Here is a 144179-nt window from a genome sequence, read left to right as displayed (position 1 = left end):
AGCCGGCTCCTGCTCCCCCTTGGGAGGGGCTTTGGGGAGCCCCCCCGGGAGCCCCTGGAATCCCCATTCCCGGGCACCGGGACCCCCCCGCAGCTCCTTCCCCGGCCCCAGGACCCCCCGCGCCCCCTTATCCTGCCCCAACCCCGCCCCGCAGCCCCTTGCCCGGGGATCCTCCTCTCCCAGCCCCGGCATCCCCTGTTCCCGTCAGCCCGGGGAGCCCCGGACCCCCATTCCCGGCCATGGGTTCCCCCTGCACCCCCTGACCCGGCACCGACAGCCCTGCGCCCCTTTCCCGGACATCCCGCCTCTCCCTGCCCCCAGAGCCCCCTTGGCCTTGGCCCACAGACCCCCTGGGCCCCTATTCCTGCCTTGCCCGGGACGCCCTGGGCCCCTCCTTTCCTCAGCACCGGGGACACCCGGGACCCCCATTCCCAACCATCCCGGGTTTTCCCACCTTTGGATGGGAGTGGGGACACCGGGGACCCTTGGAGCTCCCTTTCCTAAGGACAGGAACCGCTTTAACCCAACCCATTCCACCCTTACCCACTCCCAGCCTCCCCTTTTCCCAGCCCTTGCTGTACAAGGAATTCCTGAATCTAAATTTGTCCAAGTCGCTGCACGTTTTATACAGGAAAAATTGGATGCAATCCCTGCCCAAGTGGAAAATGTGGCCAATCCAATAGTGGGGGCCAGGGGTGTCCCAGGAAGATCCAAGGCAGCAGAACCAGTGAGGATTGCACTCAAACCAGGAGCCACAGCAAAGGGAAGGCAAAAACAATTCCCTTGGAAATCAGAGAACTGGAAGGGATTGGCTCCTGCAACTCAAACATTCCTGCAGCACGGTCTGTTAGTGCAATGGGAGCCCAAATCCAACAGCCCAATTTTGGCCATTTAGAAAGCAGATGGGGAGAGTTATCCATTAGTACAAGATTGAAGAGCAATTAACAAAATACCGAGGACATAAACCCAATAGTGGCCAATCCCTGCACCCTTCTGACCACACTGACAGAGGAATTAGGGGGGTTTGCTGTTGTAGGTGCCTTTTCCTGCATTCCTGGGCATGAAAACAGCCAGGAGCTCTTTGCTTTGGAGTGGGAAGATCCTCAGACAGGGAGGAAAACTCAGCTCACATGGACAGTTTTATCACAAGATTACAAGAACAGCCCCACAATATTTGGAAACCAGCTAATAAAGGAATTAAAAGACTGGAAAAAACAAGAACCAGAAGGAATTATTCTTCAATATGCAGATGACATCCTGAGTGCAGCCAAAACTAGAGATGGTTGCACATGACTTACCCTAAGTTTATTACACTTTTTGGGAGGGAGTGAGTCCAAAGTTTCCAAAGACAAAGCACAGATGGCCAAGGAAGCAGGAGTTTACTGGGGCCTGGAGATCTCCCGTGGACACGGGCAGCTGAGCAAAGAAGGGAAAGAAGCCACCTGTGGACTCCCAGAGCCCCACACTGAGAGAGAGGCAGCTTTCCTGGGAATGGTGGGGTGGTGTCCTTTGTGGAGGGCTAATTATGGACTGCTGGAAAAACCCCGACATGGGGCAGGAAAAGCAGCTGAGAAAAGAATTATCCTGTGGGCTGAGAACACCAGAGCAGCATTTCAACAGCTGAAACACTCTCTAGGGCCAGCCCCAGCACTGGCACTGCCAGACTTAACTGAGCCTTTGGAACTTTTCACAGCCCACAGACGGAATCTGGCTCTGGGGGCACCAGCACAGCCTCGGGAATCCACGGAGGGCTGTGGCCACTTTTCCAGACAGACAGACAATGTTCCCCAGGGCTGCCCAGGATGCCTGAGGGCTGTGGCAGCCACACTCCTCCTGATGCAGGAAGCCCAAAAACTCCTCCCTGGGCGACACACTGCAGTGTCTGTACCCCATGCCCTGTTCCAGCTGCACTGGAACAAAAGGGGGGCACTGGCTACCTGGGAACCCGATGCTTAAACATCAAGCCCTGTTATTAGAGCAGGATGATGTTACCCTGAAAACAACTTCTGTTGTCGGCCCTGCCATGGTTGTGTCCTCCACCTTCATTGACAAGGAGCCTAAACATAACTGTTTACAGACAATTGGAGAAGTCTGTTCCAGTCGATGGGACCTGAGAGATGTGCCCCTGGAAAATCCAGATTGGGGGCCTTTTACAGGTGAGAGCAGCTTTATGAAAAACAGCCAAAGGATGAGGGGTTGTGCAGTAACCAGGCAGGATAAGGTGATGGAGGCAAAGGCCCTGCCAGCAGATGTGTCAGCACAGAAAGCTGAACTGATTGCACTAACCAGAGCCCTGGACCTGAAGGAAGGGAAAAAGGGAAATATAAATATCTGGACTGACTCTAAATATACATTTAGTGTTGTCCACGCCCATGGAGCCATCTGGAAAGAGAAAGGACTTCTGAATGCTCAAGGCAATCAAATCAAACATGCTGAACAGGTACTTGCCCTCTCAGAGAGCATTAAAAACCACACAGAAGTAGCTTTCATGCCTTGTAGAGGTCACCAAAAAGGGAAAACCACTCCAGAACTGGGAAACAGCTTTGCTGATAAAGCAGCAAGAGGGATTGCAGAAAAAAGTATTCTCGCAGTAATTCCACAGAAAGAGATTCATTTGTCAGGGTTCACCCCAAAATATGACCAGGCAGAGCACAAACTAATCAAGTTTCTCAAAGCTGAGATGACAGAAGGTGGGTGGGCTGTTACACCACAAATCAGGTTGTAGTCCCACCCCTGATCCTGCCAGAGCTGGCTCAAAGAGAACATGAAAACACACATTTTGGGTGTTGAAAACCTCCCGAAACAGCTGAAAAAGGCAGTAATAAGAAAGGGAATGACTGACATGATACAATCAGTAGTGAGCAAATGTGAAATCTGCTGGAAAAACAACCCTGACACCAGGAAAAGAGTTGTATTAGGAGTAACAAAAGCAGGGGATCTTCCTGGAGATTACTGGCAAATAGATTTTGTGGAGTTACCATGCAAAGAGGGATAACATCAGTCCCTGTGAAATTCTATATGGCAGACCAGATCAGATCCCAGATATGTTTGGTGAAATTCCCTTGAAAGTGGAAACTTGATTTCTAGAGATGTCTAATGGTTTTAGATTGCACTTTGCAGCAGCTCCAGACTTACCTGGTGCTGACCAGACCCCCAGGACTGGACACAGCTGTGCATCCATTCCAGCCTGGAGACTGGTCTGTGTCAGTGGTGGGACAATGATCCTCTACAAGCCAGTCCTGCTGACCACTCTCACCACGGTCACCATTGCTGGCAAAGGACCTGGATTGGCTATTCCAGAGCTAAGAGAGCTCCTGCTCCTGGAACAACTGTAAAAACACAGACTGGGACTGATGCAGACAAAAACATGCTTTAAATGATTTCTCCTCTGTACTTAAAGAACTGTGCACAATAATCCTTATTCTTCTTTGCATGACACCTCACTGTACAAGACAATGCTACTGTTAGATGTTTATTATTGGTGTTTAGTATTTTTTTATGGCTAGATATTTATCTCTGGTTAAATGTTCATTACTGCTACCTGTTCACTATTGTTAGTTACTTATTTGTGATTGAATATCTATTATTAGTAAATATTTAGGATAGAGACTCAACAAGGAAAAGGCCTTGTCAAGCCTCTAAAGGGGGGAAATGGTGCCTGAAGCTTTAGTTTTCATATTTGCAGATTCTGTGCTGCCCAGGGGTGTAGTTCTGATCCTCATATTCAGTGCCAGTCAGCTCTTCACAGAGCAGGGACACAAAACAAATCCTTTTTCTGCAGAGAACCAAGAACACCTTTCAGGCCCAAAAGCAGAAACAAGGGTGCACTGAAGGGAGGAACAAGAAGGATGAGACCTCACAACCTGAAGCTGTAATTGGACAATTAAACCCCAATATGCAAATGCACCAAAACTTATAAAAGTGTCAGATCTGGTGACTGGGCAGCCATTTTTTTGTGCCTGTTCTTGGTCCACCCGGGGTGCAGCCTTGGTGGGGCTCCTGTCCTGCCCAGGGTGGATCCTGGATTCAATAAATCCCTACTTTATTCTCTGTCCCTGCCCAGTCTCTGTTTCAGGTCAGCCTCCCAAGGCATCAGCACGGCCTGGCCCAGGGACACTGAGCTCCAGCACTTTGGGCTGCTGTGCCCGGGCTGCTGCCCTTGGGCTCCCAGCACAGGCCAAGGGGGGACAATCCCCTCCAGAAACTGTTGTTGGCTTTAAGCTTTGCTCTGGAACATCCCCAAGGAGCCACCTGCAGGGGCTGGAGCCCGGCCAGGTGCCCGGGGCCACCAAAGCCGCTGGGGCAGTGCCCTCCTGCCCCGGGCAGGGCAGAGAACACCCAAGGAAAGGCTCGTGCTGGGCTCAGGGCAGGGACAGGGCACTCCCCTGGCGCTGCCACGGGCACAGCAGAGCCGGCCTGGGGACAGCATTGGCATTGATGGCCCCTGGAATCCCAGCAGGGATTGCTCCTCACCTCACTGATCTCATTGCATTGGTCATCCATTCAAATCATTTCCCCATGGAATTCCCATGGCAGTGGGCTGGGGGGGAGATCCAGCCATGGAATTCTCACCTGACTGGGATGACAGTGAGATCCAGCCATGGAAATTCCATGGGAATTCCTGCATTCCCTAGTCTCCCCATTTCTGAATCCCATATTCCCATGGGAATTCCCCTTCCTCTCCCACACCCACCTTTGTGCTCCAGAGCCTCCCGACCATATCTGATGTCTTTTGGGGGCCCTTCCACACAGGTGTGTCCCAGGTAATGCTTCATCAGCTCCACCAGGATCCCTTTGGATTCCCAGCACCTCTGGGTGATCCAGTGGCACCGTGGGACACTGCAAAGCTCCTGGATCCCAGCTGGAAGGAGATGAAATCCCACCCGTCGTAGCCGTACCAGTGGGATCCATGGATTCTCCATTGGACAGGAGGTCACAGCTGGAAACCACCTGCACCGTGTGGAGACCTGGGAACGAGGAGAGAAGGGACCCATGGAGTCGTGTCCCAGCCCCACAGAGCCCCTTGGAGCTCCCTGGATTCCCATTCCAGCCCCACAGATCCCCCCCATCCCCAGAGATCCCACTGCAGCCCCTCAGAGTCCTCCATTCCCACAGATCCCATTGCAGCCCCTCAGAGTCCTCCATTCCCTCCATCCCCTGGTTACCCCAATGTCCTGGGTCTGGTTATCCCAATATCCTGTCTCTGCCTATCCCAATATGCCAGGTCTGATTATCCCACAAATTTTATTGTTGACCTTAAAAAATTTCATGTTAACATTAAAAAATTAAATATTTACCTTTAGTAATTCCAGCAAATCCCTTCCTGCTCGATGCAGTAATCTATGAATGCCCGACTGTTTCTCAAACTTGTATTTTAATGTTTTAAAAAATATGATTTTTCAGATGGGCCAGTTTCTTCTACTACTGTAACATAAACATCTTCTATAGGTACTAAAGCCTTGTTCAAAGCAGAGTATGTTGCTCCAGTGTCAACTAAAAATTTTACTAATTTGGCTGCTCCCTCAATATCCCAGCTCTGGCTATCCCAATATCCCAGCAATGGCTATCCCATATCCAGCTCTGGCTATCCCAATATCCCAGCTCTGGCTATCCCAGTATCCAGCCTTGGCTATCCCATATCCAGCTCTGGCTATCCCAATATCCAGCCTTGGCTATCCAATATCCAGCTCTGGCTATCCCAGTATCCCAGCTCTGGCTATCCCAGTATCCCAGCTCTGGCTATCCCAATATCCCAGCTCTGGCTATCCCATATCCAGCTCTGGCTATCCCAGTATCCAGCCCTGGCTATCCCAATATCCAGCTCTGGCTATCCCATATCCAGCTCTGGCTATCCCAATATCCCAGCCCAGCTCCCGCTGCCATCCCCGGTGTCTGCGGCTCCATCCGGCCCCGCTCCCTGTCCCAGTGCTCGCGGGGGGTCCCGTCCCCGTCCCCACAATCCAGGACTGGGGGACCCCCGGGCCGGGCTCCAACAGCGCCACTTCCAGGGACTGCAGGGAGTGGGGACACGGAGATTTGGGGGAGCTGAGGGGCTGAAAGTGGGAGTTTGGGGATCCAGGGGGGTGAAGAGGCCAAGGAAAGGGGGGACTGGAAGAGCGGGGACAGCTGAAGGAGGTTCAGGGGCTCAGAGTCAAGGAAAGGGGGTGCAGGGACTGGGAGAGGTGGGATGGGGTGTCCAGGGAATCCTGTGCCCAGCAAAGGGGGTGCCAGGGCTCCTCAGTGTGAGGAAAGGAGGGGCTGGGAAATGCAGGAATGGGGGCCCAGGGGTCCCAGGGAGAAGGAAAAGGGGGGTCTGGGGCCTGGGAGAGGCGGGGTGGCCGGGAAAAGGTTGTGTTGGTGCCGGATCAGGGGGTGCAGGGGGGTCTCAGGGCAGGGCAAAGGGGTAAAAGGGCACCTGGGTCCTCAGGAATGGGGGTGCAGGGGGGTCTCAGGGTCAGGGAAATGGGGAGCAGGGACTTGGAGAGGTAGAAGGGAGTTCCAGGGGGTCCTGGAGCCCAAGAAAGGGAAGTTCAGGGTTTCCCAAAAAAGGGGGGGACCAGGGTGGGGACACTCAGAATGTTCAGGACGGGGGAGTTAAGGGGGTCTCTGGTTTGGAAGAAAGGTGGGGCTGGGGGCTGGGAAAGGCAGGAATGGGGGTCCAAGGCATTCCACACCATCCCAAAGTGAAGCACACGGGAAGTCTGGAGGCTGGGAGCCATGGGATGGCCGGGAAAAGGGGAGCAGGGGGTGCTGGTGTTCAGAAATGGGGGATTCAGGGGGTCCCTGTGCAGGATAAGAGGAGCAGGGGGTGCTGGTGTTCAGAAATGGGGCATTCAGGGGGTCCCTGTGCAGGATAAGGGGAGCAGGGGGGTCCCGGGGCCGGGAATGGCGGGTCAGGGTCCCGGGGCCGGGGGTCCCACTCCCCCTGGCCCCCCCAGGAGCGCCCCCAGCCCCAGCCCTGGAGTCATCCCGCTGCTCCTGCTCACTCCCAGCACGATCCCAGTAGGATCTCAGTACAGCCCAGTCACTCCCACTCCTGGCATTCCCCCCGAGCCCCCGGGGATCCGGGGGATTCCTGGTGGCCACGGCGCTGCCCAGGTCACCAAGAGGCGCCGGGAACAGGAGGAGATCCAGGCTGAGGAAGTGACAAATGCCCTGGGGCACACCTGCCTGGAATGGCTCCGGAAATGTGTCAGATATGGGCGGGAGGCACTGGAGCATAAAGGGGGGGAGGGCAGAATTCCCGTGGGAATGTGGGATTGGGAAATGTGGGATTTGGGAGGGCAGAATTTGGGAACACGGAAATTCCCGTGGGGCCTCCAAGGATGGACCCCACTGCTGTCCCATTCCCATGGGAATTCTGTAGCTGGATCTCACTGCCATCCCATTCCCATGGGAATTCCATGGGCAGATCCCATCCCCATCCCACTGCCAGGGAAGCTCCAGTCCAGATCCCCCCCAAACCCATCCTGGGGGTCGCCCTGTTCTTTGCCCTCCCCACCCCCCACAAGACTCCTGGGGGTCCCCCCATGACCCCCCCGGCCCCCCCAAACTCCTCCTGGGTCCCCCCTCATCCCCCCACGGGGATTCCTGGGAGTCCCCCCGTGTCCCCTCCCCCAGGACTTTGGGGGTCCCCCCGACCTGTCCGTGCCCCTCCCCCGTTTCTGCCCCCCTGTGATGGTGGGGGGTGGGGGCCGAGTGCTGGTGCCCCCCTGCCTGCAGCAGATCCAGCGCTGGGGGCACTGCAGGGGCTCCCTGGCCATTTGGGCTCCCCTGGGATTTGGGGTGACCCCCCGGGCCCCAGGATCTCCCTGAACACGCTGACGCTGCCCGGGCACAGTGAGAAGGTTCAGACCCGGCTCGGGGTCCCAGCTCTGTCACCGGCCCCGCCCAGGGACCCCCAAACCCTCCCGGGACCCCCAAATCCCCCCTGGGACCCCCAAATCCCCCCTGGGACCCCCAGCCCCCCCCGGGGCTCCGCTGCCGGAATCACCGGGAGTGGTGTTGCCCTTTGAACGGGAGTTTTCCTGGGAACCCAAAACAGGTGCCTCTTAAAGCGGCCATGGCAGAGAGAATCCCAAAAATCCACCCCGGCTGTGCGGGGGGGGCGGGGGGCAAAACATCCCCCAGAGGGGCTTGGAATGGGGGTCCCCTATAAAATGTCACCTGCCGGGGGTGATGAGGTGCTCCCAGCACAGCCCAGTCACTGCCAGTCCTGGCATCCCCCTGGGCCCTCTCTGCCTTCCGACCTTTCCCGGCTCCATCCCCGCTCGTCCCGCGGGCTGCGAGGGGTTCGGGAACGGGGCAGGAGGAGGAGGGAGGGAGGAAGAGGCGGAGCGGCCGCGGGAAGCGGGAGGAAGAAGAGCAGAGGAGGGAGCGGGCGGCTCCAGCGCTCCCTGAAGCCGCAGCAGCCCCGGGACCATCGGCCCCATCCCGCAGGTGCCCGGGGAGGGGGAGCTCGCCCCAAATATCCCGGGTTTGGGCTCCCTGGGCTTGGGGTTTTTGGGGGGATGTTTGGAGCTGGCAGGGCTCCAAAGGCGAGGCGCAGATGGCCCTCGGGGGGACATGGGGGGGGGGGTCCCTGGGAGGTGGTTTTGTTTGTTTGTTTTTGTTGGTTTTGGTTTTGCTTTGTTTTGTTTTGGGGGTTTTTGGGGGGTTTTTTTGTTTGTTTGTTTGGGTTGGGTTGTTGTTTTTTGGGGGGAAGGAGGTTTATTAGTAACCACACACCCCCGTGTGGTTCCAGTTTCATTGGCTCTCCCAGTATGAGCCAATTCATTCCCAATTATTCCCCAGTATGGTACAATTTGCCCCCAGCAGGGTCCCAGTTGCTCCCAGTTCCTCCTTCTTTCGTCTGCTGTGTTCCCAGTTCTCCCAGTTACCCCTAGAAAACCCCCATCACTCCCAGTATGATGCCAGTCTCTCCCAGCAGGGCCCCAGTCACTCACAATTGGTCCCAGTTCCCACCAGCACATTCCCAGTGGCTCCCAGCGTGATCCCAGTCACAACCTGCATGGGCTCAGGCACTCCCAGTATATACCAGTTTCCCTTGTAGTCATTGCCAGGCACTCCCAGTTCCCTCAGCATGGTTCAGTTGCCCCCAGTTTTATCCCAGTCCCTGCCAGTACCTCCCAGTTGTCACCAGTATGCATCCTGTCATTCCCAGTTGCTCCCAGTGTATTCCCAGTTGATTCTCAGTATGGCTCTGGTAGCTCCCAGTAACCCCAGTCAGGGTCCCATCACAGAATCACAGAATGTGTAGGTTGGAAGAGACCTTCAAGATCATCGAGTCCAACCCAGCCCTGACACCTCAACTGGATCATGGCATCGAGTGCCACATCCAGTCTCTTCTTAAACACATCCAGGGATGGTGACTCCACCACCTCCCCAGGCAGACTATTCCACTATTTAATCACTCTTTCCGTGAAAAACTTCTTCCTACTATCCAACCTATATTTCCCTTGTCACAGCTGAAGACTGTGTCCTGTCCTTCTGTCAGTTGCTGCCTGGACAAAGAGACCAACCCCCAGCTGTCTCCAACCTCCCTTCAGGAAGTTGTAGAGAGTGATAAGGTCACCTCTGAGTCTCCTTTTCTCCAGGCTAAACACCCCCAGCTCCCTCAGTCGTTCTTCATCTGGCTTGTTTTCCAAGCCCCTCACCAGCCTCGTTGCCTCCTCTGGACACGTTCAAACGTCTCAAGGTCCTTCCTAAACTGAGGGGCCAGAACTGGACACAGCACTCAAGGTGTGGCCTCACCAGTGCTGAGTCCAGGGGAAGAATGAGCTCCCTGCTCAGGCTGGCCACACCATTCCTGATCCAGGCCAGGTGCCATTGGCCCTCTTGGCCACCTGGGCACACTGCAGGCTCATGTTCAGCCGCTGCTGACCAGAACCCCCAGGTCCCTTTCTGCCTGGGCACTGTCCAGCCACACCATCCCCAGCCTAGAGCACTGCAGGGGTTATTGTGGCCAAAGTGCAGGACTTGGCACTTGGACTCATTAAACTCCATCTTGTTGCACTCTGCCCACCCATCCAACCATTCCAGGTCTCTCTGCAGAGCCCTCCCACCTGCCAACAGATCAACAAATGTTCCCAGCTTAGTGTCATCTACAAATTTACTAATGAAAGCCTCAATACCCTCATCCATGTCGTCAATACAAATACTGAACCGAGCTGGCCCCAGCACAGACCCCTGAGGAACACCCCTGGTGACTGTCCCCAGCTGGATGCAGCACCATTCCCCACCACTCTCTGGGCCTGGCCATGCAGCCAGTTCCTAACCCAGCAAAGAGTGCTCCTGTCCAAGCCCCGGGCTGCCAGCTTATCCAGGAGTGTGCTGTGGGAGACAGTGCCAAAGGCCTTGCTGAAGTCCAAACAGACATCCACAGCCCTTCCTGCATCCACCAGGCAGGTCACCTGGTCATCAAAGGAGACCAGGTTGGTCAAACACGACCCACCCCTCCTAAACCCGTGCTGGCTGGCTCTGACACCCTGGCCATCCTGGAGGTGCTGTGTGATGACACTCAATATAAACTGCTCCATTACCTTTACCAGGTACTGAGGTCAGGCTGACTGGGCTATAATTACTGGGATCCTCCTTCCCACCCTTCTTGTGAATGGGTGTCACATTGGCAGCTTCCAGTCACCTGGAACCTCAGCAGTGAGCCAGGACTGTTGGTAAATGATGGAGAGTGGCTTCACAAGCTCATCTGCCAGCTCCCTCCTCACCCTGGGGTGGATCCCATCTGGCCCAGAGATTGATGAACATCCATGTGGCTCAGCAGTTCTCTGACTGCCTCCTCCTGGATAACAGGGGCACTATTCTGCTCCCTGACACCACCTACCAGCCCAGGAGGGCAGTTGTCCTGAAGACAAATCATCTTCCCACTAAAGACTGAGGCAAAGAAGGCATTAAGCACTTCCCCTCATTAGCAGTTACTAAGTTTCCTTCCCTATCCAATAGAGAGCAAAGGTTGGCCTTACCTTTCCTTTTACCATTAATATATTTGTAGAAACATTTTTTATTATCCTTAACAGAAGTCACCATTTTGAGTTCAAACTGACCTTTGGCCTCCCTAGTTTTTTTCCTACATTCTCTAGCAGCCCCTGAAATACTTCCTGAGGGACCTGACCCTCCTTCCAAAAATGATGCATCCTCTTTTTATTCCTGAGTTCATCCAAAACCTCCTTGCCCATCCAGGCTGGGCATTTGCCTCATTGACTCATCTTTCAGCACACAGGGACAGTCTGTTCCTGTGCCCTCAAAATCTCTGTTTTGAAGAACACCCAGCTTTCCTGCACTCCTTTGTTCTTAAGGGCTGCTTCCCAAGGAACTCTCTGAATAAGTCTCCTAAATAGGCCAAAGTCTGCCCTCTGGAAGTCCAGTGAAAAAGTTTTATTGATGTTCCTCCTGATTTCACCAAATATTGAGAACTCTGTAATTTCATGATCACTCTGCCCCAGTCGTCCTCCAACTACCACATCTCCCACCAGCCCATCTCTATTTGTGAACAACAGATCCATCGTAGGCTCTCCCCTGGTGGGCTCACCTACCAGCTGTGACAAAAAGTTATTATGCATGCACTCTAAAAATTTCCTGGACTGCCTCATTTCTGCTGTATTAAGTTCCCAGCAGATGTCTGGCAGGTTGAAGTCACCTACAAGAACAAGGGCTGGTGATCCTGAAACATTCTCCAGCTGCTGATAGAATAAGTTGTCCAGCTCTTCCTCCTGGTTGGGTGGATGATAACAGACTCCCAGTAGGATGTCAGCCTTGTTGGATTTCCCCTTAATTCTCACCCATAGGCATTCAACTGAATCTTCATTTATTTCAATACCTATGGATTCAAAAGCCTTCTTAATATAAAGGGCCACCCCTGCACCTCTTCTCTCCCTTTCCTGTCTCTTCTGAAGAGCCTGTAGCCATGGAGTGCAGTGCTTCAGCTGTGGGAGTCATCCCACCACGTTTCTGTGATGGTGACTACATCACAGCTTTGCTCTTGCCCCATGACCTCCAGCTCCTCCTGTTTGTTACCCATGCTACGTGCATTGGTGCACATGCCCTTCAGCTGGGCTACTGATTTCAGCCCTAACTCAGGCTTAGCACCCTTGGGTCTGCTTCCAGGCAGCCCAGCTGCATCCCCTTCCCCCTTCAAACCTAGTTTAAAGCCCTCTCAATGAGGTCAGCCAGTTCCTGAGCTAAGAACCTTCTACCCTTAACAGAGAAGGAACCACGAGGTCGAGCACTCCCTGAATTCACAGCCTCCCACCCATTGGATCATCACCCCCCCATCCCACAGGTGACCAGGGAGGGGGAGCTGGGCCCAGATATCCTGGGAGGTCTCTGGGTTGGGTTTTTTTTGGGGGGGAATGAAGAACTCCAAAGGTGAGTGGAAAATGCCCCTTGTGGGGACATTGGGGGGTCCCAGTGGCAGCTGCTGGCAGAGGCAGCCTGGAGGAGCAGAGCCCTGTGTCCCCCAGGAGCCCAAAGTGGGGAGCCCAGAGAGGGGGGAGCGCTGCGATTGGCGGGACCCTCAACAGCCTGAAGAGGGGCAGGGGGGACTCCTTGGACCCTCTGGACCCCAAAGCAGAGAATAAGGGGAGAAGGGACCCCAAACCCCCGCCATCCATATGGGGGGATATGGAAGAAGTGGAGAACTTTTCTGACTCCTGGGTCTCCCATGAGCCTGAGGAGGGCAGGGACTGAGTAGACAGAGGACCTCCATTACAAGCGTGACCCCCAGCAGCTGGGAAAGGGGAGAACCCCCGAAGACCAAAACAAGAGACCAGAGACAGGGAAATGCTGGGAGGCATTTTCAGGACTGAATCTTGGTGTTTGGGAGGCTTTTATGGACCCCAGATGCCCAGTGACTTCTAGAGATGCACTTGGGCAGGGAGGCCTTCAAACTCAACATGCTCATCCCTTGTTTTTCCACAAAACAGGATTTGTCATTCCCAAACTTTGGCTGGATGGAGGAGGACGCTGCAAGGAAGAGGAAGATGCCCCTAGAAAGCCAGGCAGGTGAGGAGGAAGTCAGTGCCCCTTTCCCCCTCTCTCCTGCTCCATCTCCCAGCCCAGCACGGCCCCCGGCTGCAGGACAACCCTGCTGCCAACACTGTCGTACTGGGGATGGACTGGGGAGATCTCCTTCCTCTTCCCTCTGGCACGGAGGCAAATTCCGTCCTCTCCTTGTCCTTCCTCCCCCAGACAAGGAGCTGAGGATGGAGACCAGGGAGGACAAATCCCCACAGCCGAACCTCATGGATGAGGCCATTTTGAGCAGCTCCACAGTGCAAGAATCCAGTGGGGAAGAAAAGCCCGAAAGATCCCGCAGGAGAAGAGGCTCTAAACCCATCCCAGGGGGCTCTGAGGAGGAAAGCCCCACCCTGAGCCGAGAAGGTGGACAGAGCTTCAGCCAGGGCTCTGAGCTGGTCCATGAGCAGCTTCATGATGGGGAGAAGCCCCACAAGTGCTTGGAGTGGGAAGAGCTTCAGCCAGAGGTCCCAACTGATCAGACACCAGCGGATCCACACTGGGGAGAGGCCCTATGAGTGTCCCCAGTGTGGGAAGAGGTTTCAGAGCAGCTCCAATCTCCTCCTGCACCAGCGGATTCACACAGATGAGAGGCCCTTCCGCTGCCCCGACTGCAGGAAGGGCTTCAAGCGAAATTCCCACCTCGTCACCCACCGGCGCATCCACACTGGGGAGAGACCCCACGAGTGTGGGGAATGTGGGATGAGCTTCAGCAGAAACTCTCACCTGATCTGCCACCAGAGGATCCACACCAGGGAACAGCCCTACCAGTGTGAGCAGTGTGGGAAGAACTTCAGCGACAGATCCAACTTGATCTGCCACCAGAACACCCACGCTGAGGAAAGGCCATACAAGTGTGGGGAATGTGGGAAGGGCTTCAACCAGAGGGGCCAGCTGATCATCCACCGAATGAGCCACACTGGGGAGAAGCCCTATGAGTTCTCTGAGTGTGGGAAGGGATTTCAGACCAGCTCCGCTCTCCTCCAGCACCAGCAGATTCACAGGGAGGAGAAGCCCTTCCGCTGCCCCGACTGCAGGAAGGGCTTCAAGCAAAACTCCCACCTCATCAGGCACCGGCGCATCCACACTGGGGAGAGGCCCCACGAGTGTCCCCAGTGTGGGAAAACCTTCACCCAGAGCTCTACCCTGACCCAACACCAACAGAAGCACCGGTAAGGAAATGGCCCTGAGAGTGCCCCAACTGTGGGAAGATGTTCATGTCAGTCTCCAACTCCATCTTATATCAGATGACCCTCATTTGGCATAGCCCTGGTGACCCATATTCCCTATGATCTGCAGTGGGATGACATTAGTCTGTTTTTTTTGTTTGGTGGTCTCAAATATTCTTTGATTCATCTTTATTCATTTAAATCAGAGAAAATTTGGTAAAACTCAATAAATTCCTAAAGGTATCTAAAGCCTTATTTTTTACTAGAGAATTTGAGATTCCAGAGGGTATGTTGGAGGACATGGGGGTTGTGGTGGTATTTCGTGTGATTGTCTCCATTTCTTGACACTCAAAGAGACAAGAGAATTTGATCTGTTACCTCAAAACCACTCAATAGCATTGAATGCTACTCAATCTCATCCCAAAATTACTTGATTCCACAGGCCCTCAGAGTGGGATGGACTTGGAAGGGGATTGGGCAAAGTGTGCTGCAAATCAGGAGGGGTGAGATGGGCATTGAGTAGGGCAGGATGGGTGGGATCGGGTTTTGGAGGTGTGAAATGGGGGAAATAGGGCTTGGGAAGGGGGTCTTGATGTGCGGCGGGGGCGGGATGAGTTGGTGTTAGGACTGGGGAGGTGGGGTGGGGTCTGGATTGACACAGGCCAAGTTTGGGGATGATGAAAGGAAGGGGAGCCAATTACTGAGTGAGTTTTTGGATATTTCACGTTCCTGAAGAGATTTTGGTGTATTCCACATTTCTGAGGCACTTGTGGGGCACTCCTCAACTCTTTGGAGGGGTTTCCTGAGAGCAGCTCCCTGCAGCCCCATTGCCAGGGGTGGTTGCCTTGGGCACCAGCTCAGAGCTGCAGCCACAGTCCGTTGCCTCGGTGCTGGAGAGCAGAGAAATGATGAATGGCCCCAGACATCTCCAGGGTGTGTTTGGGGGCCAGGGCAAGTTCTGTGTAGGTGGGGCGGTCACTGCCCCAGCCCCAGCCACTGCAGCCTCTGCTCCAGCCCCAAAGTGGCTGCCAAGCCCCTGGCACCCCAAAAACCCCACCTGTGAAAGGGACCAGAGCAGGTGAGGCTGTGACACGGGTGTGACACTGACACGTCCCATTGCCCCAGAGCTCCCAGCAGCTGAGATGGTGCTGGATCCAAGGAGGACTGTGGATCTCTCTATCTCTCTCTCTTTTCCTGACTTCCTCTTCTGGAAATCTGGAGAACTGTAGGTTGGACAGGTCAGAGTTTGCTCAATCAGTGCCTTGTGAAGTGATTTACTGGAATTCCGTGGTGCTTTAAGATTTCCCAGTTATTTCATTTTCTGAAGTTTGCTACTAAAAGTTTGTTCTCCACCCTGGTGAGAAGTTTGTTGTTTTCTCCCATGTGCCCCCTGAGGGGATCGAGGTACCTCAAGTCCCTTTCCAACAGTGGCCGAGCCAGCTTGGGGCACAGCAGCAGGAACTGCAGTGCTGAGCAAGGCCTGCCTTGGCTGGAGGGAGCAGAAAGGCCAAGCCCTGAGGCCAGGCCTGGCACAGCAGGGCCTGTCCCTCCCGGGTGCCTCGGGGCTCTTTGTGGGCCAGTGGGATGGCAGGGGCAGCAAGGACAAATGTCATCAAACTGCAAGCCCTGCCAGCCTCCTCAGGGAGGGGCCAGGGAGGAGCAAAGTGCAGGCCCTGAAAGGAAAGTTCCTCCTGTGGGGCCTCCAGAGGCGCTGCCAGAGCCCAGGGGACAAAGGGCTGGGTGTCTGTGGCCATGCCAGCCCTGCCCAGCCCTTGGCCATGTGTCCTGCAGGCTGTGCCCCCTGTGCGTGCTGCTGCTGTGCCCTGGCTGGCTGCACACGCCCATCTCGCTGTCCCCCCCAGCATTTCCCAGCCCAGCATTTCTGTGCCCTCCCTGGGCTCCCTGCACCCAGCGCTGCCGGCTCCTGGCACACAGAGCCAGGCCAGGAGCCCACCCTGCCAAGGGCCTTTGGAGCAGCCTGGTGCCTGCCATGGCTCCTGACCTCAGTAGCTGCTCCTGGGATGCTTCCATGGAACCCGAGCACAGCAACGCTGCTGGCCATTGGCCCTGCTCAGGCTCACACACTGTCAGGGCACGTTCCCTGCCTGGAGGATTCGTGCCTGACCCAAGCATTACACTTGTGGCTCCAGCATTGCTTTCCAACAAGAACAGGGGAAGGCAAACTGTGTGTAGCTAATGGTATTTTACATGGTATTTTAAACTGGCTAAGTCATTGGTCTTAGAGGTGAGATCCATTTGGAATGAATGGGATGGAGAAGTATTGCAAGATAGAAAATAGGAGCATAAAAACAAATAGAGAAAAACATCTTGGACTGTTTCTTTCCCCTTTCATTGCGTTTCTTAAAAGCTGCTTCAGTTTTCCCACAATCTTCTTCACAGTCACGTCTGCTTTTTTCAAGAACCTTCCCTGGAGAATGAGGTCAAACTTCTGTCACAAGATGTGCCACCAACTGCAGCTTCACTTGGCTTTCCACACTGTGTGTGCAGCATGACTCTTGCAGCAAAGCAGGACAAATGTTTGAAGAACTTTACAGCTTGTTCTTTTTCCCTGATGACCGGGGAGTTGTGCCATTTTTAAAGTTTTCATTGTTACTGTTCTACCCAAAGGATACATGACGCAGTACCAGGAATTGTTAGGGAATGCAAGCGTGGCTGAATGCAGAGAAAGAATACCCAGAGGCTGCAGCCAGAAATGGAGAGTTGTGTGGTAATCATTCCAACATGCCCATGGACACCTGGAAAGTGATCTAGAACATGAAAATGTGCTGACAGAGGGAGTTTGTTTCTGTGTTCAATTTAGATGATTCAACATCTCAGACATTGATCTAAATCAAGGGCACAATCAGTTCATGATAAGCACCAGAACAAGCTGAACCACTCTGAGGAGATGACTGAAGGAATCTGAAAAGGAGAAATTCAAAAGGAGAATGACTCAGTGAACTCTGTCTGGAAGAGGGGGATTTTTTTTCTAATAATTTCTAATCCATTCCCTCTGCTGTTGTGTTTCTGAAAAAGACCATTTTCATCCCAGATGCCTCATGAAATGAGAAGCCTGAGCTTGTGGAAGTGCCTGAAAGATGCCCTGTTCCTGTGCAGGGTCACTCAGGCTGAAAGAGGAGCCTGAGGCCTGTCTTGGGAAGGCTCCTGGGAGCTGGAATTGGTGGCGTGCTGGGAGAGGAGGAGCAGGGGGAGAAGGATGGGCGCTGCTGTGTGGCAGGAGCAGGAGGTTTGGGCCGCAGGACATTCCGCCTGCGCCGCTGCCCCGCAATGGGCGGCCGTGCCCGGGGCTCTGGGCCTGGCCCCGCCTGCGCTGAGCTCCCGACACTGCGGGAGCTGCCCGGGCTGGGCTCAGGTTCCCGCTGGCCCTGGGCAGCAGGCTGGGCTCCAGCTGGGATCAGCAGCAGCTGCAAATACCTCTGCCCATCTCCACTTGCTGCTGCTGCTGCTCGGAGGAAGCAATGAAGGGAGTCGAGGAGTTCTGGTTTCTCTTTCTCCTGGTGGATTATTTTTCATTTTATTTGACATTGCAGAGGCAATTTCTGTGATGGCCTCTGTCAGTTGATTCTATTTCAGCAGCAGCAGCAGCAACAGGGCTGTGTTTGAGTGCTGCAAATGTGGCCTGTGTGGCTTTAATTCCCCTCAACTTTGTGCTCCTTAGGGACTTGTGAACATTTGGAGATCTGCTACTCATGATGCCAGAGTTTCCTATCATAAAAGCACCTCTGGGTGGCACTGATCAAAAAGGGCAATTGCAGTTTTACTGATAAAATTCAAGTGGCCACCAGAAGAGGGGCACAGCCATGATCTACAATTGCCAAGGCAAAGGCAGCAGCACCTCCTGCTGTCACCTCAGGGGGAGTAAAACAGTGCTGAAAAGAGCGCTGGAAGCCGATCCTTTCTTTCTCTGCAGGCTGGGTCAGGGCAGCACAGGCGGGCCCTGAGCAATCAGGGCTGTTGGTGGGTGATTGTTGCTCTAGTGCCGACTTGAGGTGGACAAAGGCCTTGGAAGGCGAGGCAGGAGCAGGTGGGAAGGGGCCGGCGCTGCTGCTGCTCCTGCCCGGGAGCCCCGGCTGGGCCGGGCCGGCGCCCGCTGCGCTGCGGCTCCTGCTGCTGCCAGAGCCGGGCGGGACTCGGGGACAGGGAATGGACACGGGGGGACACCAAAGGCCTGCGGGGCTGCAGGGATGTTGGCGCTGGGGCCAGCGCCAGCACAGAGCTTCAGCCGCAATGAACCCAGAGGGAAAGGCTGGGGAAAGGCTCCATTGCAGCCTTTCTTTCCTCAGGGCTAGGAAGGGACCGAAATGAAAGCAGAACAAGCAGGGCCCGACCCCTCCTGCTTTGGGAGGAGCCCCATGCCTGGGGCTGTGAGGGGCTGTGAGGGGCCGTGAGGGGTCATGAAAGGATGTGAAGGGCTGGGAGAAACCACGAGGGTGTGTAGGGGCTGTGAGGGAAAATGAGGAGCCATGAAGGGCTGTGAGATGCCATGAGGAGCTCTGAGTGGAAATGAAGAACCATGAGGGGCCATGAGGGGCCAGGAGAGGTTCTGTGGGGCCATGAAGGGCTGTGAGGGGCCATGAGGGGCCAGGAGAGGTTCTGGGGGGCCATGAAGGGCTCTGAGGGGCCATGAGGAGCCTCAGCCCTGGCAGGAGGGGGGTCCCACCATGTCCCCAGGGCAGGGCAGCCCTGAGGGGCCGCCAGTGCAGACGTGGCAGCAGAGCGGGCTTGGGGCACCTCCGGGAGGGGATGAGACCCTTCCCCAGCTCCAAACCACACCAAACCCACCATTAACAGCATTTTCCATCTTTAGAATCCACTGGCTACTTGGAGTTGACTGTACAGTTTAATCTTGGTAGGAAAACCAAGGGAATTTTCCCAGTGAGTGACATCCAGCCATTGTTAATAATGTCTAAGATTTAAAAGTCTTACCAATGAAAGGTAATACTAATGAATAATAAGAACAAGAACAAGAAATAAACTTCCAAATCCCAACACCCAGCCCCACACCAAAATGACAAACCTCATTTTTCTTTACCATCACAGGGTTCATGAAAACAAAATCCTATTAACTTTCTTCACCTCGCATCTTCCCCATCAGATAAATGAGGCTATTTGCAGGGTTTAATACATGTTACAATTGAGACCTGGAGGGAAGAATGGGGAGACTCTACCAATTTCCATGTCAAACCCAGCAGGCCAACTCCAAAGTGGAGAGAATAAAATGGAATGGGGACAGGGGCTGGTCAGATGTTCCCCTAAAGGATCCCAAAATCATCTCCAAGTGAACAGGAGGGGAAAATAAATCCCTATAAACCACCGTGTGTTTTCAGGGACTCAGCTGTAAGGAGCTGGACATGGACAGAGGCATCTGGAACAGTTCTGTCCTCAGGCTGAGCTCTCCAGCCCTGCCCTGAAGTCAATCAAGTGCTTTCCCAGAGGATTCCATGGTTGCCAACCACCCCTCCAGATGTGCCTCACAGGAGCACAGAATCTCTTTTTCAAGGTCAGGAAGGCAGAAAAAAATGACAAGAGATGCCCAATAAATTCTGTTTAGAAACCTGGAAAAAACCAATTAGTAGTTGAACTCTGAAGCCCAGCTGTGGAGCCTGGAATCCAAAGGAAAACTGGAAAGGCTTTTCACAAGGACTGACACTGAAGAGCTAACAGATGAATGTGCGTGGCATTTTTAGAGGCTTCCAATTTTCTACATTTTTCCTTGAACTGTTGAACTTGACTTTATCTTTGCCTCCTCTTGCACCAAAGGAGCCTCATTGCACCAGCCAGGAAGGCAAAGCTCATTCCTGGCTGGTGCTGGTGCTGTCCCTGCAGCATTTCCATCCCTCCCGGGGCCTCTTCCCTCAGGGTCCCCAGCAGCAGCTGCTGGAGCAGCACATGGAAGCTGCAGATGGAAGTGCTGCCCAGCCCAGGCTGAAGCTACAAAAGGATCCTGCTGACAGGAACCCCAAGATTCCCTCCCAGGGGCCCTGCAGACACTTCCCCATCTGTTCTGTCTGCTCCATGCAGACATTGCAGGGGACATCCTGTCTCTCCTTTGGGGCAGGGCCAGGAGCCAAAATTCACACTCCAAATTCTGGATTCTGTCCCATTTCTGCATCTGCTGAGATGGGCTCCAGCATTATCCAGAGAAACTCACTGTACTTCATCCTCCACCTTGAAAACCCAGCCCTTGGAAAGGGTTTTTATAAGGAGCACAAGTCATAATCCAAATAAGATTAATTTTAACCTGTTACCCTTCATTCTCTGTGGTAGATTCTTCTATTCTATGCCATGAAACTCATCTTCAATTCGACTGCAAGGAATGGGTCTGAAACCTGCAGTACCAGAAGAAAACAAAGCCAGTCAGATTTCCTTATGAAAATGGGAAGACATAAAAATATTAAATGTGTTTCTCTTCGAAACATTCTTCAGGTAAACATAACACATAGAAAATAAGGCAAATTCACACTGTGTGAATATTCTAAAATTGGGCAATTTTTTGAGGAAAGGTTAAGTCTAATACCAAACTAACTAGTTGAATATAAAATAAACTTAGCATTTAAAACCTGCCTATGGTGTCTACACAGGGTGTTTGCTGGCTCCTTGTGGCCTGCAAGGAGCAACTGGAGAACAAGAGCTGGCCTAGAGGAGACAGGACACGTGGGTGGAGAGGAGATGCAGCACTTGAGAACAGCTTTCTGTTGGCTAGTTAGGATTTTTTCAATAAAAACTATTGAATCTGAACTCGCTTGCAAGTTTCCCTTCTTTCCCGGTGTGATTCAGGTGCCTGGAGCAATGTGATGGGCAGCAGGCCCAGCGTGGCCGAGAGCTGAGCCCCAGCAGAGCCCTGGCAGAGCCCAGAGCAGCTTCAGCAGCCCCATAGCCCGGCTGGAAGGAGGCACTTGGAGCAGGGAGTGGCAGCAGCCGGCCCTGGGTGCCTCTCCCTGGGACAGGACTCACCAGCCCATCCCGGAACCAAATTGGGCGTGGGCTGCTCCCGAGGGGAATGGTCCCTGTGCTGGGGAATGTGCAGCCTGGGGGGATTTGGCATTCCCGAGTCTCCACAGGGGCAGAGCAGGGAGAACAGTGCAGTGGTGCCGTCACTGCTGAGGACACCTGCCCTTCTGCCAACCCTCTTGTGGCTCCTGGGGGAGCTGGGAGTGCTGCAGCCCTGTGGGCAGAGGGGCAGAGAGCCGGGCTGCTCCACAGGCTGGGGACAGTCTTTAAATAATAAAGCAATGGGAAAATCTTTCCAGGGTGTGAGCAGCTTCAGCTCAGAAACATGTTTTTGTTTGTAATAATAGATTAGTACTAAATAAATGAATGAAATAGATTTCATTCATAATTCAGATGTATTTTATCCTTTTTTCAAGCTTCTGGTCCCCTTCCTCAAGGGTAATTTCCTTTACTCACTTGCTTTCTAATAGTTAGAAGGGAGTTAAGCACACAGGAGAAGTCAACAGCTCCTGTTTCAAAGGGAAGCAGCCACCACTGCTGGGAACCTGAATTGCCCCCAGGCACGTGTGTGCATTTGAAGGGTGAGCAGGTGCTGGGACAGAGATCTCACACAACTTCTAAGGCTGTGAGAAACCCACAAGTGGCAAAGTATCATTGTGGGTCAACTCATACTGAAATTCCATTCCCCCACAGCCTCAAAATGGGCAGGCAGGGCTGGGCTCCTGCAGGGTTCAGTTTTGAGTGCCTTGTGCTCCCTGGCATGGAAGTGATCATATGAACTCTGGTACTGATTGATTGGGGTATGGCTGCCAAAGGAGGAGGGGGAATCTCGGGACACAGGAAAGTGTCTTCTCCTTTCTCCCTGCAGAATGCCCTCTTCAAAGAGCAATGCCTCTGCTGGGTTTACATGGGACCCCTTCCCTCAGCCCAAGGTCTGACCCACTGTGTGCTCTGCAGGAGCCAAACCCAGAGGGGTCCCAATATCAGCCTTTGCTTTCACTGCCCACCTCCCCCTTACCTCGCCTTGCAGAGCCATCCCTTGCCTTGCTTCTCTTCCCCTCCTCTGCCTTGCCTTGCCTTGCCTACCTCTCATTTCTCTTCCCTTGCACACCCTCCCTTTCTCTGCCCCCACTGACTTCCTTGTCTTGCCCACCCTTTTGTCTCCTTGCCTGCTCTACCCATACCTGGCCTGGCCTTGCCTTCCTCTCCTTTGCCTTGCCTGGCATGACCCTGCCTTGCCTTGCCTTGTACACACCTCCTTCGCCTTGCCTTGCCTGCCCCTCACTCTCTCCCATGGAGAACTGTGAAAGTTGCCATGCCTTGTTCCTGGAGTTCCTGGTGGCATTGATGAGTTAGGATGGGGAACCAGCTGATGGGCTGCGTCCTGCTGCCAGATTTATCCTGCTGGTGCTAAACTGCCCTTCTCCCTTGCTTGCCATCTGAGACATCTCCTTTTTCAGGGATGTGCCTTTCCCATTCAGACTGTGCAGATTCCAAGGACTGTTTGGCCTTGAAGGAATGTCTCTCCATTTGATTCTGTTTTCATTTACAAGTAACCTGGGAAAAAGACTCAGCTGGAGTCTTTTCCATGAGGTGATTTAGCTGTGCCCATTGATCTCCAGGCCACGCATTTTATCTTTGAGCTCCCTTGTCCTTGAGGAACTGTGGCTGCTCATGGAATACGTGGACAGAGGCACTTTAGAGGATGTTGTGGCTGAAGGAGAGATGGCAGCTGTCAGTCAGGCACTGAGGGATCTCTCTGGTGCTTCCCATGCCTTGGACACACTGGCCCTGGTAAACAAGTGATAAGAACAAAAAAATACCCTAATCTGCCTTCACTTAGAAAGATGCTCCTCTAATGGTGTTGGAGCAGCAGCTCTTGCTCTTGGCCACACCATGTTCTGTTATACTCACCATTCCCTAGGACAGGAAATCTCTTGGAGCTATTTCCTTTCTTTCTGGGATGAATTCAGGTCTTTCATTTTGACCCTCTTTTTTCTTTGTCCTCTATCAGAGCCTGCAGGCCCTGGATTTCCTTCATTGCAGCCAGGTCATCCCCAGGGAGGTCAAAGGCTCCAGCACCCTCCTGGGCAGGGATGGATCTGCCAGGCTGGGTGGGTGTTTTTGGTCAGGGGCAGCGTTCCCGGGCTGTGGGCTCTGGGGCTGCTCCTGCGTGGTGCCAGTTCCCCAGGAGTGGAGCTTGTGGGAGTGCAGGGAGCCCTGCTGCCAGCTGAGAGCAGCTGCCCCGTGCCCAGAGGGCCAGAGAGGGGTGTCAGGAGGGGCTTTGGTTTGTGTGTGTCCCTTCCAGAGGGACGGAGTTCCAATGGAAAACTTCCAGGGAATAAATGAAAGCCATTGCATGAAACTTGAGGGTTTCTTTAAGGGGCCACTGTTCTTTCCTTGGCTCCAGCTCTGAGGAAACAGAGCCCTGAGCCAGGGGCTCTGCTCTGCTGCCCTGGGCACCCCGGGGCTCCTGCAACACCCCACGGGCAGGGCGGGCCCAGAGTGTCACAATGTCCCCTTGGTTCCAGCAGGCCCCGCAGGGTCACAGTGCTCCCTGTGCACCCTGAGGCCCCACAGCACCCAGCCCAGGCCATTGCCATGGTTCCAGTCACTCCCACTACGGTCCCAGTGACTCCCAGTCTCTCTCAGTACATCCCAGTTGCCCCCAGCATGCTCCAGACACTCCCATTTCCTCCCAGTTGCTTCCAGCATGATTCCAGTTGTCCTTAGCCACTCCAGATCACCCTCAGGGCAGTTCCAGCTGCTCCCAGTATATCCCAGTTGCCCCCTACATGGTCTGAACTGCCCTCAGCCTGCCCTTGGTCACTCCCAGTATGACCCCAGTCCCCCTTTAGTGTCATCCCAGTCCCACCCAGTATGATCCCAGTGGCACCCAGTTGCCCCTAGTATAGTCCCCGTAACTTCCAGTAGGATCTCAGTGGCCCCAGTACAGACACAGTCACTCCCAGTTTCCTCCAACATGGTCCCAGTTTTTCCCAGTGTTGTCCCCTCCAGAATCATTCCAGACACTCCCAGTATATCCCAGCTGCCCTCAGCATGCTCATTCCCAGTCACCCCAGAGTCCTCAGGGTGGTTCCAGTTGCTTCCAGCATGATCTCACTCATTCCCAGTATATCCCAGTTACCCCCAGCATGCACCAGTCATTCCCAGTCACTCCCAGTCACTCCCAGTAGCCCTCAGTGTGGTCCCAGTCCCTCTCAGTATTTCCATGTCCGTGCTCCAAGTGCTGTTCATGGATGGAGGCACTCTGTTTGACGCTGTCAAGGCGTTCGAGATGACAGAAGACGAGATCGGAATCGTCAGTCGGGAGGTCAGTCAGGGATCCCAGCTGTGCTTCCCAGGGCTGGGGCAGGACTGTCTGAGAAAGGGGCTCAGAACAGGAGACATTCCATTGGCCAGGCTTGGTTTCTGTGTCACTGGAATGCTCTGGGCAAGCAAGAGCATCCCACGTGAACTGCCTGCCAGTGCCCCTGCACTCACTGCACTCTGTTCTTGTCCTCTTCTCTCCTGCTGTTGCATTCTCACTCTGGCTCTTGTATTTTCTCTTCTCCATCTTACCTCTCTAAACTTTGGCCTGCACTGCATTCCTTGCCTGTAAAAGCAAAGGTGGTGGTGGCAGCATTTGAAAGGAACAGCAAAGAAAAAAAGAGAGACTCATTTCTCTCAGTGCTCAGCTGAAAAGGTTGGCAGTGCAGCCAAAATGCTCTTGACTTGTGAGCACCTCCACTGCAGGAGCATCATCCTGGCTGGTTTGCAGGGCAGAGTCTACACCAGCAGTTGCTGTTGCTCTTTGACAAGCTGACCTGCCTTTCTTTAGAAGGGTGCTGCTCTGCCAGTGTTGGAGCAGCAAGCTCTTCCTCTCAATGGCACTGTGTTCTGCCATTCCTCCCCATTCCCCTGGAGAGGGAATCTTGGAGAGCTGTTTCCTTTCTTGTGTGATGAAATCTCATCCCTGATTTTTGCCCTCCTGTTTCTGGTTTCTCTCTCAGTGCCTCCAAGGACTGAATTACCTCCACTCCCACCACGTGATGCACCGAGACTTGAAGAGCCCCAACATCCTCCTCAGGACCGATGGCTCTGTCAAGCTGGGTCAGTATATTCTTGGTCAGGTGCAGCATTCCAGGGATAGGGGGGTGTGGGGCTGCTTTGGAGTGACTGCCAGCTCCCCAAAAATGGTGCTGGTGGCAGTGCAGGGAGCCCTGCTGTGAGCTGACCACACGGTTGCAACGTTCACAGAGCTATGGCAGGGAACAAGCAGTCCAGAGTGGCTTTGCTCTGTGTGTGTCCCTTCCAGAGAGAGGGAGCTACAAGTCTAAAGCTTCAGGGCAACAAAAGCCACTGCTGGAGGCAGTGTAAAAAATGTGGGGAGTTTTGAAGTAGCCAATGCCATATTTCCTTGGCTAAAGTCCTGAGGAAACAGAGCAGGGACTGTTGCAGGAGATTCAACAGCACATTCTCCAACTTCTACTGGGCAATTCTTTTGCTTGCTTTCCTAATTGCACAGGATTCAAATCAAAACAGTCTTTTGCTTTCTCCCCAGCTGATTTTGGCTTGTCTGCTCTACTCACCCCTGAGCAGAGTAGACGCAGCTCAGAGGTCGGCAGTTACTGGTGGAGAGCACCTGAGCTGGTGAAAGGTCACCCATATGGCCCCAAAATTGACATCTGGGCCTTTGGGATTGTGACAATTGAAATGGTGGAAGGAGAACCTCCTTATTACAATGAAACTCCTCGCTCGGTAAGGTGTAAATACTCTCTGATCCTGCTGTCTTTCTCCCCCAGCCCACCTTCTGTGTGCCATTGGACAAAATCCCATTGCCATCTGCTGGAACTACTTCCACCACGGTCCCTTTCTGAAAATGTCCCTGCAGCACATCAGCATCTGCTGGAGTTTTGGTTGCATCACTGGGGGAACTCAACCCTTACCCCACGCAAACAATCTCCCTTCTCAGGCAACATTTGGCTTTGCTTTGAAGTCGTTCCAGCTTTTTTGGCCACAGAGATGGCCCTACTAACAGGAAACAACCATCTTAGAGCTGCTGTTCCCTTTCCTGAAATGAAGAAACTTAAACCCAACCAAGTTTCTAAAAGAGTGGTTTGGAGAGAAGAAACAAACAAAAAGCTTGATGACTTTTGTTTGATGGCAGCTGTGCTTTAGGGACCAACAAGCACCGCAGAGATGCTTTGCATGTAATAATCCTTGGAAATAGTAGAGTGAGTTAGTAGAGCAAAGTCCCTCTTCCAAATAGCCTGTCAAGCTGGTCAGGTGAATCCTCAGAGAAGCAAAGGGGCTTTTGCTGATGTAGTTTCCACTAACAAGGTCAGTCAATGAAATCAGCTGCCAAGGCAAGATCTGCTGCATGTTGGAAAAGCTGTGGCTGCATCGGGCTTTGGGTTTTTGCTGGTCCAGGAAAGTCATCTCTGCCTCTGTGCCACGGCAGAAACTGCCACTGCAGAGTGCAGCTTGAACAATGGGATGTGGGAGAGCAGTTCCAGAGGTGAAAGAAGCAGCTGAGAGACTGGTGTTTCCTTTTTCTCCAGGCTCAGCTCCTGATAGCCACCAAAGGGACCCCAGAGCTGCAGCAGCCCAAGCTCCTCTCCCCTTTGCTGCGGGACTTCCTGAGCTGCTGCCTGCAGACAGACGAGGCGCGGCGCTGGTCTGCCCAGGAGCTGCTGCAGGTAAAATGCCAAGGGGCTGCAGGGAAACAGTGTCCCAGGGATGGGCTCCTCCTCCACTCAAGTGCAAGGCAGCAGATGAGCCCCCTCCTCCTCACCTCCACTCTTGGTGCTGTTCAAATGCAAACAGCCAGGAGTCCTAGACTGGGCTGGGCTGGCAGGGACCTGGAAAGCTCATCTGGTCCAAGGGCCCTGCAGTGAGCAGGGGCATCTTGAAAGAGATCAGGATGCTCAGACCTGAAATCTTTCCAGGGCTGGGGCACTTAGCAGCTCTTGCAGCAAGCTGTGCTATTCTTGCCCCGCTGTAGGTCCTTAGACCTACTCTGAATCAATTCTCTTTTCATTTAAAAAATATTCCCCTGACTTTCAGGCTCTAAGGTTGGAAAGTACTGGCTTATTATTGTTTTTTTTTTCCTTTGTGCAGCATCCATTTGTAACTCTGGCTAAGCCGACATCCAGCCTGGTGCATCTAATCATGACCGTGAAGGAGTGGAAGGCACAGAGAAGGATGAGACACCGACATTAGAACTGTTTGCTCCATCACCAGTCTAGAGAGGATTAGTGTAAGACAGTAGTTAGTAATTTTAGTTAGGATTCAAGTGTTGGATTGTTGCATAGGATAGTAACGTAGGATATTAGCATTGATTGTAAACAAATAAATTTTGTGAAATCTCAACTCCTTGCAAAGATTCCCCTCCTTCTGAGCCTCTGAGAAAGCTCAACATTTCCTCCTGAACTTAGAGGTGGAAAATGACATTGAGGGCTTCTTTGGTGCAGTTGGAAAGTGGTGAAGACTCTTCTTCAGTCATCCTCTCCAGACCACAGTGCCTTTGGAATGTGGCCCACTGGCTGGGTTTTACCCAGCTGTGGCACTTGTGTTTGAGGCAGAAAGGGCAGTGGCATTTGCAGGCAGAACCAAAGGACGAGTGGGGCAGCCCAAACACCCTGTGCATCTGCAGGCCTTGAGCTGTGACTGGAGAGCATTTGAGTTGCTGCCACTTGGATTTGTATCCCTAAGTGCAGTCTCTGTGTCTGGAGGAGAGTTTTGCCCCAGTGAGAAAGCAGCAAGGTCAGGGAGGCTGCTGGGAAAGGCGCAGAGCTGGTGCAGAGCTGTCAGCGGGCGCCAGGTGAGAGCAGGCCCCGCCTTGGCCAGGCTGGAGCCCCAGCAGAGCCCTGGCAGAGCCCGGAGCAGCCTGAGCCTGGGCAGGGGCAGGCTGGAAGGAGGCCCTTGGAGCTGCAAGAGGCAGCAGCCCGGCCCTGGGGGCCTCTTGGTGGCCGTGGGCGAATGCTGCGCTCTCAGAGCCCAGCTGGCAGCCGGCTGCTCCCGAGGGGAAGCGCAGCCGTGCCGGGCACAGCACAGACTGGTGGCATTGGCCGCCCGCAGTCTGCACAGGAGGAGAGAAAGGCACAGCACAGCCCAGGGCTGCAGGCCTGCCTGAGGATTCCTACTCTTGTGCCGGCTGCCCTGGCACTCCTGGCAAAGGTGAGCAGTGTGTGCAGCACTCTGGGCACAGGGAGGGAGCCGGGCTGCTCCGCAGGCTCCAGCACAGGGCAGCGTCCTTCAGGCACGGCGCTTCTGCCTCCCGGGGGAACCGAGGCCAGCGGGAGGCAGGGACAGCTTGGCAGGTCACATCTGCAGCACAAAAGGGCCTCACACAGCTCTGCCAGGAAGCGCCTGCACTCCTGGAGCTCTGCACTCCAGGGCCAGAGCAAAGGGGTGAAATGCAGAGTGCTCTGCAGAAATATTCAGGGGCACCAGCCCAGCCTGCTTTGTGCTCTCTGGCACACAGCAAGCGCTGTGCAACACAGCCCTGAGCTGCTGGGAGAGAGGTGTTAGAAAGGAGCCAACTCTTGGATGAAATTAAATGGGGACAAAGTCATCCAAGCAAAAGAGAACTGTTTCTTAGTAAGGATTCACCTGAGCTGGGTGTGTATCTCGCTCTCCCAAGAGCCAAATATACACACAACACACACTCACACAGAATGCTGCTTTTTATTGCCTTGCCCCGCCCAGGGTGAACTGTGTCCCTTTCCCTTTGGCTGGGTACTAGGGAACTTATATTCTCTCCCCACTGCCTCCTTTTCTGTCCCCTTCCCTCTTATCCTACTTCACTTTTGGTCTGGTCTTCAACCTGGCCCCTCTCCCAGCTCACAGCAACACCCAACAAATTAACCAGAACAAACACAAACCCTAAGTAACAACACCCAGGACCAACTACTTTGTTTCTTTTTTTTTTAATACCCTCTCAGGTGCAGCAAAATATTACCTCCTATCTCACTGAGGGACTCGGGGATGTGCCTGTGCCTTGTGCTTGAGCAGTGAACTGATTTGGAAGGGAACAGAAGGGTTTCAGGAGGCAATTGGTGTTTTCTTTCTGAATTGCTGAAGGAAAGACACAGGTGGTTTCAGAAAGCAAAAATACTTTCACAGTAAATTGAGGAAATGCTTGTGAGCAATTCCCAGAGAAGGAAGGTGTTGAGAAAACGCTGAACTGTAAAAAATCATGAATTCCCATTGCATTAACAGTGTTGAGCCCTCTATTCCCCCAGTGCAGTGATGGATGTGTGCAAGTGGCTACCTTAGCCTTGAGAATAGAGTAGTCCTCCTAAGAAAGAAGCTGGAAAACTACTAGTAGGGGAAGAAAGTGGTTGTAGGAGGCTCTTGAGCATCAGAGGAGAATTGGAGGAATGGGATGTTCCCCAAATTACCACCAGAGACCCTCAAGAGAGCCCTACTCTCCTGTCAGTAACTTCTGAGAAGTGATTTAAATATGTCAACTAATTGGAGAGAATGTTTAGCCTGTGAGTTTCAGCAAAGTAATGAGTAGGTCTTCTTTCCATGGTTACAAATTAGCAAGTGAGATTTCTGAGTGAGCACCTGTGTTAGAAAAGTGATTCCCCATGCACCCAGCACTGAAATAAAGTCATGCCTCCTTTCTCCCACTGAGCTGGCACCAGGGATTGGGCCCTGCTTAATGACTTGCATTTGGGTCGCTTCTATTGCAAGGTGAAAATTAAACCTTTTCCAGCTGTTTCCCTCGGGGTTACCTTTTTGGGGGCCAAAGCTCTGTGCTGCAGCTGGCCCGGGTGTGTGCAGAGCAATGCAGCCTCCACAAAGCCCTTGGTTTCCCCACAAGTCATGGGGATTTGTTGCCAGCTGTGCCCAGCTGTGGCAGGAGAAAGAGCCCGCAGTGCAGTGGGCGCCGTGCCCTGCCCAGCCGGGGCTCTCTGGCACAGAGGAGCAGCAGCACCAGCACCTTTCAACCCACTCCTGCCTTGGCCTCACCTGGCACACAGAAGCCTCTGGAAATCAGCACCACCTGGCGCCTTCCCAGCTTGGAGCAGCTCCTGCTGCTGGGCACATCCTGCCACTTCTACTGCTTCCAAACAGGAATCAAGGCACAGGTGGAGACGGACATACAGAGAAGCCCTGGGCTTGTGCAATCAATGGGCAAATGCATGGGGGAATGTCTTAGGAATTATTTCAGCTCCTATGCCAATACTGCCTTCTCTCCTTTTCTTTCTTCACATTTCCTGCTCTTTTCCCTCTCACATTCCCACCCCTTCCCCCTCTCGAGTCTCACAGTTTTCCTCTCATGTTTGCCTGCCAAATTTTACTCATTTTCCCCACCCTTTTCAGCTCCTTTTCCTCACACTTTACCTCTCACATTTCCCCACCTTCCCACTGTTTCCTGCTTTTGTTTCTTTCCTCATGTTTCTCACAATTTTTCCCTCACTTATCCTTCCCTTTTCTCCCCTCACGTTTCTCTCCTTTTCTCAGTCATTTTTCTTCAAGTTTTCTCCTCGTGTTTCTCACTTTTGTCCTCATGATTCTAAAATTTTCCTGTGACATCTCTCACACTTTCCCCCTCACTTTTGTCATTCTTTCCCCCTCATGTTCTTTATACTTTTCCTCTTGCATTTGTGGCCTTTTTTCACTCCTGTTTTCTGAAACTTTTCCCATCAGATTTCCCACCCTTTTCCCCCCCCCTCTTGTTTTCTGCCTTTCTCTGCCATCTGGTTCTCACTCTTTTCCCCTCAGGATTCTCACAATGTTCCCCTCACATTTCCTGCCTGTTTCTCTCTCTTTGCCACTAAATTTTCTCACTCTCTTCCCCTCACATTTCCCTCCATTTTTTCCCTGTTGTTTCTCACCCTTTTCCACTCACGTTTCTTAGAATTTTCCCACTGTATTTCCTGCCTTTTCCTCCTCTCACCTTCCTCTCCTTTTTCCACTCCCATTTCTCACACTTGTCACCTCACAATTTCTGCCTTTTTTCCCCTCACATTTCTTAACCCACTGGTTCCTGTCAGTGACTGCTCCTCTTCAGTAGTGGATGGGCTTCTCTTGTTTTCCCCTGCAATCCCCTACTCCAAAGAACGGGTGCCAGAGCAGCGCTCCAAGAAGCCCCTGCCTGTGCGTCTGCTGAACAGAATGGCCGTGCTCAGCTTGAAGAGTCTCCTGGAGAACAACCTAAAGTGCACTGGGCTTCCTGCTGCAGTTTTGGTTTGTATTTCAGTTCTCTGTAGTCTTCATGGTGTTCTAAAGAAATAGGTCCCCTGAGGGATACACATTGCAGGTGAGCAGCCACTGCACCATCCGCCTCCAGCAGATCCATCTCCGTTTTCATCCCCTCACAGTCACTGTGACTCCTGCCTGGACCAAACCACTTGTGATGCTTCTTGATGCTAAACAGAGTCCATCTGCACAGGAAATGCTTTTGGCCCTCTTTTGAAGAAACAATAAAAGCCATTATTTTAAAATGTTCAGTGCCTGCAGTTTTTTCCTATTTTCACCAATTTGAATTGCCTTGACATCAAAATACTGCCAGCTGACATTCCAAACTGGCTGGTCTATGTTTGTGTGCACAGAGCAAATGTGCCACATCGTGCCCATTTCCCGGGTGTCTGTTAATGTCCTGTTCAACAAAGGGCTGAAGGGAAGGACTCTCGCTGCCCCGCGTGGCTCCCGGGCTGGAGCTGGGCTGGCAGGGGCCGCAGACCGTGCTGGGAGGCCCCGCCTCAGCCCCATCCGCCATCGTGTGTGTGTCTGCCTCAGCCCCATCCGCCATCTTGTGTGTGTCTGCCTCAGCCCCATCCGCCATCTTGTGTGTGTCTGCCTCAGCCCCATCCGCCATCTTGTGTATGGCTACCTCAGCTCTGGCCGCCATCTTGTATGTGTCTGCCTCAGCCCCATCCGCCATCTTGTGTGTGTCTGCCTCAGGCTCATTTGCCATCTTGTGTGTGTCTGCCTCAGCCCCATCCGCCATCTTGTGTGTGTCTGCCTCAGGCTCATTTGCCATCTTGTGTGTGTCTGCCTCGGCGACTTCCGCCATCTTGTGTGTGGCTGCCTCAGCCCCCATCCGCCATCTTGTGTGTGGCTCCCTCCGCCCCATCCGCCATCTTGTGCATCAACCCAGTCCAGCTCTGAAGTGAATGTGTTGCTGTTTTGTCAGCAGTCAGGGTCAGCACCAAAAACACCAACACCAGCAGGACAGTCTACAGGAAATGGCCTAGGCTGGGCTCAAAGCACCCTGTCCTGACTTGTCACTGTCCCTTAGCCATTGACAGGTTCCCATGTCCAGCCATAGCAAATGTCCAACAGCAGCTCCATCAGCCTCTTCCTCCTGCTGGCATTGGCAGACACACGGCACAATTCCCTCTGGGACATCAAGGACCATCTCCTACACAGGATGTGCTGCTCAAGTATTTTTTTTTGTTTGTTTGTTTTATTCACTATAACAGAGTATTTCCTGCTGACCATCATGTGCTCTGACGGCTACGTGTCCATCTGCAAACCCCTGCACTACGGGACCCTCCTGGGCAGCAGAGCTTGTGCCCACATGGCAGCAGCTGCCTGGGCCAGTGCCTTTCTCTATTCACTGCTGCACACAGCCAATACATTTTCCCTGCCCCTGTGCCATGGGTTCTTCTGTGAAATTCCACACATCCTCAAGCGCCCCTGCTCACACTCCTGCTTTAGCAAACTGGGCCTTCTTGCAATTAGTGCCTATTTAGTACTTGGCTGTTTTGTGTTCATTGTTTTCTCCTATGTGCAGATCTTCAGGGCTGTGCTGAGGATCTCCTCTGAGCAGGGACAGCACAAAGCCTTTTCCACCTGCCTCCCTCACCTGGCCATGGTCTCCCTTTTCCTCAGCACTTCCATGTTTTCCTACCTGAAGTTCCCATCTGTCTCCTGGCCCTTTCAGTTCTGGATTCTGGCCCTTTCAGTTTTCTACTCAGTGGTGCCTCCAGCCCTGAACCCCCTCATCTACAGCCTGAGGAACCAGGGGATCAAGGATCCCCTGAGGAAAATGATGCCTGGATCTTTGCAGAAGCAATAAACTCCCTCTTTTCTGCTCCAGAAGCTTCAGAATGTAACTTTTTACAATCTCAGACTTTTTTTTCCCTATTTGTCCATTTTTTCACTGGGACATTTCCTGTTTCTTTTTCTAGAGTTACATCTTTATGTTATCACAACCCACTTTCTGATGTCACAGACTCACCTTCTATGAAGTCACAGCTGGCTCTGTGATGTCACAACCCATTCAGTGATGTCACACAGCTCACTCAGTGATGTCATGCAGCCACCCTGTAATGTCACAGCACACTCTATGACCTCACAGCCCTCTCTATGATGTCATAAAGCCACAGCAAAATGTCACATCTTGCTCTGCAATGTCACACACTCCCCTGTGTGATGCTGTAGCTGCCTGATGACCTCACACAACAAATTCTGTGATGTCATAGCCCAATCTGTGACCTCACACAACCCACTCTATGCTGTCACACAGCCCCTTTGTGACATCACAGCTACTCTGGGGCTCTGTGACATGGATTTGAGCGGATTTTGGCCATTGTATCTAAGATTTTCCTCAGATTTCTTCCTCTGTGTATCCCAAGATTTTTTCCAGCTTTTCTCCCAGAAATCCCAGGAATCTCCCAGAGTTTGGGGACATTTTTGGGTGTTAAAGTGCAGATTTTGGGTGTTTAAGTGCACATTTTAGATGTTTTAGTGCAGATTTTGGGCCTCTTGCAGCCACTTTCCATGTGATTTTTGGGCAGATTTTGGCCATTTTCCCCAGATTTTTCTTAGTTGTCATTCCCAACAATTTTTCCTAGATTTTCCCCCCAAAATTCCTGGAATCTCCTTAAGTTTGGGACCATATCTGGGTGATGTGGTGGTTTGAGGACGACTGGGGCAGTGATCATGAAATTACAGAGTTCTTGATATTTGGTGAAATCAGGAGCTACATCAATAAGACTCTTTCATTGGACTTCCAGAGGGCAGGCTTTGGCCTATAAAGGAGACTTATTCAGAGAGTTCCTTGGGAAGCAGCCCTTAAGAACAAAGGAGTTCAGGAAAGCTGGGTGTTCTTCAAAACAGAGATTTTGAGGGCACAGGAACAGACTGTCCTGTGTGCCAAAAGATGAGTCGACGAGGCAAATGCCCAGCCTGGATAGGCAAGGAGGCTTTGGATGAAGTCAGCTATAAAAAAACTGCAGTGTTGGAGCAGCGGTTATAAATCCAGCCAATGGCCAAACTATGCAGTGATTAACTAGTTCCTGAAACTGCATAGATCTCTACAGATAGCTGTAGCCTGCAAGGTGAAGTGATTGCTCATATTGACGGGTGTCAGTATCTACCAAATGATTTGTTTTGCACAGGCCTTTATTTCTGGAGTCTGCCACGTGAAGGGAAGACTCTTAAAGCCATTGCCAACTATTTTACTGACATGGATGCCTTGCTTTTAAAATTTGCTACCACTGTTGCATCTGAGGGAAGTCTAAGAGGATTCTGTGTAGAAGAAGGAAGATCTATCAGAATTGGGAGGGGGTTGAAAAACAGCTTGGAAAACCACTGAATAAACTTTCTAAAGTTATATCCTGCTGACAATTGCCTACTGCTGAAACCTCAGAGGACTCTTCTGTGACCCTCTGGGTGGGGAGTTTGAGTGCTTAGAAGTGTCATTGTGATGCTGCTACTTAAATGGGTTTTGAATGAATGACATTCTGGTCAGCACACCGTGACTTTAAATGTGCCTAGGGTTTTACTCTTCTCTAGTAAGCAAACTTCTTGTAAGCTCCAGTACAAAGCCTTACTGTACAAGCTTCTTCCCTTGTCTGGAGTATTACTGGCTAATCCAGGTGTTCTGTTGCCCTGAATTTGAAGTATTTGTTGAAGTGGGGAGGAAGGACCTCTTTAAGCAATGACTTTTCTGTTTGTTTGTTTTTATAACTTGTTGGTTCTCACTTCCTAATCTGCTTTTTCAAAAACTTCCCTTTAGTTCATGGTCCAACTGGGTGATCCCAGCAATAGCAGCGATTATCGTGGCCCTGATGTATCGTTCCTACATGTCAGAGTAAGCGCCTTACTGAGAATTCATGCAAGAAGAGAATACATTCTCTGGGAGAAAATATAAACAATCCTAACCCAATGTGTTCATGGACAGAAGCCTGACATCTGAAGAAAAATTCAAGTGTTTCGGAAAACAAAACAATTCTTTTTCTGCTGTGCACTTTTCTTAACGTTGCCTTCTTATATGCTGCTGTGAAGTGATAAAAAGGCACCATTTCTCTTTTTGTATAACACTTTTATTCTCTAATTAATTATTTGATAACTGTATTGGTTTCTGTGGTAGAATATTATTTTGTATGTAACACTGATTCTGGTTATTTCTCTTTAATCTGTAATAGGGTCATTAGACTCTCTTTATGTATACATTTTACAGCTTTAAAAGACTACCAAAACTGTGTACATGTACACAACTTAACTTAAAAAAAAAAAAAATCATGTTGTCTTTTTAAATGTAGTATGAATGAAATGCAAGTTAAACGTAATGAATAAAACTGAATGGAGTTATAGGTGCCTGGAAGTGGGTTGGCCCTACCAATCAGCTGTAATGAGCTGGAGGTTTTTTTCCATTTTTTTGGCAACTGCTCTTATAGTTGTTGTAGGTACTCCTACTAGCAAACTGTTCTGTTTGTCTCCCATTGAAAAATGCAGGTGAAATATACATCTCAATGTTTGGCCCAATTGTGTCTGTCTCATTTTCGTGAAAAATAGCTCTTTTTTACAAAAAAGGCAGAAAAAAGTAACTGCTACTGAATAGTACTGTTCCTGCCAAACACTCAGGTGACTATAGAATTTGTTCTGGAACTTTTAGCCTTCGATAAAATCTTCAACTTTGTCAAGTACATTGTGTGGAGAAAAATTGACAAATGAAATCTATTTCTGACTCTTCTGTGATGTGCTATGGTGCTTTACTATGAAGAGGTGACTGTTTTCACTGCTGAATACAAGTACAAGTTTGCATTTTGTGGTGAACATTTTTAGTCATATGTAAAGGATCATGAATAAAAGTTTAATTGCTTACACCTGCTGGCTCAAGCACCTTCATTTCTGAACTTTTTGAAGGCCTTGAAAGGGATGTCCTATTGGGGCACTTCTCAGAAGAGCACTTACAGTAGCTCCCGTCAGCTTCGTATCAAGCACTAACTTTTGTCCTGTTTTTGCCATGGCTTTCCCTCTGAATGTGGTGAAACAGAGTTTAAAACTTCAAGTTTTATTGATATTTTTATAGATAACCTTTAAAAAGGATATAATAACTCAGAGTTGGTATTTAGAATCACGAATCAAGCTTCATTTTAAAAACAATACTTGAGTCCATAAATCTAGTCAAGGCAAAAAAAAAAAAAAAAAAAAAAGGGGCCACTTTAGAAAGCTTAGCTTCCCCCCTCCAATAATTTCAGGCAGATAAGTATGTCCACAGCAGCAGATGGAGCAGTGCAATTAAGGTGGATCTGTAATGTGAAACACTTACTGTGAAATGTATTTTTTCCCATGCTGTGTAAGTTGGAGTTTTAATATGATGTAGCATTCTTTTGGTCCTGTATACTGAATATTCATGAAATTCCCTGGAGTAACTATGGAAGCTCAGTCCCATCTAAAAATATTCAAGCTGCCATGTGCAGGGAACTTCCACAATGTGAACCAGAAGCATGTTGAGTACAGACAAGTAGGCAGTGCTTCAAAAACTGATACAAGTAAAAGTACTAATGTTGATGTGCACCCCTCTCCACTGGTGTGGATACAAGTTGTTCCTCAGAGATACACACTCCTTTTGAGTTTTTAAATGTAAACTGATTTTGTAAATGGAGATAGATCTTAACTAGAAAAATGATCACGCTTATTTTCCTTTTTAATACTCTTAAGGTTAGTGCTGCTTTCCTTAGAGGTGTCATATAGAACTTTTTATGTGACTTTAGCTTTTGAGTATGAATAGAAGATAAAGTATATATGGGTGTGGTGAGGAATGAATGACTATGCTATTGTAAAAGCAAGTGAATTAAGGGTAGTCAATGTTTTTACAGTCTGACAGCAAAAAGAAAAGAATATACAGTGCTTTCTTCTCAAAACAAAATCCTTTGTCCACAGATCCAATCTGAAAGTATTTGCTCTAATTGTCTGATAATAAATCTAATTTTTGTTTAAAGAGGCTGGCTTTAGTGGTTGATGCTTTAAATCAGTTGTCATCTTTTATTGTCTACTTGTACAACCTTGTAATGTTTACACTGCCTTAAATTATTTGGGCATTGCATTTTTGGCCTTTATTTGCCTGTCCTCTGTTGTTCACAAGAGTGCACAGTGATGGGGAGCTCCCCCTTAAACGGAGGTGGCCTTGGCTGCTTCTTGGTGTCTGTGGAGTAAAGCCAGCACAACTTGTTCACTTGTTCCCTCGGAGATGACAAGGAAAAATAGTGTGCTGTTCTTTTCTCTGGCTTCCTTGCTCTGTCATGTCGGTCCGACGCCTTTCCCTAGTCATCATGCTGCAGTCAGGATTTTGCAGAATGCTAAAGAGAAGCTGGCAAGGGGGTGAAAGCTAGGCAAATGGAAGCTGATCACAAATTTTCTTCAGAGACAAAAAAAATGCAAAGGTTTTTTTTAAATTTTCTGTATGTTTGACTACTGAGGGTAAAACAGTTTGTAAATCCATGGACATTTGAAGCAAAACTGTTCCTGTATTCTCTGCAAGGCTGGCAATGCCTTAACTGAAACTCAGCGGGAATGAACGAGCTATATCAGTGTGCATAAAACACAGAACAATAATAGTATTGCAGCATTTTCTCCTGAATGTAGAAAAGGATTTCAGAATTGCCATAGAAGGAATGAGAAGCAGGAGGAATCTCATGCTGCTCTATGCTTAGTTCTTAACACCTGTCCACATCTATGGTGAAGGTAGTAACTGATGGATGACGTATTTGAATTCCACTTTACTTTCATACTTCATTACATTTCTTCCTGTGATTTATTCATTATGTGTTGAAATATTTCGGGTTTTTAAGTAGGTGGGCAGACAAGCGCATGAATTAATGAGAAAATGTTGAAATGTTGGATCTTGGTAGATGATTAATGCTGGATTTTCTGTTCTTTCTGAAAACTAGTTAGGCTTGTTCTTAGTCTTCTTACAGATAGGAGTTGCAAAAAGCAATCTTTGATATTTTCTTTGCAAGGTTTTTTAAAGTAGGGACATAAAATGTGACTTTCTAGAAGTGGGAATATGCAGTAGTCCACATTGATGCTGCTAAAACAAAATTCTGAATAGATGTAATTGCACTGCAGTCTCGTGTGTAAGGAAACAGATTTTTACTTTTATTCTGTGTATAATTCCTGTGCCTGTACTTTTGTTCGGTGCACTTAGGCAGACACAGCATAAGTACTGCCCATGGTTGTCAGTTCTGCTTGCTGAAAGTGGCACTGTCAGGCAAGAAGAGTTATGCACAGGAAAGCCTCAGGGAAAGTATTTTTGTGTTTCTGGACAGAACACCAGAGAGCTCCCACAGACCACCAGAGCCCAGGAACTGTACCCAGTAGCACAACTACCACAGAAATTTTCACTCGTTTCACAGACCCTGGTCTGTGGATAAACCTGATTGATCCTGTTACAGGGTGGGAGTGCCGCACTGTGTCTCTGGAGTCCCACCTATTTAGGTCTTGGGTAAATACAGCCGTGTATTGTTTGAAATTAATAGGGGGTTTACCTTTCAGCAGTGGGAAATGTGTTCTGGAAACTGCTTCAAGGTTTAGGAGGACATGAATAGAGAGAAAAAGGTCAGCCAAGCAACGGGTGTGCTTTCCGAAATGACTTTTTTTTTTTAAAAAAAAAAGAAACATCATTCTCCTGATTTCTGAAGGCAATTGATGCTTTTAGTGTCACTCATCTTAATGTGGGTTGCAGAGATATCCATAAAAGGTGGGTTTTCTGCATAGGTGCTTGAGGGTAGATGTCAAAGAAGAGTCTAACCTGCTGCTTTAGAAGCCTTAGAAGCAGGGTGGTGGACTGGTCTCTGGAAACGAAAAAAAAAATCCTTTCATTTGTAAACTGAGCGGATTCACAACTTGTATTTATTTGGATCCATTTTCAGAGTAGTGTTACAGTTGGTAACATTCTGTGTATCAGTCTGAGGAGAGCAAGCAATTTAAAACCACTCAAGGGAAGTTTGTTCTTGAGCAGTCATGGCTTCTGGGGTCAGAATGAGAAAACCTTTGTTTTATTTTTAGGTGATTCTTTATTACTACTTTTTGACCCGATGGAAGTCACAAAGAAATTTGAAAATGCAGGTTATTATATATTTTGTTGTCATGGTGAGATCTTTAGGCATGAGAATATGGATGAACAAGTGACTAGAATACAAGCTGGGGTGTGCAGACTTAGAGCTAACTCGCTGCTCTCAGGCAGCTCTTAGTCTTGGTTGCATGCAAGATAATTTGTTGCCCCTTTGCTGAAGGCAAGACCATCACAGGCTTGGGAAGCTCAGCATCTATTGGATGTGCCAGCTGAACAGACAAGATTATCCTGCCTCAAGGTCCCAGGAGAGTCTTGATCTGAGATTGTCTCAGATCACATATAACACACATCTACAGGATCAGACTCTTCAAAATTGAAAATTATGGTTTTTCATATAGTAAAATGGTGTCTCCAAATAAATTTCAGCAGGTGAGGAAGAACAGGAATCATGGCTGAAGAAAAAAAAACCCAGCCTGTGAAACAAGGACTGTTGTCCATGATTTTCTTTCCAAGCTCTCTGCCCTAACTGCTAAGTGCAGAGATTTTTACTCTCTTCTCCCTGCTATGAGTTGTTGTTTCTACTGGAACGGATGAACTGATTGAATATTTATCCTGATTCTTGGACAAAGTTTTACAGCCTGTGCAGACTCTGGCCTAGTTTAGAATGAGTTTGTGTAAGGGATTTATTGAGCCGTGGTAGACATGCCTCATGCTTTCATGGTCAGCATATCTCGTTTTATTACAATTTGTCTTACATTTTTATACACTTCATAACTAGCTCATACATATTGCAAAAGTATAGCTCCTTACTGGCTCTCAGCCAATGACGCACACGTTGCTAAGTACTAATCCCACTGTTAGTGTTATCCTTATCTTTATGGCTTACTCTACATTCCTCAGGAAGCTTCTGCATTTTGTTAACTAAACCAGATCTGCCTCAATGACACTTTGACCTTTTAAACTTTTACTAGCCGCATAGTATATGTCCTTTGGAACGCAGCCATTCTTCAGTCAGGCTCTCTACATCTCCCCCGTTTTCTTTTACAGCAAGTAAGGCAACATTTTTTGATGTAAATGCTGACATTAACATGCGCTGCAAACATTGCAAAATACAAGGCAAAAGTAACAATAACATAAACAGAATAACTATTCCTACAAGTATAAATTGAACCAAACCCTTAAGCCATCCAGTAAGTCCCCAATCTCCAAGATTAAGTCCAAAAAATGTATCATCCCTGCGTAACAGTGCAGTATGCTGCTGCAATTGTTTTATCTTGGCATGGATGGACTCAGAGTTATTTTTTAAGTTCATGCAACAGGGGAATGACGTGGAGCTGCACGTCCTCCTCAGATTTGATGTGGAAGGAGATCCCAAACTGCTTCTGTATTGTTAGCAGCAATGGTGCAAGCGTTATCTGAAGTTTGTGACGCTTTCTTTCTTCCGGACCGCTTTTGTGGATTTGCAGGACGCGTCCATCTAGCAGGAATCCATTGAGAGCCTGTAGGGGTGGAAACACATACATAACCTCTTCCCCAGTAAAGAACCTGAGCAGGGCTTTGCCACACACCAGTTTTAGGGTCTTTATATGTAACATATACAGGAGGGACAGGTGCGGGGTCTTTCTGAAAATGCATCATGACAGGGGGCACATCCCTGTCAGCAAACAGGCAAAGATGATTTAACACAAACAAAGCCCTAAGCAATCTTTCTGCTGGAATGTGTAGATCGGTATATTTTTCTAAGTACCGCTTCAGGGTGCCATTGGCTCGTTCTACTACTGCCTGACCTGTAGGGACATTAGGGATTCCCCTAACATGTTTAATGTTCCAAAAACTAACTAATTTTGCAAATCTCTGACTGGCATAGGCAGGCCCATTGTCTGTTTTGATTTCTTTAGGAACACCCATAACTGCAATACAGCTATGCAGGTGTCTCTCAACGTGCTTTGCTTGTTCTCCTGACTGTGCGGTTGCTCAAATGTAATGACTATAGGTGTCAATTGTAACGTGAATATACTTCAGTTTCCCAAATGCTGCAAAATGAGTTACATCCATCTGCCATAATTGATTAGACTCCAAACCTCTGGGGTTGACTCCTAGGCCAATTCCTTGGCCTCCATTGTGGAAACTACAAGTGGGACATGCTTTTACTATTGCTCGAGCTTCGTTAAGTGAAATTTTAAACTCGCGAGCAAGTCTTTTGGCATTCTGATGAAAAATGCTGTGACTTTCTCGTGCTGCCGTTGTGCGCGGGAGAGGAGCTGGTTGTTGTATTGCTACTAGTTTATCTGCCCTGGCATTGCCTTCTCCTAAACCTTCTTCCAGTTTATGGCTTCGGATGTGTAGTATGGAGTATGGGTGCTGTCGATTCTGTAGTGTTCTCTGTAGCTGCATGAAGAGTTTTCCTAGCTGTGGGTTGTTGACTTCCTTGATGCTCGCATCTTCTATTCTTGACGCAACTCCAACAGTATACATTGAATCTGAGATAACATTTACGGGCTGTGCAAAAGTTTGAAAGGCCCAAATGACCGCCACTAATTCCAAGGTTTGCAGGTTGTCTTGTGGAGTGGCCTGAATAATGTGATGATACCACTGTTCTTGGATTTTCCATGTGACAGCTGCTTTTCGTGATCGTCGTCCAGCATCAGTGAAAACAGTAAGCGCATTCGGGATAGGCTTATCCTCCCGAAGAGGTTTAACAATCCACTGCCATTGTCCTAACTATTGCAAATGCTTCGGGGCCAGCGGTGCTGAGGTGATGTGGCTAGGAGCATTAAGCAGGGCTTCCGCAAGTTCTGAAGAATTAAGAAGATACCAGTCCACTGTCGCCTTGTGTCGCGGTGCACTCCTGACGTATGTGTCTGGTACGTCCACATCGAAAATACTTCATCCGAGCTCCTGTGGGAGCTGGACGGCGCTGCACTGCCGGGGCCTGAAGGGGTGCAAGGGCAGCTAATACCTGTTGCTGAGCCTGTGCCTGATTATTCAGACCTTCACTTATCTTTTCCCCTATTTTTTCTAATGCCTGTATCATAAAAACTTGACTGCCAGCCGGGAGTGCTGCAGCCTTGTCTAACAAGTCAGGAACAGTCCAATCTCCTGGTGCAGTCGAGATAAGGGACCGGGTGGATGAATTTCCGTTCTGAATAACACATTGTTTCAGGATTGCATCACGCATGTGATCAGCAACGCCTGCTTTGGATAAAGCAGTCATAATCTTATCTACAAATGCACCAAGAGGTTCCTCGCGACCTTGTTTAATTCCCATATAGATGGGGAGACCTCCCGGATCCCGAACTTTATCCATGGCTCTTTTTGCAACCGTCATAGCCTCTCTAAGCTTTTCCGGTCCTAACGCAGCCTGCTGTTCTAAAGGAATGTGGTTACCATCGCCCATGAGCTCATCTAATGTAATTCCCTGAAGAGGATCTCCCGCAGGGCGCGGCAAAGCAACAGAAGCGGCTGCTTCTTCTTTCCAGCGCGCCTCAAAAAGTATTTTCTGGTGGGGGGTATATATTAACCGAGCTATGCCTTTAATATCTCCGGGCAACAAGACCGTAGAATTAAAAAGATAATCTAACATCTGTTTTGCGGGCTCGCTGGTGACCCCAAACTGAGCTACGGTGGCACGGAGCTGTGCTAGCAGTTTCCAATCTAACTGTGTCACGTCCGCTCTCGGGGGCGCCCCTTGCCGCTGGTGAAAAATGACAGGGAACGCCAGCGACATTGCCGGAACTTGTTCCTGGGCCGCTGCTGCCAGATCTAAGTCGCCGTCATTAATGCCTTGCTTAGCCAACGCTGCCCATGCCTCCCTTCTCTTTTTTGCCTTAGCCTCCGCGATATCCGACAGGGCACCGGGGAACGGCTCCGTGGCATTACTGGGAGGGGGGGGGGTGGTCCGAGCGGAACCGGAACGGCAGATGGGAGTACCGGCGGCAAGCCGGACAAGGCTGACGGTGGGACCGGCGCGGGAACGGCAGGATTATAAGAAAAGGGGGGGGCTGACGGAGAAGCGGCACGATTATCAGGAAAAGGGGGAGCTGGCGGGGGAGCGGCAGGAAAAGGGGGAGCTGGCGGGGGCGCCTCTGGGATTTCTACCGACGCGAACATAGGGGGATTAGGTGCGGAAGGATCGTAGTCCCGGTTTCGCGCCTGCGCTAACCGAGCGCTTTCCGCCGCTCGTTTTTCCGCCTGAACCATAAGTAACGCATTCTGCACTACTTTCCAAAATTTACTCATCTTTTTTGCTGGCTTATCATCATCTAACACTAAATCCCACAAACGATCTCCGTATCTGCGCCACTCAGCTAAATCATGAACACTATGAGGGTCTGAAAAGAACCCGTACGAGAGCGCATGCGCCAAAAGCGCTGGCAGATCTTTATCTAAATCTACACCCTTAATATCCCGCTTCCTAAGAAAAGTAGTAAAAAGTTCATACGCCGCTTGCCTGTCCATGCTTACTCGGTACCGTTGCAACCCTCAGGCTTCGGCAGCGCGTATCGGCAGAGAATACCGGTGTATTCCTCTGGGCGAAGTGGCCTGACGACTCCTTCCGATGAAGCAAGGCGCAGCGCCGAGATCCGCCGTCTTAGTGACCCGAACCCATCACAGCTCTTTTAAGAGGGAAAGGGGAATTGGCTATTCGGGCGCCAATTGTAAGGGATTTATTGAGCCGTGGTAGACATGCCTCATGCTTTCATTCTAAAATTATAAATAAGCCTTCTATAATTCTAAAAAACACACTGAACACAAACTCTGTTTGACAATTGTCATGCACATTATTCAGAGATTTGAGGTATTTCTGAAGAGAAAAGGCACCAGCAAAGTTGTTGAATCCAGAGGCACTGCACCGTAGGAACATGTTAGCGGCCTATGGAAGAAAAAGATACATTTCAGTGCAACTATATTTTCTAAAGCTCTAAATTGGGTTGGCTTCAAGATAGGCACATATTCGTACTGCCTGAAATCCCTCACTTCACTGTCACCACTTAGCCATCTCCTTGGAATTTGAAAGGCAGGAAGCCAGCAGCTGTGCAGCAGCAAACTGTCTCTTGTGTAGGGAAGGAAGCAAGTTTTACTACTACAGCACTGGCCACAGTGAAGACAACCACCGGAGAGAAACCATGACAGTGGTCCAAGTAGAGTGAAAAAACAAATCAATCTCCAGGTCAGAAATCTTAGCCTTTTTCTACATATAAAAAAGGGCTACCCAATTTAAAACTAAGACTTGGGCAAGTATTTTGGAATCAAGGACGTTCAACATGTTATTTTGTTCCTTTGTTCAATCATTCAAGGGCTTAATGTGAATATCATGAGTCCCTAGGAACCAAGTTACCAACTTACACAAAGGTTTGAACCGCACTGTTGAAAGACTGCGGCTTCGAGTCATCTGCAAGATGAAGAGAAAAGGAAAATCAGGTGTGCTAAAGAACTGTACCCAAGAAAGCCATCTGGGGACCCATCAACATTCAGAAAATCTGCATGTATCTATCAGTGCAGCTCTACTGTTACAAAGTTCAACAACTTTCTAGGGTTTTTTTCACAGCCTGCACACACACAAAAAATTGGGCCCTACCCAAAGCCTCTCACATTTCCAATATTCCCATTTTAAGTTGAGGGCACCTATCTCCATTTAGTAAGATGGGAAAAGAACTAGAAAAATATACACATTTTTTACAGAAATAATTAAAAATGTTGTGTAACCATACCATATGCAGAACTTGCTAAAGTTTCATATAGCTTAGTTGTACCACCTTCCCTTCCTGCTCACCCTACACTTATTTTCCACTCCTTTGATGCATTTAGAAAATTAGGAGTAAATTTAGGTGACTAATTCTAGGAGGTAGGACCTATGTGTTGTATATGTACTCCAAAATGACTGAAATACTTCTAGATGATCCAATTATTTATTCAGAAGGGCACTAAAACAAGGGGAGTAGGCAGAAACCATTCCAAGATACACAGTTGATACTTTTGAGAATTTAACTATGATCTGCTTCTCATACAGTATCTCTACTGATCATTATACCAGGCAATAACTATCTGTAAGTTCAGCTTCACCTCATTCAAGACCATCGAGCAAAGGCATTTATTCCCAGTGTTGAAATGAATATGTGGCATACCAGCATTTTTAACAGGTTGCCTATATTCCTCGTAAAAATACTTGATGCTGTTAACACTACAAACATTCAGCTGAGGCTTACTTGACCAGGCACAAGACGACGGCCACAGCTGCAGCTTCTGCTTCTAAGTTTGCTTCTGCGATAACACTACAAGAGAAGAGTTTGAAAAACCTCTTCTGAGAGAGAAGGCTTAATAAAGACAGACTCTGCAAGCAGACTTGCCATGCTGGAGACAAAGTTTGAGGAAAGAGAGGAAACACAGTAAGCTTTCTCCTTAGAACAGGCTCTGACAACAACCATACATCTGCATAATTAATACACTAGGGAAAATGGAACTATTCATCCTATGTACAGGATAAGGCACTAAAACCTAATTGATATTTGATATACTACTCCACCCATATAGGGAACAGTTAAAAACTTCTATTTTTAAATTTTAAAAACAGTGTTGAAATCCACTGACTTCCCTTAACGTATTCCTTTAACAAAATACATACCTGAACCATTTTTCTAGTGACTACTTCTCCCTTCACAAGTACAGTACCATTTTCCATCAGAGCAGGCCAGACGTGATAGGCCACAAAGGGAGCTGTGAAATCTGAGTCACAACTACGATAGTACCTGTTGAAACAAACAGTACAACATATGTCTGCATACAAGTGCCAAAAGACAAGTACGTTTCAAATCATCAGTGCTGATAAAAAGCAGCTACAGTGCTAGTGTCTTTTCACATCACAAAAATACGTATTCTTTACGTGATCCTGTAAAAGAAATGGACTTGGAAGACAGACTTAGCAGAACATACTATTTACTTATACTGACAGACATTCTAATAAAGCCATCTCACACTTCAGAAGGCCACTAGACCTTACTTTTTGCATAAGCCTCACACAAACCAGGGCCTCTCTGTCCACTGACAGATTACACCTTCTGAGCAGCAATTTGGCAGACAGAGTCATCCCCTCTTCCTGTAATACCTTGCTAAAACAAGCTCCCTGTAAAGGATATTGCAGAAATACTCAACTATAAAGTTACTTCCTAGTATCTTATGAGACATGAGGCAACTTGATTAGCAAGATCCTCATATATTGATAATGAAACGGTGACATTTTAGCTATGAAAAATTAATTCAAAGGTATGTATACTACCTTTCTAAGTCTGGAATATTGGCTAAATAACACATCTGGCTTTATGGATTCAAACTCAGAACAAATATCAAATAGCAATTTTAAAAAAAAGTTAAAAGCCGTGCATCTATACTTTAGTAATGTATTACAATAGCAAGTTATATAAAACAATGTTGTATCCTGAGGCATGAAGCAAGGCATAGGGTACAATGATGTTTACCTGGCCCTTTATAGAATGCTATCACACAATAAACAGAGATATTTTAATTTCTACAAGTTTTGCTCCATCTCTGTGTGCCATATATACATGCTATACATGTAAAGATACACATATGCCACATTTATCTAGATAGATAGACAGAAAGATGGGAGTATGTGTCTCCCACAGCAGCACACAAAAACATATTAGATGTGTTTTTTTAAGGCCATACACACCAAATAGGTGGAGAAGGCATCCCAAGACTATACCACAGTGTTGGTGCTTTTTAATCAGGCCAATAGCTTTGAGTGTCAAAAGCTAACTTTCCCATATTTGAATAGGATCTTTGAGTAGTCCTGTATGACTTTGCACTCTCCTATCAAGAGTCTACTTTCATCTTCTCTCTTTCTCTCCTTGACTTCTCAAGCTCTTCACCACCTGGGTCCCATTCTATTCTAAATTGTATTACTGGAAACTTCCTTAGTGATGTAAGGTTTTTTGCTTTTGAGAGCCATTTTTTATGACTTATCAATCCCATGAATTTTCTAGACAATATGGAAGCACCCTGTTCTCTGCCTGCTAAAAAAGCAGCTTGACCCAACAGAAAAAAAAAAAAAAAAAAAAAAAAACAAAACAAAAAAACAAACCAAACCTATGCCATGGTGTGAATTTTTTTAAAACAAAATTCACATTTTTAAAAGGCAGATTTGGTTTTGCTCAGCTCTTAACCAGAAGAGGTGGGACCATATTAATACTTGTATGTTATACAGCAGCTGCAGCCTGGAGGTTGCGGCAAACATGTTGATCCCAGTAACATCAACTGCCAGATCTCAGTAAATATGACTTTTACAGAACAGGCCAGTAAGGAGGAACAAAGATGCAAACATCTTTAAAAAGGCAGATAGAGACTAAACAGGGAAATCTGATGATCATTATCTTCTTAAATGATAAATTAAATATGCTCTTGAGACTGAAGTTTATCCAGAAAATTGCTCTGCTGTTCACTAAAAAAATTGTTAACACTTGTGTACATGCTGGCATTTATACACTATCCTAAACCTTAAAGATATACCAAATTCACTACAGGCCAGGGGTTTTTGCCCAAATTAATGTTTAGAAATCTTAAATTTTTATATTAATTAGGAAACAAGTAGGCTACACAACATTTAATGATAAGAGTCTGACTGAATATAAAGATTTCTTACATTCTCCTGTTGAAAAGTTCTCCATCAATACCGAAGGCAACACCAAGAGGAGGACAGAGTGTCTGCATTTGAAAAGCCAAACGGCACAATGCTCACTTCCGCTTTACTTGTGAGGTTGAAGCAACACAAACCTTCGAACTCCTCACAAGTATGTTGATGGAGGAGCAGCAGGTAATCGATGGCCGCCCTGTTCTGCAGGGTGGCCTGTCTCGTGACTCTCTCCTCTGATAGGAGGTCCGTTAGGGCGTTGGACGTTAAATTGGCTTGTTTAGCCACCCAACACTCCAATTGGCTCAATTCTCCCATGTTTTTGGCAATGGCGACCCAGGGCAGGAAAATTGTCACGGCCGTAGCCTTGGCCCTGGACCAATGCAGAATCTCCGAATCACAATCCGGGTGGAGGTTCGCCAGGCCTCTCTTTTGGATTGGTGAGTGTGTGGTAGAATTTTTGCGGATCCAATTAACAATTTGGGTTTTATTGGGGGTAAACAGCCCCAACTTCCCAAGAGTACATGGGCCTCCGATCACAAGAGAGGGGATGCCGGCGTAAGCCCGATCACCGCAGATCAAAAATGTCTTGGGGGGAAGGGCAAGGGGTCTGGTGCTGGAGGTGACGGCTACGTGGGCCAGGGCGGAACACCACTTACTGGCCCAGTACGTGTCCTGCACCTGTTTGATCTCATGATATAGTTTCCGCTGGCCTTCGGCAGGGTAAAATGTAAAGTGGATGCAGTAGGGAGCGGGGGAGGAGCCCAGGAGATCCAGCTCCTGGGGCTCCTGGGAGACAACGGGGAGATGATAGACCCACTCTTTCCAAAGGGCCAGCGGATTTTTGATAAGATGGGAATTATGATTAATCTCTTTGAAGTGGTTTACGGCGATAGGCTTACGGTTGTATGTTGCTTTGAACCTCAGGAGTTGAGGGGGGTACTCACTCTCCTGGAACGGGATCCCCACGAGACAAGATGACAAGGGATCACCTGCCGCAGTGGAAGACAAACAGATATGGTCCTGTCCCAGCGACCGGGCCAACGTCTTCCAGACGTTGGCCTTCGGTTGCGGGACCATCCATGTCCAGACACGGGTGACGAGGCTGGCCAAAAGCATCACCCTGATGACATTGGGGACGCTCGGGAATCTCCCTCCGGTGGTGGGCATGGTCCGGCTCGCGGTTCCCCTGGGGAGAGAACTGAGAAAGAAACTTAAAGTGAATCAAAAAGCCACTTGGGAATCCCTGGTTCCGGGTCGGGGGGTAAGGTAGAGAAAGGGAAGGAGTCTCCCCACTTCTGGCTTGGGGGGAACATCCATGAGGGCAGGGTGTTAACAGATCTTATTGCTGCCCTCTCTGCCGGGTCATTGTTCTGCCCATCACCTTTTGGACCAGACCTTTTCCTCCTCCGCCAGGAGGCGACAGTGACTTGAGCCGGAGTGGAGCCTTCTTTGGAAGGTTTGGGGACATAGGGCCTCACATTCCGGGAGGGGACCCACCGCAAACCGGTGTCTGTGGAGACGCAGGCGTACCCGCGTCCCCAGGTGATCAAATCATGAGGTCCCAATGTCCTCAAAGTTTCCGGGTCCCTGATGAGGACCTTTGGCCTTTCGTGGGGCGCTAACCGTGCGCTCCCTCGAAAGTGCCTCGTCACTGGCGGGTTCATGGTCTCAAAAGAACAGTTCAAAAAATTGATGGTAAACAAGGCACGGGACAACCTGACGGCGGGTGGTTCGTTTCTGATGACTGTGTTCTGCTGGGTGAGGACCCTCTTGATGTTTTGGTGGGTCCTTTCCACAATCGCTTGACCCGTCGGGGAATAAGGAATGCCCGTCTTATGACTTATCCCCCACTGTTGCAGGAAGTTGCAGAACTCCCTGGATGCATACGCCGGGCCATTATCAGTCTTAATTGACTTGGGAATGCCCAGGAAGGAGAAAGCGAAAATCAGATGCCGAATGGCATCCGCCGATTTCTCCCCCGTGTGGGCAGAGGCGTAAACTGCACCTGAAAAGGTGTCCACCGAGACGTGCACAAACTTCTGCCTCCCGAAGGGGGCGAAGTGTGTGACGTCCGTCTGCCACACCTCACAACTTGACAACCCCCGAGGATTAACTCCCGTGGGCATCGGGGGGACCGAATTCCGCTGGCAGGTGGGACAAGCGGCCACTATCGCCTTGGCCTGATCACGGGTCAGATGGAACTCCCGGACCAGACCTGGGGCATTCTGGTGGTGGAGCTGGTGACTGAGCTTGGCCTGCTCGAAGGTGTTCGGCAAAGGGATCACCTCCACAGGGGCAGCGAGGGCATCCGCCCTCCTGTTTCCCTCGGCGATGACCCCTGGCAGGTCCGTGTGCGACCTGATGTGCATCACATAAAAGGGCTGCTTCCGGTGGGAGATCAGTTTAACGAGCTTCGAAAGCAGCTCGAAAAGAGCAAGGTTGTCCACCTCCTGTAGAATGGAATTTTCTGCTCGAGACACTACTCCGGCTACATACGCCGAATCAGTAATCAAATTGAACGGTTCAGGGAACCTCTCGAACGCCCTGACGACTGCGGCCAACTCAGCTACCTGAGGAGATCCCTCTACCTCAACAACGTCTGACTCCCACTGCTGAGTTTCTGGATTCCTCCAAGTCATCACTGACTTGTGAGTTCTCCCGGATGCGTCAGTGAAAATGGTCAGGGCATCGAGGGGTTTCTTGCTCTGAACCGATTTCAGCTCCAATTGGAATGTGGAGTCCGAATTGAAAATTTTGTGGGCAGGCCGAGTTATCGAAATTTGCCCAGAGTAGCTGTCTAGAGCGAATTGGAGAGATTCGTTCTCCATAAGGAGGTGTTTCAACATTGCCTTTGTAATTTGGCCCGAAGACAATCGAATCGGCATGTGAATGCACTCAAAGTCGCAACCGGCTAGGTCCCGAATTCGGAGCCTAGCCTTCCAGATAAGGTCAGCCATCAGTTCCTGTGGCCTTGTCATCCTCTTGGACCTATGGTGACTAAGGAAGACCCACTCTATGATCAAGAGTGGATCATTCCCATCCCGGTCCTTCCTAGGTAGTTTTTGGATGACCTCGTCCCACTGGAAGATCAGTCCCTGGAGGTGGGGCAGCTTTCCGAAGATAACAAATCGGAAAGGCAGGTCAGGTCTGCACCTGTGAGCCTGCCTGGTGGACATGGCTTCCTGAACCTTTTCAAGAGCTAGTTTTGCCTCTGAGGTGAGTGACCTTGGGGAACTAAGCCCCTCTTCTCCCCCTTTCAGTAAACTGAAAAGGGGGGCCAGGTCCTCTGTAGAGAGACCCAGCCAAGGCCTCACCCAATTTAACGTCCCACACAGTTGTTGGACGTCCGCCAATGTCTCAATTTGGGTTCTTATTTCCAATTGTTGCGGCACAATGGTCCGCTGACTGATAACAAGTCCCAGGTACCTCCAGGGGGGCATCTTCTGAATCTTATTTTCCTGTAACTCGAACCCTGCAGCAGCCAGTGAAGCCACTGTAAGGTCAAGCACGTGGGCCAGCAGGTCGTCGGTGGGAGCGCACACCAAGACGTCATCCATATAGTGATGAATGACGGCTTGGTGCGTGGTTGCACGCACAGGGGCGAGCAAGGAAGAGACATACCACTGGCAAATCACTGGAGAGTTCTTCATCCCTTGGGGTAAAACCCGCCAGTGGTACCTCTTCCTTGGGGCTTCCCGGTTGATAGTGGGAACCGAGAAGGCGAAGCGCGGAGCATCGTCTGGGTGCAGTGGAATTTGAAAAAAACAATCTTTGATGTCTATTATAGCCAATTTCCAAATTTGGGGGAGCATGGTCGGGGAAGGCATCCCTGGTTGAAGTGACCCCATGTCTTCAATGACTTCATTAATTTTTCGGAGGTCGTGGAGGAGCCGCCACCTGGTCTTGTCTGATTTTTGGATGACGAAGACCGGGGAGTTCCACGGAGAGGTGGACTCCACTATGTGACCTTTACTTAGCTGCTCTTCCACGAGCTCATTGAGCGCCTTTAATTTTTGGTGCGACAGTGGCCATTGCTCTACCCAGACTGGTTCATTCGACAGCCAATTCAGCTTCAAGGTAGGGCGCTCATCGATGGCCACTGTGTTAACCTTGGGGGGGTCGGGAAAGCCAATTGTGACCCCCCACTGCTGCATGAGGTCCCTCCCCCACAGGGGTGTCTCATAATTCAAAACAAACGGGCGTAAGGAAGCCAATTGCCCGTTTGGCCCCTCAATTTGTACCATGTCCTTAGACTGTTTAGCCAATTGAAGCCCGCCTACACCCGAGACGTGCTTTCCCACGCTTTGCAACTCCCAATGTGACGGCCACAAACTCTCCGGTATGACCGTCACATCCGCCCCCGTGTCCCAGACCCCTTTGATGTTCCTGGTGTCCCCACCCACACTGATCCTGCACGTGTCTGTTGGTTTTTGACGCGTGATCTTCCTTACCGAAAGGACGCTCGGCTGTTCATCTTCGCAACAGCTCATCCCCGTCATCTTTGTTTCGTCCCCTTCTTCCTGGCACACTGCTAGGAGGGGTTCTGGGATGAGCTGTGCTACTATTTGTCCCTTCGGCAGGAATGTGGGTGGGTGGTCTGTGTGCAACCACAACTCAAACCTCCTGGGGTCGGTGGTGATGACCCTGGGGGCTATGTGTATGTCTAATGGTGTGTACTTACAATCTCCCACCACGACATATTTACATCCTATCTCGTCCCAGGTGCCCCTGTCCTTCGAGACCACGACTGTATGCCAATCGCGATCCCGCAAGTGAAGAGGCTGCGCCAACTTGAGCCTAAAGGGCTCATACCTGGAGTCTGTCGTCAGGGTTCCTTCGGGTTCCCCGACGAAGATCTTATCTTCCGGCCTGGCGTCCTGGAGAGGAGGTGCTTTGGTCTCAGTTGGTGGAGAGGTCAAGTCCGGTGTAACAGTCTTTTCTGGTCCTTTGGTCATGCTTAGCATAACCATGTCGCTGTGGAGGGCAGAAGCAAAGATGTTATTATCATGAGGATTACTTTCCCCGGCAGTGTTGCCCTCCCTGTTGCTGTCCGCACGCCGGGGGGCACCGCGCTCCTCCTCTAGTTTTTTGAAGAGGGCTGTCCCCCCTTCCCGCCTCCCCCCTTTTTCAAAAATGACTGGAACTCCGCCCTCTTGGGGCATTGGCTAGACCAATGGCCTTTCTGGCCACACAGAAAACATGGACGATCGTTGGGCGGTTTTCTTGGTGTCCTTGGTGTTTTCTGCTCTTCTTTTTGTGAAACAGCGGCAACTCTCGGGGCATTAGGTTTCCTCGGCAGGGTCCGAGTCTTTGCAGCAGCAACCCTGGCGCTGACGGCTTTAAGCATTTCATCTAGGGTGGGCTGTTCGCCAGGCGCCTTCGGAATCCGGAGGATGGCCTCCCGGCACTCCTCGTTGGCATTCTTCAATGCCATCTCCTCCAAGATGTCCTCTCTGGCACCCACCCTGTTGACCTGCTGGTCAATTGCTGCCGTCAGCCGCTCGACGAACGCTACAAAGGATTCTGCTGGACCCTGCAAAATCTCAGAATAGGATGGCAAAGGCCCCGCGGGCCGCATTTCACAAAACGCTTGTACAGCCTTTTCTCTGATTATTGTCAACACCCCTTCCGGTATGTTCTCCGCCTGGTCTGAAGCGGATTTCCAATCACCCTCCCCCATCAGGTGATCGAGTGTGATGGGGTCCCCACCGTTGTCCGTGGCAGTGATCGGATCACGTAACAGGCTAGGGAGTGATCGTCCAAGCAGGTCTTTCCAAGTGCCTTGCCAGAGCTTATACTCTGTCTTGTTATTCAGGCACCGAAAGAGCTGCTTAAGGTCGTATGGGACGACCACATGCCCTGCAAGTGTAGATTCTAACATTCCCTGGAAGTACGGACTCTCTCGTCCGTACTCCTTCAGGGTCTTCATTAGATCCTTTATCGCTGCCTGCGGAAACGGTCTCCAAGTGGCTGCCCCACCGCGGCCGCGATATGTGACAGGGGCGACCGTGGGAAGACCACTTGGTTCGGGGCTTCCGGTTTCCAGGTCTTCCCCTTCCGGGCTCCAACCGTGGGAACCGGAAGGGTAGGCGTGGGAACCGGAAGAGGGGCGGGACCAGGCGGTGGGTGGCGCAGAGGGAAGGGGCGTGTCTTCTGTGGGCGGGGAGTAGGCGGAGTAGGAAGGCGGGGGAAGGGGAGGAGAAAGAGGAGGGAACTCCTTATGGGAAAGGGGAGGAGTATCCAAAAAGGGGTTGGTATTCTTTGACGACGCCCTGAGGGCGGGGGAACGGGGATGGGAAGGGAAAAAAGAGGAAAGGGACGACGAACGGGCAAGGCGCCCGCTGCCATTTTGTGTGAAGGGGTTCGGGGCGCCATTTTGAATACCAGGGGAATCGGGTTCGGCAAAGGAAAATCTAACACGGGGTTTACAACCAGGGGACATTTGGGGAAGGAAAGATCTCATCACAGGCGGGGTACACCTGCTCTGAGAATCCTGAGCTGTCTGGCCGGGACGGCTCAGGCGGGGGGATTTGCCGTCCCTCAAGGGGCCGGGGCTAAAAGACCCTTTGAGGATTCCTGGCCGGGGAGAGGGAGGACGGGCAGGAGGGTTAGGACGGGGAGAACACAAACTTGAAAGCGAACCTCGGGAGCTCCCTTTCTGCATTCCCTCTAGATTCAAACACACAGCTCGTAGCTGACGGGCCCAATAAAGAAATTTCAACGCATTCTTGTCGCCCGATTTGGCCAGATTAGCAAATTTTACGTACACCGCCGCCCAAAACACAGCGGTGTCCACAGATCGGGCAACCGTTTTAGGGAAATGCAGGAAGAGAAACCATATAAATTTATTCAAATCTCCCTTAGAAAACTTAAAGTTCACAACAATTAACAAACCCTTAACCTTTGAACGCACTTCTCTTTGCGGAACACTTAGCCTCGCACCCATGGCTGTTAGATGTTAAGATGTGTCCGCAAGCACCCGACAAGCCTCAAACACAAACAACACAAAACCGATTCCAACCGCACAAAAAAACTGGCCAGGCCACAAACCTCGGAACCGGGGCGGGACCAACGAAAAACCAAAGTCACAACGCAACACAACAAAACCACAAAAATCCAACCGAAAAACGAAGAACCCTTAGAAACCAAACCCGAGAGCGGCAAAGAAAAGAACCCAAAACAAGCGGGCTCCCCCCTCACCCCCCCCAGGGGCTGCGCAGCCTAGGAATCCCAGGTGTGACCCCGAGACTCCCTCCCCTGTGTGGAAAGGGCTTCCTCCCTCGTGGAGGCGGTTTCCTTCCCTCTCTCGGGTAAGCTCCCCCCCGAAACCCCCTCCCACCTGGAGCGCAGGGTTTTCGGGTATACTTACCCGTCCCAGGGTCTTCGAAACAAAGAGGCTTGAAGGTAAATCGGCTTCAAAGAAGACTCTCTGGTGCGGAGAGCTACCTTCTTCGTCCTTCCGGAGCGCCCTGCCAAGGCAGCTGCTCAGCGGAAGGCACGCAGACCGTGAACAGCCAAAAACTGTATTCCACAGCAAACTCGATAGTTTGCTCGCCGCGTCCTGCGCCGCTGCAGGTATCAAGTGCAGACGCTGAGGGGCCCCACGTTGGGCGCCACCCCTGCCGCCGTGCGCTTGCCCTAATTGGCTAGCCCGGAGCGCACGTGACAGTACACCCGCAGATTGTGGTCCTCCACCTAGGTCTGCACTGTGGGCTGCAGCAAGGAAGCCGATGCCAAAGAAGAGAAGGACTCTCTAGGAGGTGGGTTAGGAAGAGTTTATTCCTGCCCGGGCACTCCAGAGAGAGCCCCGAGCAGCCAAATGCACCGGCTTAAGTATGAAACTTGGTGGGTGTGGGGAAGGCGCAGGACAACCAATAGGAAGGAACCAGGGAGTGGCAAGGGTATGGGGTGATCCACTCAGGAATGACCAGGGAAAAGGCGGGAAGGGACCCAGCCAATCCCTAGGCCCAGGCCTCAGGGAGATTGGCATGGGGGGGTAAGGTTGATGGACAGGGCCTGTGGCGGGAAGGACGGGCCAATCAGGGACTGTCTCCAGGGAGGGTAGGCAGAGGGTTATATAACTTAGGGAGTAAACAACAAAATGGAGACTGGGGAACAAGGCCAGGGAAGCCATCTTGGGGTAAATCAAACTGGGGTACATTAAACCAAAATGTACATAAAACATTAACAAACCCCAACACCTCACTTCACTGTCACCACTTAGCCATCTCCTTGGAATTTGAAAGGCAGGAAGCCAGCAGCTGTGCAGCAGCAAACTGTCTCTTGTGTAGGGAAGGAAGCAAGTTTTACTACTACAGCACTGGCCACAGTGAAGACAACCACCAGAGAGAAACCATGACAGTGGTCCAAGTAGAGTGAAAAAACAAATCCTTCTCCAGGTCAGAAATCTTAGCCTTTTTCTACATATAAAAAAGGGCTACCCAATTTAAAACTAAGACTTGGGCAAGTATTTTGGAATCAAGGATGTTCAACATGTTATTTTGTTCCTTTGTTCAATCATTCAAGGGCTTAATGTGAATATCATGAGTCCCTAGGAACCAAGTTACCAACTTACACAAAGGTTTGAACCGCACTGTTGAAAGACTGCGGCTTCGAGTCATCTGCAAGATGAAGAGAAAAGGAAAATCAGGTGTGCTAAAGAACTGTACCCAAGAAAGCCATCTGGGGACCCATCAACATTCAGAAAATCTGCATGTATCTATCAGTGCAGCTCTACTGTTACAAAGTTCAACAACTTTCTAGGGTTTTTTTCACAGCCTGCACACACACAAAAAATTGGGCCCTACCCAAAGCCTCTCACATTTCCAATATTCCCATTTTAAGTTGAGGGCACCTATCTCCATTTAGTAAGATGGGAAAAGAACTAGAAAAATATACACATTTTTTACAGAAATAATTAAAAATGTTGTGTAACCATACCATATGCAGAACTTGCTAAAGTTTCATATAGCTTAGTTGTACCACCTTCCCTTCCTGCTCACCCTACACTTATTTTCCACTCCTTTGATGCATTTAGAAAATTAGGAGTAAATTTAGGTTACTAATTCTAGGAGGTAGGACCTATGTGTTGTATATGTACTCCAAAATGACTGAACTACTTCTAGATGATCCAATTATTTATTCAGAAGGGCACTAAAACAAGGGGAGTAGGCAGAAACCATTCCAAGATACACAGTTGATACTTTTGAGAATTTAACTATGATCTGCTTCTCATACAGTATCTCTACTGATCATTATACCAGGCAATAACTATCTGTAAGTTCAGCTTCACCTCATTCAAGACCATCGAGCAAAGGCATTTATTCCCAGTGTTGAAATGAATATGTGGCATACCAGCATTTTTAACAGGTTGCCTATATTCCTCGTAAAAATACTTGATGCTGTTAACACTACAAACATTCAGCTGAGGCTTACTTGACCAGGCACAAGACGATGGCCACAGCTGCAGCTTCTGCTTCTAAGTTTGCTTCTGCGATAACACTACAAGAGAAGAGTTTGAAAAACCTCTTCTGAGAGAGAAGGCTTAATAAAGACAGACTCTGCAAGCAGACTTGCCATGCTGGAGACAAAGTTTGAGGAAAGAGAGGAAACACAGTAAGCTTTCTCCTTAGAACAGGCTCTGACAACAACCATACATCTGCATAATTAATACACTAGGGAAAATGGAACTATTCATCCTATGTACAGGATAAGGCACTAAAACCTAATTGATATTTGATATACTACTCCACCCATATAGGGAACAGTTAAAAACTTCTATTTTTAAATTTTAAAAACAGTGTTGAAATCCACTGACTTCCCTTAACGTATTCCTTTAACAAAATACATACCTGAACCATTTTTCTAGTGACTACTTCTCCCTTCACAAGTACAGTACCATTTTCCATCAGAGCAGGCCAGACGTGATAGGCCACAAAGGGAGCTGTGAAATCTGAGTCACAACTACGATAGTACCTGTTGAAACAAACAGTACAACATATGTCTGCATACAAGTGCCAAAAGACAAGTACGTTTCAAATCATCAGTGCTGATAAAAAGCAGCTACAGTGCTAGTGTCTTTTCACATCACAAAAATACGTATTCTTTACGTGATCCTGTAAAAGAAATGGACTTGGAAGACAGACTTAGCAGAACATACTATTTACTTATACTGACAGACATTCTAATAAAGCCATCTCACACTTCAGAAGGCCACTAGACCTTACTTTTTGCATAAGCCTCACACAAACCAGGGCCTCTCTGTCCACTGACAGATTACACCTTCTGAGCAGCAATTTGGCAGACAGAGTCATCCCCTCTTCCTGTAATACCTTGCTAAAACAAGCTCCCTATAAAGGACATTGCAGAAATACTCAACTATAAAGTTACTTCCTAGTATCTTATGAGACATGAGGCAACTTGATTAGCAAGATCCTCATATATTGATAATGAAACGGTGACATTTTAGCTATGAAAAATTAATTCCAGACTTTCTAAGTCTGGAATATTGGCTAAATAACACATCTGGCTTTATGGATTCAAACTCAGAACAAATACCAAATAGCAATTTTAAAAAAAAGTTAAAAGCCGTGCATCTATACTTTAGTAATGTATTACAATAGCAAGTTATATAAAACAATGTTGTACCCTGAGGCATGAAGCAAGGCATAGGGTACAATGATGTTTACCTGGCCCTTTATAGAATGCTATCACACAATAAACAGAGATATTTTAATTTCTACAAGTTTTGCTCCATCTCTGTGTGCCATATATACATGCTATACATGTAAAGATACACATATGCCACATTTATCTAGATAGATAGACAGAAAGATGGGAGTATGTGTCTCCCACAGCAGCACACAAAAACATATTAGATGTGTTTTTTTAAGGCCATACACACCAAATAGGTGGAGAAGGCATCCCAAGACTATACCACAGTGTTGGTGCTTTTTAATCAGGCCAATAGCTTTGAGTGTCAAAAGCTAACTTTCCCATATTTGAATAGGATCTTTGAGTAGTCCTGTATGACTTTGCACTCTCCTATCAAGAGTCTACTTTCATCTTCTCTCTTTCTCTCCTTGACTTCTCAAGCTCTTCACCACCTGGGTCCCATTCTATTCTAAATTGTATTACTGGAAACCTCCTTAGTGATGTAAGGTTTTTTGCTTTTGAGAGCCATTTTTTATGACTTATCAATCCCATGAATTTTCTAGACAATATGGAAGCACCCTGTTCTCTGCCTGCTAAAAAAGCAGCTTGATCCAACAGAAAAAAAAAACAACAAAAAACAAACCAAACCTATGCCATGGTGTGAATTTTTTTAAAACAAAATTCACATTTTTAAAAGGCAGATTTGGTTTTGCTCAGCTCTTAACCAGAAGAGGTGGGACCATATTAATACTTGTATGTTATACAGCAGCTGCAGCCTGGAGGTTGCGGCAAACATGTTGATCCCAGTAACATCAACTGCCAGATCTCAGTAAATATGACTTTTACAGAACAGGCCAGTAAGGAGGAACAAAGATGCAAACATCTTTAAAAAGGCAGATAGAGACTAAACAGGGAAATCTGATGATCATTATCTTCTTAAATGATAAATTAAATATGCTCTTGAGACTGAAGTTTATCCAGAAAATTGCTCTGCTGTTCACTAAAAAAATTGTTAACACTTGTGTACATGCTGGCATTTATACACTATCCTAAACCTTAAAGATATACCAAATTCACTACAGGCCAGGGGTTTTTGCCCAAATTAATGTTTAGAAATCTTAAATTTTTATATTAATTAGGAAACAAGTAGGCTACACAACATTTAATGGTAAGAGTCTGACTGAATATAAAGATTTCTTACATTCTCCTGTTGAAATGTTCTCCATCAACACCGAAGGCAACATCCAGAGGAGGACAGAGTGTCTGCATTTGAAACGCCAAACGGCACAACGCTCGAATGAAACAGCTGATCACATTGAAATCAACGTTTTCTGGACGTGGAAGCTTTGGGTTCACGTTCATGCAGCAAATAACTTCCTGAAAATAAAAATACAGGGGTAATTTGCGCTTGCTAACAATTTTATTCACAAGCAAGTATAGAAATCACCCCTAAGTATGCCTCTCAGCTTTCTACATTTAAAAATCGGTACAAAAAGCTCATGTTGCCCTAGATTATTCCAGAAAACAATAACTTCAGAAAGAATGTGCTGCTACAAACAAACGAGCTTTTACTAAGTCACACATACACTAGTCCTAGCAATGTTGTTCTGGAAAGTAAACTGCTACAAGACAAAGTCTATACAGTAACTTTTTTCTCCTTCAGTTTACATATTCTGAATTTACTAGCTCCTGAAAGAGATCACCACACCACTTTCCCACCACTGCCCTTGACTTACCTGGACACTGCAACAAACATCATACAGCTCCTTGTGGGAAGCTATATAATGCAGGGCAGAAATTTCAAGTGCTGCAGGTCCCCGGCACTGATCTACAGCCAAAGTCTCTTTTACACGTATTTTGATCTTCCAGAAGGCTTTCTTTGCTGCACGGAAAGATTCCTGCAAATATAAAGAACATCTAGTTAAACACAGGAGGCCTAGATTAATTTTTATCAGTTATCTGCAAAAATTAATTTAACCCACTGTCATCATAATAAGGAGGAATATAATAAACTGCTGTAAAGGAGAAAGTTAACTCATTGGGAATGAATTCTTTGATTGACTGCAATTTATTTGCAGAAGGTACGATTGAAAATCTTCCCACCTAACTTTCTATATTTGCACAGGATTCCATCACACACCCATGATCAATGCAATCACATTCAAAGATATCATGAGTAACAGCATTTTATGTCCCACAGCCCTACATGTAAGACAGGAACACCTCATTTTTTGGGAAAAGAGGATGAATTGGAGCGTATAAACTGAATGACTGTTGAAAGAAAAAATCTTCAATAAGTTAAATGTGCTTGGGATCACACACATTAAGATATGCTGCCTCTCTAACACATGTGTTATATCATTTTTATAGAAAAGAAGATTAAATACAGAAAAAATGAAAACAATTTTCTTCAAACTGAGTTCATGGTAAATGTGGGGTATCTAGGTGGTTTCAAGGGACCCAATTAAATTAAAACAGCACATAGCTACAAGCATAAGGAACGCATGATATGGGAAGATTTTTAGCTTTGTAGTGTTGTAGTATTTAATGCAGCATTCCCAAAAGAATTTTTCTAAGGCAATGTTGATCACTGCAGGCAGCATCTACTTTTCAGACCAAATTGGTCTTCTTTTAGCACCTGTATAATAAATCACTGACCCTGTTCCAATCTCGGAACACGTCAGGTAGGACACTACATTGAGAGTTCAAAGTAGAAGTGTGAGGGGGAGAAAGAAAAATCAAAATAAAAAAAAGGAAGAAAGCTTTTCCTCTCTGGGCTTGACAGAAATGCTAATTTACCCACCATTTAACCCAATGCAGACATAGTGTTTTACAATACACCCTCCAGCCTGTAAAATAAGAAATACTATTTCTTCCTCACCAGAGCTGCAACATATATTATCCTCTGCACCATCTCTATGTCACAGATATATTTCTTCAACAAGATCTCTGCATCCAGGCGATCTTTAGCATAAATGAAGTTAAAGCGATCTATGAGGCAGGCATGACGAGAAGCATTGGCCCGCCTGCACTGGGCAGGTGAACAGATCTTGACAGGAAGACTGCAGGGGCTGCAGGGTTTACAAGGATTGCAGGGATCACAGGGATCACAAGGATTGCAAGGATCACAGGGAATGCACGGATTGCAGGGATCACAGGGGTCACAGGGAATGCAGGGTTTGCAGGGATTGCAGGGGTTGCAGGGGTCACAGGGAATGCAGGGTTTGCAGGGGCTGCAGGGATTGCAGGGATCACAGGGGTCACAGGGAATGCAGGGTTTGCAGGGATTGCAGGGGTCGCAGGGGTCACAGGGATTGCAGGGTTTGCAGGGACTGCAGGGGTTGCAGGGAATGCAGGGTTTGCAGGGACTGCAGGGGATTGCAGGGGTTGCAGGGAATGCAGGGTTTGCAGGGATTGCAGGGGCTGCAGGGATTGCAGGGATCACAGGGGTCGCAGGGAATGCAGGGTTTGCAGGGATTGCAGGGATCACAGGGGTCGCAGGGAATGCAGGGTTTGCAGGGATTGCAGGGGTTGCAGGGGTCACAGGGAATGCAGGGTTTGCAGGGGCTGCAGGGATTGCAGGGATCACAGGGGTCACAGGGAATGCAGGGTTTGCAGGGATTGCAGGGGTCGCAGGGGTCACAGGGAATGCAGGGTTTGCAGGGACTGCAGGGATTGCAGGGGTTGCAGGGAATGCAGGGTTTGCAGGGTTTGCAGGGACTGCAGGGATCACAGGGGTCGCAGGGAATGCAGGGTTTGCAGGGACTGCAGGGATTGCAGGGGATGCAGGGGATGCAGGGTTTGCAGGAACTGCAGGGGCTTGCAGGGACTGCAGGGGCTGCAGGGACTGCAGGGATTGCAGGGTTTGCAGGGACTGCAGGGTTTGCAGGGACTGCAGGGGCTTGCAGGGACTGCAGGGATTGCAGGGATCACAGGGGTTGCAGGGAATGCAGGGTTTGCAGGGTTTGCAGGGACTGCAGGGATTGCAGGGATCACAGGGGTCGCAGGGAATGCAGGGTTTGCAGGGTTTGCAGGGTTTGCAGGGACTGCAGGGATCACAGGGGTCGCAGGGAATGCAGGGTTTGCAGGGACTGCAGGGATTGCAGGGATTGCAGGGGATGCAGGGATTGCAGGGACTGCAGGGGCTGCAGGGATTGCAGGGGTCACAGGGAATGCAGGGTTTGCAGGGTTTGCAAGGACTGCAGGGATCGCAGGGGTCGCAGGGAATGCAGGGTTTGCAGGGTTTGCAGGGACTGCAGGGATCGCAGGGGTCGCAGGGAATGCAGGGTTTGCAGGGTTTGCAGGGACTGCAGGGATCGCAGGGATCACAGGGAATGCAGGGTTTGCAGGGATCACAGGGGTCGCAGGGCCTGCAGGGTTTGCAGGACTTGCTCACACAGCACCGCCGAGGAGTGCAGTTCCGTGCAAGCCTACAACACACATGCAAAGAAGTTTCTTGTCAGTTTACCATCCTCAGATGTTTTTCCCTAAGGCAGATTATTTTGTCAATTTAATTTTTATAAGAGTAGGGTGGGATTTTAAACCAACATAATTAAAGAAGCTGCAGCTGGTTAGTCTAATATGAAGACATTCTCATCAATATGTTTTATGGGCTTTATTTAAGAATAAACAAATAATCTTTATTTAAGAATAAATGGTAAAAGTAAAGTAATTCCTAAAGCATGTGTAGCCAAGCAATTTTTTCCTAGGAAACACACTTTTAACGAGTAATATTTTGCAGATTTGCTCCTCTTTCAGTACCACAGAAGAGTACTGTGAAGCAAACAAGTGAAAACTGAACACTGTACAATTACAGGGCAGAACTCATCGACTAAAAAATTCTCTTTTTATTCCATACAGTTGCTCTCTATGTATTTTGTAAAACTGCATTATTTGCTCTTTTGTCTAAAACTTAACATAGTTGCTTTAAAATAAAATATTTGGGCACCAGAAGAAATCATCCAAACAGTTTTTGTTCCCTCATAACAAAGTAAAAAGCTTAGCTTTTGTTTATACTTCAATTTCAAATGAGAAGGAAATGCATGCTACCTAACATGACTGATTTCTATGATTCAGGGACTTCTCTGAGTAAGGCCTCTACCTGCACTGGAGAGCAGAGCTTTGGCAATCCGGGAAAGAAATCTCATCCTGCAATAGTTGAAGCTGCTGCTCGTAGTCATTCAGTTGCTTTAACTTCTTCGAGGTTTTGCACTCTTCAAAACGGGAAGCCTTCAGACTTAATCACACAGAACAGTCAGTCACAAGGTATCCTATCAATGTAAACTATCTATCAATTAATCCTTATCATCATACAACAGGAGCAGATTAAAGTGGAAAATTATTGAGCAAGCTCCTTATGCTAGCTGAATAATTTCAGTATGCTTTCCTTATCCTGAAATACAGGAAAAATCAAGAGTTTAAAAACAAATTAAACAAAGCAGACCCTTGATCTTACTTCAAATTGCATAAGTGTATTGTGGCAGGAGGATGGATATAGCACTCCATGCTATAGGAAAAATCACTGGTTAACATTTGGTGTCCTTATACTAGCTCAGATGATCAGGTCTAAAAGACTAATTTCTTTCTCATATTTGAGATGTTAACTAAACCAGCTCAGTTTTCTTTCCTACAGATTAAGAACCTAGGTATTTTCTTCTATCAGGTTCTTGGGCTTCTTTCTTTGCTGCAATGTATTACTCAGCCAAAGGATATCACAGGTATTATTCAAGTAATACCAAAGCTAACAATTCCTCTCCTGCTGTCCCCAAAAGGAGTGTTTCTTAAAGGTTGGCAGACAACCAGTGAAGCAAGTTTATCTTTTGTCCTTTACTCTTACTTCATATTAAAAACTATCCCAACATCTCTGTTTTCCCGTCAAACACTGGTATTACTGTTGCTTTCCTCTTACCAAAAGTGGAAGGAAAAAATTAAAAAATATGTTTTCTATTTATTTTGAAGGTATTCACTCTGTCCTTTCTTCTCTTTACTGAAGGACCCTGGTGAGATTTTTGAGGATCTGAACCAACAAAAGCTCTAACACTTATCAATTGACAAGATTCTTGTTCCACCTTTTTAAGGAGCAGGCTGACTGAGATGACCACAGGTAATAAGGCCAGCAACATCTGCTGAGAGAAAAGACTGCCCAGTTCCATCCTTAGTCAGCTCCTTCAGGGAAGACTTCTAGCAGGAACAGTAGGGCTAAAGAGGACTAAAGAATTCTACTAGAAAGGACAACTGGGAAAGAAAATTAGATTTGGGAAAATGAGTTCTAGAAATAGGCACAGGGAAAATCCAAACTGATATTCTTGGAATCACTTAATAAGGGCGTGAACTTATATCACTTAATGTACTGACCCAAGACTTGTGAATAATCATTGTTCTCATGCTAATAGGATGCATGATAATGTGTCTGCCACTTGGAGCTACCTCTTAAATGGCCCTGGAACTGGTAATAACTGCACGAATTTGTATCTGAAGCAATTTAGTTATTTTTATATTATAGTGCTCCACAAAATATGTTTTATGCAACTAAGCAAAAGCTGTTCGGGTCTAGTCACTTATTTGGAAATCCAACCCTCTGCCTCCATCTTATGACAGTGGCTTTTATCTTCTCGGATATTTACATACCAATTACATTGCATAATTAATTGTGACATGTTGTAGGTCCTTCAATAAATGTTACACTATAGCTACTCAACTGATTTTTTATTTAGGGTTTATTCAGCATGCAACATTTCATAGACTGTAGCTCCACATGGGATTGTCATGGACTATACAAATCCTTTTTATGTAGAATACTGGAATGTTTTTCAACACCTCTGCCAGAAGCAAAACCTACCAAGTCAATTTATGAATGTGGGTGTGACAGTATCATTTGTACCCCTCATTGGATACATACACATGATATAGAGCTTAGATGCATTTTGAAACTCTGGTTTTAGGCCAGGAATGAAACATTTTATAAATCTCCATCAATATTTAGATGTCAAGAGAAAAACATGGCTTGCTGAAAAACAAAAAGCAAACAGAAAGAACTGCAGTTGATTTCCCTACTCTTTTTCCATCTCGCAGAGCTCTACACGAGTTTCAGCTAGTTTTTCTTCCAGGTCTCGCAGTCGACATTTCAGTTCGCAGGCCAAAACTTTCAGCTGTAGCTCTCCCCCAGCTGGATCCTACCAGGAAATGAAGTCACACTGCTTGAATGTTCTACCTTATAGATTCTCTCAGCAAAATACTATAGCATTATGGGCAGATGTATTTCTAAATATTTCATCAACTACCATTTCTAAAGAAACTGAGAACAAAAACAATTGCATTCTCTCTGAGACATAAGAAATACTTTTCAAGCACAGCAAACAAAGACTCAGTTATATAAAGAAATAGATTCACTTATTTTATACCTCATGGTAGAAATTATGGAAGGTCTGCATATGCAGATTTACTGCCTGAGTCATCAGAACAAAGCACTTTGCAGATGTATTGCACAGTTGGTTTTTTCCAGTTAGTCAACTTCTGATTGACTACATCACCAACTCAAATAAACTTTTTGAGAATTCATGTACACAAAACAACAGAAAAAGTTATTAGAACACAGGAGACAAGTATTATCATTCCAGAAAGCACACTACTTACTATACATGCAGCTGCCTTTTACAACCCATAGTATGGCCTACTAGAACTGGAATTAAATAAGTAACTGAGCAACAGGGTTTTCTTTAAATTTTGAATGTCACGTGCAATGACAAATCTGTAATTGGTGTGCCTGGTGTACTGTCATTTAATTACATTGTTATTTTGTGTTTTGGGGGCGTTTTGGCAGAACCCTTCTACTGCATTATACTAGACTCTGACTCTTAAAGGATATCACTTTTTATTCATCTTATTTTAATTGTGAAAGGTTTTGACAGAGCAGGTGTAAAAATGAGAAACCAAAGAACCTGGAGACATCACTCTCAAGTCTCAGGATCTTGAAGATCCTCCCCTAGCCTGAATTAGCCAACTCTCTTATTTTTTTCAAAGCAGAAAGCCACAACAGATCTGTCTTTTCTGCCAAACTGTTAGCATTACAACCCCTTCAGTAAACACCAAATACATACGAACTCCAAATATCATGGCAGGAGCACGATGGTATTACAACACACATGAACACTTCTCTTTTTTTAACACTTCAGGAAATAATATAGTGTTAAGATAATCTTAGAGGTTTTTTTCTTTAAAAAAGAAAATAAAAGGAGCTCACAAATTAATGCATAGAGTTTATGCACACCTTCAGTTTACACATGTATTTCCACAGTGTCATTTTTTCTAAAAGAGATATGGCACAAATATCTCATAAACATTTTAAAAATGGCATTTTTATGATGTCTCTGCAAATGTAAATGTAAATGTAAATATCAAATCTTTACCTAGGAGAGGAAAGCAGTATAATAACACAGACTTCTTCTCATACAAAGCAAATTCCTCCTGAAGCAACTAAGGATATATTTCATTAAGTAAAATCTGAGAGAGAGGCTAATATTAACAGAAAGTCATTAAAGATCTTCTGCTGGTATCAATTCATGTAGTTCTATTCCCTTAAAATAAGTTTCTTACACACCTGACCTCCTGAAGCAGAACAGCATACTTTTGGCAGGAGACAGCTTTTTACTGCTGGACAGTCTTCTAAAAAAACACACACATTAAGAAATGGTGAGAACACTTACAGAAAGAGCCAGAGCTGGAAAAAATGCCATATGTGAAACATGTTCGTAATTAGACAAGGCACTGATTTACCTTCTTGAGATGTTTCATTGAGAATTGAGAAGAGCTGTTTTTGAATCGCAGTGTTCAATTCTAATAATTTACAGCATCGGCTCAGATTTTCACCACTGGAAATCAACTGTAAATGAATGTGCATTACTACATCTGTGTGGGCTTTCTTACTTAAAGCTACAATCACGACGTTTTCCCCCCTGTAATTACATCTTTCCAACCTTTCCTTACTGAATGCATTAGAATACTCATTTTTTAAGGTTCACATTTTTAATAGGCAAATGAACAATGCATCAGGACTTCTATCACTCAGATAATTCACTACTTGAGAAAACATACTCCTTTTCAATTATAAAGATGCTGCAACCACAAGTATCTCTAAAAGAAGAATCATAGAAATTATGAATCTGGGTTAAAATCTTTCAACAGTTATTAAAATAATAATCTAGCAGATTGTCGGATTAAAAGAAAAAAACCAAAATCTGGTTTTCCATATTAGCTGAAATAACACATACAAGGAAAAGGCTCTTATCTTGCTTTGTCAGCAGTCACATGAAGTCTCCACGCAATTTCACCTGATTTTTAAGAGTTACAAACTGAAACATATACTACTGAAGGAGCAAAACCCAGAACTATGCCTAGGAAACAACAAAACTACATCACGTTCAGCAAATGCAGTTTTGAAAATTTTGCAATTTAAACTACACCTGCCAGAAGAATACACACTTTTTTACTTCCTTCCTTAATCTTTATCTGTAACCTGTGTATCACCTTCCACGTAGATCACTCTCTAGGTCTTCAGGTTTTAATGACTCCGTATGGTTTTTACAAGCTTCCAAAAGAGCTGAAAATCCCACCCATGTGCCCATCAGCTTGTGTTTTGATCGCTGCAATATGCTTTCCTCGGGCCTTGGGGGAGCACTGTCAACCTGCTCACCTTCACAAGAACACAGCTACAAAAGTGCATTTTTCCAGCTCATTACAGCAACATAACACAGTGTTTCCATCTGCCAGCTCCTCTTTTCCTGCAACAGCAGCCTGAAACTGTTCATCTTCATTTTCCAAGACCTGAAAGACTATTCCCAACCAACTCATGATGGAGGGGTCAGCCCCCACTGCTGCTCAGCCCTCCTAAGGTCTACCTCACCATCCATTTGCAAGATTTTGAAATGCACGGCACTGTTCCTCCTCTGTGGTAGCTTTACCAGCTACTCTCAAACTCCCTAAAATTGTCCTTTGTCATGAATCCTGCAGAGAGTTACACTGGCTATGTAACTGTAACTCCTATCCAACCATAAAGTAAAAGAAAATAGCTGATTTTCCCTGGAAACGCTGCATCTCTTTCCTCACCAAGCACAGCACACAGCAGGTGGTTACAGGCTCCTGACCTGAGCACAAGCCCCATCTACATCCTGAAGGTACAGAAACCTGGGGATGCAGGAGTGAAAACTCTGTCACGATTTTCCACTGAGCAAAGTCACACCTGACAAGTTTCATGTTCCTCTGCCTCATCTTTCCCTAATTTCACACCTTCTCTATTTCTTCCACTGTTTCACCTCCTCAGTTTCCTGTCACTCCCTGGATTCCACTACATTCCCTCTGCAGCCGAAACTCTTCCCTCAGTCCCGTTCTGACCCCTCGGGGCCGTGTGGCCTTGCAGCAGCCTCTTTCCCCTCCCAGAAGGGCTGGGGTGCTGGATAGCCCGTTCTCCGCCTCAGCACCTCTTTCCCCCCCGTTCTCCTGCCCGTTTCTGGCCCACGGCCGGTTTCTCCTGAGCACAAGCCCGCCCCGGGCCCTTTTCACCTGCCGCTCTTTTACTCCAACGCTCTCTCCTGTTTAGAGCCAGTGTGCCTCAAACCTCACTTTCAACCTCCGGCCCTTGTTTTCAGGGAGCCTCGCCATGGGCAAAGAGGCAAAAAGCCGGGGCTGGCACTCAGAGGTTTGTGAGGGGCGCCAACCGCAGGGGCGCGGGACGGGGCCCAAACCGGCCACTGCAACGCCCGGCGGCGGCCGCCCCGGCCCGGGAGCACCGGCACCCACCTCGTACTCCTGATGCCAGCTCTCCAGCTTCTCCTGCAGCTCCCGGGCGCTCCCCGCGCCCACCAAACTCTTTAAGTCTCTGGCCATGGCAGGATGTTAGCTCGCTCTTGGGGGTGTTGCGTTGACTCGATGTCGCTCCGGGAGCGCTCCTCGGGCGGCGCGGGTGTAACAGCGATGGTACAGCCGGCCCGGTGCCCCTGCCCCGGGCCCGTACGGCCGTGATGGTGATGTACGGCCGGCGGCGGCGCCGCCACGGTAACGGAGAGGGGCAGCGAGGAGCGGGTACGGCCCGCGGCCGCCAGGTGACGCTGCCGGGTAACGGCAGCGGGCGCGGGGACCCGCCGCGCGGAGCGGCACCAGGGGGCGCCCGCGGGCCCCGCGCGGCGGCGGCGGGGCAAGATGGCGGCGGCCGGCCCCGAGCAGGTCCGTACGCGGCGGGACACGGGCACGGGAGGGCGGCGGCGCCGTCCCCGCCGGGGTCAGGGGGGACCGGGCCCGCGGTGAGCGGGCGGGACCCGCTCGGCCGGGGAGGGGAGAGGCGGCCCGAGGCTGCTGTCCGGGCGGGGCGGGGCGGGGCGGGGCGGGGCGGCGCCGTGCTGCCCGAGGCGTGGGTGTGCCACAGACGGCAATGGTGCGTGCCCGGCACTGCACTGAGGCGCAGGGTTCTGGCCGGGGTGGGAGGCGGCGGGTGCCCCGGGGCCCGCAGGTCGTGTGTGCTCTGCAGGGCCACACGGGGCCCGAACATCTCCATAAACTTGTCAGGTCAAGCACCTTTCTCAGTACTATCTCTTAGCTCTTCAGCAGCAGAAGAAAACACGGTGTTGCTACTTCAGCGTAGACGTGCAAGTGCAGTCACTTAAGTGTAGTTTTAGAATTCAAGTGAACAAACTTAATTCCGTCCAAAAGATCAAGCTTCTTCTTTGAACATGTGAATCCCTAAATAACAAACCGTTCCGTTTTGGACAGCTACAAAAATACATTAAAGATTTATTTTCACTACGAATATGTACAAGAGTTTCCTCTATTAATTTGTTACATTGAGAGGAAATCCCTTACAATGTCATAACTTCAGATTATTACACGAAAGCCACTCCGGCCAAGTTCCCCATGCCAGGTGTGAAGCCTCACAGTATCTTTCTCGATGCTGCATGCAAGCAACAGGAGTTGAATGCAAACCCTGTACTGTCAAACTAATTTAAAAACTGTATCCACCATGCTCTTCTTGAATAGTCACTGAGAGTCTATCACATATGAGCACGGAGGGAACTAAAATCCTGTGTACTGGCAGATGACGTGCAGGATTATGTCCTGTATCATCTCTGAGAGGTAAAAATTTGATGAATTTCTTGGTAGCTGGTTTTAGGTTTTTAACTGTAACAATATAATTAATAATTCCCATCTGCCATGATAAATATTAAAGTCATATATTGTCTGAAAGTATCTGGATTTTAAATTTAGTCATTATGTTAGCAGAGGTTGCTGTGGTTCTAAATGTGTATTCTGACAGCAGGGTGGCAGACGGAAAAATTATTCTCAACATAATATCCAGTATATTCCACTAGTCAGTTTACATTGTTTGCATACATATGTGTGTGTCATTGTAGCTAATTTACGTGCCTTTTGAAGCTAACCCATGCCCTGTGTTACAGCAAAGCTCTAACGGCCCGGTGAAGAAGTCTATGCGAGAGAAGGCTGTGGAACGCAGGAACGTTAATAAGGAGCACAACAGCAACTTCAAAGCAGGATACATTCCAATTGATGAAGACCGTCTCCATAAGACAGGGTTATGTGGCAGGAAAGGCAACTTGGCCATATGTGTGATTGTTGTTCTTTTTATTTTGGCCGTCATCAATCTGATTGTGAGTATAATAGCTATAGCGTAAGTAACATTAGGTCGTGTTTCATTCTGACAGTTCACTAAAAAAATAAAACTTCCAGGATGGCCAAGGACTTATAATGTACTGAAGGAGATTCCCACTTTTCTCCTTTCTTTTTAGTTCTTTTGTAGTCTGAGCAAGATTAGATGGAAGAATGGTGTAAATTCAGGCACAGTTATTTCGGTTATCATGGTCACCCCATGAGAAGTGTTACTAGTACATATGAATTCAGGATATATGGCATATAAAATATGGTTATATTTTACATTACAGAGCTGTATGTGAACATTTAGAATTAACTAGGTACTGCACTTTAAAACTTCATTGTTCTAATAACCACATTTTTATTGCTTGGTCAATGAGAAATAATAAATTATTTTTTGTAATTGCACATCCATCTCTGAGGATGCATTCTTGCAGTTCAACGTTAAGTATATACCAAGCTGAACTGTTCAGGAAATCTGTTTAGTCAGTGGTTACCCTTAAACAAAAGAAAGATGTAACTGTGGATGCAATTTAACATTTTATATATATAGAAATAATTTTAGCTACTGTTTCTAATAAGTCTAAAAATAATTTTAAATGCTTTTCATAATTAAATGTGTTATGATGTTTTCAATAGGAACAGACTACAGTAAACTCATACTTAAGCCTCACTTAAACATTGACATTAATAATTGTTCAAATAAAACATCTAATTAATACAATAATTGTGGTAGGAAGATCCGAACAATCAACATGATGATTGAAAATGTGTTTCTCTTTCAGATTACCCTGGTTATCTGGGCAGTGGTAAGAATTGGTCCCAATGGTTGTGACAGTATGGAATTCCATGAGAGTGGCTTACTGCGGTTTAAGCAAGTGTCTGACATGGGTGTTATACATCCCTTATATAAAAGCACTGTAGGAGGGAGACGGAATGAAGACTTGGTGATCACTGGGAATAATCAGCCTGTAAGTTATAACATGAATTGAAAGTTTGTGAGCAACACTAGAGAATTACACTCACATTGCTAATTTGAAACATCATTAAGTTCATGACTTTGTTTCTGAAGATTGTATTTCAGCAAGGAACAACCAAGCTTAGCGTGGAAAAAGACAAAACTTCTATTACCAGCGATATTGGCATGGAATTTGTTGACCCACGAACACAAAATACTTTGTTCAGCACCGACTATGAAACCCATGAATTTCATCTGCCAAATGGAGTTAAAATATTGAATGTACAAAAGGCCTCTACAGAGAGGGTATGTCTCTTATCTTTTGTAAGTAATAAGAATACAGCCCATTGTTTGTTTGTGTAAAAGTAGAGTTGGGTTAGTGGTTTTATAGAGGGTTGAGTGTGCCTTTGGAAACACTGAGCAATCGTGTTGCAGAAAAACCACTCACAACTATGAATACACAGGAGGAACAGGTTAAGTGAAAATGAGGGGTAAATTTACATCATCTGTCTTAACAGGAAGCCTGTATTTGGTACAAGCGTTAGCTGTGTATCTCATAAAATTGTCATATAAATTGGGTTTTTTTTATTCAAGAAAAATTAATTTCACATACCTTCCAAAATTCACTGATCTTGTTTTGAAACTGAACGTGGGAAATAACAAATATGCAGAAGCTAATGGCAGAAGGGCAAAAAGTACATTCAAGGTTTTTATTACATTGCACAGCACTACTCTTAAGGTAATTAAAGTTACTCAGACAAATGCAAGTAGCACATTTTCATTAAGGTGTAATACAGCTTTTTTGGTTATGTTCTTAGATTACCAGCAATGCAACCAGCGATCTAAACATAAAGGTTGATGGTCGTGCCTTTGTCCGGGGAAATGAAGGTGTTTTCATCACAGGCAAGACAATTGAGTTTCGAATGGGTGGAAACATGGAACTTAAAGCAGTAAGTATTTCAAATTAAAGCAATTCTTCTAACAGCTTAGTTTCAAATCTAGGCTGATAGTAAACTGATGTAGCTTTATGTCATTTCAAATTTTATAAAATTACTCATGCACAGAAGTCATTTGGATTTAAATAGATGGTTTATTACTTTGCAGTTAAGTAGTGGTTGAATAGTTCCAGGTAATATTGATTTACCGCTATTAAGACACCAAAAACCTACAATGCAGTTAAAGCTAATATATTGGCCTCTGTACTGGCATGAATACCAAAGGAAGTTAATCTCCTCTGAAAGCTTAACCAGGGATGGCAATGTTTGCCAGAAGAGCAGAGCATATAGTTTGGAGCATTCTGTGCTGCTGCTCTAAGATTCACTGGCATTTCTTTAAGATTTTTGGAGATTAAGATGGTAGTATATATAGAACGATGGAAAAAAAGGATAAAAATAAAGGTATATGCACTTTCAAATGTGAATGAATTTCATGCATGAATTCAAACACTCTTTCCTGTTTCATGTCCATATTTTATATTTACTGCATTTGCTAATAAGAATGTAAAGTGGAAAGTCACCCTACTGCTGTCTTTCTCAATATCGATACACCACTGAAATAGCAAAGTACATTGCTGTATATAGTCAAGAAATCCACAGGCATTGCTGTAATTGTTATTAAAAAATTAAACATTTGCATACATACCTTTTTTTTTACTGTTGATTCTACAGCCATCCTAGACGTGTTATTTATCCATTAAACCAGCTTGTCCTTCTCAAAAACAATATGCCTTATTTACATTAGAAGTTGTAATTCTACAACTTCTTTTTTTTTTTTTCCTGTCTCCTTACTAGGAAAACAGCATCATCCTGAACGGAACTGTGATGGTCAGCCCGTCACGACTGCCAAGTTCTTCTCACGGGGAACAGTTCAATAACGGCAACTGGCTGCGCTTCAAGCTGTGCATGTGTGCGGACGGGACGCTGTTCAAGGTTCAGGTGACAGGGCACAACATGGGCTGCCAGACCTCTGTCAACCCCTGTGGAGCCACGCACTGAAAGAAACTGCTGCAGGGACAGGTCTCCTCCGTGTTTACACATATTTGTATGAAGTAATTGCATGCCTTCAAGGGTTTCTTCTTTTGCAGCAGTTTATGCTAACATTTCTTACACTGTATTTTTAAGGAAAGGCTGTTACAGTCAGCAGTATTAGGTCATCATCCTGTTAGCTGCAGTACTGGCACTGAATCTATAAGCTTTCAGTGTACGTGCATACTGAAGTACCTTCTCGAATTGGGATCAGTAGAATATATGTAAAAGAACATGATCTTGGCAACACCTCTACTGCCTACAGTAGTCTCTTGAGGAGGTTTTTGTCCTGTCTCAAGACCTTGAAGACTGCTGAGAATATAACCACAGTCTGAAGTACTTCAACACGAATGTCAACTTTTTGTTGAAAATAGATTCTCCTAGGATGGCTGAAGTGGCAGACTTTTCTCTGCTTTCTTGTTGATACATTGATTTACCCCAAACTTAGGTGGTTTACCAGATGTGTACTGAGGGGTAATGCCAGATTCACTTAAAAATATCACATGATTTCTGCCATGTATTCTCATGTTATTAAAAAAACTGTGCTATCATAAATAATATTTGCAAAGTAATACTGAGTATGGAAATGTAACTTGAATTTTGAAGTAGTCTTGCAGTTATTGAAGTGTTGCTTGAACTTCCATTCTGTCTGTGCAGTTAATGCATTCTGCAGTTGTTTAATTTATGTGAAATACTTACAAAATGTGTTTATATTAGAAGTACGTTTTTAAAGATGTACTTACAACTTGCTTACTACCCAAAAATAGTGTTTTCCGAGGTGCTCTAATGTGAACAGTGTCTGAGTCCATTACTCGATAGGTAATAATCTAAGCTTAACTGTTGCAGCAGTGTCTGACGTCAGTTCTCTCCTTCCCCATAATTTTCAGTACTGATGCATTACTGAAACATCGGAATTAAATTCTGAAGTTAAACTGCAGTTTTGTAATTCTAAACGTGGTGGGAGGACATCAGACTATGTGTATCAGAATTTGTCAACGGTGAAACTATGGTGAACTGTATGGTGAACTGGGGCCTGCTGCAGCCTTCCAGTGGCATTTGCAGCAGTGATGTGTTTTGAGCTAAAAATAAACCAGCTATTTATAAGATTCTTTCTTTCCCCACCCCATGTATTTCTTCAGTTTAAAATAGCTTGGTTTAGCAGTAGCGTCAAGTAATCTTAATATTGGAGGTCTCAAAAAACTGTTTGTAACAGCTTTTTGACAAGATTTTTGATAAGCACACCCTTCATTACCTTCAAGTTGCATGAGTTTTGCACATTAACTTCAGAACTGATTATTTGTTACATGAAGGTAAACCATCTACCCTTGTTTTACAGTGCTTAAAGTACGTAGGATTCCATAAAATACAAATCAGCTCCTGCTGTAACAAGAAATTCAACTCTAAGGCCCCAATTTCTGAACTTCATGGAAGGCAGTAAACGCTCATGCAGAACGTGTATGGGTGGAAGTGGTTGCTGGAGGGATATTCATAAGTCAGGCATTACAGCACATGGGGGAGGTCAGAGGAGTTGTATTTCTCTCACTGCTCAAAGGCAGATTTTGATGCTCAGTAGTTGTTGGGGGTTTGGGGCTGGTCAGCAGTGGAGCCGTTCTGACAAAATCAGAATAAGCAGAATATAATGTAGCAAAAACCACTGAGTTCTCACACTAAAGATTACGGGGAAGTACTAACATTTTGCATACTGTCTTTATGGACCTCAGACTTTTATCAGAGATAATAGTTACTAAACACTTTAACACACATTTTGCTGCTTTACACCCATCTTTGCTGCTAAGCGGTACTCAATTTCTGTTACAGTTAAAAGGAGGAAATAAACTAACATTTTTCAAATTGTCACTCATGCTAATGGCAGCTTGTCACTTTCTGTATACAAATGGAAACACAAAATATAAAGAGCAGTATCCTCAAAGCTGACATACATCTTGAAAATGCCTTGGTCAACTAGATTACACACGTATTAAAGCTCTTCTCTGATTAATACTGACATGTCTATATGCTAGTATTGGATTCCCATAATTATCAAGAGTTCTTTTTAAAATACTGTGTGCAATGTACAGCTGAAAGATTTTGTCACAAAGGTACTCTTAAATCATGATCTGCAGAATTTTTTTTCAAGTGTGGATTTTTTTTGTCAAAATGTAGCAAAACCAGTCATAAAAATACCAAATTAAATAAATTATCAAATTTGCTAGCCACTATGTATTGTTAATATATTTTACATTTATATTATGCAGTTTGATAAACGTTGGCACCACACATGCCTTCTGTTGAGCATTTATTTATCTTCTAACTGCCTAAGGTACATTTTTCTGTATGTATTAAAAGCATAGAGTAGAACACTGTTTATTTCAGTCCCACAGATGCACTTAAGATTTTTTGTGTATAAAGTGCATTCTACATGCCTGTGTAAAATGCTATACTGGGTACGCTGAAACAACTTGCATGTGAAGAGTTCTCACCATCTCTCGGGGTTTCAATCCGGTTGTTTCCTCACCCGAGATTCCAAGGCTGGCTGGTGGTTCGTGTGGGCACGAAGGGAGTGATTTTCCCTCTGGACCTCTGAAGGATTTAGGGTCTGCTGTCTGACTCTGTGTCTCTGTGTTCTGTGCTGAGCTCGGTGCTCGGTGTTCGGCGCGAGAATGATGAGGAGTCTCAAGGTCTTGCTTTTCTGGTTTCTCGCGTTGTTTATTAGTTCTTATCTTACAATTCTCTGTGTCCGGCCATGGTGTTCACAGCAGCCTGGACACGAGGTGACTCCCCTCCTGTGTCCGGCCATGGTGTTCACAGCAGCTCGGACACAAGGCGACTCCCCTCCTGTGTCCGGCCATGGTGTTCTCAGCAGCTCGGACACAAGGCGACTCCCCCCTGTGATGGGAGGTCGCTACCTCTTATACAGATAACTACGTACCCATTGTTTACAATTCTGTGCCAATGCCTATCACCTATACTAACACGGTCATTTCTACTTTGATCCAATCCACTGAAACTATTTTGTGCCCACGTCACTGCAGAAGATGGATGCCAAGGGAGAAGAAGAAGAACCCAGGGCACTGCCCTAAAATCACCATCTTGTCCCTTTGCATCTACATTCTAAAAATCCATAACTACAAAATCTTCTGCACAGTGATAACTACACTACTCTCTGTCACACATTTGTGACTTGCAATTCTTCTCTCTGTTGGATGTTTTTCTCATGGACCAAAATCAAAGCCTGTGTCTTCCTGGGCTCTGTGCCAGGCAAATCCCCCTGCACAGACCCCAGACCCTCTTTTTTGGGTCCCAGGCCTCTCTACCGAGGTCTGTGACTTCCCAGGGCGCCCAGAGGGATGCCCTGGACTCCAACATCTCCTCCCTTTGTTTTCACCAAAAAACACCTCTTTGGCTGCTTTGCCATATGCATTAAAGCAAACACGACTTGATCATGAGAAGAATTACAAGTCTCAATAAAATACATACAATTTTTTTCAAAATTTTCTTCCACAACCGTGAAAGGTTGAAGAAATCAAACATGCCATTCATCCGTGATCTGGTTTCTTCTCTGAGTTTGTTCACTCCATTTCCCAACCGCTCTGTGCTCTCGTGAATTGATTCTGAACCATCTGACAAATTCATGCAATACAGAAGGAAAAGAAAACGCAAGATATAAGTCCTTGCACGCAGAATGAAAGATGTCTGCAGTCTTGACACTGGTTCACATCTGCATGCTCTCTCCTCTACTCTTGAAGCCGTCAGAGCTTCTGCGCTTGACATGATTTCCACACTCTTTGCAGAAATTCACTTGTGTTCTGTATCTGCAGAAACAAAAGCTACTTCTTTGCCATAGGTTAGTTAAAACTGTACTTTGATGGAAAATGCACAACTCTTGTTAAAACCTGAAATCCATCAGGAAAAGTTTCACATGCAACATCTATGCTTGTTGATGAACACATCTCTCCTCTAGTTAAAGCCAAAGTGTGGCCAAAACCCTGGCCTTATCTAGAGTGATATCCTTTAATACATTTTTGGAACAAAGCTCTTAACAACAACAATTATGAAATGCTTAAACAACTAAAGAACATAAAGGAGAATTTTGAAATGTATCATGATACAATTAACAATACTTATTACTTAAAACTTATTATCTTAAACTTATCTTATTTTACCAACTTATCTTACTTATTACCTTATTATTTTAACTTATTTCTTATCTTAACTTTCACTTACTTAACTTAAAACTTAACTTATCTTAAAACTTATTCTCTTAACTTATTTATCTTAAAACTTATTTAGCTTAATATAAAATACATTTAAAATTTACATACAATAAAACTTTAAATTTATAAAATATAAATCTATCACTTAAACTTTATCAATCCTTATCTTAAATTCAACTTTACTTACTTAACAAATCTTAAAACCACATAGAAATCCCTTCTAATGTCAATACAATACTAAAACACAAATCAACTTGGATCCAAATACATCAACACTATAATCAAAAATCCTTTTCCATGTCATGACAATAAGTCTTTTGCTCCTGATCATGCAGCTGCTTTGCAAACATCCAATGATTTCCAGATCTCTGCTTCTGAATTCACAAAACCTGTAACTTTAATTGAATTCTTATTTTGCCTGAATGCAGCCCCTCCTAACCCCGAGGGTTACTGCCTTCCCCGGCATCCCTCCCTCTCCTGGATGAGGAGTGGAGACTTTAAAACTCTAAGAAAAGGGTAAACCCAGCATGTAGCCGAAGGATAAATGAAGAAAGGGTGTGTGCAGTGGATTCAAGGGAAACTTGGCTACCTTTTGCTGAAAGGAAAACTTGAGGGAACTGGACTGACAATGTCAAAGTGCCGCTTGTGGGCGGGGTCAGGCTCTGCAGCACTCGCTCTGAGGGGGTGGCGCCTTGGAGAAACTCTCCGCCCTGGCCACGCCTCCTCCCTGCTTGCTCTGCCTTTGCCTGCCCCGGTCCTGCCTGCGCTGGCACCACCTGCCTCGGCACTGCCTGTGCCGCCCCGGCGCTGCCCGCGTCTCGCTCTCTGTCGGGGTTTGTCCCGCCTGGAGCGATCCCACTGCTCCAGCTGCATCCCACTCGCTCTCTGCCTGCCGCAAGGCCTTCTGGGATTTGTAGTTTCTAGCTTTGCACTTGCGCCGTCCATCTTGGCTCTGTCACTGCGCATGCACCAACCGCAAGGCTTTCTGGGGTTTGTAGTTTCCAACTCTGTACTTTCTCTGCCTGTCCCGGCTCCTCACTCGCGCCCCGGGACACAGGCCCTGCTCCGCCCCCGCAGCCCGCGCTGTCCCGACACGGGGCACTCCCCGGCCGCCCCCAGTCGCGATCGCTTTCGCGCGCACACGCCGCAGTGTTATCTCTCACCACTGACGCGATCTGGGCTTGTTTTCCCTGTTTTCCTGGTGTCTCCTCCACTCCCCCTTCCCCCCTCTCTCTGTCTGTCCCTGCGCTGAAGGGGAAAGGGCAGTGGAAAACTTTCAGGCCGTGTCTGAACGCGCTGTGTCTGAGGGGGGCTGCAAAGACTCCTGGATGCACTTTGTCTCACCTCTCCCTCCCCCACTGCTGCGGCAAGTGTCCCGTGCTCACGGAACACGCCTCGAAAACAAGCATGTCCTTATCTCGGGATGGATTAGAAGTTTTGACTTTCCCGAGACGAATTTCTGGGACTGAATTCCTGAGGACTGTGGCGAACCCAGGGAAAGTTGATGACTTTTCTGTGCTAAACTCAAGGAGACCTGCTGACTCTCCTGTCTCGAGGGTTTTTTTACCTCCCTGCGGTAATCCTGAGGGTGCTGGTATCTCTCCTTTCCTATTAAAACCCAGAGGAGGCTGATGGCTCTCCCCTTCCCCACCTCCTGTAAGAGGTGTATGAGACCCGTCTGCTGATAACAGACGACAGGACCTGCCTGGCTGCCGGCCAGCAAAAGAACCCGCTGCTCTCTGCTGGCCACAGACAAACCCGGTGCTGGCTGCAGGCCAGCGGGTAAGGTGTTTCTTCCTCCCTCCCCGCTACACTGCTGCTGCACGGAGAAGGTTTTTCCCTTATTTTTCCCGGGAGAGGGTCTCCTCCCGTGTTCTAAATTTAACTGTTCTTACCAAAATTGAAGAATGCAGTGCAGGTGTTCTCAAATTCAGTTCGGAGGTTTCCTGATCACCGACCTGCAGATTTCAGGAGACGAGTCCTGGGCCCTTGGAACTCGTCGGTCCGAGGTGAATTTGCAATCCGCTGACATCTCTGGTTAGAGATTTCTTCCCCTGTCTTCTTAGCTTGTCTTCTTTGCTTCAGAGGTTTTGCTGTGTCCACTGGAAAGCACCGATTCTGCCCACACCGGTGTCCATTCGTGCCCGTTCGTGCCCATCCATGTGCCCACTCGTGTGCCCACCCAGGGACGCCAATTCTCGGGGTTTAATCCGGTTGTTTCCTCACCCGAGATTCCAAGGCTGGCTGGTGGTTCGTGTGGGCACGAAGGGAGTGATTTTCCCTCTGGACCTCTGAAGGATTTAGGGTCTGCTGTCTGACTCTGTGTCTCTGTGTTCTGTGCTGAGCTCGGTGCTCGGTGTTCGGCGCGAGAATGATGAGGAGTCTCAAGGTCTTGCTTTTCTGGTTTCTCGCGTTGTTTATTAGTTCTTATCTTACAATTCTCTGTGTCCGGCCAAGATGTTCACAGCAGCCTGGACACGAGGTGACTCCCCTTCCCCTGTGTCCGGCCATGGTGTTCTCAGCAGCTCGGACACAAGACGACTCCCCTGTGTCCGGCCATGGTGTTCTCAGCAGCTCGGACACAAGGCGACTCCCCCCGTGATGAGAGGTCGCTACCTCTTATACAGATAACTACGTACCCATTGTTTACAATTTTATGCCAATGTCTATCACCTATACTAACAGGGTCATGTCTACTCTGATCCAATCCACTGAAACTATTTTGTGCCCACGTCACTGCAGAAGATGGATGCCAAGGGAGAAGAAGAAGAACCCAGGGCACCGCCCTAAAACCACCATCTTGTCCCTTTGCATCTACATTCTAAAAACCCAAAACTACAAAATCTTCTGCACAGTGATAACTACACTACTCTCAGTAACACCTTTGTGACTTGCAATTCTTCTCTCTGTTGGATGTTTTTCTCATGGACCAAAATCAAAGCCTGTGTCTTCCTGGGCTCTGTGCCAGGCAAATCCCCCTGCACAGACCCCAGACCCTCTTTTTTGGGTCCCAGGCCTCTCTACCGAGGTCTGTGACTTCCCAGGGCGCCCAGAGGGATGCCCTGGACTCCAACAGTTTTTGGAAGAGATGCTTTCTTTCATGAAACGGACCACTGCAGTTGACCTAATGTAAACCCTTTCCTCTGTGGAGGTTCTTATCCTTTGTGGAGGTTGTGGAGTGTATATCCTTACATATATAATGAAAAGAAGATGCAAATTGAAGAAATGGAAGCTTCAGTTAAGGCATATGTAACTTACTAGGTTTGATCATACAGGTGGTACCTACTGAATTTGTGCAAGTTAAAACCAACTGAAATCAAAGAAGTGGCATAAATATGGTATCAAGTTTAGGTCCATCTGAGGCCTGTTTCAGGACACATCCTTCATCCTTCATATAATTATAGTCAGTGAAGATACAGGAGAATAGCTCTGCAACAGTTGGGTCCATTTTTTAAGATCTTGGAACAGTTTGCCTGGGTTTTGCTGAATACACGTTGTTGAACAGCAGAAATAAGCCAGCCCAGCAATAACCTGAGGAAACTGCTCTGCCTTGTATCACCTTTTAGGTTGACAGAGCTGCTAAAGACTTATTCTCATCCCAATCAATTCAGTTAGTAAGCTTTCAGGCTACTAGATTAGCCTGTCAGGGGTAGGGACAGCACATTCTCTTTTTTCACTTCCAATGGTGATGCCAGAATTTTCTATAAAACATTCAATTGTATAAAATACTCAAATACTTTATAAATTGAAATTGCTTATTAAAGGAAGTATTTTACTTTTATTAAAAAACCTCTAAACCCAGAAACATTGGCAATACAATAAAAATTCAGCTGGAATGAACAGTGACAGACCTCTCACCATTTGATGGCTGCTGGGTGCCCATTGACTTTGATAGCTTCACAGCAGGGAAGAGAACATACTTGCACATTTCAAAGGAACAATATAGCCAGAATAATTCTACATTTTTGTTTACAAGCTTAGCAGGAAGGCCAATGCCTAAGAAAACTTTAGGACTGAGCTACCATTTCCTTGCTAAAACTGGTATCTCAAACGTTAAATTTGGGCAAAACCAAATATCCAGACTGGCTGCTTGTCTGTGCAGATCACTTTCAGTGTCCGTCGTTCTGGCATTCATCACACCCAGCCCACATGTTAAAACCTTTATATCACTTCAAGGGATCCCTGTTCCCATCAGCATCCAGTAAGAAAGACGACAAAATGCAGCTGATCATTCTTGTTCTGGCTAACGACCAAAGGTAGAAACATTTCCACTGTCTCTTTGGGTAAAGTTAACAAGGTGAACTAGAACGGTAACAGCCTCAGCTTATTGCCTTTGAAAGTCAAATTAACATACAACTCTGTGGCTGTAACATCTATCTACCTCTGTAGCATGGAAGACATGCTTACATATAAACATTGTACAAACCAATTAACGTATGGAAACAAATAAAGAGTATTTATTTTTAAGGAAATCATTACCATAATAAAGTCAGAGCAGTCAGCTATGTAATTGTCCCTGACAGGTAATGACATTGGACTCTCAGTATCGTGTAATTTTTTTTTTGTTGTTGTTGGTTTTTTTTTTTTTTTTTTTTTGGTTTTTTTTTTTTTTTTGTTTTTTGTTTTTTTTTTTTTTTGTTTTTGTGTTTTTTTTGGGTTTTTTTTGTTTTTGTTTTTTAAATACAGGAAGTGGAAAATTTGATCCTAAACTTACTCCAAGGAACTGGAAAGACCAGGCACATATATTCAATTTTCAATTGTATTCATATTGTTAGATAAACTATCAGATATACATTGTTTCCAAAACAACTGGATGTTACATAAATTCAGTATGAACAGACACCAGCTGAGGTTAGCTTATAATTGGGACACTTACTCAGAGGCCAATATGTGAGGCAAGTATCTAGGCTCAAATCAGACAAGGTTAGAACATGGGAAAACAGAACAAACAGGAATTTAAAGAAACGTCATAAATAGGTTTTACACATTACTTCCTTAACAAATGCCTTGACTGACATATTTTTCAAACCTGACTTCCCATCTACCCTTTCAATCTTTTACTAAAATATATTTAAGTGACGTTTTTCTGGAAAAAGCATTTAACAAAGCCTGTAATTTACCAGTAATACTCCAACAAACCTGGAGCAAACAGCACACATGCTGTTTTATTGCTAAGCATTAAAAGCCAACGTTCTCAAAACCAGTGCAGCTTATGTAAGGTAAGGCATCTCCACCGTATGGCTCTCAAAAGAAGCAATTCCTTAATGACAGTAACATGTGTCTATAAAGAAAAATCTTCCTAAAAATAATTTAAATATAGCCAGCGAGAAACAGACTAATGTTCAACAGAGAAGAAAGCCTCTCACATAAATCAATATGTCTCTTTGATCCCTCAGTTGCCTATTAAAAAAATTTAGGCAATTGCGCTTATTACTGGAAAATTTGCAGTCTTGCTCGTTGGTGTCAATCTTAAATATCAGTTTGTGGTTTTTTTATTGTGGGAGGGTTGTTTGTTTGGTTTTTAAAGCAAGGAAATTAGTGACCTAATTAAGTCAGTAATTTGTTCCATACCAGCTATTTACCTTTTTGGTGCTTACATAAAGCACCAAACTGACCACAATATATTCCTTGGTTTCTTCCAACCACACAAACTCAACACAGACTTTACCCTCTGAATCTGCATAGTCTGCAGTATAAATATGACCCATGTAGTCATAAAGGCCAGATGACTTGGTAGACAATCCCATGTGGACTGGAGCACTAAAACACCAGAAGGGCTTTCCAGTTTCATCCAAGAGAGTCAGATCCATCACAAAGCAGTCCTACAAACACAAGCAGAAGAGATTATTTCCCCATGGCCCAGTAAGTAGATCTGTCCCTGATGTTAGAAGAAATATAAAGGGTTCAGAGGGTTTTGTACAAAGGTTAAAACCTCAAAATAAAATTGATAATGGTTCACTGACCTATTGCAAGAAATACTTACTTAGAGGTTTTCTACAGAAATCAAAATTGCAACCCACAGACATGAAACACTGCAGTACAGAAGGTACCACTGCCAAACCAAATCAGACATTATTTCTTGAACATTTTTCAGCCCTTAACATCTGTTTTTCTCAATTATTAGTTACTTTACCATTCAAATGATTATAGTCCCTTCAATATGAGTAAGCAACCTAAGCTTAATGTCAGTTGCTAAACTTGTGTGAATGTAGCAATGTTTGCAAAGATACTCAGGGACCACTCAAGGCAGAGCACACAAAATTACCCTTCCAAGCCAGCTGTATACAGTACTTTTTGAAAGGCTCACAGCTTCAGTTCCCAAAAAGGTAATAGTAATAATCCTGATGTAATTCCTCCTCTTACAAATTCTTGAAAATATTTCTTTACAAGATTACACAACTAGATAATTTAAAAATGTTAATGCCAATTCTTTTGTCTTTGCAAACTGATAGTTTCCCATATCCCTTAGAAGCACAGGAGTTGTCTGTCATGGTTAGTATCAGCTGTTCCTTATTCTCTTGAGTTCTGAATCACTAAATGAATCAAATTATCTTAATTATGTTGTATCTGTGGTCCAAAAGCAGAAATAAACCAAAACCAACATATTCCATGCCAAAAAAATTCATTTGGAATGCTTTATTTCTCTGTACTACATAGTTGTGTTTCTGTTGCTCTAACATTGCTTTCACTATTACTTTACTTCAATCAAACAACATAAGGGCAGATGGCACAAACATGAGGCAGTATGATACACACAGTTTCCCTAAGCCTTTTAATGCAGACTATGCTGAAAATACAAAATTCAAACCAAAACTGATAATGATGGTATCATAAACTTATATGAGCTACAGAATCACTGGAAACCAGAAAGAATTACAATTTTCTGGTCTGACAACTTGCATATATAAGGCCAATTACAAAATGTAAAGTGGGATGTGCAGTGGTTCGGCTTTTTCCAATGGGTGCAGTTCCGGCCAGCCCTGCCGCCACTACATCCAGGGGCTCACTTTGCCAGAGGCGTGGGCAAACTCGACCAAGGTGCGGATGGTGCGCAGAATAGAAAGGCGGGACTCTCAGGGGGTGCAACCAAGGGATGCGTAGCCCCAAGGCAGCGCTCCGGAGAGAGACGCTGGCCTCAAGATGGCACGGCTTTTTATTAGGTGGGTTCAGGGGTGGGATTGCGTGGGACCAATTAAAACTCTTTGCCAACATATAATGAGGGATGCAGAACTTTTGAACCAATAAGAAGTAACTTGGGGAGGAGGAATACATGATGAGGGGGTGGGGAAGTTATATAACTTAAAGATTGACAGGTAACCGAAAAGTGGCAAACAACCATTATGGGATGGGGTTACCAGGACAAACAAGATTTTGGCGGGAAGGTTTGAGGGGGGGGGGAAGGAAAGTCTGAGGGAAGGAGAGAAGGAGAGGGAAGGAGAGGCCATCTTAAACAATAGTAATAAATACAAAATTATAAAACACAAATTATAAAACCAAACCGGAGCAGTGAAAACCCAATTGGAATTGAATTTAAGCACCACCACATCTTCCCCTTTTTTATTTTTTTGTGATGGCTTTTGGTAGTGTCTGCTTGGGGGATAGATGTTCTGTTCCGTGAGCCACCTCTCGTCATCAGTCTCCGGTGAAGAAGTCCTCTGGGTCAGGGTATTCCTCATCTTCCCATGACGGGAGCTGCTGCATCTCGATCTTCTCGACGGGAGGAACACTGGCCCAGACGTTGTTCACGCTGAGTGACGAGGTGGCTGCAGTGATGGTCTTTTGGGTGACTCGTCGGATGATGCCAAATGCAATTCCAATTATAAGTAACAAAAACTTAGGAGTAACTTAAAATATAACAAAATAAATTAATCAACAAAAAGCCAGTGAGGAATGGGGAAGGAAGGAGCGGACCTCTCTTCCTCCGGACCAACGGGCTTCCTTTTTCTTCGCCAAGTGACATTTTTCACCTGATTATCTGACTCTTTGGAGGCCCTGGGAACATAAGGTCTCACCCACTTGGCCGGCACCCATTTAAGTTCGGTGGGTGTCGATACGCAGGCGTATCCGCGTCCCCAAGTGATTAAATCGTGTGGACCTTCCATTCTCATGGTCTCCGGGTCCTTGACAAGAACTGGCGGCTTGGATTCTAATTTCAAATTTGGGTTCCCTCCAAAGTGCCTAATTATTGGGGGATTCATCAATTCAAATGAACAATTTAGAAAATTAATTGTGTGCAAGGCCCTGGCTAATCGAATTTGGGGTGACTCCAATTTTAGAATTTGTCCCTGTTGATTGAGGACTCTTTTGATGTTTTGGTGTGTCCTCTCCACAATTGCTTGGCCTGTCGGGGAATAGGGGATGCCGGTTTTGTGTTCTACTCCCCATTGCTGGAGGAAGCTGCGGAACTCCTTGGAAATATAGCTTGGCCCGTTGTCCGATTTGATGACCTTAGGGATGCCTAGGAAAGAGAAGGCTTGGAGGAGGTGTTTAACAACATCCCCTGCTTTCTCCCCTGTATGGGCGGATGCATAGACTGCTCCAGAAAAGGTGTCCACAGACACATGGACGTACTTCAGCCTCCCAAACTGAGGGACATGAGTAACGTCCATCTGCCATACCTCGTTGCTGCTCAGCCCTCGGGGGTTTACCCCGGCATGCAAGGTTGGGACTGCATGTCGCTGGCAGCTGGGACACGTCGCCACAATGGCCTTGGCCTGATCTCGGGTTAGTTTGAACCCTCGGACCAAACCTGGCACATTCTGATGGAACAGTTGGTGGCTGAGCTTTGCCTGCTGGAAAACGTCAGGCAGCGGGGCCTTCGCGACAGGGGCAGCAAGAGCATCAGCCCTCCTGTTTCCCTCCGCTATGAACCCCGGCAAATCCGTGTGCGACCTGGTGTGCATCACGTAAAACGGTTGCTCTCGGTGGGAGATCAGCCTTATTAGCTTCGAGAGCAACTTAAACAGAGCAATGTTAGTCACTTCTTGGAGAACTGAGTTCTCCGCTCTGGACACTACACCTGCTACATAGCTCGAATCGGTTACCAAATTAAATGGTTCAGAGAACCTTTCGAAGGCCCTGACGACTGCGGCCAACTCAGCAATCTGAGGGGATCCTTCCACCTCAGCAACGTCAGACTCCCACTGCTGAGTCTGAGGATCTTTCCAAGTCACCACTGACTTGTGGGACCCTCCGGACGCGTCTGTGAAAACTGTCAAGGCTTCGAGCAGTCTTTTGCTCTGAACACTCCTTAAATTTAATTTAAATTGAGCATCCGAATTAAAAATTTTGTGGGCAGGCCGATGGATTGAAATTTGACCAGTGTAACTGTCCAGGGCAAACTGAAGTGCTTCATTCTCTTGAAGCAAGTGCTCTAACATTGCCTTTGAAATTTGGCCCGAATTCAACCGAATTGGTACGTGGATCACCTCAAAGTCGCAGCCAGCCAGTTCTCTAATGCGAACTCTGGCTTTCCGAATTGATTCAGCCATCAACTCCTGTGGGCGTGTCATCCTCTTGGACCTGTGATGGCTGAGAAAGACCCATTCTATAATAAGAAGAGGATCTCTCCTGCCTCGGTCCTTCCGGGGTATGCTGGTCACCTCGTTGTCCCATTGGAATATCATTCCATGGAGGTGCGGCAGATTCCCTAGAATGACAAATCGGAAAGGCAAATCAGCATGGCATCGATTTGCCTGTCTGGTGGACATCAACTCTTGAACCCTTTTCAGTGCTTTCTGTGCCTCCGGGGTGAGTGACCTAGGGGAACTCAGCCCCTCTCCCCCTTTCAATAAACTGAAAAGAGGTGCTAGGTCCTCGGTAGTGAGACCCAGCCAAGGCCTCACCCAGTTCAAAGCCCCACACAGCTGGTGCACATCCGCTAAGGTCTTGATGTTGGTTCTGATCGCCAATTTTTGCGGAACAATGGTCTGCTTATTAATTTCGAGGCCAAGATATTTCCATGGTGGCATCTTTTGAATTTTCGCTTCCTGCAACTCAAACCCTGCAGCAACCAGTGCAGCCACTGTCAGGTCAAGCGCATGCGTCAACAGGTCGTCGTTGGGGGCGCACACGAGCACGTCGTCCATATAATGAAAGATGACGGCCTGGTGTGCAGCTGCACGCACGGGGGTCAGCAAGGAAGACACGTACCACTGGCAAATGGCAGGAGAATTTTTGACTCCTTGGGGAAGAACCTTCCAGTGATACCTTTTCCTTGGGGCCTCTCGGTTGATGTTAGGAACCGAGAACGCAAACCGCGGAGCATCGTCGGGGTGGAGAGGAATTTGAAAAAAGCAGTCTTTAATGTCAATTACTGCCAGATTATAATTTTGGGGCAACATGGCTGGGGAAGGCATCCCTGGTTGGAGAGAGCCTATGTCCTCGATGACCTCGTTAATTTGTCTGAGGTCCTGGAGAAGCCTCCATCGGGTCTTATCCGATTTTTGTATTACGAACACTGGGGTGTTCCAAGGAGAGGTGGTCTCCTCTATGTGACCCTTTCGGAGTTGCTCTTCCACGAGCTCATTCAGCGCCTTTAACTTTTCCTTAGAAAGCGGCCACTGCTCCACCCAAACTGGAGAATCCGTTTTCCAATTCAGTTTTTGGGTGGGGCGCAGTTCAGTGACCGCAGCCTGAAAATTTTGTGGAGGGTCAGGGAATTCAATTGTTGCCCCCCACTGGGCCAGGACATCTCTCCCCCACAGGGGTGCTTTGTAATTCAAAACAAAGGGCTGGATGTTCGCCAATTGCCCATTGGACCCCTTAATTTGCACCATGTGCTTTGATTTTTTCGCCAATTGAAGGCCTCCAACACCCTCAACTTGCTCCACCACTGTCTGCAACGGCCAACGTGACGGCCATAGGTGTTCCGGGATCACCGTTACGTCCGCCCCCGAGTCAAGGAGACCTTTAATGATGGTGGTCTCCCCGCCCACCCTTAATTTGCACACCTCCTCAGGTCTGTCATGTGTGATGTACACGACCGTGCTTATCTGGGGGTGGCAGGTCTTGCAGTCGCCCTCGGGACACACCCTTTCAGGGAGTGATGGTATTGCCTGGGCGACTATCTGTCCCTTTGACAGATAAATGGGTGGAGTCGTGCAGCGAAGCCAGAGTTCAAACCACTCGGGATCCGCAGGAGTGGTTTGGGGAACAATCTCGATCTCCGGCGGGGTATGTTTACAATCCCCCACGACTACATATGTTGTGCCAATTTTGTGCCAGGTACCTCGATTTTTAGATACCGCCACACGGTGCCATTCATCATCACGGATCCACAGGGCATCAGACACTTGAAGATGAAAGGGCACTCCTTCGCTTGTTGTTGTCAAGGACTTTCCTGTGAAAGGAACAGGCACATTCGGGTCAGGATCATCAGGTGAAGGACTCCTCAAAGGGGAGTCTCTTGTCTTGTCCGGTGAATTCCCTCTCAGAGGGCTCCTCTGCTGCCTCTGGGAAGAAAAAGTCAAGTCCGTTAAAATGTCATGTCCGGTACAACTCAAATCATCATTCCCCATTCCTCCTCCCCCGGCTTGGGCCACCCGATTGGGGTCATCGCACTGGGTGGCTCCGCGCTCCCTTATTCGTTTTTTTGTTGGGAGCGTCCTCCCCTCCCATTTCCTCCTTCTCCCTCTTTGGCTTGTTTAAATTCCTGAAACTCCCGTCTCAGGGGACAAGCCTGCCACCAGTGTCCTTGCTTGCCACATAAGGCGCAAGGCCTGTCAGCTGAATTTCCAGATGGACGCCTCCCTTTTGGTACCACGGCCGCGTTGTCCTGATGGCAGGTTGGGCTCTCTGCGGTTGCTGCATTCACGGTTTTCCGTCGCTGTTCCGGCCTCTCTGGCTTTGCTGATGTCATCAGGGGGACCACCTCAGTTACCACCTCGACATAGTCCTGTAATGTCGGCTTGGGAATCCGTGGAAGGGTCAGCATGGCCTGTTTGCAGACTTCGTTGGCGTGCCTGAACGCCAGCAACGTGACCAGCCTCTCCCTTGCCACTTCGTCCTCTTCCTGCTGCTCTATGGCTACCGTTAGCCTTTCCACAAACAGCAGGAAGTTTTCCTGAGGTCCCTGAAAAACATCTGAATACGATTCCATGGGGCCGGAAGGCCGCATGGTGGAAAACGCTTTCACAGCAACCCGAGCAATCTGTTTCAACAACGGCTTTGGGAGGCTTTCAGCTTGCTTTTGGGGCATCTCCCATTCTCCCTCACCCATCACATGTGACAGCGTGATCATGTTCCTTTCATTGTCCACAGCTGTGTCAGGGTCATTTGACCATCCTGGGAGAGCGTCCTGCAAGTGCCTTTTCCAGGTTGCAAACCAGAGCTGATACTCAGTTCTGGAATGCAAGCACTTGAATAGGTACTTGATGTCATGGGGGACAACCTCACTCCCGGTAACTTGGCCATCTAACAAACCAAGGAAGTACGGACTCATGCGGCCGTACTCCTTGAGGGCCTTCATGAGTTCCCTGACAACATTCTGGGACAACTGCTGCCACTTTGCCTCCTCATGCCCTCCTCTACCCCTCCTGTAGGTAACTGGAGCGATAGAAGGGACATGGGGACCATCACTTCCTGGATCCCACCCCTCCCCCTCCTTGCCCCAAGCGTGGGAACCGAAAGAAGGGGCGTGGGAACCGGGAGGCAGTGGGCGGGACTTGGGCGTCACCGAGGGGAGTGGCCTGCGACGGGAGGGGGGCGTGCCAGGGTCTGGGAAAGGCACGCCTTCGGAGGAGTGGTTTTGGGTGGAGACTCGGGAGGAGCGGCAGGTGGGGGGGTCATAGGAAGGGGTTTCAGAACAGTGACAGCCTCGGGGAAGGGTGGAAGGGGACGGAAAAGGGTTGGGGGGGGGAAAACTTGGGGGACTGGGAAGGGGAAGGGAACGGGAGCGGGGCAATGGCGGCGGCGGCGGCGAGCGGCACCCCCGGCAGCGGGCTGGCGGGCAGGGCGGACAAAGAGAACGACCGCGCCATGCGGCCGCCGCCATTCCGCGCCTCTGCCGCGCGAGCACTGCGTGCCTGCGCCTCTGCCGCATGGCTGCCACGCGGTTCTCCCGCGTGGGCACCGCGTGCGCATTCCACGCGCGCGCAGCGCGCGCCTTCCGCGTGGACGCCGCATGCGCCTGCGGCATGGAAGCCGCATGCGCCTGTCGCATCGGCGCCGGGGTCTCCTTCCGCATGGAAGGCGCGTGCGCCTGTCGCATGGGCGGCGCGTGCGTCTGCCGCATGGGCGGCGCGTGCCTCTGCCTCATGGACACCGCGTGCGTTTGCCGCATGGACGCCGCATGCCCGTGCCACGCGGTCGCCATGCGGTTCTTCCGCATGGACGCCTGCCACGCGGGCACCAAGCGGCTTTTCCCCCGCGCCTCCCGCGCGGGCGCCGAGCGGCTCCGCGCCGGTGCCTCCCGCGCCCCCTGCGCGGGCGCCGTTTGGCTCCGCGCAGGCATTTTGCGTGCATTCTTCTCCATTAACACTGAACCAAACTCGGGGTTTGTTTAGGGAGGTTCGGGGAAGGGAAAATTCCTCGGGAGCATGGCCAGTGCTCCGTCGGACATCCCGGGCAGACTGCCCTGTCTGTCCCGGGCGGGGGGATGGCGTCCTGAGAGCGCCAGGGCTGGCGGGCTGGGGTATGCCCGCTGCACCTCTGAGGATGCCACGGCGGGGAGAAGGGGAGGGGGACACAGAACGGGAAGAACAGGGGGTAACAGAGCTTTCTCCGGGAGACCGCTCTTTCTGCACTCCCTTCATGTTTTTCACGGCAGTTTGAATTTGCCGCGACCAGAACAGGTATTTCGCTGCATTTTTGTCTCCAGCGGCAGCTAATTTGGTAAGTTTTAAGATGACGGGGTCCCAATATCGGGGGTCTGTCACAACTTCCGGGTTCGTTCCGGGGAAATGCAGACAGAGCATGCGCACGAAATGCTTCAGTTCTCCTTTAGAAAACTTAACCTTATTAAAACTGAGAACACCAACAAAACAACGAAAAACGCCTTTCTCCTCTGCCGAGAGCCTGGCACCCATTCTCCACTTCCAAACCGTTCCGCAACACAAAATAAACTAAAAACCGAATCCCAGCACTAAAAAACTCCGGTCAGGCAGCCCCCCCCACTGCCTCCGCCCCGAAGGTGCCTCGTAAAACCAAAAAAGCCCGCTTTAAACCCCGTCTGTGCCCGTGCGCAGACAAAAAGCGGGGGGGCTCCGCGCCGGGACCCGCCGGGCTCGCCGCGCCTTCCGCGGTCCCGGTCCAGACCGGGAATCGAACCTACGTCTCCCGCGCCCGGGCCGGCAAAAGGACGAGCACGGCGCCGCTCCGGTCCCGCGATCCCGCTCCCGGGGCAACCGGCTTCACCGGGAATCGAACCCAGGTCGCGGTGGTCAGAGCGCTGAACCCTAACCACTACACCACGGGCTCTGCCGTGTTGCTCCCAATCTCGCGGCCCCGGTTTCTTCCCGCGGCGCGCCCGTGTCGCTTCCCCCGATCCCGGAGCGAGCTGGGACCAGCTCGGAACCGCGGAAACTCAAAACATAAAACAACAAAAAGAAATAAAAACAGGAACCGCGAAACAAAAACCCGAGAGAGGAAAACAACCCCCCCACGGGCGCCGCGCGGCTGGATCCCCCCGAGGACAGTCTCTCCTGGGCTGGATCTTCCCTTTTGGGTAGGGTGAGGGCAAGGGGCTCACACGCTTACCCGTCCCTGGTTCCTGCGTGGGTACAGTGGTTTGGTCTGGGGTAAATCCGCACTGAAGAGGACTTCGCTGGGTGCTGCGAAGCTACCCTCCTCTCCCTCCCGGGAGCGCACCTGAAGGCTGCTTCCACTAGGAGGCGCGACGACAATGAAAAATCCGTAAAAGGTCCTGACGGACCGGATTCGAGCACGTGGCTCTCAAATTGAGGGCACAGCGTCAGAGCCGTCGCCGTCGAGCTGCCAGTTCTTCGCCCACGCGTGACAGCCCCACGTTGGGCGCCAGCTTGCAGTGGTTCGGCTTTTTCCAATGGGTGCAGTTCCGGCCAGCCCTGCCGCCACTACATCCAGGGGCTCACTTTGCCAGAGGCGTGGGCAAACTCGACCAAGGTGCGGATGGTGCGCAGAATAGAAAGGCGGGACTCTCAGGGGGTGCAACCAAGGGATGCGTAGCCCCAAGGCAGCGCTCCGGAGAGAGACGCTGGCCTCAAGATGGCACGGCTTTTTATTAGGTGGGTTCAGGGGTGGGATTGCGTGGGACCAATTAAAACTCTTTGCCAACATATAATGAGGGATGCAGAACTTTTGAACCAATAAGAAGTAACTTGGGGAGGAGGAATACATGATGAGGGGGTGGGGAAGTTATATAACTTAAAGATTGACAGGTAACCGAAAAGTGGCAAACAACCATTATGGGATGGGGTTACCAGGACAACCAAGATTTTGGCGGGAAGGTTTGAGGGGGGGGGAAGGAAAGTCTGAGGGAAGGAGAGAAGGAGAGGGAAGGAGAGGCCATCTTAAACAATAGTAATAAATACAAAATTATAAAACACAAATTATAAAACCAAACCGGAGCAGTGAAAACCCAATTGGAATTGAATTTAAGCACCACCACAGGGATGGTGTTGGGTGGTGGGATGGTGAGGTTTCCATGCATTTCCTTCCTGGTTCTAGTCAGGATCAGGTTAATTTTTGCAGCAGCCAGGAGGTAGCATGGCTAACACAGTGACATTGTTCTATACCACCTCATCTCATTTCCAGGAGCAAGGAAAAGGTTTTCTTCTCAGTCAGGCTATTGTGGCATGGTCAGGTTGAGTTCCTCCCTTCACATGCATGTTTGCATGTTAATCACTCGCCTCTCTTGTACCTTCTTATTATTAATTTTGTTGCTGCTACTCTCCATTTTCTTCTCCCATTGCTGTTTCCAGTAAACTGCTCTTATCTCAACCTTGACCTTTACCTTTGTGCCTCCAGTTCTCCCCTCCAGCTCAGCACAGGGCAGAGGAAGGGGAGAGAGCCAGTAGAGAGTGTGATTTGGAGTGGTTACAGTGAGAACATTAAATTGGAGAATACCATTCCTAAGCCATGACAATTTCCAACTATCTGTACTTCAGCAATTAAATTTTTTACTAAAAAACCCAGAAGTGCCAAGAAAGCTTTTGGGTTTTTTGGTTTTCCTTAAGAGTATTAAACAAAATTCAAATAAATTCCAAGTAGTGGAATGTCCTACTTCTGTGGCTGATGTTATTCGGCCTCCACACATTTTAAGAATTTTAGACACTTATGGTAAAGACCACAGTGAATTCAACCCATGGCTATATGCTGACAAATTCTATCTGTCACCCCAAAATGAGGCATTTAAAAAAATTGTATTCTTTATTTTGTCGTAGAAACAAACACTCAATATAATTTATGCCGTATGCACATAGGAGGGAGACTAAAACTGAAAAACTAAAGACTACAGCCACAGCTGTTTCCTCTGTCAGATAACTTCCTAAATTCTTATATACTACTCAGGAGTATTTTCATGGAAAAAAAAAATCCTGCCAAGCAGCTGAATCACAGATTAGACTCGGGTTAAAATCACAGAATGATTTGGGTTAGAAGGGACTTACATAAGTCATCTAATTCCAACTCCCCTGCCTCACCATGCTCATCATGGGCGAAAGAATTTTTTTGCCTTTTTTTGTCAATGTCCAATTTAAATCTACCCTCTTTCAGTTTAAAAATATTGTCCCTTGTTTTGTCAACACATGCCTCAGTAAAAAAGTCTCACCTTATCAAACAATATTTCATTCCACATCTATACATGATTGGCAGAAACAGCAGTTTTATTAATTTTGAGGGTCTTTTCAAAAGAAGTGCCAAATTTGAAATCAAGTGTTGAACTAAGTGATTTTCCAGTAGTGCTTAAACTACATTCATCAGAATTTTTACAACTTCTGAAACATTCACGCCGATAAAGTACATTTAAAAATATGTGCCTTCACCACTATTGCAAAAGGTACAGAAATAATCTGAAGCTTTGTTTGAAGTAACTCTTTCAGGAATTTTATCCAACAGAATGTGTGAGCATTCCTCTAAAAAAATAAAAAGTTAATCCAGCTGACTGATGTACCTGACTGGAGCTAGGTGCTGACTGTGTGGATGTGGTCTGTAGTTTCTCCCTGTGGCCACTGGCATTTTAACATTCCCCAGCAGTTCCTAACTTTCACTGCATACACACCACAGAACTGCAGAGTATTTCCCCAGAGGTTCAAGGCTTATTGCTCACAAACAAACCCCAACCAACCAACCAACCCAAAACAAACAAAAAACCACAAAACAAAACAAAAAAAACCAACCCACCCTCACATCAAACCCAAAAAAAGCCCTCACAAAAAGTACATCTGCAGTATTTTTTCTTTTTTTTTTTTTTGTCCAGCATTTACAAGCAAGGCTGGTCAGCCACAGCATCTTTGCTGAGTGGAAAGCACTGGAGTGATAACACACATTACATGAATGAGTCTAGCATGCAATCCACACACTATGAGAGAAAGCAGAAAATGTTTTTCCTCAAAATTCACTTATTTTTTAAAATATTGGAACACAGGTCTTTGTCTAGTAACAGACACCTTCTATATATCAAAAAATTGTTTTAAAATTAGCATATTTAAGATGCACAAACATAATTCTGTTTTGAGATAAGCATTTCCACAAACAAAAAAATATTTCTGACCTTTACATTGCCTTTAAACACATCTGTTTCCCAGCATATGCCAAGTGTCCCAGTAATAGGAAAGTGCTTCCTATTATCCTTCAAGTTTACAACTCTGAGCCTCAGGTATCCATTTTCAATGTCATCTGAAAATATAAACAATATACAACATTACAGCAGTATAAATCAAATTCAGTCCAAGTACGCTGTAAATGTTCTCCTTTTCATGTCTTTTTCATCTCACTCACCAATAAGAAACCCTGCCATACACCAACAGCTAAATATCAAGCACTTCATAGAGGAATTAAGTTGCAGTTCGAAGTTTGATTCTGTGATCCACAGCAGAAATAGCAGCTAAAAATTCTTTTGTATTTTTTAGCATAAAAATAGGAATGGCACCTAAAGAACTTACACAAGGATGCAAGGAGTAAATTTCATATTCAACACTTCCATCTCTAACTGGAAACTCAACCCAATAAAAAGGGTATACAGGTAACAATTTCTCCTTAGAAAGGATATTGCATCATTTAAATTGACATGCATTATGATTTGATTTGAATCAAGTTTTTAAATTATGAATTTAATTTTTTTTAAAGTAGCTTTCCAAAACTCCTGGTTCTTGGGGTTTTTTTGGCAGAACTACTATGATTTGTGATTTTTTTATTACTACGTATATCCATATTTCTTTGGTATCTCTTCTCTCAGAAGAGATTGACTTTTTTTTTTTTTTTTTTCCTTTGCTATCAGAGGAGGAACCAGGGACTCCAACATTCTAATTATAAGTTTGGGAACATTATAATGAACACAATCTGACTACAAAGAAAAGTGAAAATAAAAGCATCACATGACACAAGCAGATTTCTTGGTAGGACATCCCTTAGACAAGTTTCCTTGAACAAGAGATTCTCTCTCAAAAGAGCAAAACAAAAGCACTAGAGACCTCAGTACAAAAAAGAAAATATCTAGGACTTGCAGGAGACAAATGAGAAGGGCGAGAAGGAATTCCCAGGAATATAATGCCTGTCAGGATCCAGTAGCAGGTCCTGGATGGTAAGGTAACAAGCTAAGGGGCTTGCAGAGGTTTAAGATGGAAGTGACAGAGTGAAAAAGGAAGTGTTTTGCCTGTGATTCTCCTTCGATCAAGCTGAAGTAGCAGCATGAGGCCACAGACAGAAGAAGCAACATCAGAAAGGCTGGCTGTGAGTTAAATGGCTGCATCCAGCAGGCAGTGCCAGCAAAACCTCTGCTTGGTGGCTGCTTGAAGCAGATCGTTAGAGGCAGTGAAGGAGAAAGAAAGCCCACACTTCAACACAGAGGCCAAAAACTTCTCTGAACTGGTGCTGTAGAGCCAAGGCACAAACCAATGCTGGAAAGGCATCACTCACCAGTGGGGAGTCCAGAGAATACTTACTCTGGGGAGGAAGCAGCCCAGCACATGACAGAGAACAACAGCTGCAGGTTTTTCAATACAGACACTGTCTGGAATAGGAGTGTGAATACAGTAACCAACGTGACCATGCCCAGGAAATATTTTGTAGGAAATACTTTGTATGGTTGAAGGAAAATGCAATCGTCCGGACCATGATACCCACTGTCTTTGCAGTGAAGTGCAAAAGAAATCAGTGAGAAAAATGTAAGCAGAATTCGTTTCCAGGACCCAGCTCAAAGTAGAAAAAGGGCATTAACTTGATACCTGTCCAAATGGTTCAGTTCCAAAACCTCAGTAAATCAAATTCAATGACAAAATGTCATTCAAGGTAAAAATATTTTACTTAGTTTACTAACTAACCACTGAAAGACCACACTTAAAGTTGAGTTTTTGAACAAGATTTGAAAACATCAGTCAACAAGCATTTTTTTCTAAGATGACTATTTGGTTATCCACAATTCCAGTCTGAATGGAAGTGGCCATTTCTCTTACTCATTCAAATCAAATGAAGTTTGAATGGATTAAAAATGGATTGAAAAAAGCATTCTGCTAATAAATTAATGAAGCCCAGGACATCACTGCCACTGCATGACATTAATACACCACTGCTAGATAGATCAGCTGGCTAAGGTGTATTATAGTTACTTCTTAACTTTAGCCAGAATGGAAATAGGCAACAGATCAAGAATCTGAAGGCTAATTATTCATGGGCTGGTTAATCCAGTCTTTATATATGGGTTTTTTTAATATAAAAGCTCCATTGCAGTCTTTATATTCCAGAGGAGGGAAAAGTCTGCCTAGAAACAAGCAAGGAACTGCAGGCTAAGTACTGAAGTCTTCCCTTCCTCACCCCAGTCACATAAGAAAATGAAATTAAAGGACAGAACAAGCTATGTTAAACATATGAAGAGAAACACAGAGAAAGCAAATTGGACAGGGCTTTCTTCAGCCTGATCCAGACTTTGTTTCATTGTCCCCTTATAACATCTCTAGTCCTTGGTTTATGCAAGACACGCATAGCAGCAAAGCAGCAGAGTAAGTTATAGGGAACAAATATTTCCAAGTAAAGGTAATAAAGAACATATATCATGTAGACAAACTGCAGGGGAAAGAAACAAATAGACCAATAGTTCCGGAGTACTTATTTTAGCTAAAAGCCAAGGAAGTTTGTTTTGCTAACCAAGCCTTTGTTGCAAATTGTCATTTGATTGGTATTTTCAGAGGAAAAGCTGTGCTTAACACTAATTCTGGTGCCAACAACCAGCCTTAAGACACTGAAATGGTTATTTAAACTTGCAAATCAATCTTCAAGGTCAAGCAAAACATTTCAAAAGCCTGATATGAAATTTTTCAAACAAATCTTAAAAGCTCTCTAAATACACAAAAATCAACTCTCACATTTTGCAAGCACATCACATCAGTTTACATCAACAAGAAATGACATTGAAAAGTCAAAGCTTAAACTACCATGTGGGTACAAAGCTGTGCTTAAAAAGTTGAAAACCTAGGTAAATACACTTCAAAAGTATTTATTAAGAAGCTGGATTCATAGCTTCTGGGAGTCTTCTGGGAGAAAAGCCTGTCATACCTTCCTGAAAACAAGGAAAGTTTTCTAAATATTTTCAATTCAGTTACAAAGTATTTAGCATATTCACCCTACACTATCTGCCAGTGAGACCATATTGCCAATTCTGTTTACATGAAAAGGAGAATAAAACAAAATGCTAAACCCCAGCCCAAACAGTGGCAAACCAGCTAATTACTGTAATGTAAGTATTAATAACAGAAAAAAAAATCTGAAGCCATATACACTCCATCTACTTGGTTCAATGAAGTGTGACATAACTTTTTTAATTTAATATTAAGAATTCTGCAAAAAGAATTGCAAACAGAGTAGCAAAATGAAGCTCAATACTAATAGACACTAACAAAAAGCAGATAAATATTAATATTGAACAAATAAACCAGTTATTCTGCAAAATACAAATGGGCATTCTCTGGTAACCTAGGAAGGCCTAGAGCTCCCTAACGAAAACCAATAAATAAGTAAAAGAACAGTATAATAGCTGACAACTGATCTGTGCCTCAAGTTGTAGAAATTGCCATGGGCATGTCTATAATTTAAAATAAAACTGGACTCAGTAGAGAATTTTCAAAAATAGCAAGACAAGAACATTGCAGACTTCCATGCTTCAGAGTCCTCCCAGAGGAAGGGACAAAGAATATTATTAGAAGGGAGCCTAAAACCAAAACACAAACCAGCAAACACAACCAGTCTGGACAAACCTGGCCACCACATTCAGCAACACCATGTTCACCAAAATGAGAAAAATGAACAACAACTTAGAATGAAAAATGTGAGAGCAGACAACCATATGCTGCATCACTACACCATTTCAGGAGGAAGTCAAGCATTTTCCACAAGGAATTATTGTGTGAGCACATGGAAGGGACAAGTTGACAAATGAGCTTATTGTCTGCAGAACCATGGCTTCAGCTGCCTGATGTCCTGTGAGACCAGAATCTGGTGGCTGTCACACTGCTGAAGGTCACAAAACCAGTAATTCAGAAAACACTCGTGAGCATAAAACAGATTCTGTAACTTGCAAAGTGAGATGGCATCACAACTGTAGCTCAGGGACATTTCCTAAAATTTGCATAAAGATCAGCTTATCAGCTTAATCTTTTGTGGAAGTAGCTTCTAAGCAGCAAGAAAGTGGTATCAAGAAAGGAAGTATGCCACATAATACTTTTTCTTGTGCAACTGTATTGCTAGGAGCATAACATTTTCATTTTAGAAAACAAAATATGACATTCAGCTAAACCAGAACAACCAACACAATTCCAAAAACTCAATCCTCTTGCCAATTTTGAGACGTTTTGGGGTTTTTTCTGATAATATAAAGAGGATTCTTGTACTACACAACACTTCAGGTAAGATTTCTTGCTACATGCGTAGACTTTCACTGAAGTTTTAGCCGTAGAATTATTCATTTAGTTTAAGCTTGCAACTTTTCTGGAATCTGAAAAATGTATTTCAGGTATATTTCAGGTTCAAGGACTACTACACTCCACACTGCACAAGGCTGCCATCTAAATGACAGCTCTTGGAATCACCAAACACCAACGAGAAAAACCAAACCAAATCACGGGGAAATTCTGTAGCCCGGTAAAAGCGCTCACGTCTGACAACAGTGCCCTCTACTGACCGAAAAACAACATGTTCTGCAATCCGCACTGCTCAGGAGTGTGGATAAAAAAAATTACTGCCGATACAAAAAAAAATTATTTGGGAGCAATAATTAATTTACAGTACTTAATTCTAAATTAAATTCATGACAATGTCTAATTTTAATATTTTAATCTGTCTCTGCTTACAGAAAGACAGCTATGTAGCTGTAGGAATTTATGCTGAAGTTATGTCAAAAGAGAGATCACACATGTATTTTTCAAAACCTCAGTACAATTATGAATTTGGGCTGTATGAGAATAACAGGGATGGTCAATCACGTCTCATGGAAAGAAGTGCTGAAAACAGAATGAAGCAGCAGTTAAAAAAAATGACTGAAATTGTTTACCACACAATGACGAGATGCCAGAACAGGCAACCTCAAGCTCACCAAAAAAAAAACTATAGATCTTAAAGTTCACAGTAACTTCTACAAATTTATCTATATTTTCAATCTGTCTGTGCATCCAAAGTATACTCAAGGAGAATTCTACAGAAATAAGCTTCCAAATTGTACGAGGACAAACTGTCTCTCCTTTATAAAATACAACTGAAAGAAACATCAGCCTGCACCAAGAGCTATGCCACCGCATTATTAATGCAGCAGAGAACTAAAAGAAAAGACCCTGACAATCTGAAGAATTCAGTCCCAGGCCTGACACTATAAAAATGTAACAATGGGCAGACTTCTTACAGAGCAGCCTTAGGATGCCACACAAAGCACCATGCAGATATAAAGAAACCACACAACTAACAGACATCTTACTCTTAAAATTCCATTTCAGTTTCACCCCTTAAAAGAGAGAAACTGGATACAAGAAGGAAAGACAGGGATCATTTCTAAAACAAACATTATTGTTCTGTCAACTTTACGTTTTCTGCAGAAGAGGCGCTTGAATGATCCACACAGGTACATGCAGGTTCTGCCCTGAAGGTCAAGATGCAGGTTGTACTCATGCAGTCCATACTCTGAGTCAATATCATCCAGTAAAGGTTGATTAGGTGGAGGAGTATATTGACTTGAAAAAAAGAAAAATAATAGAATTTAGCAAGGGGGAACATGACTTAATAGAGATGTAACATACAGCCCTACACTGAGACTGTCATCTTAAGACAGTTTTGAAATCAAACATCTCTAGTTCATCACACTTCTTTTAAACTAATACAGTGTCTAAAACTGCTGATCAGCTGTTCAGCCCAGCCAAAGGGAGAAAATATGGCAGTCAACTTTAAAAGGTACATCTGTTAAACTTCAAAACACGGATTTGTCTTCAACAAAGAAAAAAGCATCAGCTTAACTACAAATCTAAAAGCCCACTAGCTCTAGAGACTTCTCTGAAATAGCAAATATTGAAATTATTTTGCCTGTGCCTAACTAAATAACTACTGCACATAAATGACCTGAAGTGACCACATGCCAGAGGCAACTGAGCAACTTCTACACAGGATCCAATCTGGTACTAAGAGAGAAGGTGTTAAATCTTACATTCTGTGAGAGAAGAGCCACACTGAGTTATAGTGGGCATTTAAGACTACTGGTAGATACAAAAGTATCTGACTAGAAAGCGGAGTGGCAAATAAATTCCCCAAATACTGTTCTAAAGCTAAAAAAAAAAAAAAATTGTATTTTTAAACAGTTTATAATGTATAAACAGGTATTACATTATACACTGCAATATACACATATACAAACACTTAATAGGAAACCCTGCTACTCTCTGAATAGGACTAAAAGATAATTGCAAGCACCTCACCAGTTTACCAGAATTTTTCTCCCCTCTTACACAGCCAAAGATTACTTCTCTACTTCCTGAAATGTCTCCCTCTTTTCTATCACTGTTTCAGATAGGAAGAGGAAATAAAAAGACTGCTTATGAAAAGGGAGAAAGTATGGGCAGTGTATTTCTAACTTTCTCAATACAGCCAGTACTAGTACACTTTTTTAACTAAATTATCTCCACAATAGCATAATGATGGCAATATTTTAGTATGAAAATGCTTCTACATTTTTGTATTTACTGTAACTGTTGTTTATATTACACAAGAATAGTTAATTACTGCCTAAACATAAGCATCTTACCAGCAGGCAATTTTAATTGTAAAACTCAAAGCTTTATTCAAAAGGTTATCTTTACTTCCCACAAAGGAAAACCAAACTTACACAGTAGCAGAACCCAAAATGCTTCTCTCAAGAAGTTGATTATAATGAAGATTCGCCATAACAAAAGCAATTTCATTTTTCTCCTGAAAAGTTAATTAAAGTATATGTATTTTTATCTGGAAATTCTTTTTTTCACAAGGTCTTTCTGAGCATTAAAATTCATAGAGAAATGCTGCCGCTTATTACTCTGCCAGTTACTGTAATAATGTTAGTAATGGCTTGCTTTAATACTTGGACTCCTAAAACCTTTACTGTTTTTTCACAAGAGTACAGAATATATATAAAAGATTACAGAATTTCTGTATTACAGGGAAAGAGAGGGAAACTACCTATGTCTAGGCAAAAATTATGAGAGCTCCAAGAATTGCCCCTAGCTTCTAATAACCACTTTTAAAAAGATACCTAAACAAAATCAAACTGCACTTACTCCCAACTGCTGAAACATCAAGATTATTTTCCCATGTAAAGAACTATTTCCAAAGAGGGCTAACATCAGTGAGGAATACAGAATTATTCAATAGAAACTGTGAATTTCAAAGTAAAAAACATGTCTTCACCAGACTATTTAGTCCTAGGAAAACATTAAAAACATAACCTTCTACAGATGTCTATACAGAGAAAACATCAATGCGAAAACTAGAGACAGAGGTATATATTTACTTCAAGAACACAATACTAGGATATCAAGTTTTTTTTTTCTTTAAATGCATTTTTTAAAATCCTGCATTTCCAAACACAGAAGTCAATAGGAAAATAATTCCCTGCCAGAAGTCTATTACTCTCCTGAAATGTGGGCAACTACTGTTTTCATCTCTCTGGGTTACCAGAAAATGACATCCTCTATTCAAACTTTTGGCTTTTTAACTGCTCCTGTATTTTCAAAGTGCAAAATTACAGCTATAAAAGATTTAACTAGGGAGATCTATCAATCTCATAATTTCTCAGTCTTTCTCTGTCCAAATACCAGAAGGCCCACGTAACCTGCCCTTGGTTTCTGTTATGCAGATATGTGCAAAAAACAAGACGTGTGGCATTTACAATTATTACACCCACTGACACTTAACTACCTCATATTACTCTGCCTACACAGAGAATAAGAACTGCTGTTCAGAAAAGCAAGCAGGGAAAATATACTGGAGTGAGGCACTCGATTCTTAACAATGATGTGAAACTTGGTTATGACTGAACCATTTCCAGGTGCTGAAAGATCTCTCTTTCTGAGCATGGATGGGGCCAATGCATGAGCAAGACCAGAGAGCCAACAATACAGGGGCACCCATCTACAAAACGTCTGAAGATAAGAGAGAAATGGCTGTTCACTTAGCAGAGATTTTCACAGACTGAAACAACCAATAATGGGTTTATGCCAGTCAGGTTTTCAAGTTTTCCAGGAAATGGATTTTCACTCTTACCTTTAAGTAGGAGTGAAAGAAATAGTCCTTCTGCACTTTTAAACATTGCCTCTGGCGATTGTGTACATTTGAGGCAGCATGTTTGCAGCTGGAGATTAGACACAACTTTGAGGAACTGCTCACAGCCTCCCTTAGGAAAGTTCCAAATAACCTAAGTCTACATCAAGAGCATGGCTGAGGGGAGGAAAAAAGGGCTACCACCTCTCAATTCAGACCAAGAGCAGAACACCTGAAACAGGCCTCCATAGCACCCAGACCTACATAGCCACAGGCAGACACAGAGGTGCCAGTGCATCCCATGCAAAGATGCAGATTCCTTCTGAAGTCGACTTCAGATGTTCGGCACTGCCCTCTAAAGACATTCACGTCTACACTTACCCTACAGAGGCTAACTGCTTAACCTAGACTCTTAATACCAAGAATTTAATACCTCCAAAAGGGCACCATTTACAGCATTCCTGCTGCTGGAGCAGGATACAGCTACCTGGTGATGTAGATTAAAATTAAGTTGCTATGTGGGAACTCATCACTTTGAGTGGCATGGGCAGGTAATGGCACGAATCAGAGGAAGAAGCACTTCTTTTCTCAAACCATTCCATTTAAAATTATTCTAGCATATCAAACTTGGGCATGTGAAGACTGTAAAATAAATAAAATTGAACACAGCATCTAATATGGAATGATAGATAACTGATCTCTTAATTAGAAGTGGATTTTTAAAAAAAGTATATATACTCCTGTGACAGCTCTTCAGGATACAATAAATCTTCCACTTACTGTCCCTACATGTGTTTTGTGGTTACTAGTTTAGACAAGATCTTTCAAAATCCAAAGGGGAAAAAAAAGGAAGATTAAAAAAAAAAAGCCCTCCTCAAACCCAAACTACAAGCCAATTTTTTTTTTTTTTTTCATTCAAATCATAATAAAATACAGAAACAAAATGTTATCTTACCTTCCAAATTCCTACTAACAGTCCTGGACTCAGACTGAAGAGCTGGACAAGCTCATCAGCACCAACTGCGACACTACTTTCAGTCAGGTTGCCAAGAGGGTATTCAGCAATCAAGGAAAATCGACGAGGTCTTTGAAAAGAACATACAGAATGAAGTAAAAAGGCTGTGTCTCCTTATTCATGTAAAAGTTCAGTTTAATTTCATTTTTAACTGTAAAGTCTGACCAGCAGCACATGATGAAAATGGTTTTGAAAGCATTTGCCATGCAGAATCATAAACCATACATTTGAACAACCACAGTGTACTAGCAGGATCTCAACCCCTAACAAGAAAAGAAATAAAAAACACTATGATCTTCTAAAACATGCTTAAAAAAAGAACTTACGTACTTGCCCAATTTTTCAAGATACAGAATTACTTTATAACTTGTTTTTCATACTCTATTGATACTAGATGAAATCACTGAGAAGCAAAATTCAAAGGAAAGTATCAAACTGTACATATAATAAATTAAAAGTATGTGCTACAGGAAGCTTTCCTTTTTTAGATTTTTTTTCTATATTTTACCTATAATTAAAGCCATTAGCTCCAAAAAAGTCTTAAATATAAGTTCATGAACACTCTTATTAACTAATGATGCATTTTAAAAAAGGGCAGTAAGTAAGAGTTTGCATTACCTACTCAGAATGAAGAAGTCTTCCTCAAATCCTTTTCAGACTCAGGCTCTTACTATATTCAAAACAGTTCCTAGACTTCCACATAGTATCACTGTAATACCACCTACAATCAAACACTGAACACTGTCTGGGATGGGGCATCCACAACCTCCCTGGACAACCCATTCCAGTGTCACACCACCCTTACAGTAAAACATTTCTTCTTGATCAACATCAACCTTTTCCATCTTTAAGTCAATCAGGCCTGTCCCTGCACTACTGCCTTATAGTCTAAACAATGACATACTGAAATTGGTGAAACCACTGACTTCATCTCTAGTCACAATTTCTAAAACTTGTAACTCTGTGAAATAAACACATCAACTGCCTGCAAGCTTTTTTATTTTCTACATATGAATCATCATCTCGGTAAAACAACTACATTTCCCACATAATTTGACTGCAAGACTTGTTCAGTTAACTTTATACAAAAGGCTTCTCTTGATTTATTTGTTTTATAAGTATATACTCTGCTTATGGTTGAAGAACCAGATGTTTTGTAGGTGACCAATTCCCTCTTTTCAGAGCTCTATGGCCAGGGGCTTTGTGTAAGAAGCAGGCAGCTGACTCTGTACCTACTATACACACAGGCCCAGATGTGGGCAAAACTCCTTGACAGCAACCAAATACCTCAAATAAACACTTTTCATTTATTTTTTAGAATATAATGACAAAAACCACTGTACACATGTAAATTAAAAAACAAGGGACATGCTGTGGACTGTGTGACTTCATATGCATGTACTGAAGACTGCACACATAGTTAAACATCAAGTTCCCTAAATTCATATACACACCTACCAGACAGAAAATAAATTTTAACAACATAGAATACCTGACTGTAGCCACATAAATACTGATTAACTCTTCCAAGCTAAATTTCTCACAATAAAGTCTTCTAGATTTACATTTTTCTTTCATGCTCTAGGGCTTAGATTCAGCTTTCCAAGTCAGGACCTATCAGCCTGCATATCACATGCCAATTAACCTATGAATTAATGCCATAGCTTGCTGGATTATACTATTTCTACTATTCCTCTCTAAAAAGCTCTACCAAAGAGAAGAACATAGAAAGAACTACTGCGGGGAGGCTTTCAAATGAAGGGTTAACTTATTGAATCAAACAAATGTCAGATAGGTCCTACAGACATATTATCAATCAGTTACACCCAAAAAATCCTCAAAAATCCTATATTAAAACTCACCCATTCTTGCTGGGAGGTCTGTTTTGGTCAGGAAGCAATGGTGTAACTCCAAACAGTTTTAGGGTTGACAGGATGTCCAAGCATGGCCAGTCTGTACCATACCAAAGTATGGTAACAGATGTGTCCTTAAATGATAGTTTTGGATTCTCTACTACATGTTCTTTTCCATTTTTGTCCTTTAGAACAATTATCCAACTCAAGCCAGAGACTCTGTTATTTAGGAATTGAGAGGGGAGAGGAGTGTTTAAAAACAAATTCTCAAAGTGATAAAATTTAAACTATGCTTTCAACAGAATTTTTACATTTCTACTAACTGCGACTCAGTTTCAGTCATTTATAGATTATCATTGCATCATTCCATTATGATATACATTTTATAGCTCTAATTCTATACTACTCCAAGCCATTAATGTTTTGTACATTGTTCTGAAGTAAATCTTTGTGACAAGGCATTGCTTACTTCATAGCTTCTTTGTTTTTACATGGAAGACCTGTGTAAGGATCTAGAAATTTAACGAGTCGCATTACTCTAGTCTTGAAGGCACACGTTTGTTTGAAGATGTATTCTTTCTTCCAGTACCCAGGCTTTTTATCATGTAGAGCAGCACGGCCCAAAGAAACAGCTTCTGTTTGTTTAGACTTCATTTTCCATTTTGGTTGCAAATAATTGGAATAAAGTTTCAGCCAAATTCCACTGAAAATAAAAATAGAATAAAGAGGAGTAAATTTCAAGAATAGTCACTTCATTTTTACATGCACATCTCAGCTACCACTGAGCACAGTGTTAGCAAAAAACCAGTCTTGTCTGTCTTCTCAAAAATATGGGATCCAGGATGAAGCTCTGTGACAGCACAGTCAGTCAGCAAGTAAGTGAAAACTGATAAAGGTTAAGCAGAAATTTTTGAAAATTCCACCCTAAAACAAAGATGTGTCCTCCTCATAGAAAATCAGCTAGTGGAAAAAGTGGTTTAATATCTCCTATTCAAGAAAGACCATCTGTAGACTTCAAGTTTCTCAGTTCAGCTGAGGAGGACAATTAGAATCACCTTTGTTTGGTGGTACTAATGTAATTTCAATCCTTTCTGCACTCTCTTTGGAAAAGCCCAGAGAAGACATGACTTTCTGAAGTCAAAGAAATATGTGACTGTAATGATGGGTTCATCTCTTTCATGCCAGGAAAACTATTAGTTCACATTTCAGCCCCTCACACCCCAGTATCTCTAGCACACCCCAGTATCTCTAGGACAATTCACAGAACATTGAGTCCAGGAACCTACAAAAATTCAATCAATAATCTGTGAATATAGGTTGCCAATAAGTTTTCTAATTTTGAAATGCTAGACACACAGTGTACATAACTGCACTGAAGAAAATTACTAGTGAGGGCAACAAATAGTTGAGACATTTTCTACCATTTATCAGCAAGGCTACCAGTTCTCACTTATCCTCAGGCAAACTTACACTAGCATGTATGGTATGGCATCTTCCCTTCTCCTTAAAGTATTCAAGGACTAGATCCATCCCACACTGCCTCCTACCCATCAAAAGCATTCTCAATTCATTAGCTACTGAGAATAACTCCCCACATATTGAGAGCCAGCTCTGGTTATTGATGCAAGCAGACCCAGGAATTTCGCAAAAACCTTCCAGCCTGCTGCTCTGCAGATATAGACAGAATTCCCCACTGCCATTTTTTAAGACAAAAGTGTCTAAAACACACAGACCAATAAGTTACCATAACTGGTAAAGGTGGGTTCACAGTCAACATGAGTTTTCAACCTTCCATTCACCAAAAGCAGAGTGGGAAGGGTAACATAAAGAACAATCCCCATAACTGAAACAAAGTTTTAAAATCCTTCTACTTTAAGACCATAAAGGGTAGCCAAGTTACCAGACAGTATAAAAACATTTCTGATGGAGGGGGAAAGTTCTTTTTTTAACTCCAAAGCAGTTTAGAACTGTCCAGTCATGAAAAAAGGAGAGATGTCCTTAACATAACATCACATGGGGAATTTGAGCTGTGTATCATCCAATTGGTCTTCACCAGCCTAAAACACCCAGTAAAATAACCTCCTATAAAACTTTCCTGATAACTAGAAACTCCTTCCCAAAAAAAGATATCCTTTGATGGAGAGAGATACTCTGCATCTTACTGTATGATGCTGAAAAGACAGGGCTTAGTACTAGGCATTTCCTGCATTTTGAAGTTGCAGGCTCAGGCAATTTAGTTGACTGAAGATAGACTAAGGACAAATACCTACCATGTTCATCCTCACTCTCAGAAACATATTGCATCTTCCTTTCCCAAAACAGTGTTGGGCAAGCAAAGAAATTAGTTCAAGAAACTCAAAAATTCAGCTAGGGCAGGGAGACAGAGAAGAAGATGAAGGAGGACTTGGAATCACAAGTGTTTAGGAAGGTATCACTTCCCCTTCATCCTCAACTTCTGAAGAAGTCAGGGCAGATAAATCAAAAAGGCATCCAACAGGGAAGCACAAGTTTGCCTCTTTCACAGCAGAATACATGCCCTGCCCTTCTTGCCTCAAATTGTTAATACTCATCTCAAGGTCTCTTACTGAACATGACTACAACAAACCAAACAAATCTTCTACTGCTAACTCAGATGCCAGAATCAGACACATCATCATCAGTCATCACTTGACCACAGTGGCAAAGACTTTGCCCTGTGCTCTCACTTCCTCTCACACAAGCACGTTCTGCTGGTGATCAGAATCCTCAGGCCTTCACAGGCAGACCGTACCCATGAACTTCCCACACTGCATGGTAGGAAGGCTGGAATATCCCATGCTGTGACAAGGAGGGTACAGAAAGGGAGGGTCATAAACATTTCCTTGTCCTCAATAGTTACACTGGAGAGACATCAGTGCCAAGAACTGTTCAAGTGAACAGCCCAAAGACAAATCACTGCATTAGGCAGCACAGACATAGCACAATGAAAGACTGATGGTCCTGTTGCAACAAGGACAGCTCCCTGTACATCCAGGACACCAGAAATATCCTAAAAACCACAGTCAGATTTGTCACAGAAATATGCAGTGACTCCCATTAAAACTTCTGTTCATTCACTGCAAGATTCAGGGTCTTGAGAAGGTCCAGGAAAATCCATCAGGAAGAAATTACCTGGTCCCCCCTGAACCAGTCAGGCTCCTAGATAAGGGAAACTAACTCTTTCCAAAGTCTCATTTGTGCACGCACACTAATCTCTATTGAGATTAGAAAATGGAAACAGACATTGTCGAGATGGAGACAGATGAATCATCTTCCCCTGGACAGCCACAGTGATTTTATCCTGCTTCACCATCCTGAAGTGGAAAACACATACCAAGATTGGTAATTTGTGTCAACTATGCAATTTTTATCTACCCTCAAAACCTAAATCTGGATTACAGATCTTCCCTTTAAACTCATCAGTTCTAAAGGTATTAATGCCAAGGTAAACCAACTAATTCACCACACAATTTTTAGTAAATAAGGGAGAAATAGATTCATACCTGGTACAGCAACTTCCTATAGAGGAAGACATTTTCTCATTCAAACAACACTAATGCAGTAGAATCCTACAAAGAAAAGGATGCCCAGATCCTAGTTATCACACACCAACCCAAGTCTCTCCTCTTTACCCTTTCACAAAATTATCATGATATTGGTTGGAGCAATTTATGAACTCTGTATAAGCAATCCTTATTAAAAAACGTGTCGGTATTTATCTTTGTCTCTTTTGTTCTCATTTAGACGTCACCAAAGATTCACAAACAGAGCAACAGATAAAAACCACTAGTGGATCATTTGATTGAATCAATTCCTCTTCAAAAATCTAATGAAAGAATAAAGTATGCAGGACTTCAAAATTGTCAAAGCTACAATTCCATAAAGCTACTGGCAACACACCATTAAGGATCACCTGAACCGAAAAGTTTCTGCAGGTCCATGTGAATACAAATAAATATATAGAAATTTTAAAATTAAAAAAGTGCTAACACCAACATTTCAAAGCACTGGATTTAGTTTTTGCCTCATAACCCCCAATAAACAACAGGCCCTGCACAGCTAGAATTGCATGCAACATGTACTGTACGCTGTGCAGGGCAATTTCAGCAGAGTAACTGCCCAGAGGTGCTCTGGCATCAGAGAAACTGAACTGGAAAGACTCATAATTCAGGTAAACACAACTAGGGCACAAACTGAGACCTTCTCTCTTCCTTACTTGTCATTGGCCAACTCATAGAAGCGTCTATTCACACAACCAAGAGACAGTAGGGACACAGCATCTAAATAGGAAAATATCTTCAGCAGCATTTCTGATGGCATGCTAGAAAAGAAGAGAAAGAGGAATTCTGTTAGACTTGCCTGCAAACTCCAGAAATTACAATGGCAGAGAATTTTAATTTCAAACCAGACAAAAACAGAAGAGGTGGAAAGCAGCAGGTTGTAAACAGATGAAACAAAAAATCACCTAAAGAGTTAAATTGTGGAGTTTGGGCTGTAACTTCACTCTTTGGTATGTGGCATTTGCCTAAAATAATTCATCACAACTTATTCCAGTGGCACAGCACGATTACACAAAAAGTTGTAAGTTTGAGGTTTTATTAGACTTTGTTAACTTTAACTATGTTTGATATGAAACTATCTCATTTAGCTTCAGTTCCTTACTGCTTGTACCATGATTTTAACCACAATTCCACAATCACCAGCATTTGCAAAACTGCAGATACATTCACTCTCCCTTTTGACTGCCGCGTCTGGCCTGAGAACGCACCAGGACAGAAATGTCCTAGTCTAACAGCAAGATCATGCTCTACCTCATCATCATCTCCAAACTGTACGTGCTCAGGAGTCTTGTGCAGTTTTCATTTATGTCAGCAGAAAGATGTGAACTTCAAAGTAAGAGCCAAGTGATATCCTGAAAATGCCAATGTCTCTGCATCTGGAAGGCTGCCTGAAATGCAGGAGCCAGTCTAGGCATGACAAGCAGAACATACCCTGGGATTGAGCCAAAGTGATTTTTGCATTAGCAGACATGAACCTCATACAATTTGAGCAGTAGCTCATAGCTGCAGAGTTTAAAATACACGCATTTTATACTCTTAATTTTTTTGAGCATTGAGTATGGCCACATCAAAATCACTGCTGAAAATAAAAGGTGCTGTGAAAGTCAACACCCCATCTGTGCCTCTTGTCCTTTTACTACGGGGTTATTTGCAACACTTGTTGATTTATGACACTGTTTCAGAAGCAGAGAGCTTTAAAGGGTAGCACAACAATGCCAATACCTCAATGTTTGTATTAAACTCACAATCTTAGTTACATTGACATAGAAATAACATGCAAAAACTTGCACTGTTATTATGTGAAATAACTCATAAACTCTAAGTCCAAAGCAATTAGTGCACTCATTCCAGAGACAATTTAGAAGTGATACCTTAAAAAGCTGCAAATTAGCTAAAATAATATACTTGATCCAGAATTTTCAACAGCAGTTTTTACAGCTGTATTCTTTCTCCTTTGAAGGAAGCTGATTTTTTTTTCTTTTTTCTCTCACTATCACACCAGTCAGACAGCATAGAGGTGCTGAACTGGCCATCCAATGCAAAACAGAGAAATCACTACACAGTAGTGATCAAATGTATAAAACTAATTGCTTTTTCAGGTAACATAGTCTTAGAATATTTTTTGTAAAAATGTAACTGATTTTCAAAAAGAAAACAACTCATAATTATATTGAAACTACTCTTTCACTGCCAAACAGCAAGAGAAACATTTACCTTGCAGTAAATATGCAGCAGCCAGTAATTCCTCCCTCCTTTTATCCCAATCCACCATTCTCAGCCTCTCCATACACTAAGATACACTTGATGACAACCAATAACCAAGAGAAACACATGAAGTTTAATTCCAATCTGGCTTTTATTGAAGTAATAAAATAACAATTTTTATTCTCAAGGAACAACACTGCCCATGACTTCCAAAGAAGTTGCTGAAGGCTTCACATGGCTTGGAAAACCTACATAATCCTTATGAACCTAGCAAATAACACAAAGGAGAACCATGCCAGAAAACATTAGAAGGTGAACACAGGATCCCAAAGTAGGCCAGGAAAGAAAATCTTTTCAACTCAGAATATTTGACATAGAAATCTCCAAGATATGAATACAATTACTGCAAGCAGTCAAAAGGCAGTTTACAGGGTGACTTACTCACAGACATACTCACCTCTCAAAGCTCATGTTTCGTTTCAGTTTTCTGGGAGGTGTCAAATACAGACTTTCAATGCCAGCATTTACACTTTCAGAACATTCCCCAGGCCTGGCAGCAAAGGTCCTTAACCTACTTGTAAGAAGGAAAAGCTGTTAACACATATTCACAAAATGAAGAAATACGCATATTGCGCACACCTAGACACAACACTTCAACCAAGGCAGGATGCAGGGAATACACCACGTGGCAATCATTATGATTTGAACAATTACACCCAAGTTAAAATACCTGGCATCAGGAAGATTCAGATTTAAACTCACAGCTGTCAACCCTGTGATTGATCTCTCACAGCAGGCAAAGGCAATAATAGTGTTGCTGCTCCCCCAAATCAGTTTGAATCTGGTAGAGGTTTATTACCCTTAGACAGCTGCACCCCTGTGGCCACTACAGCCAAGCTCCACTGAGGCCCCTGCAGCAAGTCAAACTCACTGATTATTCTTCTGTTTCACAACATTACTCCAGAGACATTTTTGAGCCACTCAACTTTGCTAAGCGATTAAAAGATACCAGATAAAAACAATACGTTGAAACTTCCTCAGAAACTGCTGAGGTTCAAAAAGAATTTGTATCCTTTCAAGCATAAACAAAAAGAAAGGAGATTTAACCCATGAAACAGAGAGCAGCTAACAAGGTCTAAGGGATGTCTAGGTGTTAGACAGACAAATTACTTGTCGGTAGAATTGCTTTAGTAAGGTTTATGGTTTGACACGCTTCAAAGATTTCAGATGTAGTGAGAGGTTAACAAAGCTTGGGAAGAAGGATGACCACTGAGAGTGGACACAAAGAATGCAGAATTTACAGGCCAGAGGGATACCTGGAACAACTCCCAAGATAAGGAAGAAACTATTAAAGCCAACTCAGCAATTGTGCTGAAATCAGCTACAGCTTCCAGAAATGTGAGACTGCCACCACTGACTCAAAAAAGAGAAAGACTGAGCATGCAAACTAATCAGCATGAGAAGCAAGAGAATTGTTAACCAACAGAAGATAGAAAATTAATTAATAAGAGAATTATGTAGCTTGTAGCCAAGGAACTAATTCCTTCCTTTGCTAAATGCCACCCAGCACTGTGCAGAACTGTAAATACATCAAATAACTCCATGTCTGGATTGGTCTCTTGCACACCATGGTGAAAGAACCTGCTCTGGCAACATTTCCACATCACAGTTGGGATAGAAAAGGAAGAAACGTTGCATATTTCTAACACAAATTCTTACAATCCAACTGCTCACAGATTTTCCCAAGTTTTCTGATAGAAAGGTCTTTGTCAGCTGTAATTGCAAACAAATCCTATCATTAATCCACAGAGAAAGATGGGGACAGAGTTTCAATCTTAAACCAAATCCTTACACTTCATACCCTCGGATGCCACTGAACAAGCAGAGCTCCCCATTCACTGCATTACTGACGCTTTAAATTGCCAGCAGATTTCCAACACCTGGTCAAACCAGCTCGGGGTTTCTAGGCAACCAAACCATATGGAGGGGAAATAGCTAATTTTGAAGTATATGGTTATCATATACATTTAATAAGTTCTTGATTTAAGATTGATTTATGCTTAAAGAAAAAAAAATCAAAATAAATTAACAGCGCTGGCCTACATTGTCAACTGTGCTATGTAAAACAAAACAAAAATATCCAAGACACTTTACTAAGAATTGTTACAAGCTTAACAAAAAGACATGCACATTTGAGCTTGGGTGCTAACCAACTACATTAACAACTACAAAAAAGTAGTCTTGTAATAAATACAATCTGGAGATCAAACAAAGGGTTTTACTAATGTATCATTATCAAAAACACTTAGATGATGAGGCCCTAAACACTTAGATGATGAAGCAGTAACAAACTGCTGTTAAAGGGATTTAGAGACACAAGTTGTGTTCAACAGCAGCAGAGCCATCACTTCTGTATGTTCCAGGGCAGCACATCCCAGGCTATTCTGCCCTGAATCCATGCTGAAAGCAGAGAGTTTGGGCATACTCTCTAGGGACGCAATTTCACAAACTCCAGGCACAGAAATAATTCAGATACGAAGCTGGATTCTGGATTTTAAAATAAGCTACCTTGGACAAGCATAAACTGCACAGACTGTCCTTCTTGCTCATTTTAACCACTAACCTCTCCCTTCTTCACTCCAGGGAGAAATATCTGAGGGAAGAAACATTTTGCCCGTGGGTGCCTTGAAAACTTTAATGTAATAGCTATTGTTTTTGTAAGCTTCAATTTTAAAAAAAATCTGCTGAACTTTTGTATTCGCCAAAACAAAAATATTCTCAAGGTGTGAAGAAACAAACAGCAACCGAATCCATAAATTACTTTTCAAGTACTGCGTGTGCTAAGATTTTAAATTAGCATTAACAAAATGCTTTTAGGTTGCATTGACACAGTTTGGGCAGATTAGCCTAAGATGAAAGTCAATGACAGCTGTTACACCCCCTCTTTAGAGACTTCTAGAACTGAGATGATCTTACTCAAGAGGCACAACTTCAATTGCTTTTTCATTAGCTTTCAACCTGTGGGGCTCACTTTTCCAGTATTTTCATTTTCATACCCTATAATACTTGCAATGTGCCTTGGTTTTTTGATGGTCAGCAAACAATTGTCTTCTGAGAAACATTTCAAATGATGTACACAAAGTTTTAAGTAGTGAAAAAACGTGTCTCCTCCACCTCTGTAAGCGTATGCAGGGAAAAAGAAAAATTACAATGATGTTTTGGCATGGGTTGGTTGTGGGTTTTTTTTTTTTTCCTTCAGCTGTCTATTTCAATTTAATTTTTAAAGGGTGGATATTACCCCAATCCATTAGCAGGTTGAAAAAAGGCAAAAAAACCCACCCAAAAAACAGCAGGGGGAATGAAACTGCTATGAAACCTAAGGCTGTAGAAATGGGTTAGCAGAAAAATCTGTTTTCTCAACTTTGCCTCTAAGACTGATGCTTTAAAATTTTGAAAGCCTACCCTGTACTGTAAGAATTACGGTAATCACACCTTCCACAGCGAAACCCTCCTATTTATCACAAAACCCAAACCACCCTGGACGTATAAAGCAGCCACTAAACTAACTTTGTGGGTACCCATTACAGCATCTCCTCCAAGCTGAAGGACACAGAAGTTTAGGCTCCCCAGGCAGGAAAAAAAGTGTTAACCCCAGGCCTCTGTGCACCTGGCAACACCAGCGTTCTCCACTGCAAGGCGTCCACTGGGCCAGGAGAGGAGAGTACCATGCCCACAGCCCTCGCCGCGAAGACTCGAGAGCTGGAAACCAGAGCCGTGCAACACGTGAAATAAGTTTTTCAGAGGAGCAATGGGAGCTGAGGGAAAACAATTAAACCCCCCTCCCCGTTAAAGGTGAAGAAGGCCGAGCGGGCGGCCCCGGGCCGGCAGAGCCCACGGTTACCTGCCCCGGCCCGTCGCCATGGCCGCTCCAGCACGGGACAGCGCCGGCCTCGCACCGCCCGCGGGGAGGGCAGGGAAGGAACAAGGGCAGCCACCCCCCGGGGCACGCCCTGGGGCGGGGTGGGCCGGAACGGCGGCGCCCGGAGCGCTGGCTGAGGGCGGGCGGGGCCGAGGCGGGGCCGAGCGGGGCCGGGAGCGCTGGCTGAGGGCGGGCGGGGCTGGAGCGGGGCCGGGCGGGCATGGGGGAGGCGGTAACGGGGACGGCGGAGGTGCCTGAGCCTCGCCCCGGCTCCACGGCGAGCTCCGAGCTCTCGGGCACTGTGGGCTCGGGTCTCAGAATCACATAATTAATTAGGCTGGAAAATACCTCTGAGATTACTTTACAATTTATGACCAAACACCACCACGGCAGTTAGACCACAGCACTAAGTGCAGATTCCAGTCTTTCCTTAAACACCTCCAGACCCGGTGGCTCCACCACCTCCCTGAGCAGCCCATTCCAATGTCTAATTGCCTTTTCTGTGAAGAAATTCTTCCTAATATCCAACCCAGACCTCCCTAGTACAGCTTGAGGCCATTTCCTCTTGGAGAACAGGCCGAGTCCCACCTTCAGGCATTTGTGCAGAGTGATCAAGTCCCCCTGAGCCTCCTGTTCTCCAGGCTAAACATCCCCAGCTCCCTCGGCCACTCCTCAGACTTGTGCTCCAGACTCTTCACCAGCTCCACTGCCTTTCCCTGGACACACTCCAGCAACTCAATGTCCTTCTTAAATCGAGGGTGTCAAAACCGAACACAGTACTCTCAGTGGTGTGGCCTCAACAGTGCCTGATAAAAATAAAATGTTTATCCTACAATGTAACAGTGGAAAGCCACCTCAGTGGCACGTGGCACCTTTCCTCCCAGACCACCTTAAAAACGGAGAACCCGTTCCCATCAAGGAACTCTCAGGCGCCGCGCCCCCACCCCGGGTCAGAGATGGGGCGAGGGAGCCGCAGCGGAGCCGCCCGCCTCAGTGGAGCTCCAGCCGCGGAGCAGTCGGCCGTCTGGCACGGGGAGGTTCCGACCCCCGCCGCCGCCGCCGGAGCGGAAAGGAGCCGGCCGCTTTCCCCCCCCCAGGCTCAGCACAAAGAGTTCCAGCCGAAGAGCAGCCTGACTGCAGCCGCTCCCCGTGCCGGAGCGGAGAAAAGAGCCCCGGCCGCCCCGTCTGCCCGCAGTTGCCATGCTCCCCGTACGAGCCGCCCGCAGCCGCCACGCGGTCAGCCGCCTCGGCCAGATGAAGCGTCCCCGAGCTGGCCGGACCGCTGCCCCGCTTCAAGAGAAAAACCCCACACCCGCCACGTTCCACCTCCCACCGCACAAGCCCCGGTCCAAACCCCCACAACGTTGCCGCCGCTGTGAAGCAGCGTGAGACCGAAACGCCATTGCTGCGGCAAAGACTACCACGTGGCCGCAAAGAGCTTCAAGTGCCCGCCCCGGTGATCCCGCATGCAAATTAAAGACTCCAAAAGCGTCTCGGGATGAAATCTGACATAAAAAAACCCTTATCAAATAAAAACCAAGTAAAATTAAAACAGATAAGAACTAATACTCAGCCGTGTGGACCCTGAGGAATCAAAAGAGCTAATTTCTCCGGTTTTGCTTACTAGCCGTAAGTTAAAAAGACCAAACCGGAGATGAGACCACAGGAGAAAACAAAGAACTGTCAGGACTCTGGGGTTGCTCCCCAGGCGAGGGCCAGTCCTCCAGCTCTGTTGAATTGCATGCAGCAGAGCTGATAAAGCCCTCCTCCTCCACGGCGACCAAACCCCTCGGGCAAATATCAATAAGAGCTGATTAATAAAGGCGTTTATGGAGATTAGTATTTTCTCCGCCCATTTTTATTCATAACAACTGGGGGCTCGTCCGGGATTGGCCACGCCCAGAAGAGGACCGAGACGGGAAGGCGCCGCCCACCTTGGACCTCCTGGACAGCTGCTGCTCAGGGCCGCCCGTCGGGGAATCGGGACCCAGGCAGGAGGGCTGAAAGCTGCAAAGCCTGGCGGCGATAGCAAAGATGTGTCCGTGCAAAGGGCACTGAACGAGGAGACGCTGGTGTCGGCGGCTCAGAAAGGTAAGGCGCAGGATGCTGTACGCTGCTCAGCTAAAGTTTTGTAGTTCCAAACATCAAGTATCTAGGAAAAAAAAAAAAAATCTCAGCACACCGAGCCGGTTTCTTTTCGCATCATATTGTTTGGAGCAGCTATTACATTTCTATGTATGCGTTGCACAATCAGAACAAATTATGTGATTTCTTCTAAATAATCTGTGGATTTAAGTAATTATCAGGCACAAGGTTTCGCAGACTCTCATTTTCCTTTTCAGAAGGAAAACCTATCACATGCAGCCTGACTGTAGGGCTGTTGGGATAAATTCACCTCCAACCAAATCGTCACTACACGTGATGGATTGCCTTCACTCATTCACTTCAGTGAAAAGTGATTACTGCATAATTAGCCTCAGAAAGTTTAAGTACTTTGAAATGATTTACAAAAAACGCCTTCAACTAATTAGAAGACTGCAGGAGAAATAGTTACTAACGTTTCCTCCTTAACTTGTACTCCACTAAAATGCACACTGCCACTAAAAGATAGTAGTCTCTTTCCAAATACTCAAATATTTTGAAAGAGAGACTCTCATATGACTTACTTTGAAGTATATACTGACACTTGTACTTTAGATCAAAATTGAAAGATAAAAACTAATCAAACAGCAGTTAGTTTTGTTAATAAATAAAATATTGTTTTGGGGCTAATATTGCCCCTTTTACTGTTCTATTGATTGCTAATTCATAAAACCGGTTATTTTCAGTGTGTGTGACTTTTAAGCTTTCACTTTTTTATTTTTACTTCTTTTCTTTGCATAAGGATTGCAGTGATTGTGCGTTTAGGTGGTAGTGTGAATACTGCAGTGCTAAATGCCTCATTAGTTCCTAAAAAATCTAGCTCTCATGTACCCAAGAAGTAGCAGTAATTGCTACTTTGGATCTTGCAAACATCTGGCAAACCGAAAGTAATAAGGCTTAACACTGACATGTAAACATGACCTGTACAATGTAAGAGATGTTCCTTGGCCTGTTTTACAGCAATGTGGCATTATGGAAACTGTTACTGGAATTTTTTCTTCTGGTAAAACGTTGTTTGAACTACAGACTAACAGAAGAGCATTTATGTAAGAAAGGCATACAAGTGTTATCCAAGGCTGCAACTTATGTGTTATTATCTTTTTTATTTCAGTGAAAGAAGCTGGAAGAGACTTTACCTATTTTATTGTGGTGCTTGTTGGAATTGGTGTTACAGGTTATTTTTTTTAAATTACATTCTTTATCAGAAGACACTTTTCGTTAATTCCATCTGGTTTCATAAGTTTTCATTTCATCTGCTGTTGTCTCTGTTACAGGTGGCTTGTTCTATGTGATTTTTAAAGAGCTATTCTCTTCTTCTAGTCCAAATAAGATCTATGGAGATGCCTTGGAGAAATGCAGATCTCACCCCGAGGTTGGTTTTTGAACTTCAGTCATCAGTTTGTGTTTCTCAGTAGTTACTGCCTTTCTTCAAGTCAAAACTTCACACTAGGAATCTCACAAGCTACTTGAAGACCCGTGTGGTGCTTTAGCAGTTCTGCCAGTGCTTTTAGCTGGGATGGGGTGGGTCAGCTCCAGAGCAGAGCCTTCGTCAGGACAGGTCAGTGCAAGCATTGAACTAGCCTGCTAGAAGCCAAGTGAGTGTGCCACAGCATAAAAACTGATGGAAATACAGTCTGTCTTTCAGAGCCTGGGCTTGTGTCACCATACAGAAACTCTTAGGGACTTACCTAAGTGCCTGCTAAATATAGAACTTGAATTCTCCATGTCAGAGAGGCAACTAGTCCCACTAAGTTGTGTAGATCTAACCTGCTGCCTTTTCTCAACACTCTTACTCTATTGTGACACTTCCCTATGGTTCTGTCATTCTGTGAAGCACTGCACTGATACCCAGGAATTGAAATTCTTCATTTGAAGCACAGTTAGCATTCCTTTGGCTAACAGGAAAACAGGCAGAGAACAGTCATGGGATCACACAGTCATCATAGCTAGGTGTAAACAAAAAAATCAGTGTGAAACTAGATTTTAAAAAACACTACTTCAGACAAAACATCCTTCAGAAAAGATTGTAGCAGATGCCTTTGAAGGTAACCTAGAAATGAAGTGACAAGTCGTTGCTCTAGTAACAATAAAAAGACTGCTTTGGAACAAGTTTGTAGAATTAATACTTCTTTCCAGTACTTGCACAGTAAAACTTCTCTTCTTCTAACCAAATTTAAAGTAAGTTTAAGACTATGTTGATCTACTCTGATTTTATAGATCTGAAAAAAAAAAATTACTGAATTTCTTATTCAGTCGTGGTTTTTAGATAATAGGAAGGGGAATGCATTTGCATTTTAAACTTTGAAACATTCTCTTGGAGGAGACATAGGCAAATATTTTGTGCTTTTTTTTTTTCTTTTTACACAAAATGTCAATTTCCACATCTTCATCTCAGAGAACAGTACAAATAGAAGATATCAATAGGATTTATTTTAGGCATTTAATACAGAACTGTAAAAAAAAGACTGGAATACAGAGGCATTTTTCTTAAACTCTTTTTTTTTCATAAACACTCCTATTCTTGACATGTTAGATTCTCCAGGGGCATTTTGTTAAAAGAGGGTGTATTCACAGCAGAGGCGTGAGCTGATACTGGAATACCTGTTTGTATGTTATCCCTTCTGACAGCTCAAACCTCTTTTCTCTTGTAGATAATTGGTGTTTTTGGTGAATCTATCAAAGGTTACGGAGAGGCAACAAGAAGAGGAAGACGACAGCATGTCAGATACCCCTTGGTGTTTGCCCCATAAAGACATCAGTTTCTGCACAGCAAAGATATTTTTGGATCACAAGTTAGTTCTAGAGTGATGAACTGTATGTAACATATCCTGTCACTTTTGATCAAACATAGAAGTTTTTTTGCAGTGCCTCTTGTGTGCCATATATCACTAAGTACAGTGTACATATAATATAAAATGCCAATTCTGAATGCCTCAGAACAAGCAATGGTCATCATGGTAAACATAGAGCTCTCCAGAAAATGGGATGAGCCTGAAAACAGTAGTGCAGAGGCCTAGGCTTGCATGAGGAGAGCAGTAATCTGACAGAAGTTTACAGTCTGAAACTATACTGAGCTGATACACAGGATGCTTTTTGGTACTTGAAGCAGCATCTCTACTGCATATTTAACAGAACGTCTATCACCTTAACCTCTCATGAGTGTGTCTTTTTATTACTTTCCTTTTAAAAGAAACAAGAAAACTATTTCTTACAAAACGTAAGTCCTCCCTGCTTTGCCTTTATTGGGTTATTTGGCAGGAATATATTCAATGAGGTTTCATATAGGATGAGACACATAAGCCCAGACAGAGGTTGAACCATGAAATTGAGATTCCTTGTTAGGTCTGAGGAAAGTGGCTTTTAATCATTGAAGCTCTATCTCTTCACCAGACTCAGTGAAAAAATGTTTAAAGTAAAGCTGCTAAATGAAATCAACGTGCACAAACATCTTGAGCACCTGTCTGTAAATAAGTAAATGTACTATGAATCAGCTTTCCTAGTATTTAATTTCCATTATTTTGAATGACTAGTATCTTAAATAAATTTTTGAGATGAGAACTGTGTAAGATTGTAGAGTTTGCATCTGCAGTATAAGAATGATCTTAAATGTCTCAAAAATCTACAGGGTTTTTTTGTGTATGAATACCCTGAATGTAAATTTACTGCAGTAAGGCTCTTCTTTCATATTTGTTCTCTCTACCATCATGTCACTTTAAACTATATTGGAAGTTTATTTCACAGTGTGTACCTGGGCATGACTGATGGACATAAGAGATTGGTGCTAAGCAGCAGTTAATATTTTCAGTAGGAAACATAAACCAGAACTCTAATGGGGTCATTAGTTTCCCAAAGTGGTCACTTTGAAAGTGATGTGCTATTTATTTAATACTTGAGCGCAACCCAACTCCAGTCTGAATACCAGCATTTAGGTTGGAGATCTCATATCAGTGCCAGAGTTACACAATTTCAGCAGAACAAAATTATTGCCAAAGTAACTTTGCACATAGTAAACTGTTTGTTTTGATGTGGTTTAACCAACCTAATAATTAATTTGAAAAAATATGCTGTGTGTGTTTCGGTTTGATAACTTAGTTTAGGTGCCTAAAATAACTCTGGAATTCTTGGTGATGTGGGGTCCCTTTCTAGATGTCAGGCTTCAAATCTGGGGTTTTTTAGAATTAATACAAGGCATTTCCATAGTCTTCAGCACTGGATTGCTTTTCAGTTTTGAGGGGAGGACTGAGGTGAGGACATTTAAGCATTTCATCTCTTAATCCTCAGCAGCTAATTAGCTCTTCTAACTCCACTAGTCCTTAGGCACTGACAGTAAAGCTTGAGAGGAGCAGTAGAGAAGGAACCCAAGGTAGAGTAAGGACACCACTGGAATACACTTTCTTACAAAATAAGTAAGCAACTCCTCTAAGTAAGTTTAAATTTGAAGTCTTAACTAGCATATAATCTGTATTCTTGCTGGGTGGTTGGGTTTTTGTTTTCTGTTGCTGTTTTTAGTCACATTGAATACGTAAAGGACGGACTGAAACATATGCGTTTGAAGTTCTATATTGAGGGCATTGAATCAGGGAAACAGGGAACGGTCCATGTGGAAGTCAAAGAGGTATGTACAATTGCTTGATACACCTGACAACCTGACAAGTCATGAATTTAAACTACCAAAGAGAAAAAAACACTCTGAATTTTTTTCTTTGCAGAATCTTGAAACAGGAAAATTCAAGGTTCACTATATTATTGTGGACGTTGAGACCTATCCAAGAAGAACCATTGTTATAGAAGACAACAGATAGCCAACGATCAAAGCTGCTGCCTTATCTCACATTGGATAATGATGTTGTAGCCAGGCTACACATGAATTGTGTGGTGTTGCCAATTGTGTCTCACAGCTTCAGGGCTGTGTTATGGGAAGTAGCCTCTCAGGACCTCCACTAAGGACTTTTGATAATAACAGATAAGGGATTTAAAGTGAAACCAATGAAATATAGCAGAACTATCATGGAAGATATTCTTGACATAGGAAAATAATGCCTCCTAATGAACAGTCTAATGATCGATAATACTTCTGCACACCCAAAACCTGAGTTTTTCAAGGATTTAGGTTTGGATGGGGAGTTTTTTGTCTTCCTTGGCTTGGATTTCCCACTACCACTGCAATAAAGAAAGAGGTAGTTTAACTGTAGACAGAACTCTACTGTTTTCATTTTGGATACCTTTGTAGTAAAAAGGTAAAGTAAGAATGTTAGTGATGCAAAAGAGATCTAGGCATGTAAGGGTAGGAATGGTGGAGGCACACACACCCATGGCAAACAACTGAAGATAAACACTTTAATATTGGTGTCTTCTAAATAAATTACCAGCAAGCAGAACATCACTACCATCTGCTCTTTCCGGTGTTTGCCATGCTGCTCTGCATGGTTGTAGCAAGGTGGGGGTTGGCCTTTTCTCCCAGGCAACTAGTGACAGGACAAGAGGACATGGCCTCAACCTCTGTCAGGGGAGATTTGGGTTGGACATCACCTTCAAAATGTTTTGAAAACCACAATATTTAATTTAAACTTCTCTTTGCCACCTTGTCTGTATCTACATCTGATAAACACCTGTGGTGTTTATCATGGCATCTTTGATCCGTAAAATGTTCCACATTATTTTCTTTTACTGCCTGCATCACCTTGCTAGCTGAGATTTACCAGGATGCTTCTTTATATTTCATGAATGAGGGACACAGCTGTGAAGGACATAATTTCTCCTGTGTTGTGAAAAAGCTGAGAATATTCTTGATAAAATTAAGACAGAAAAAGTAGCAGAAGAAATCCACCTTTATCTGACCTTAATGTTCTTAATTTGAATGAATTACAAATACAAGGCTCAAATGCTTTCCAATCTCATTGCAGGAAGCTTTTTGTAATCTTTTTTCTAGGAACATCTCATCAGTGAAGAAAAAAAAAAAACACTCCTAGCTTTGTTTGTCAACTTTCTACTAGCTGGATACCTATCACCAGCAAGATTATTTAAGCCTCTTGAAACTTCAGGAGTGTTAAAGCTTTTTAGAAATATAGATTGTCTGCAGAAATAAAAGTCAAACATTTTTTGCTAACAGAAGTCTTATGTGAACTGATTACTTCTTTCCATATTTCTCCTGAGGCTGAAGTTCTCTTTGTGGACTTGGCTGGCACCCATGCTTACAAAGCTTTCTTAAATTCTGTTTCATACAAATGCATCTATGGAGACACTGTAATCAAAATTAGGTGAAGATTAGTTGAACAAGACATTTGGAATACTGAACATTGATCTCTTGTGCAGTATCATCTTTCCTGGTGGTAGTTTGCACTGGAGGGGAATAGCTGTGTTCACTGAGTTTAAACAATGTTTTAGAACACCGCTTTGGTAATTCCAAAGAGTGTTAGCCTCAGTTTTCCATATGGAGCTGCCCCTGCCTCACTGGATCATTGTACTACCAGAAAGTCGTGCAGAGATCCTTCTCCATGGCAGAGCTCAGTGTTCCATCCTCTCACTGGAGGCTGTTAGGCTGGGGAGACAGCAAAATAACTGAAAGATTCACCTTCAGTTGTCGGTAAACACAAGCAGTAACCATTTCACTATTTCCTTTTTAAAGCTCTCACTTCTTTTTCCCTTGGGAAAACAAAATTACAGCATCTGCCAGTTACTTTCTGAAGTAAATGTGTCATGTTATTGTTACTCAAGTATTGGGGAAAAAAATCACTGCTAGCAAGTCAGAGCCAAAGAAATTAAGTTTTCATAGAAATTAAACACATTTTTCAGAGTTCAGTTTTGATTGTTGCAGAATAAATAAAAGTAGTATTCTTAAAACCCCTCCTTTAGGAATCGGAAATATGTTACTCACCAGTGAAAGGTTGTTTTTCCAGAAACACTGTGTGGCAGACTATTCAAAATGTCTTTTAAGTAGGTGTACAACTTGGTCTTAAGTTTCCCATCTCTACATTCATTTTTGTGGATGCCAAACCCTATGTATGCTTCATAGGCAGCCAATATCCTTAGAGGTGGTTTATGGGAATAATGTTACTGTGTCATCTCTATGACCTGTGTTTGATTCTAGATCCTGTGTATACTTGCTGTATAGCAACAAAAAGAAAATCCCTCTAGGAAATGAACTGAGTGGAAACTTTAAAATATCTATATTAAAAAAAATCCAAACAGCAACAACAGCAGCAAACAAAAAATAAATAAATAAATAAATAAGAAAATTAAATAAATAAATGAATTAAAAAAACCAATAACAAAAAAAAAAAAACACTCAATAAGCTTTGATAAACAGAAGCTCTTGTAAAAAAAAATGAATGTAGATTGGGAAGCAAAGGTGTTGTTGTGCATGACTGAGTTTAAAAATAACCTTGTTACCTAAATATTTCTTGCACAGAATTCAAGTTTCAGCAACTGATTTAGGCAATGGAGTCATGATCTTAGAAATGGTTGTGAATAAATGCATATCTGATACAAGAAACTTCAACAAACTCATTTAACAAGCGAAGAAACAAACAAGACAGGAATGTGAGTAAGACAATTACTGTATCACGTGCCAGATGCAGAGATAAAAAGCCAAAGAAAATGTGCTGGGAGTTTGCTTTCAGCTTTCACTTTGCTCTCAGTCTCATTCACTATCACAACAGATGCTATCCACCCTAATACTTACAGGATTATTCCACTGTGTATATTGTCAGCAACCAAACATTGCAGATTATGCCCAAAAATCATCAAGGACACATTTTGAACCCAAGCCCACTTTTATGATTCACTCCAGCTTGTAAACTGACAGAAGTCAAGCTTAAAGGTGACAGGGCTCACAACTGGTCTCTGCGTATGGGGTTGTGAAGTCTGTCTGAAGATCTGGGGTACAGTTGGCACTGGAAAAACAAAAGTTTGAAAGCAAAGCCAAAAAATTTGAAAGCAAAAAGATCTTCACCCTCTTTTTTTGAGAGGGGGAAAAAAGGCCCTAGAGAGTCCCTAGAGAGATGTTCACTTGCTCCAAATAGGAAATAATAGAACTCCAGTAGAAATTTTCCTTAGGCATCTGGGAATGTATGTTGTTATGGTATACAGTGATTCCAAACAGTACAATAAATAATTGAACAGCAGAAGTATTTGATAGTTTTTCTTAGTAAATTCTCAGGGTTTTTTATTGTGTATGTGTTCTGTAAAATAATGTATAGGAATTCTAGAAAAATGTGAATTAATACCATCCTGTATTCAAATTCAGTCTATTTATATTTTTTAATGATATATACTTAAAAGTTGAAAATGTAGCGAAAATATTTTGCAATTTAAAGGAAACAAAGGAAACAAAAAAGCTTTTTGGAATTTTGTTCTTCTTGGGAGAAATATGCTGTATTTGATTCCCTTCCTCTATATAGGTTATTGTAGAACATTTGTAACTCAGCTAATCAAAAATATTTATCACAAATACCCATTTCAGTAAAAGAGATCAGTGTGGAAAGCCTCTGTTTGCCTCTCAGGGTTCAGTATCAAACTACTGCATTTCGTTTTAATATCCATGTAAAAAAATTCTGTCAGTTCTGGAAAAAGCGTAGTATGGGAGGGATGCCCTCACCTGCTCCAGCCCGCAGCCACCCTGCAGCAGATCAACCTTGGCCAGCACCCAGAGCTGCTCCCCCCACAGCAGGATGGGGGTGGAAATGGGGACCAGCAGAAATGAGAAATCTTGGGGGTTGTGAGCAAGACAGGGACATCACTTGCCAGTTAAGTGTTGCAGGTGAACTAAACTTCAAAATGAGCTCAATTTATTGCCTTTTGCTGGCCAGAGCAGCAGCGTGGGCAGTGTGCCGCAGTGGTGAGCACTTAGCAGGGCTGGCAGCAGTGGTGTCTCGACTTCCAGATCACGTACAGGCGTCTGCCTCCACATCTTAAAACCTTCCCGTACTGTGCTGGGAAACCTTTTCAGGATAATCGTGTTTATCCAACCTCTATTTAATTACAATTCCCCTTTATCAGAATCACAATTATCTTCTCTAGCACGAGTTGCTGTCTTGTATTACTCCCCACAATTAACTCTATTAACCTTTTATCCAAGCACATTTTTACCCTTTATGGGAACTGGGTTGTTTTTCAATTTCAATCCTAATTCTTCTTTTTTTCCATTAAAAACATAACAATCTCAGCCATAACAACATTTTATTACAGTTATACACGTACTAAATCATGGCTATATTCCCTGAGATGTGATTTGCTTCATTAGTGCTACAACCTCTGTAGAGGAGCTGGAAGTGAATTGCTATCTTGTATGCTGTCTGGGACCATGCATTTTCCTGTGTTTTAATAAAACAGAGACAAATCCCAGTGTCGGAGTGCAGATTTGCAAAATGCCACCAGTTGCTTTTTGGTGTGATACCTGGTGAGGTACAGATGCCCTTGTCTCCTCTGTGTGGCTGCAAAGAACCACATTCAGGGGTCTGACACTGGAGTTAGGATAATAGTGTTGGGGAGAAATAACTGAGACATCTCAAGATTTAAAACAGCAGCTTTCTATCAACTGCCTTGAGCATAAAAGCCTCATAATCTACAACTATTTTTCCCTGAAAACATCTATGCAAAGTGTCCTGCTGTGCTAACTTTTTTGTATTTTTCACACTTATTTTCCTTGAATTTCTCTTTTAACACCTTTTTTTGTGGGGACTCCTTCCAGCATCTGCATGTATTTCTCTTTTCCTTCAAATTACTGTGTTTAACTTGTGTGTCTGCATGTCTCTCCTTTACCTATATTTAATTTAGCAGAATAAAAGCTAATCTCCCTCAACTTCTCATCGTAAGATATTTTCTAGACCCTTTGTCAGCTTCATTGCCCTTATACATATATAGACCCATGCATAAAAACATTATAAATATATAATGTAGAGCATATATGTTGCATAATATATATTACACAGATTTAAAAAAATACATATCTCCATACATGTATATATTTATGTTCCTGACTTCATCTTGAAAGCTTTTCAGGTAACATCAAAATAAACCAGCTTCTAGGGCCATTCCAAAACAGACACTTCCCATTACTGACCAAGTCATGTTGCAGAGCTGGTCTCCAGAGATGGTCCTGAGAGCACTGTGATCCTCATAGGAATGGAACAAACAACTCTTGAATTCTGGGTGGTGGGTCCGATTGACACCTTCATTTTTAGCTGATATCCCGCACCCCATCCAAGCGTTGGATGACTGACAGCTACAAAAGCTCCAGGTATCTCTCAGTGGCAAATACTTCAAGGTGAGTTATGAAGAAATTAGATAAGCAAAAGGATGTGAGTTGTGCTAAGATTAGAGCCAGTCAATTCTAATCTCTTCTGTACTGAGTGAATCATGATGGCAATTCCTTCTTGATAAGCCATCCTGCATTATAATGGTAAAGGCCAGTAAAGTTGTCCTGCCTTGCTGGTAGTTGTCAGCTTGTCAGCCTTTGGGATGGGATTAGAAGTGGAAGTATGTGAACATGGCTTTTGTGCTTTTGTAAAAACACGCATTTTTCGTGTGGGAAGTATCCTAAAGCAACCATCAATGTCACAGTCAGCCCCATTTATCCACAGGCGATAGCTGTCATGCTGTACTGCTCCCACAAGGGATGTGACATAGGGACTTCCTTTTCCCAGAGGACAAGCTCTGTGCGTCCTAAACAGTGTTCCTGCATAATGCCTCTAAAATAACTGTACACCTCAACATAAATACCAATGCATACACAAAATCAAGGGAAAACTAATGCTTTAAAAAAATGAAACATGAAGAAAACAATATGGATTCCATGGACTGAAATCAATGTTTTTACATTTAGCACACTTCTGTGAACATTACCAGGTAATGCTGTAATCAGTGAGCAATCTTGCTCTGTGAGAGGATTAAATACTCTGCTATGTGCCCATTTGGATGTGGTTACATTGCTGTCCCTTGTCACAGAGTTCAGGAGCAACCAGCACATACATATCCATGTTGAGGTGATTGTGATGGTTTTTATAAAGGGTTTTGCTGCTGTGCCAGCTGGTGTCCTGCTCATGGGAGTCTCCAGCTTTCAAATGGCAGACGTCTGATGCTTTCTAAAAATACATTCTCCTCACCCTTGGAGCCCCAGGAATGGTTCTTGTCTAATTCTTCTCTAATTCATCTCTTCTTAAGGCATAAGAAGCCGTTTGCTGGTTGGCCTCTTATTAAGCGACCAACTGCAGGCAGGTCTTTCAGACCTCTGCATACCACACATGTCCCTCAGAAGCAATTCCATGCAGATGTCACTGGATTTTAAAGACCAGAAATAACATGGGTATTTTTGGAACAGCCTGTACATTACCACTGCTTCATACAGGGTTATGTGCAAATCACACTTTCACACTGAAATAATTTACTTAGTAGAAATAAGGACATATTAGTAATGATACAGATTTATTTTTTTTTCATCACACAGATAGGTAGTGAGCACAGATGGCACTCAGAAAATACTGATTGTATGATAAATTCTATCACCCTTCTCTTCTGTGGACCAGGAGTGAGTATTGTTGTCTTTTTCTCTGCTATAATAATCACTTCTTGCAAATGTTGTGAGAATCAGGTAAGGAACTGAAGCTGCAGACAGCCTGGTCAGGTAAGCAGGTGAAAACAATGAGTCTGAGGACCCCAGAAGGATCAATTTTCAGAAACCCTTGATTTCTAAACACATTTCAAGTCAGTACCTGAAACCATTTTTCCAGGAAGAAGATTTCATCACTTCTGTCTATCAAAATGATGAGTAAAGAAATTGTTTGATAACGTGTCACAACATTAGGGAAACAAACACTATTGACCTTTATCTCAAGCCATTCCTCCAAAAAATCCATTGTTATGTAGGAAGTTTCATAGTAAACTGAGAATATTAGCACTGATGATGAAGGGTGGAAGTGTCCAGTAGCCCAAGCCTGGTATTCCTGGACATCCCACATGCCTGCACTGCAATTAATCTCTGGTTTTAGTGAAAACATCTTCAGACTTGAAAAAGAACGTGACCAGAAGCAGAAGCTCAGTTTTAAACTCAGGTTAAAAACAGCAAACAGAAGAATTTTATGCATAGCAGAACAAAACTCATCACTTGAGGACAGAATGAAATTCTTTATGCATATGAAGAATAAAATATATTTTATCCTGAGCTGGATGCAGCTTGCTTATGATGCAAACAGCAGGCACAGTCCTATGTGCACATACATCACTCTACATTATAAACAGCCTAAAAGCCACAAAGTTGAAAGCAGATCTTGATTCTCACATAATAAAAGTAAGAGATGCTGCAGGAAGGATTGAGCTTTCCTGACACTGGACTGGGAACTTATCAGGAGATAATAAATAATAGTATCCTAAGCTTATTCACCTTCTCCTTTTTTTTTTTTTTTTTTTTTTTTTACTTCCTACAGCATTCCTTCTGCAATCTTTCTGGATTTTAAGAAACGGCAACAACCATCACTAAGTCCTTTAGCTGCAGGGTATGCAGCTCCCTCAGCTTTTTCCATAATTTGTAGTTTAGCACCACCTTCCTAGACACCAAAGAATTGCAGCTTTGCACTGCCAGAACATTTGGCTTGAAAGCCTTAGAACAAAAAGGAAAGTGCAAAGAAAGGTAGTTTGTAGTAAAGCATTTCTCACACCCAGCAAGTGTTTTCCATAAAGGGAAAGTTTAAGGCTCACCCCTTAAGGTAAAGAGCCCAGATTGTTCCCTACCCTTCTGACAAGGGTTGGCTGAGGGCCAAGAAAGAAGCATCTATTGGATCTTGTCACTGTTCTTCAAACCCTCTATCCCTCTCTATTGGCTCTAAGCCAGGTTATCCCTCCTAAAATATTAAGAATTTAAGAAAGAGCACAAAAGGGAACTCTAGGCTTTTCAAGGTGTGTTAGCAGGGTGTCTGAGGTTTCTCAGGTGCCTATGCACAACTTATTATTTGTTTTCTGCAAAGTTTGTTATTTTGTTATTTTTTCTTTATTAAACCTTTTGGTTTACAAAACACCTTCGAGAAGCAGTCTCACTGAAATTAATTACAGGCACTTTTCTGCCAGGCTGGACCCTCAGAGTGTGAGGCAAACCCACAGTGGTTATTTCCATATCTGTTTTAATTATTAGACCTTTTTAACAAGATAGCATCCTCTGTCCTCATCAACTTTTGCAGTTCATCAGTTTTCAGAAACCATCCCACAGACCAGTGCTCCCTGTAGCACTTCATTTATGGCCCTATAGCTGCGGCTCTATGCTGTCATAATTTCAGGGCCCATCGCTTTTGTTTCCAAGTAATGAAAACTGAAGTTTCTAATGTAAACTGTATTTTATGCTGAATATAGTGTGTTTTAATGTTTAAAAATGAGCTTGTGAATGCTTGATGTGAACATGGTATTTTCACTCAACATTCATAGACAACAAATTTCAACTTCTTTTCTGCAGTTCATGATAAATAGCTGTTAAGGAGAGAGTTTTGATGTCTCATTGAAAAACAGGATTGACAATGGTAGTCTGTAGCCTCATAGTACAAAATATAAATATTTTCTTCCATAATCCGAGGAGTTGCTAAGAAAAATGGTAAAGGTGACAGACACATGGGTAACTGACCTGCTGTGGTGTCAAAGACAAATCCATACCTCAAAGAACATTCATGCAAAGCATGTAGATTTTTTTAAAAATTCATTATTCAATTTTCCCTTTCTGTGTGTTTCCCCAGCATGTCCTCACTTGCATGGGGTATGACCAGGATCAGCTACCCAAGAATAAGCTTAATCACAAAATTACCTTACAGTCACCCCCTGCAAAACCTCCTTCTACACTGAGCTCCTTATCTTGTGACCCAGAAGCTGCAAATACCCACCATGACATGACCTGTTTTGCAAAATTCTCACATATTGATCCCTGAAAACAAGCTAGAGGTCTGTGTGCTTGGTAATTGGCTTGGTGCTTCCCATCAGCACTGTATGAGGAAGTCCCAGAAGGTGCTCCCTAGTACGTTGTCACAAAATTCTGGGTGGCACATCACCATCCTCTCTCAGTTTGGGTGATTCAGGTGATTAAATGATTAAAAGTCCTTGGCCCTCTAAAAGCCCCGAGTCGCGTCACAAGGAAAAAAGCGGAGTCTTCAAGGTCTCGTTTTCAGGTTTCTCGTGTTGTTTATTATTTGATATCTCAAAATTTTTCTCCACACCAGCCAAGATCTGAACAGTGACTGGGACACCAGGCGACTGACTGCTGATGGAGTGTCGCTTTGCTTTTATACAGATAACTACATGTTGGTTATTTACAATTTCATACCAATGCCTAGTGCCTATACTAGAAGGGTCATTTCTACTTTGACCCAATCGTCTCAGACTACTTTTTGTCATCATCACCTCAGAAGATGGAGGAAGAGGAAGAAGGAGAGGAACTCAAGGAACCACCCTAATTCCTCCATTTTGTCCCTCCACTTACCTCTATTCTAAGAACCCCAAAACTACTAAATTTTTCATCTTGTGATGTGCTAAATTATTGTTTTCACACTTTTGTGGTTTGTAATTCCTCTCTCAGTGTTGGAAGCCTCTCCCATGGACTAAAATCAAAGCCAGTGTCTTCCTGGGCTCTGTGCCAAGGTCTCCAACCCCTGTGGACTGGCTCCACACCCTCCTGTCCAGGGTTCAAGCTCCTTTCCTCGGATCCCAGGTCATCCAAGGGGATGCCCTGGACTCCAGCAATCCTCCCTATGATTCTCTGGACAGTCCAGTGGCTAAGCCGCTCACTGCCATGTTGGACACTGAAGCTCCATCCCCTCTTAAGCCTTTGCTTCCCTCTACTTTATTCACCAACTAGAAAACACTTCTGTTGTTGGGGAGACCTTTTTGGCATTTTGTTCCTTCATTTCTTTGCCTGTGAAATTACTCAAGTGTATATATACACGAGTATATATACACTGTGAATATAAAACAACACCTCATTTTTGTGTCTTTGAGGGAAGAAAAAACCCCATGATATTACATATTAAGCAACATTTTCCCTGCTAGGTATCCAGCCTTATATCACACTTTCCCAAAATCAGTACCTCAGTGGCAAATTATTGCAGTTTTAATTAAGTCAGTGAGTTGAGAAATGGGCACTCATTTAACATCTGCTGACTGTGGGCAAAAACACACAGAGAAAAATAAATGATAAGAAAGGAGCTGTAGGTGTCAGTCTTTAAAATCTTCCCTGAGTTCCACATGTGAATCAGGTAAGGTTGCTTCAAGCAACCTCAAGAAAATGCATGTGAATGAGTCTTTTAAGGTGTATTAGTTTAATTTCTTTACACTTTTATCTGGATATGCTCATTCAGAATTTAAAAAAAAATCCTAAAGTGGCCCTAATTTAATTTATTTAATTTCCAAGGAGAACTAAAGCAGATTGTATTAAGGAAACTGAAATTCTGGGTAGGAGCGTCTGTGTTATGTTTTTAAATGAGGTTTAATTCTTGACTTTTCAATTCACATCTTTAATTTCCTGGGGCTGCATTTCCAGTGCAGCCCTGAGAAGCCAAATAACAAATACATTACTGGGAAGAGTGTCACGATAGTGTGCAAAGCTAAACAAATATATATTAATTTTTGTCCTATTTAATGGATTCTACAAATATTTCCACATACACTGCTACTCAACAGAGGCAACTGCATGAGCACATGCAACTGTATGTTCATATGGCACATATTTTTTATGCTTCTGTTAAAATTTGAATTTTACTATAATTGTGCCTGGAGTTTGCATAGAAAATGTGTTATATAAGAGTATTCTTATATAACACATATATCATATATGATATAAATATCATATATGATATTTACCTTCACAGGAGCTACTCATTTTTATGCAAACTTGCCAAGTGTAAACAGATTAGCTCCTATTCAGCAGGGAAACTGGTTTTAGTTGTCTGTAATTCCCTGGCTGTCCAGACCTTCTCAGACACCAGTCATTATCTCTAAAACCTCTCTGAGATTCTCCAGTATCAGATGCAGCCCAGCCACAGTGTAGGACAGGTAGTTTAGTCAGAAAAGCCGTGGGGTGGACTCAGGGCATCATGGCATTTTCCAGTCACAATATTTATATCTCCTGTTCATGAAGCTGATTTTGGTAGGCTCTGGCTTCTCTTTGTAAAACATTAGCTCTGTAAGTGAGTCAGCAGGTGTCTCAGAAGTATTAGCACTGGACAAAAAAGCCCTTTACAGCTGTGGTCCAACAAAAGTCACAAGCACAGCCAGCCAAGTAGGCAGTCGCCCTGGGCTGATAGCGCTTCTTCTTCCTCCCCATCTTCCTTCACATGTAGCATTGCTGGCAGTGCCAGAGGCCAGCAGCACCTGGGGACTCTGAGGTATTGTGAAAAAGGAGCCTGGAGAAGGATCTGTGGGTTGCCCATGAGCAGGAGTTATGGACCTCAGTCACTTTGATTTAATGCTTTTCTTCAGTATAGTCTATCTCTTCTCGTAAGTGACAGATGAGGAAGTCAAACTATTGTGAGCAGGGAGATATGTCTGGTGAAGACATTTGTTTGCCAAGCAGTTTTCCATCTTTCAGGTAAGTGAACTTCCCAATTAGCTCCTGAGCATGGTATTTGTATGAAAATCGTTCCATTAACGACACTCTCTTTGTCTCCAGCTGCTGCACTTCAAATTTGATGGCATTGTGTGTTGTTAGAAATTGGAATAGAACAAAAAGCATACAGAGAGAACAGAAGGCAAACAGAATTAGCAATTATTGTTTGATGAATACAAAGTAATAGCGCCAGCTATAAAAGCTGAAAAAGTTGTGCTTACAGTTGCTTAACAACTTGGAATTAAATTTTACACAATGAGCATCTGTTATCAGTTGATTTTCCCCCGTACTCCAAAAGCTTCAGTCAAGATAGTTTGCCCATTTTTGGGGCCAAGGCTGAGGAAAAAATATGTCACTGCTTTTCCTCTGCCTGATGTAAAGTACCAAGACCTTCTATCAGCTCCAGCAACCTCAGATTTGAAGTAGGGATTTGGACTTGCCTGCAGACAGTTTGTGCAGCAGAAATCTGCCCTTTTATTCTCATGAAAATCCAGGTAAACTTTTCCAATAAATAAAAAAGTGATGATTGCACTTGTCTGCTTTGCACAGACCAAATGCCTTGGGGCACCCAAGCACCTCTGGGTGACCATGCCCCATGCTGCTGGGTCATATCCATGTAGATGTCCTGCTGGGCAGCAGAAGATCCCCTGGAGCTTTGTAAATAGCCTTTCTCCAGCATCTCACCCTTTCCTACAGCATTTAGAGCAAGCAACAGGGAATAGCCTTTCTGTGAACTGGAGGGCAACAAAAGTGCTGAACAGCTATAAAACAAGTGTCAGAAAACGACATCAGAAAAGAGCCAGTTGCAGTAAGATGCTGGAGACATGCTCTTTGTCTCTCCTGGTCTGTCACAACAAAATCTAAATGTGGCTTTGGGTCATTCCTTCAAGCTGTAAAAAGCATTATAGTCATCTTCTGACTTATGGTGAGTGGTGGCAGAAAGAGAGGTTGTACTGTGGCTGCTTTGGACTACACATTCATTTCAGAGTGATTCTAAGGATAGAATTAAAATGCCATAGTATTTCTACAATATCTGAATAAATCTGATTCTTGTCTTAGTGGCAGTTTTAGCTCCATGGCTTTCTGTGTCCACAGCTATTTAGACACAATATAAAAATATTGCAAGAATAGTCCATTCCCCAAAGTGGAGCTAAGCTAAGAAGTGAAGAACCCAATGGAATGCTATATCTTTTTGGATGCAGAGGGCCCCAGAGCACCCACAGTTATGGGGATGACATCTTCCAGGAATTCAAGGAGCCAGATAAGTTTAGTCAGACCTATGTACTGTGCTCTGCCCTAATATGTGTCTACTGGTGGCAGGGAGGAGTGCAACCTTTCTGCTCCTAATGCTCGCTCTCCATTTGCAAAATACACACCCTGGGGCAGCTCACTGTGTTGGAAAGCATTGCCTAGAATAGGTAGGTCTCTGGTGTTGAAAATAAAACAAAAAACAACTCTTGGAAGGCATTTGAGTGTTTATTGAGGGCGGGAGCCAGCAAAACGCCAAGCTGGCTGCAGCACTCTGCCAATGTGCTCTGCCAGTGCAGCTTCCAGCTGGGCACTGGGGCTCCCCTCTGGGCCTGGTGCTGTGGCAGGGGTCATGTGAGGGGACCGTGTACTCTTTAGAGTGGCCATCTGCTGGCACCGAGCACACGAGCAGCTGGAACAGCTGCCTGCAGAGCGAGCACATCGCACTCTGTCTGGCCCAGTGCTGGATGCAGGCAGAGCAGAGCCCGTGGAGGCAGAAGGGCACACAGGCCGAGTCCTTGACATCTTCCAGGGAGAGGGGGCATTGATGGGCTCCTCCAGGCCTGCCTGTGGCACCTGCCTCATGCTGCTGTTCTTTGCTCCTGCAGGTCTGGCTCAATGGTGCCCAATGTCATGTCCTGCCAAGAGAGACATGCAAAGTGCTGGAGCTTTTCTGGTGCTGAGAAAAGAGGAGCAGATAAAAGCCCAGAGAGCTGTGGAGGACACCCAGATGGATCTCCTCAGCAATTCCTCAGCTTTCAAGCCCCCTCAGGCAAGATGCCTGGGGCAAACTGTGGAGAGCTGTTGGGGGGACATGAGGGGAGAGCTGGAGCCTCCAAGCCCCCAGAGCACCGTGCTCTTCACCAGACACCAGCTGGATTAGCACAGGGCGTGTGCCTTCAGGAGGTGGTCAGAAAATCTGGGCAATGTTTGGCATGGCTGAAATCCCTGGTGCTCTCGTGGTATGTCTGGTCCCAGGGCAGGCAACAAGGATTCTACACAGGCCTACACAGCTGAATAGAGGAGCAAGAAGTGCTGGAAGTGGGTTTGAACCTCGGGGTCTATGTGTCATGTGGGTCCAGTGTACTAAAGATGGAGACCCAGAAAATAGGCACCCCACACTACAGTGGGGGAGCCCTGGTGAGCCAATGGAAGGAGCACCCCAACTTAGCTCTTCCAAGGGCTTCACTGGAGGTAGAAGTGCCTGACCCTTGTCCCTGAAGTAAAAAGCTCTGAGATGACAGTTGAGGTTGGAAGGGACCTCTGGAGGTCACCATGTCCAAGGTCCCCACTCAAGCTAGGTCAAGATGTACAAATACAGGTGTTAGAGGGACTTGAAAGTAAAGAATTAGAGGTTTTATCTCATTAAATTTTTATCCTATTCTGCCAGCTTCTGTCTTTTTGGTCTTCCTGGTGCCAGTCTGCAATAGAGTGATCAACAAAAAATACAATTTATTGCTTTACTGGAAACAGGTCCTGCCATATTCAGCATTTATTATCCTTCATGAGCAGCAGCAGTACGTATGATGTATGTGTTAATGAAGTCTTCATCCATTAGATGAAGATGGATGCTGAAGGCTGTGAACATTTTCAGTGTAAAATTTGAAACAGACTAACACACACCCTGAGTAACTGTTTTCCCCACTTTTCTCTGTCATCTGCTCTGACTTGCCCTGTTATTACTTCCATGCAGAACTGCTAAGTGCCAGCATTCCTTGCCTGGGTGACCAGTGGCAATACTCAGGACCTGACATGCTCACTCATATATAAAAATAAATGCTTTTTAATTATTTCAGTGATACAACTATTTGTCTTTCTGCTACTACCTGAACTTCTGTGGCCTGTGACAACTTAGTTTCAGGCTTCTGTAAATAATATTCTTGGTAGGTATTAAAATTATTAATATTTACATTATTACTTCTAAAGTTATTACCTCTGATTAGCACTTCAGAACTTACTGAAGAACTGTGAAATATAAAAACTAAGTGTTTCTATTTTCTATCTACTCTAGAAGACCAGTAATTCAGTAATATTTTTAATAAATGTAAATGGATCTCTCATTATCTGCTCTCCTGAGACTTTGAAAGTGTCAGTAGAATTCTTAGGTCCAACCTTACCTATTCCAACAATCTTTGTGTCCCTATATGTCTTTCTGTCATCCTTGGGTCCCTGATGACTCTTAGAGACGTGATGCATAAAAGAACTCTTCTTGTCTTCAGATGTTTCAATGAAAACTCCAAAAAAGAAGATTCTTCATAAGGAATAAATGTTACATTTCAAAGGACATTTCTAGATTTAACAACCCCAGAATTTAAGACTTTGAAAAAACATTACACTTTTAGGAAAATGGAGCTTTATCAACCACAGTTTTTATGATGTGATTGTTTTGTTGTATCGCAACCAAACACTGCCTATTCACTAATCATGGATCAGGGCTCTTGAAAAACATTTCTAATCCTTTTGTTTTACTTATATATCTCTTTAGGCTTTGAATTACATGTCAATGTGCTCTGATTTTCATCACAGTCACAAAGCCTACAAACTCATAAACTGAGAATCTTGGATAAATCACTTGACTCTAGAAATTGAAGATTTATGTGGATCTGTTTTTAAAATGCAGTGTTGCAAGTAAAAGCCTATAAACTAAAGGGAAAGAGAAGTTTATAACCTATTTCTAATCAAATTGAAGGACAAGAAGACGAAGTAGGAAAACTAGATTAGGTAATTTAAGTATTTCTTTTTTCCATAAGAACTCTTGGTAGACAAGATGAGGATTATTTATAACTGAAAGTATAATTTAATTGTTTAATCTTCACTGTTGTGGTTCCACTGAGAGTTCCTAGTCACATGTGTTGGCCATGGAACATGAGTGTCTTGGAGGGCACATAGGACAATGAAAATTTGGCAAAACAAATGACAATTCCTAAAAAAGTAAAGCAAGGCTTCTTACTTCATATAGAAGTACAGAAAGCCTAAGCTCACTTCTCTGGAAATGGGAAAACCTCTTCCCTTTGGTTGTTTTTTTAGGATTTATGACATTCAGAAGAAGGCTTGAGTTTAATGACAGCAGAAGGGATCACATCAACCCTACACAGTGATGTCTGCTGCCTCAGATCTGCTGATCCTCCATTTTGAGGGGGATTGATCACCACATAAAAAACAGTCCTGTGAATTATGTCTTTGCTTCAAAAATGTTTTGTGCTTCCCACTACATTGCAGTGTTGCAGTGACAGGCATTTTACCCTGAATGAAAAATAGATGAAAGGTAGCTGGAAATGCAGTTTCTTGAGTTTTTTTCCTGAACAATATCAAAATTCTTTTCTCTATTCATAACTTAACTTGTTCAGCTGATCTTTACAAAGAGCAGGTATAGGATTTCATAGTACTTTGTGTACATCATGCATCTCTTTTTACATAGCTACAGTGACATAGTATAAAATGGGAAGATAACTTCCAAACAATGCTCACAGGTTTACAAACTTTCCCTGATAACCAGCAAATCTGGCTAGATGCTTAGTGATTTTCTTTCCAATGCCATATGTCAGCAAACTATGACTCATACCAAATTCACACAGCCCCTAAGAGGATAATATTAACTCTGGCTGAAGCCAAATAACTCAAAGTCTTTGTGTGTGACCAGGAAACAGATTCAACACAATTTTTTGTTAGATTAACATAGCAATGAAGGGGCTACAGCAGGCAGAGGAATGAGCCGTTGGGTTGGATATGCCTCATGGTTTCTCAGAACTGATGAAATGTCTTTCAGAGCCTATGGGTATTACCAAAGAATCAGCAGGACATGGCAAAAGTCCTACTGATTTGATTGAACTACTGCTGACTGGATAGATGTTCCCAGATATTTAACTGCTGACTTGCCCAGAGTTCATCCTGACAGGTCAGCCTGCAGGCACTGATCCTGAATAACACGGAGGCATTTGTGATAGCTATATCGACTACATGTTGTGTACTGCAAGCATAATAATAAAATTGTGTTACATTGCACAATAACCATAAAGAACATACGCATGAAACCATAGTAACTATTGAGAGTTAACAACTTTTAATCTTTCTCCATTTTGCTGGTACTGCAGAAGTAGCCTATTAGTTCAAAAAATGCACCTTTTTTCTAGTGTAGCTGCAAAATATTGTACTGTATCATCACAAAATTCAAAAGAAAGTGTATACTAGTTTAAATTACCGTATACTGAATATACAAGCTCTGCAATAGTTCTTAATGCAATTCTTAGCCAGCAAGGAGAAAATGTTAAGACTATTAAAGGAAATCATAGTAGCTTTTAGGTCTTGTAGACTCCCCTGCTAATTTCCTGAAATACGATCATCCATCTTTTAAATTAGTAAATACTTTCCTAAAGTATTTACTAATTGGAGTATTTTCACAAACACATTTTTTTCACCCCCAACTTTTACTACTATTGGTTTCCACAATGAAGCTATGCAGCCAGCAGCCACTTGCCTTTATCTGTGATAAAGGAGGCAGAGGGAAAAGGGAGTGTGCAGGAAAGTGAAGTGTTTGGTCTCTTGCTTCTGTTCATGCTGCCCCTGGCTCCAGGATCCTTGGAGGCTACCACTCTGGGTACAGCTCCATACTCTTGCTTCTTTGCAAGCTTTGCTCCAGCTTTGCCCAAAAGCCCGTGCTGACCCTGTGTGAGACCTGTCACTTTTGCACAGTGCAGGGAGGACAATCTACAGTCTTTCCTAAATCTGTGGGCTGGACAACCTGAATGTCTGTGACTCAAATCGCCACTGCTACAACCTGTCATAGTTTCACTGCTGACTTTTCTCTCTTGTTCATGCTACCTTTGACCTCAGTGTCTAGACTCCCATTTTCTTAACTCATATTTACAGGTAAAGCACCCACAGGAGAGCACAAGGTCAGTGCAAGAGAACTGTGTCAGAGAAACATATGGAAAACTACCCAGCACATCTTTGCACTCACCGGGATACACAGCCCCACAACAAAATCTGGAAATGAGTGGGACTTGCCCACACAGAGCTCAGGTTATCATACCCATCTCCATATCCCATTTCTCCTCTGCTTTGCAGGCACCAGCCACAACAATTAGTCAGTCTCTCCTGAACAGCTGTTCTCAGTGTGTATTTAGCTGCACAGGTTGCCAAGAATTTTAAACCCAGAGACCTTTTGCTATACTTGCACAACAGAGTGTTTGTTAGAGGAAGCCAATGCATGCACACCCACCCTTTCAGCTTCCACTGTATCTTGATATTGCAAACTGCTTTTGGACCTGAGAAGTCATGGGAGAGACAGACTACTCTTATGAAAGTAGTCTGAAGCTAACACATCCCACACCCACATCCAGCACTGCCAATATCCAACAAATGGTAAATGGAAATAAATGAAAGGGAAGTGTGTTGTAAGTGAAATATTTGCAGACTGTTTATAAGGAACAGTTAGGGACTTCCCAGAGATGCAAAACAGGATCGTCTTTTTCCTGAAGAAACTAGTAAACAAGGGCAGAGAAACACTGGAGGATTCTTATGCACAAGATGCCACTGGAAATTATTCAATTAGAATGCAAAGAAAAAATAATTTTTATCATCAGAGGGAAAGTTGTTATCTTTCACCCAAAATTACCCTTACATATTTGTCATCACATACCATATTATTAACTGCCATGTTTAACAGGAGAAGAACTTCTTGCTTTAAAATTCTACTAATTTAAAATTAATCAGTAGATCGTCAGCTGCAATAGCAAAGGCCACAGCAATGTTGTAAAATAAGTACTTTCCGAAGCTGCAAGAGAGATTTTCTGCAGAAACCTGAAGGAAACTGCACAATGGTGCTGTTCTGTACTGTTACCCCTGCCCTTAGAGGGGCAACACGTTGCGACGTGGTGTGGACCCTCACAGAGGACAGCAGGCAGTAGCAGGGTGAAACATGGAAGGCTCTTTATTATCTGACTCCAAAGGCTTATATACATTTTGTACAGAGAGCCAAGATTGGCCCAAAGAAGTTACAATCTCCTGACTCCATTGGTCAATATGACCATCAGTCAAGTTCTCTCTCAGAGAACAAGAATGCAAAACATACAGATAAATTCTAAGAATACATATTGTTTACATGAAGCAGCATTAGAAGCTGCTGCAAAGACTCAAACACTTGAAAGCAAGAAATGCAGGGGTGACGCTGTACCTTCTCTAGGACATATATAATGTGGAACAAACATAAAAAAACTGTCTTCTGCAAATGTCAGCAACCTCACTGCTTGGTTTCATGTACAGTGTCAACTTCTGATATGGTAAAAAATGTATACAAAAATTCTTTATGTGTATGAAAATTAGGTATCAGTATAAGGGCAACTCATTCTTCCTACAAAACCCATGTATTTTTATTGCTCTTACTATAAATATTTTTCATCTGCAGGTACAGACTGTTCTCCCCCTGGGTTTTAGAGGAAACACTCTCCCATAATTGCCATTAACTCATATTGATCAGCAGCTTACAAATGGGCCATTTGTGTGACTGAACTGCTGCAGTATCTGCTGCCATACTGGAAAGAAAGTTGGATGGTATTTTTCTCATCTATGTCCCTGGGAGGTGATGGGTTGTCCTAGTTCACTCTGAGTTCCTGCCAAGGCCTGGATGACAGCCTCAGAAGAGAATAAATCCCAAAGAAAAAGAATTGTTGGCCTCTTTTTGTACATGATTGATTTGATAGTTTGGAGCACAGAAACATATTCCTTTGTGTATTACTAGCAGAAAATTAATAACTCCTTTCTTTTGCCACAAGAGCATTAGGTGCTTGCCTCATGGATTCTGCCCCCTTTCTTAGCTTAATTAGCAAGAATGAGTTTAGATGAGAAGCACTTTGGATCCTAAACCTTTGCTGATGATTAATGCTTTTGGGACATTTCAGCATTTCAGTTTTAGACTCTCCTCCAAAATAAATGAGATGTGTTCACCCTTCTCCAAAACATCTCTGATTCTGTGACATGCAGTGACACGCTACTTATCTATCAGAGCTGCTGATCTTAACAGTTGTGTATGTCTTGCCTTGTAGTACCCTGACACAGGTAAATAAATATCCACTGAACACATTAAACAGCTTTCTTCTTGTATTTATCTAAAGCTTTTGTGGTCTGTTCTTGTTGTTCCCTGACACAGGAGTTAATCGATGTGCCAAGCAAAGCT

The 144179-nt window shown here is 45.1% G+C and overlaps 3 protein-coding genes across 3 annotated transcripts; 2 read left to right on the top strand and 1 right to left on the bottom strand.

Annotated features, from left to right (window-relative positions):
* Positions 1-69919: 69919 nt before the first annotated feature.
* On the top strand, positions 69920-75213 carry LOC310923472 (beta-sarcoglycan-like). Its single transcript, XM_083885464.1, has 6 exons — positions 69920-69952; positions 71179-71388; positions 72175-72360; positions 72462-72653; positions 73166-73297; positions 74138-75213. The coding sequence occupies exons 1-6, from the start codon at positions 69929-69931 to the stop codon at positions 74339-74341; spliced, it is 948 nt and encodes a 315-aa protein (XP_083741590.1). The 5' UTR covers positions 69920-69928; the 3' UTR covers positions 74342-75213.
* Positions 75214-84109: 8896 nt separating this feature from the next.
* On the bottom strand, positions 84110-117053 carry LOC310923478 (F-box only protein 15-like; the record flags this gene model as incomplete). The annotated part of the gene is made up of 10 exons (XM_083885467.1): positions 84110-84407; positions 96275-96399; positions 101785-101930; positions 103073-103155; positions 105437-105566; positions 107359-107568; positions 107819-108052; positions 111584-111688; positions 113590-113703; positions 117034-117053. The coding sequence occupies 10 exons, from the start codon at positions 117051-117053 to the stop codon at positions 84138-84140; spliced, it is 1437 nt and encodes a 478-aa protein (XP_083741593.1). The 3' UTR covers positions 84110-84137.
* Positions 117054-117271: 218 nt separating this feature from the next.
* Positions 117272-126358, top strand: LOC310923477 (mitochondrial import inner membrane translocase subunit Tim21-like; the record flags this gene model as incomplete). The annotated part of the gene is made up of 8 exons (XM_083885466.1): positions 117272-117352; positions 117936-118000; positions 118955-119142; positions 120305-120367; positions 120468-120565; positions 121845-121918; positions 123703-123808; positions 123903-126358. The coding sequence occupies 8 exons, from the start codon at positions 117272-117274 to the stop codon at positions 123993-123995; spliced, it is 768 nt and encodes a 255-aa protein (XP_083741592.1). The 3' UTR covers positions 123996-126358.
* Positions 126359-144179: the final 17821 nt, after the last annotated feature.

Source organism: Zosterops lateralis, assembly GCF_965231275.1.
Source record: "Zosterops lateralis genome assembly, contig: HAP1_HAP1_SCAFFOLD_59, whole genome shotgun sequence".
In the NCBI taxonomy this organism is placed as follows: Eukaryota; Metazoa; Chordata; class Aves; order Passeriformes; family Zosteropidae; genus Zosterops; species Zosterops lateralis.
This window is presented reverse-complemented; position numbering and strand designations above follow the sequence as displayed.

Coding starts and splice junctions, on each gene's coding strand:
- LOC310923472 (XM_083885464.1), top strand. CDS start 69,929: ATGGCGGCGGCCGGCCCCGAGCAG. Junction 71,389..72,174: donor TGGCCGTCATCAATCTGATT/GTGAGTATAATA, acceptor TTTCTCTTTCAG/ATTACCCTGGTTATCTGGGC. Junction 72,361..72,461: donor TCACTGGGAATAATCAGCCT/GTAAGTTATAAC, acceptor TTGTTTCTGAAG/ATTGTATTTCAGCAAGGAAC.